The sequence below is a fragment of the Myotis daubentonii genome, chromosome X (assembly GCF_963259705.1).
Source record: "Myotis daubentonii chromosome X, mMyoDau2.1, whole genome shotgun sequence".
NCBI classification, from domain to species: Eukaryota; Metazoa; Chordata; class Mammalia; order Chiroptera; family Vespertilionidae; genus Myotis; species Myotis daubentonii.
This window is the reverse complement of record NC_081861.1, coordinates 76201298-76345476: the sequence shown is the minus strand read 5'-3', so window position 1 is coordinate 76345476 and position 144179 is coordinate 76201298.

Sequence of the window (144179 nt, the reverse complement as noted above, 5' to 3'; positions counted from 1 at the left end):
CTGAAATCCTAATGTTTGAAAGCCAATTCAAGTGAAAACTCTCCCTAAACTAGCCGGAGTTTTAAATATTATCAGTTTTCTGGCTATGTCCCACCTTTCCACTGGTAACCTCCGTGATTGAAAACGGCTGGAAATGTAGTAAGAATCTATTTGCTTTTATTTCAAGTGTTTCTTACGAGTTATTTATCATTTCTGGAAACTATAATTGCGTAATTGAAGAGTTTTACCACAATTAGAGAGTGTTCCTACAACTACATACTGGAATCGTCTGCATTTTAACTGATTCACACAGGAAACACCAGAGAAATTCGGCCTCCAATTGTAAACATAAACAGTATAGTCTTCACGTACAGTCTTTCTACACAAATTTTGAGCTGAATAAACCTGAATTCCTACTATTTGAAAGCGAACTCAAGTGAAAACTCACCCTAAACTAGACGGATTTGTAAGTATTATCAGTTTTCTGGTCATGACCCAGCTTTCCACTGGTAAACTCCGTGATTGAAAACAGCTGGAAATGTATTAAGAATAAATTTCCTTTCATTTCAAGTGTTTCTTACAAGTTTTTTATCATTTCTGGAAACTATAATTGCATATTTGAAGAGTTTTACCACAATTAGGGAGTGTTCCTACAACTATATACTGGAATCGTCAGCATTTTAACTGATTCACACAGAAAACGCCAGAGAAATTCGGCCTCAATTTTAAACATAAACAGTATATTGCACACTTACAGTCTTTCTATACAAATTTTGAGCTGTATAAACCTGAAATCCTAATATTTGAAAGCCAATTCAAGTGAAAACTCTCCCTAAACTAGCCGGAGTTGTAAATATTATCAGTTTTCTGGCTATGTCCCACCTTTCCACTGGTAACCTTCCGTGATTGAAAACGGCAGGAAATGTAGTAAGAATCTATTTGCTTTTATTTCAAGTGTTTCTTACAAGTTTTTTATCATTTCTGGAAGCTATAATTGCGTATTTGAAGAGTTTTACCACAATTAGAGAGTGTTCCTACAACTATATACTGGAATCGGCAGCATTTTAACTGATTTACACAGAAAACACAAGAGAAATTCGGCTTCTAATTTTAAACATAAACTGGATAGTCTTCACTTAGAATCTTTCTACACAAATTTTGAGCTGTATAAACCGGAATTCCTAAAATTTGAAAGCGAACTCAAGTGAAAACTCACCCTAAAATAGACTGAGTTTTAAGTATTATCAGTTTTGTGGTCATGACCCAGCTTTCCACTGGTAAACTCCGTGATTGAAAACGGCTGGAAATGTAGTAAGAATAAATTTCCGTTCATTTCAAGTGTTTCTTACAAGTTTTTTATCATTTCTGGAAGCTATAATTGCGTATTTGAAGTGTTTTACCACAATTAGAGAGTGTTCCTACAACTATATACTGGAATCGGCAGCATTTTAACTGATTCACACAGAAAACACCAGAGAAATTCGGCTTCCAATTGTAAACATAAACTGTATAGTCTTCACTTAGAATCTTTCTACACAAATTTTGAGCTGTATAAACCTGAATTCCTAAAATTTGAAAGCGAACTCAAGTGAAAACTCACCCTAAAATAGACTGAGTTTTAACTATTATCAGTTTTCTGGTCATGACCAGCTTTCCACTGGTAACCTCCGTGATTGAAAATGCCCAGAAATGTAGTAAGAATAAATTTCCTTTCATTTCAAGTGTTTCTTACAAGTTTTTTTTTATCATTTCTGGAAACTATAATTGCGTAATTGAAGAGTTTCACCACAATGAGAGAGTGTTCCTACAACTACATACTGGAATCGTCTGCATTTTAACTGATTCACACAGGAAACACCAGAGAAATTCGGCCTCCAATTGTAAACATAAACAGTATAGTCCTCACTTACAGTCTTTCTACACAAATTTTGAGCTGTATAAACCTGAATTCCTAATATTTGAAAGCGAACTCAAGTGAAAACTCACTCTAAACTAGTTGGAGTTGTAAGTATTATCAGGTTTCTGGTCATTACCCAGATTTCCTGTGGTAACCTCCGTGATTGAAGACGGCTGTAAATGTAGTAAGAATCAAGTTCCTTTTATTTCAAGTGTTTCTTACAAGTTTTTTATCATTTCTGGAAGCTATAATTGCGTATTTGAAGAGTTTTACCACAATTAGAGAGTGTTCCTACAACTATATACTGGAATCGTCAGCATTTTAACTGATTCACACAGGAAACACCAGAGAAATTCGGCCTCCAATTGTAAACATAAACAGTATAGTCTTCACGTACAGTCTTTCTACACAACTTTTGAGCTGAAGAAACCTGAATTCCTAATATTTGAAAGCGAACTCAAGAGAAAACTCACCCTAAACTAGATGGAGTTGTAAGTATTATCAGTTTTCTGGTCATGACCCAGCTTTTCACTGGTAAACTCCGTGATTGAAAACGGCTGGAAATGTAGTAAGAGTAAATTTCCTTTCATTTCAAGTGTTTCTTACAAGTTTTTTATCATTTCTGGAAGCTATAATTGCGTATTTGAAGAGTTTTACCACAATTAGAGAGTGTTCCTACAACTATATACTGGAATCGTCAGCATTTTAACTGATTCACACAGAAAACACCAGAGAAATTCGGCTTCCAATTGTAAACATAAACTGTATAGTCTTCACTTAGAATCTTTCTACACAAATTTTGAGCTGTATAAACCTGAATTCCTAAAATTTGAAAGCGACCTCAAGTGAAAACTCACCCTAAAATAGACTGAGTTTTAAGTATTATTAGTTTTCTGGTCATGACCCAGCTTTCCACTGGTAACCTCCGTGATTGAAAACGCCCAGAAATGTAGTAAGAATAAATTTCCTTTCATTTCAAGTGTTTCTTACAAGTTTTTTTATCATTTCTGGAAACTATAATTGCGTAATTGAAGAGTTTTACCACAATTAGAGATTGTTCCTACAACTATATACTGGAATCGTCAGCATTTTAACTGATTCACACAGAAAACGCCAGAGAAATTCGGCCTCAATTTTAAACATAAACAATATATTGCACACTTACAGTCTTTCTATACAAATTTTGAGCTGTACAAACCTGAAATCCTAATGTTTGAAAGCCAATTCAAGTGAAAACTCTCCCTAAACTAGCCGGAGTTTTAAATATTATCAGTTTTCTGGCTATGTCCCACCTTTCCACTGGTAACCTCCGTGATTGAAAACGGCTGGAAATATAGTAAGAATCTATTTGCTTTTATTTCAAGTGTTTCTTACAAGTTTTTTTCATCATTTCTGGAAACTATAATTGCGTATTTGAAGAGTTTTACCACAATTAGAGAGTGTTCCTACAACTACATACTGGAATCGTCAGCATTTTAACTGATTCACACAGGAAACACCAGAGAAATTCGGCCTCCAATTGTAAACATAAACAGTATAGTCTTCACGTACAGTCTTTCTACACAACTTTTGAGCTGAATAAACCTGAATTCCTAATATTTGAAAGCGAACTCAAGTGAAAACTCACCCTAAACTAGATGGAGTTGTAAGTATTATCAGTTTTCTGGTCATGACCCAGCTTTCCACTGGTAAACTCCGTGATTGAAAACGGCTGGAAATGTAGTAAGAATAAATTTCCGTTCATTTCAAGTGTTTCTTACAAGTTTTTTATCATTTCTGGAAGCTATAATTGCGTATTTGAAGAGTTTTACCACAATTAGAGAGTGTTCCTACAACTATATACTGGAATCGGCAGCATTTTAACTGATTCACACAGAAAACACCAGAGAAATTCAGCTTCTAATTGTAAACATAAACTGTATAGTCTTCACTTAGAATCTTTCTACACAAATTTTGAGCTGTATAAACCTGAATTCCTAAAATTTGAAAGCGAACTCAAGTGAAAACTCACACTAAAATAGACTGAGTTTTAAGTATTATCAGTTTTCTGGTCATGACCAGCTTTCCACTGGTAACCTCCGTGATTGAAAACGCCCAGAAATGTAGTAAGAATAAATTTCCTTTCATTTCAAGTGTTTCTTACAAGTTTTTTTTATCATTTCTGGAAACTATAATTGGGTAATTCAAGAGTTTTACCACAATTAGAGAGTGTTCCTACAACTATATACTGGAATCGTCAGCATTTTAACTGATTCACACAGAAAACGCCAGAAAAATTAGGCCTCAATTTTAAACATAAACAGTATATTATACACTTACAGTCTTTCTATACAAATTTTGAGCTGTATAAACCTGAAATCCTAATGTTTGAAAGCCAATTCAAGTGAAAACTCTCCCTAAACTAGCCGGAGTTTTAAATATTATCAGTTTTCTGGCTATGTCCCACCTTTCCACTGGTAACCTCCGTGATTGAAAACGGCTGGAAATGTAGTAAGAATCTATTTGCTTTTATTTCAAGTGTTTCTTACGAGTTATTTATCATTTCTGGAAACTATAATTGCGTAATTGAAGAGTTTTACCACAATTAGAGAGTGTTCCTACAACTACATACTGGAATCGTCAGCATTTTAACTGATTCACACAGGAAACACCAGAGAAATTCGGCCTCCAATTGTAAACATAAACAGTATAGTCTTCACGTACAGTCTTTCTACACAAATTTTGAGCTGAATAAACCTGAATTCCTACTATTTGAAAGCGAACTCAAGTGAAAACTCACCCTAAACTAGACGGATTTGTAAGTATTATCAGTTTTCTGGTCATGACCCAGCTTTCCACTGGTAAACTCCGTGATTGAAAACAGCTGGAAATGTATTAAGAATAAATTTCCTTTCATTTCAAGTGTTTCTTACAAGTTTTTTATCATTTCTGGAAACTATAATTGCATATTTGAAGAGTTTTACCACAATTAGGGAGTGTTCCTACAACTATATACTGGAATCGTCAGCATTTTAACTGATTCACACAGAAAACGCCAGAGAAATTCGGCCTCAATTTTAAACATAAACAGTATATTGCACACTTACAGTCTTTCTATACAAATTTTGAGCTGTATAAACCTGAAATCCTAATATTTGAAAGCCAATTCAAGTGAAAACTCTCCCTAAACTAGCCGGAGTTGTAAATATTATCAGTTTTCTGGCTATGTCCCACCTTTCCACTGGTAACCTTCCGTGATTGAAAACGGCAGGAAATGTAGTAAGAATCTATTTGCTTTTATTTCAAGTGTTTCTTACAAGTTTTTTATCATTTCTGGAAGCTATAATTGCGTATTTGAAGAGTTTTACCACAATTAGAGAGTGTTCCTACAACTATATACTGGAATCGGCAGCATTTTAACTGATTTACACAGAAAACACAAGAGAAATTCGGCTTCTAATTTTAAACATAAACTGGATAGTCTTCACTTAGAATCTTTCTACACAAATTTTGAGCTGTATAAACCGGAATTCCTAAAATTTGAAAGCGAACTCAAGTGAAAACTCACCCTAAAATAGACTGAGTTTTAAGTATTATCAGTTTTGTGGTCATGACCCAGCTTTCCACTGGTAAACTCCGTGATTGAAAACGGCTGGAAATGTAGTAAGAATAAATTTCCGTTCATTTCAAGTGTTTCTTACAAGTTTTTTATCATTTCTGGAAGCTATAATTGCGTATTTGAAGTGTTTTACCACAATTAGAGAGTGTTCCTACAACTATATACTGGAATCGGCAGCATTTTAACTGATTCACACAGAAAACACCAGAGAAATTCGGCTTCCAATTGTAAACATAAACTGTATAGTCTTCACTTAGAATCTTTCTACACAAATTTTGAGCTGTATAAACCTGAATTCCTAAAATTTGAAAGCGAACTCAAGTGAAAACTCACCCTAAAATAGACTGAGTTTTAACTATTATCAGTTTTCTGGTCATGACCAGCTTTCCACTGGTAACCTCCGTGATTGAAAATGCCCAGAAATGTAGTAAGAATAAATTTCCTTTCATTTCAAGTGTTTCTTACAAGTTTTTTTTTATCATTTCTGGAAACTATAATTGCGTAATTGAAGAGTTTCACCACAATGAGAGAGTGTTCCTACAACTACATACTGGAATCGTCTGCATTTTAACTGATTCACACAGGAAACACCAGAGAAATTCGGCCTCCAATTGTAAACATAAACAGTATAGTCCTCACTTACAGTCTTTCTACACAAATTTTGAGCTGTATAAACCTGAATTCCTAATATTTGAAAGCGAACTCAAGTGAAAACTCACTCTAAACTAGTTGGAGTTGTAAGTATTATCAGGTTTCTGGTCATTACCCAGATTTCCTGTGGTAACCTCCGTGATTGAAGACGGCTGTAAATGTAGTAAGAATCAAGTTCCTTTTATTTCAAGTGTTTCTTACAAGTTTTTTATCATTTCTGGAAGCTATAATTGCGTATTTGAAGAGTTTTACCACAATTAGAGAGTGTTCCTACAACTATATACTGGAATCGTCAGCATTTTAACTGATTCACACAGGAAACACCAGAGAAATTCGGCCTCCAATTGTAAACATAAACAGTATAGTCTTCACGTACAGTCTTTCTACACAACTTTTGAGCTGAAGAAACCTGAATTCCTAATATTTGAAAGCGAACTCAAGAGAAAACTCACCCTAAACTAGATGGAGTTGTAAGTATTATCAGTTTTCTGGTCATGACCCAGCTTTTCACTGGTAAACTCCGTGATTGAAAACGGCTGGAAATGTAGTAAGAGTAAATTTCCTTTCATTTCAAGTGTTTCTTACAAGTTTTTTATCATTTCTGGAAGCTATAATTGCGTATTTGAAGAGTTTTACCACAATTAGAGAGTGTTCCTACAACTATATACTGGAATCGTCAGCATTTTAACTGATTCACACAGAAAACACCAGAGAAATTCGGCTTCCAATTGTAAACATAAACTGTATAGTCTTCACTTAGAATCTTTCTACACAAATTTTGAGCTGTATAAACCTGAATTCCTAAAATTTGAAAGCGACCTCAAGTGAAAACTCACCCTAAAATAGACTGAGTTTTAAGTATTATTAGTTTTCTGGTCATGACCCAGCTTTCCACTGGTAACCTCCGTGATTGAAAACGCCCAGAAATGTAGTAAGAATAAATTTCCTTTCATTTCAAGTGTTTCTTACAAGTTTTTTTATCATTTCTGGAAACTATAATTGCGTAATTGAAGAGTTTTACCACAATTAGAGATTGTTCCTACAACTATATACTGGAATCGTCAGCATTTTAACTGATTCACACAGAAAACGCCAGAGAAATTCGGCCTCAATTTTAAACATAAACAATATATTGCACACTTACAGTCTTTCTATACAAATTTTGAGCTGTACAAACCTGAAATCCTAATGTTTGAAAGCCAATTCAAGTGAAAACTCTCCCTAAACTAGCCGGAGTTTTAAATATTATCAGTTTTCTGGCTATGTCCCACCTTTCCACTGGTAACCTCCGTGATTGAAAACGGCTGGAAATATAGTAAGAATCTATTTGCTTTTATTTCAAGTGTTTCTTACAAGTTTTTTTCATCATTTCTGGAAACTATAATTGCGTATTTGAAGAGTTTTACCACAATTAGAGAGTGTTCCTACAACTACATACTGGAATCGTCAGCATTTTAACTGATTCACACAGGAAACACCAGAGAAATTCGGCCTCCAATTGTAAACATAAACAGTATAGTCTTCACGTACAGTCTTTCTACACAACTTTTGAGCTGAATAAACCTGAATTCCTAATATTTGAAAGCGAACTCAAGTGAAAACTCACCCTAAACTAGATGGAGTTGTAAGTATTATCAGTTTTCTGGTCATGACCCAGCTTTCCACTGGTAAACTCCGTGATTGAAAACGGCTGGAAATGTAGTAAGAATAAATTTCCGTTCATTTCAAGTGTTTCTTACAAGTTTTTTATCATTTCTGGAAGCTATAATTGCGTATTTGAAGAGTTTTACCACAATTAGAGAGTGTTCCTACAACTATATACTGGAATCGGCAGCATTTTAACTGATTCACACAGAAAACACCAGAGAAATTCAGCTTCTAATTGTAAACATAAACTGTATAGTCTTCACTTAGAATCTTTCTACACAAATTTTGAGCTGTATAAACCTGAATTCCTAAAATTTGAAAGCGAACTCAAGTGAAAACTCACACTAAAATAGACTGAGTTTTAAGTATTATCAGTTTTCTGGTCATGACCAGCTTTCCACTGGTAACCTCCGTGATTGAAAACGCCCAGAAATGTAGTAAGAATAAATTTCCTTTCATTTCAAGTGTTTCTTACAAGTTTTTTTTATCATTTCTGGAAACTATAATTGGGTAATTCAAGAGTTTTACCACAATTAGAGAGTGTTCCTACAACTATATACTGGAATCGTCAGCATTTTAACTGATTCACACAGAAAACGCCAGAAAAATTAGGCCTCAATTTTAAACATAAACAGTATATTATACACTTACAGTCTTTCTATACAAATTTTGAGCTGTATAAACCTGAAATCCTAATGTTTGAAAGCCAATTCAAGTGAAAACTCTCCCTAAACTAGCCGGAGTTTTAAATATTATCAGTTTTCTGGCTATGTCCCACCTTTCCACTGGTAACCTCCGTGATTGAAAACGGCTGGAAATGTAGTAAGAATCTATTTGCTTTTATTTCAAGTGTTTCTTACGAGTTATTTATCATTTCTGGAAACTATAATTGCGTAATTGAAGAGTTTTACCACAATTAGAGAGTGTTCCTACAACTACATACTGGAATCGTCAGCATTTTAACTGATTCACACAGGAAACACCAGAGAAATTCGGCCTCCAATTGTAAACATAAACAGTATAGTCTTCACGTACAGTCTTTCTACACAAATTTTGAGCTGAATAAACCTGAATTCCTACTATTTGAAAGCGAACTCAAGTGAAAACTCACCCTAAACTAGACGTAGTTGTAAGTATTATCAGTTTTCTGGTCATGACCCAGCTTTCCACTGGTAAACTCCGTGATTGAAAACAGCTGGAAATGTATTAAGAATAAATTTCCTTTCATTTCAAGTGTTTCTTACAAGTTTTTTATCATTTCTGGAAACTATAATTGCATATTTGAAGAGTTTTACCACAATTAGGGAGTGTTCCTACAACTATATACTGGAATCGTCAGCATTTTAACTGATTCACACAATAAACGCCAGAGAAATTCGGCCTCAATTTTAAACATAAACAGTATATTGCACACTTACAGTCTTTCTATACAAATTTTGAGCTGTATAAACCTGAAATCCTAATATTTGAAAGCCAATTCAAGTGAAAACTCTCCCTAAACTAGCCGGAGTTGTAAATATTATCAGTTTTCTGGCTATGTCCCACCTTTCCACTGGTAACCTTCAGTGATTGAAAACGGCAGGAAATGTAGTAAGAATCTATTTGCTTTTATTTCAAGTGTTTCTTACAAGTTTTTTATCATTTCTGGAAGCTATAATTGCGTATTTGAAGAGTTTTACCACAATTAGAGAGTGTTCCTACAACTATATACTGGAATCGGCAGCATTTTAACTGATTTACACAGAAAACACAAGAGAAATTCGGCTTCCAATTGTAAACATAAACTGTATAGTCTTCACTTAGAATCTTTCTACACAAATTTTGAGCTGTATAAACCGGAATTCCTAAAATTTGAAAGCGAACTCAAGTGAAAACTCAGCCTAAAATAGACTGAGTTTTAAGTATTATCAGTTTTGTGGTCATGACCCAGCTTTCCACTGGTAAACTCCGTGATTGAAAACGGCTGGAAATGTAGTAAGAATAAATTTCCGTTCATTTCAAGTGTTTCTTACAAGTTTTTTATCATTTCTGGAAGCTATAATTGCGTATTTGAAGTGTTTTACCACAATTAGAGAGTGTTCCTACAACTATATACTGGAATCGGCAGCATTTTAACTGATTCACATAGAAAACACCAGAGAAATTCGGCTTCCAATTGTAAACATAAACTGTATAGTCTTCACTTAGAATCTTTCTACACAAATTTTGAGCTGAATAAACCTGAATTCCTAAAATTTGAAAGCGAACTCAAGTGAAAACTCACCCTAAAATAGACTGAGTTTTAACTATTATCAGTTTTCTGGTCATGACCAGCTTTCCACTGGTAACCTCCGTGATTGAAAATGCCCAGAAATGTAGTAAGAATAAATTTCCTTTCATTTCAAGTGTTTCTTACAAGTTTTTTTTTATCATTTCGGGAAACTATAATTGCGTAATTGAAGAGTTTCACCACAATGAGAGAGTGTTCCTACAACTACATACTGGAATCGTCTGCATTTTAACTGATTCACACAGGAAACACCAGAGAAATTCGGCCTCCAATTGTAAACATAAACAGTATAGTCTTCACTTAGAATCTTTCTACACAAATTTTGAGCTGTATAAACCTGAATTCCTAAAATTTGAAAGCGAACTCAAGTGAAAACTCACACTAAAATAGACTGAGTTTTAAGTATTATCAGTTTTCTGGTCATGACCAGCTTTCCACTGGTAACCTCCGTGATTGAAAACGCCCAGAAATGTAGTAAGAATAAATTTCCTTTCATTTCAAGTGTTTCTTACAAGTTTTTTTTATCATTTCTGGAAACTATAATTGCGTAATTGAAAAGTTTTACCACAATTAGAGAGTGTTCCTACAACTATATACTGGAATCGTCAGCATTTTAACTGATTCACACAGAAAACGCCAGAAAAATTAGGCCTCAATTTTAAACATAAACAGTATATTATACACTTACAGTCTTTCTATACAAATTTTGAGCTGTATAAACCTGAAATCCTAATGTTTGAAAGCCAATTCAAGTGAAAACTCTCCCTAAACTAGCCGGAGTTTTAAATATTATCAGTTTTCTGGCTATGTCCCACCTTTCCACTGGTAACCTCCGTGATTGAAAACGGCTGGAAATGTAGTAAGAATCTATTTGCTTTTATTTCAAGTGTTTCTTACGAGTTATTTATCATTTCTGGAAACTATAATTGCGTAATTGAAGAGTTTTACCACAATTAGAGAGTGTTCCTACAACTACATACTGGAATCGTCAGCATTTTAACTGATTCACACAGGAAACACCAGAGAAATTCGGCCTCCAATTGTAAACATAAACAGTATAGTCTTCACGTACAGTCTTCTACACAAATTTTGAGCTGAATAAACCTGAATTCCTACTATTTGAAAGCGAACTCAAGTGAAAACTCACCCTAAACTAGACGGAGTTGTAAGTATTATCAGTTTTCTGGTCATGACCCAGCTTTCCACTGGTAAACTCCGTGATTGAAAACAGCTGGAAATGTATTAAGAATAAATTTCCTTTCATTTCAAGTGTTTCTTACAAGTTTTTTATCATTTCTGGAAACTATAATTGCATATTTGAAGAGTTTTACCACAATTAGGGAGTGTTCCTACAACTATATACTGGAATCGTCAGCATTTTAACTGATTCACACAGAAAACGCCAGAGAAATTCGGCCTCAATTTTAAACATAAACAGTATATTGCACACTTACAGTCTTTCTATACAAATTTTGAGCTGTATAAACCTGAAATCCTAATATTTGAAAGCCAATTCAAGTGAAAACTCTCCCTAAACTAGCCGGAGTTGTAAATATTATCAGTTTTCTGGCTATGTCCCACCTTTCCACTGGTAACCTTCCGTGATTGAAAACGGCAGGAAATGTAGTAAGAATCTATTTGCTTTTATTTCAAGTGTTTCTTACAAGTTTTTTATCATTTCTGGAAGCTATAATTGCGTATTTGAAGAGTTTTACCACAATTAGAGAGTGTTCCTACAACTATATACTGGAATCGGCAGCATTTTAACTGATTTACACAGAAAACACAAGAGAAATTCGGCTTCCAATTGTAAACATAAACTGTATAGTCTTCACTTAGAATCTTTCTACACAAATTTTGAGCTGTATAAACCGGAATTCCTAAAATTTGAAAGCGAACTCAAGTGAAAACTCAGCCTAAAATAGACTGAGTTTTAAGTATTATCAGTTTTGTGGTCATGACCCAGCTTTCCACTGGTAAACTCCGTGATTGAAAACGGCTGGAAATGTAGTAAGAATAAATTTCCGTTCATTTCAAGTGTTTCTTACAAGTTTTTTATCATTTCTGGAAGCTATAATTGCGTATTTGAAGTGTTTTACCACAATTAGAGAGTGTTCCTACAACTATATACTGGAATCGGCAGCATTTTAACTGATTCACACAGAAAACACCAGAGAAATTCGGCTTCCAATTGTAAACATAAACTGTATAGTCTTCACTTAGAATCTTTCTACACAAATTTTGAGCTGTATAAACCTGAATTCCTAAAATTTGAAAGCGAACTCAAGTGAAAACTCACCCTAAAATAGACTGAGTTTTAACTATTATCAGTTTTCTGGTCATGACCAGCTTTCCACTGGTAACCTCCGTGATTGAAAATGCCCAGAAATGTAGTAAGAATAAATTTCCTTTCATTTCAAGTGTTTCTTACAAGTTTTTTTTTATCATTTCTGGAAACTATAATTGCGTAATTGAAGAGTTTCACCACAATGAGAGAGTGTTCCTACAACTACATACTGGAATCGTCTGCATTTTAACTGATTCACACAGGAAACACCAGAGAAATTCGGCCTCCAATTGTAAACATAAACAGTATAGTCCTCACTTACAGTCTTTCTACACAAATTTTGAGCTGTATAAACCTGAATTCCTAATATTTGAAAGCGAACTCAAGTGAAAACTCACTCTAAACTAGTTGGAGTTGTAAGTATTATCAGGTTTCTGGTCATTACCCAGATTTCCTGTGGTAACCTCCGTGATTGAAGACGGCTGTAAATGTAGTAAGAATCAAGTTCCTTTTATTTCAAGTGTTTCTTACAAGTTTTTTATCATTTCTGGAAGCTATAATTGCGTATTTGAAGAGTTTTACCACAATTAGAGAGTGTTCCTACAACTATATACTGGAATCGTCAGCATTTTAACTGATTCACACAGGAAACACCAGAGAAATTCGGCCTCCAATTGTAAACATAAACAGTATAGTCTTCACGTACAGTCTTTCTACACAACTTTTGAGCTGAAGAAACCTGAATTCCTAATATTTGAAAGCGAACTCAAGTGAAAACTCACCCTAAACTAGATGGAGTTGTAAGTATTATCAGTTTTCTGGTCATGACCCAGCTTTTCACTGGTAAACTCCGTGATTGAAAACGGCTGGAAATGTAGTAAGAGTAAATTTCCTTTCATTTCAAGTGTTTCTTACAAGTTTTTTATCATTTCTGGAAGCTATAATTGCGTATTTGAAGAGTTTTACCACAATTAGAGAGTGTTCCTACAACTATATACTGGAATCGTCAGCATTTTAACTGATTCACACAGAAAACACCAGAGAAATTCGGCTTCCAATTGTAAACATAAACTGTATAGTCTTCACTTAGAATCTTTCTACACAAATTTTGAGCTGTATAAACCTGAATTCCTAAAATTTGAAAGCGACCTCAAGTGAAAACTCACCCTAAAATAGACTGAGTTTTAAGTATTATTAGTTTTCTGGTCATGACCCAGCTTTCCACTGGTAACCTCCGTGATTGAAAACGCCCAGAAATGTAGTAGGAATAAATTTCCTTTCATTTCAAGTGTTTCTTACAAGTTTTTTTATCATTTCTGGAAACTATAATTGCGTAATTGAAGAGTTTTACCACAATTAGAGATTGTTCCTACAACTATATACTGGAATCGTCAGCATTTTAACTGATTCACACAGAAAACGCCAGAGAAATTCGGCCTCAATTTTAAACATAAACAATATATTGCACACTTACAGTCTTTCTATACAAATTTTGAGCTGTACAAACCTGAAATCCTAATGTTTGAAAGCCAATTCAAGTGAAAACTCTCCCTAAACTAGCCGGAGTTTTAAATATTATCAGTTTTCTGGCTATGTCCCACCTTTCCACTGGTAACCTCCGTGATTGAAAACGGCTGGAAATATAGTAAGAATCTATTTGCTTTTATTTCAAGTGTTTCTTACAAGTTTTTTTTCATCATTTCTGGAAACTATAATTGCGTATTTGAAGAGTTTTACCACAATTAGAGAGTGTTCCTACAACTACATACTGGAATCGTCAGCATTTTAACTGATTCACACAGGAAACACCAGAGAAATTCGGCCTCCAATTGTAAACATAAACAGTATAGTCTTCACGTACAGTCTTTCTACACAAATTTTGAGCTGAATAAACCTGAATTCCTACTATTTGAAAGCGAACTCAAGTGAAAACTCACCCTAAACTAGACGGAGTTGTAAGTATTATCAGTTTTCTGGTCATGACCCAGCTTTCCACTGGTAAACTCCGTGATTGAAAACAGCTGGAAATGTATTAAGAATAAATTTCCTTTCATTTCAAGTGTTTCTTACAAGTTTTTTATCATTTCTGGAAACTATAATTGCATATTTGAAGAGTTTTACCACAATTAGGGAGTGTTCCTACAACTATATACTGGAATCGTCAGCATTTTAACTGATTCACACAGAAAACGCCAGAGAAATTCGGCCTCAATTTTAAACATAAACAGTATATTGCACACTTACAGTCTTTCTATACAAATTTTGAGCTGTATAAACCTGAAATCCTAATATTTGAAAGCCAATTCAAGTGAAAACTCTCCCTAAACTAGCCGGAGTTGTAAATATTATCAGTTTTCTGGCTATGTCCCACCTTTCCACTGGTAACCTTCCGTGATTGAAAACGGCAGGAAATGTAGTAAGAATCTATTTGCTTTTATTTCAAGTGTTTCTTACAAGTTTTTTATCATTTCTGGAAGCTATAATTGCGTATTTGAAGAGTTTTACCACAATTAGAGAGTGTTCCTACAACTATATACTGGAATCGGCAGCATTTTAACTGATTTACACAGAAAACACAAGAGAAATTCGGCTTCCAATTGTAAACATAAACTGTATAGTCTTCACTTAGAATCTTTCTACACAAATTTTGAGCTGTATAAACCGGAATTCCTAAAATTTGAAAGCGAACTCAAGTGAAAACTCAGCCTAAAATAGACTGAGTTTTAAGTATTATCAGTTTTGTGGTCATGACCCAGCTTTCCACTGGTAAACTCCGTGATTGAAAACGGCTGGAAATGTAGTAAGAATAAATTTCCGTTCATTTCAAGTGTTTCTTACAAGTTTTTTATCATTTCTGGAAGCTATAATTGCGTATTTGAAGTGTTTTACCACAAATAGAGAGTGTTCCTACAACTATATACTGGAATCGGCAGCATTTTAACTGATTCACATAGAAAACACCAGAGAAATTCGGCTTCCAATTGTAAACATAAACTGTATAGTCTTCACTTAGAATCTTTCTACACAAATTTTGAGCTGAATAAACCTGAATTCCTAAAATTTGAAAGCGAACTCAAGTGAAAACTCACCCTAAAATAGACTGAGTTTTAACTATTATCAGTTTTCTGGTCATGACCAGCTTTCCACTGGTAACCTCCGTGATTGAAAATGCCCAGAAATGTAGTAAGAATAAATTTCCTTTCATTTCAAGTGTTTCTTACAAGTTTTTTTTTATCATTTCGGGAAACTATTATTGCGTAATTGAAGAGTTTCACCACAATGAGAGAGTGTTCCTACAACTACATACTGGAATCGTCTGCATTTTAACTGATTCACACAGGAAACACCAGAGAAATTCGGCCTCCAATTGTAAACATAAACAGTATAGTCCTCACTTACAGTCTTTCTACACAAATTTTGAGCTGTATAAACCTGAATTCCTAATATTTGAAAGCGAACTCAAGTGAAAACTCACTCTAAACTAGTTGGAGTTGTAAGTATTATCAGGTTTCTGGTCATTACCCAGATTTCCTGTGGTAACCTCCGTGATTGAAGACGGCTGTAAATGTAGTAAGAATCAAGTTCCTTTTATTTCAAGTGTTTCTTACAAGTTTTTTATCATTTCTGGAAGCTATAATTGCGTGTTTGAAGAGTTTTACCACAATTAGAGAGTGTTCCTACAACTATATACTGGAATCGTCAGCATTTTAACTGATTCACACAGAAAACACCAGAGAAATTCGGCTTCCAATTGTAAACATAAACAGTATAGTCTTCACGTACAGTCTTTCTACACAACTTTTGAGCTGAAGAAACCTGAATTCCTAATATTTGAAAGCGAACTCAAGTGAAAACTCACTCTAAACTAGTTGGAGTTGTAAGTATTATCAGTTTTCTGGTCATGACCCAGCTTTTCACTGGTAAACTCCGTGATTGAAAACGGCTGGAAATGTAGTAAGAGTAAATTTCCTTTCATTTCAAGTGTTTCTTACAAGTTTTTTATCATTTCTGGAAAGTATAATTGCGTATTTGAAGAGTTTTACCACAATTAGAGAGTGTTCCTACAACTACATACTGGAATCGTCAGCATTTTAACTGATTCACACAGGAAACACCAGAGAAATTCGGCCTCCAATTGTAAACATAAACTGTATAGTCTTCACTTAGAACCTTTCTACACAAATTTTGAGCTGTATAAACCTGAAATCCTAATGTTTGAAAGCCAATTCAAGTGAAAACTCTCCCTAAACTCGCCGGAGTTTTAAATATTATCAGTTTTCTGGCTATGTCCCACCTTTCCACTGGTAACCTCCGTGATTGAAAACGGCTGGAAATGTAGTAAGAATCTATTTGCTTTTATTTCAAGTGTTTCTTATAAGTTTTTTATCATTACTGGAAACAGTAATTGAGTATTTGAAGAGTTTTACCACAATTAGAGAGTGTTCCTACAACTACATACTGGAATCGTCAGCATTTTAACTGATTCACACAGGAAACACCAGAGAAATTCGGCCTCCAATTGTAAACATAAACAGTATAGTCCTCACAAACAGTCTTTCTACACAAATTTTGAGCTCTATAAACCTGAATTCCTAATATTTGAAAGCGAACTCAAGTGAAAACCCACCCTAAACTAGATGGAGTTGTAAGTATTATCAGTTTTCTGGTCATGACCCAGCTTTCCACTGGTAAACTCTGTGATTGAAAACGGCTGGAAATGTAGTAAGAATCAAGTTCCTTTTCTTTCAAGTGTTTCTTACGAGTTATTTATCATTACTGGAAACAATAATTGCGTATTTGAAGAGTTTTACCACAATAAGAGAGTGTTCCTACAACTACATACTGGAATCGTCAGCATTTTAACTGATTCACACAGGAAACACCAGAGAAATTCGGCCTCCAATTGTAAACATAAACAGTATAGTCCTCACTTACAGTCTTTCTACACAAATTTTGAGCTGAATAAACCTGAATTCCTACTATTTGAAAGCGAACTCAAGTGAAAACTCACCCTAAACTAGACGGAGTTGTAAGTATTATCAGTTTTCTGGTCATGACCCAGCTTTCCACTGGTAAACTCCGTGATTGAAAACAGCTGGAAATGTAGTAAGAATAAATTTCCTTTCATTTCAAGTGTTTCTTACAAGTTTTTTTTATCATTTCTGGAAACTATAATTGCGTAATTGAAGAGTTTTACCACAATTAGAGAGTGTTCCTACAACTATATACTGGAATCGTCAGCATTTTAACTGATTCACACAGAAAACGCCAGAAAAATTAGGCCTCAATTTTAAACATAAACTGTATATTGCACACTTACAGTCTTTCTATACAAATTTTCAGCTGTATAAACCTGAAATCCTAATGTTTGAAAGCCAATTCAAGTGAAAACTCTCCCTAAACTAGCCGGAGTTTTAAATATTATCAGTTTTCTGGCTATGTCCCACCTTTCCACTGGTAACCTCCGTGATTGAAAACGGCTGGAAATGTAGTAAGAATCTATTTGCTTTTATTTCAAGTGTTTCTTACGAGTTATTTATCATTTCTGGAAACTATAATTGCGTAATTGAAGAGTTTTACCACAATTAGAGAGTGTTCCTACAACTACATACTGGAATCGTCTGCATTTTAACTGATTCACACAGGAAACACCAGAGAAATTCGGCCTCCAATTGTAAACATAAACAGTATAGTCCTCACTTACAGTCTTTCTACACAAATTTTGAGCTGTATAAACCTGAATTCCTAATATTTGAAAGCGAACTCAAGTGAAAACTCACTCTAAACTAGATGGAGTTGTAAGTATTATCAGTTTTCTGGTCATTACCCAGATTTCCTGTGGTAACCTCCTTGATTGAAAACGGCTGGAAATGTAGTAAGAATCAAGTTCCTTTTATTTCAAGTGTTTCTTACGAGTTATTTATCATTTCTGGAAATTATAATTGTGTATTTGAAGAGTTTTACCACAATTACAGAGTGTTCCTACAACTATATACTGGAATCGTCAGCATTTTAACTGATTCACACAGAAAACGCCAGAAAAATTAGGCCTCAATTTGAAACATAAACAGTATATTGCACACTTACAGTCTTTCTATACAAATTTTGAGCTGTATAAACCTGAAATCCTAATGTTTGAAAGCCAATTCAAGTGAAAACTCTCCCTAAACTAGCCGGAGTTGTAAATATTATCAGTTTTCTGGCTATGTCCCACCTTTCCACTGGTAACCTCCGTGATTGAAAACGGCTGGAAATGTAGTAAGAATCTATTTGCTTTTATTTCAAGTGTTTCTTACAAGTTTTTTTTATCATTTCTGGAAACTATAATTGCGTATTTGAAGAGTTTCACCACAATTAGAGAGTGTTCCTACAACTACATACTGGAATCGTCTGCATTTTAACTGATTCACACAGGAAACACCAGAGAAATTCGGCCTCCAATTGTAAACATAAACAGTATAGTCCTCACTTACAGTCTTTCTACACAAATTTTGAGCTGTATAAACCTGAATTCCTAATATTTGAAAGCGAACTCAAGTGAAAACTCACTCTAAACTAGATGGAGTTGTAAGTATTATCAGTTTTCTGGTCATTACCCAGATTTCCTGTGGTAACCTCCGTGATTGAAAACGGCTGGAAATGTAGTAAGAATCAAGTTCCTTTTATTTCAAGTGTTTCTTACGAGTTATTTATCATTTCTGGAAACTATAATTGCGTATTTGAAGAGTTTTACCACAATTACAGAGTGTTCCTACAACTACATACTGGAATCGTCAGCATTTTAACTGATTCACACAGGAAACACCAGAGAAATTCGGCCTCCAATTGTAAACATAAACAGTATAGTCCTCACTTACAGTCTTTCTACACAAATTTTGAGCTGAATAAACCTGAATTCCTACTATTTGAAAGCGAACTCAAGTGAAAACTCACCCTAAACTAGACGGAGTTGTAAGTATTATCAGTTTTCTGGTCATGACCCAGCTTTCCACTGGTAAACTCCGTGATTGAAAACAGCTGGAAATGTAGTAAGAATAAATTTCCTTTCATTTCAAGTGTTTCTTACAAGTTTTTTTTATCATTTCTGGAAACTATAATTGCGTAATTGAAGAGTTTTACCACAATTAGAGAGTGTTCCTACAACTATATACTGGAATCGTCAGCATTTTAACTGATTCACACAGAAAACGCCAGAAAAATTAGGCCTCAATTTTAAACATAAACAGTATATTGCACACTTACAGTCTTTCTATACAAATTTTCAGCTGTATAAACCTGAAATCCTAATGTTTGAAAGCCAATTCAAGTGAAAACTCTCCCTAAACTAGCCGGAGTTTTAAATATTATCAGTTTTCTGGCTATGTCCCACCTTTCCACTGGTAACCTCCGTGATTGAAAACGGCTGGAAATGTAGTAAGAATCTATTTGCTTTTATTTCAAGTGTTTCTTACGAGTTATTTATCATTTCTGGAAACTATAATTGCGTAATTGAAGAGTTTTACCACAATTAGAGAGTGTTCCTACAACTACATACTGGAATCGTCTGCATTTTAACTGATTCACACAGGAAACACCAGAGAAATTCGGCCTCCAATTGTAAACATAAACAGTATAGTCCTCACTTACAGTCTTTCTACACAAATTTTGAGCTGTATAAACCTGAATTCCTAATATTTGAAAGCGAACTCAAGTGAAAACTCACTCTAAACTAGATGGAGTTGTAAGTATTATCAGTTTTCTGGTCATTACCCAGATTTCCTGTGGTAACCTCCTTGATTGAAAACGGCTGGAAATATAGTAAGAATCAAGTTCCTTTTATTTCAAGTGTTTCTTACGAGTTATTTATCATTTCTGGAAATTATAATTGTGTATTTGAAGAGTTTTACCACAATTACAGAGTGTTCCTACAACTATATACTGGAATCGTCAGCATTTTAACTGATTCACACAGAAAACGCCAGAAAAATTAGGCCTCAATTTGAAACATAAACAGTATATTGCACACTTACAGTCTTTCTATACAAATTTTGAGCTGTATAAACCTGAAATCCTAATGTTTGAAAGCCAATTCAAGTGAAAACTCTCCCTAAACTAGCCGGAGTTGTAAATATTATCAGTTTTCTGGCTATGTCCCACCTTTCCACTGGTAACCTCCGTGATTGAAAACGGCTGGAAATGTAGTAAGAATCTATTTGCTTTTATTTCAAGTGTTTCTTACAAGTTTTTTTTATCATTTCTGGAAACTATAATTGCGTATTTGAAGAGTTTCACCACAATTAGAGAGTGTTCCTACAACTACATACTGGAATCGTCTGCATTTTAACTGATTCACACAGGAAACACCAGAGAAATCCGGCCTCCAATTGTAAACATAAACAGTATAGTCCTCACTTACAGTCTTTCTACACAAATTTTGAGCTGTATAAACCTGAATTCCTAATATTTGAAAGCGAACTCAAGTGAAAACTCACTCTAAACTAGATGGAGTTGTAAGTATTATCAGTTTTCTGGTCATTACCCAGATTTCCTGTGGTAACCTCCGTGATTGAAAACGGCTGGAAATGTAGTAAGAATCAAGTTCCTTTTATTTCAAGTGTTTCTTACGAGTTATTTATCATTTCTGGAAACTATAATTGCGTATTTGAAGAGTTTTACCACAATTACAGAGTGTTCCTACAACTACATACTGGAATCGTCAGCATTTTAACTGATTCACACAGGAAACACCAGAGAAATTCGGCCTCCAATTGTAAACATAAACAGTATAGTCTTCACGTACAGTCTTTCTACACAACTTTTGAGCTGAATAAACCTGAATTCCTAATATTTGAAAGCGAACTCAAGTGAAAACTCACCCTAAACTAGATGGAGTTGTAAGTATTATCAGTTTTGTGGTCATGACCCAGCTTTCCACTGGTAAACTCCGTGATTGAAAACGGCTGGAAATGTAGTAAGAATAAATTTCCGTTCATTTCAAGTGTTTCTTACAAGTTTTTTATCATTTCTGGAAGCTATAATTGCGTATTTGAAGAGTTTTACCACAATTAGAGAGTGTTCCTACAACTATATACTGGAATCGGCAGCATTTTAACTGATTCACACAGAAAACACCAGAGAAATTCGGCTTCTAATTGTAAACATAAACTGTATAGTCTTCACTTAGAATCTTTCTACACAAATTTTGAGCTGTATAAACCTGAATTCCTAAAATTTGAAAGCGAACTCAAGTGAAAACTCACCCTAAAATAGACTGAGTTTTAACTATTATCAGTTTTCTGGTCATGACCAGCTTTCCACTGGTAACCTCCGTGATTGAAAATGCCCAGAAATGTAGTAAGAATAAATTTCCTTTCATTTCAAGTGTTTCTTACAAGTTTTTTTTTATCATTTCTGGAAACTATAATTGCGTAATTGAAGAGTTTCACCACAATGAGAGAGTGTTCCTACAACTACATACTGGAATCGTCTGCATTTTAACTGATTCACACAGGAAATACCAGAGAAATTCGGCCTCCAATTGTAAACATAAACAGTATAGTCCTCACTTACAGTCTTTCTACACAAATTTTGAGCTGTATAAACCTGAATTCCTAATATTTGAAAGCGAACTCAAGTGAAAACTCACTCTAAACTAGTTGGAGTTGTAAGTATTATCAGGTTTCTGGTCATTACCCAGATTTCCTGTGGTAACCTCCGTGATTGAAGACGGCTGTAAATGTAGTAAGAATCAAGTTCCTTTTATTTCAAGTGTTTCTTACAAGTTTTTTATCATTTCTGGAAGCTATAATTGCGTATTTGAAGAGTTTTACCACAATTAGAGAGTGTTCCTACAACTACATACTGAAATCGTCAGCATTTTAACTGATTCACACAGGAAACACCAGAGAAATTCGGCCTCCAATTGTAAACATAAACAGTATAGTCTTCACGTACAGTCTTTCTACACAACTTTTGAGCTGAATAAACCTGAATTCCTAATATTTGAAAGCGAACTCAAGTGAAAACTCACCCTAAACTAGATGGAGTTGTAAGTATTATCAGTTTTCTGGTCATGACCCAGCTTTCCACTGGTAAACTCTGTGATTGAAAACAGCTGGAAATGTAGTAAGAATAAATTTCCTTTCATTTCAAGTGTTTCTTACAAGTTTTTTATCATTTCTGGAAGCTATATTTGCGTATTTGAAGAGTTTTACCACAATTAGAGAGTGTTCCTACAACTGTATACTGGAATCGTCAGCATTTTAACTGATTCACACAGAAAACACCAGAGAAATTCGGCTTCCAATTGTAAACATAAACTGTATAGTCTTCACTTAGAACCTTTCTACACAAATTTTGAGCTGTATAAACCTGAAATCCTAATGTTTGAAAGCCAATTCAAGTGAAAACTCTCCCTAAACTAGCCGGAGTTTTAAATATTATCAGTTTTCTGGCTATGTCCCACCTTTCCACTGGTAACCTCCGTGATTGAAAACGGCTGGAAATGTAGTAAGAATCTATTTGCTTTTATTTCAAGTGTTTCTTATAAGTTTTTTATCATTACTGGAAACAGTAATTGAGTATTTGAAGAGTTTTATCACAATTAGAGAGTGTTCCTACAACTACATACTGGAATCGTCAGCATTTTAACTGATTCACACAGGAAACACCAGAGAAATTCGGCCTCCAATTGTAAACATAAACAGTATAGTCCTCACTTACAGTCTTTCTACACAAATTTTGAGCTGAATAAACCTGAATTCCTACTATTTGAAAGCGAACTCAAGTGAAAACTCACCCTAAACTAGACGGAGTTGTAAGTATTATCAGTTTTCTGGTCATGACCCAGCTTTCCACTGGTAAACTCCGTGATTGAAAACAGCTGGAAATGTAGTAAGAATAAATTTCCTTTCATTTCAAGTGTTTCTTACAAGTTTTTTTTATCATTTCTGGAAACTATAATTGCGTAATTGAAGAGTTTTACCACAATTAGAGAGTGTTCCTACAACTATATACTGGAATCGTCAGCATTTTAACTGATTCACACAGAAAACGCCAGAAAAATTAGGCCTCAATTTTAAACATAAACAGTATATTGCACACTTACAGTCTTTCTATACAAATTTTGAGCTGTATAAACCTGAAATCCTAATGTTTGAAAGCCAATTCAAGTGAAAACTCTCCCTAAACTAGCCGGAGTTTTAAATATTATCAGTTTTCTGGCTATGTCCCACCTTTCCACTGGTAACCTCCGTGATTGAAAACGGCTGGAAATGTAGTAAGAATCTATTTGCTTTTATTTCAAGTGTTTCTTACAAGTTTTTTTCATCATTTCTGGAAACTATAATTGCGTATTTGAAGAGTTTTACCACAATAAGAGAGTGTTCCTACAACTACATACTGGAATCGTCAGCATTTTAACTGATTCACACAGGAAACACCAGAGAAATTCGGCCTCCAATTGTAAACATAAACAGTATAGTCCTCACTTACAGTCTTTCTACACAAATTTTGAGCTGTATAAACCTGAATTCCTAATATTTGAAAGCGAACTCAAGTGAAAACTCATTCTAAACTAGATGGAGTTGTAAGTATTATCAGTTTTCTGGTCATTACCCAGATTTCGTGTGGTAACCTCCGTGATTGAAAACGGCTGGAAATGTAGTAAGAATCAAGTTACTTTTATTTCAAGTGTTTCTTACGAGTTATTTATCATTTCTGGAAACTATAATTGCGTATTTGAAGAGTTGTACCACAATTAGAGAGTGTTCCTACAACTACATACTGGAATCGTCAGCATTTTAACTGATTCACACAGGAAACACCAGAGAAATTCGGCCTCCAATTGTAAACATAAACAGTATATTCTTCACGTACAGTCTTTCTACACAAATTTTGAGCTGAATAAACCTGAATTCCTACTATTTGAAAGCGAACTCAAATGAAAACTCACCCTAAACTAGACGGAGTTGTAAGTATTATCAGTTTTCTGGTCATGACCCAGCTTTCCACTGGTAAACTCCGTGATTGAAAACAGCTGGAAATGTAGTAAGAATAAATTTCCTTTCATTTCAAGTGTTTCTTACAAGTTTTTTATCATTTCTGGAAACTATAATTGCGTATTTGAAGAGTTTTACCACAATTAGGGAGTGTTCCTACAACTATATACTGGAATCGTCAGCATTTTCCCTGATTCACACAGAAAACGCCAGAGAAATTCGGCCTCCATTTTAAACATAAACAGTATATTGCACACTTACAGTCTTTCTATACAATTTTTGAGCTGTATAAACCTGAAATCCTAATATTTGAAAGCCAATTCAAGTGAAAACTCTCCCTAAACTAGCCGGAGTTGTAAATATTATCAGTTTTCTGGCTATGTCCCACCTTTCCACTGGTAACCTCCGTGATTGAAAACGGCTGGAAATGTAGTAAGAATCTATTTGCTTTTATTTCAAGTGTTTCTTACAAGTTTTTTTCATCATTTCTGGAAACTATAATTGGGTATTTGAAGAGTTTTACCACAATTAGAGAGTGTTCCTACAACTATATACTGGAATCGGCAGCATTTTAACTGATTCACACAGAAAACACCAGAGAAATTCGGCTTCCAATTGTAAACATAAACTGTATAGTCTTCACTTAGAATCTTTCTACACAAATTTTGAGCTGTATAAACCTGAATTCCTAAAATTTGAAAGCGAGCTCAAGTGAAAACTCACCCTAAAATAGGCTGAGTTTTAAGTATTATCAGTTTTCTGGTCATGACCAGCTTTCCACTGGTAATCTCCGTGATTGAAAACGCCCAGAAATGTAGTAAGAATCTATTTGCTTTTATTTCAAGTGTTTCTTACAAGTTTTTTTCATCATTTCTGGAAACTATAATTGCGTATTTGAAGAGTTTTACCACAATTAGAGAGTGTTCCTACAACTACATACTGGAATCGTCTGCATTTTAACTGATTCACACAGGAAACACCAGAGAAATTCGGCCTCCAATTGTAAACATAAACAGTATAGTCCTCACTTACAGTCTTTCTACACAAATTTTGAGCTGTATAAACCTGAATTCCTAATATTTGAAAGCGAACTCAAGTGAAAACTCACTCTAAACTAGATGGAGTTGTAAGTATTATCAGTTTTCTGGTCATTACCCAGATTTCCTTTTGTAACCTCCGTGATTGAAAACGGCTGGAAATGTAGTAAGAATCAAGTTCCTTTTATTTCAAGTGTTTCTTACGAGTTATTTATCATTTCTGGAAACTATAATTGTGTATTTGAAGAGTTTTACCACAATTACAGAGTGTTCCTACAACTACATACTGGAATCGTCAGCATTTTAACTGATTCACACAGGAAACACCAGAGAAATTCGGCCTCCAATTGTAAACGTAAACAGTATAGTCTTCACGTACAGTCTTTCTACACAACTTTTGTGCTGAATAAACCTGAATTCCTAATATTTGAAAGCGTACTCAAGTGAAAACTCACCCTAAACTAGATGGAGTTGTAAGTATTATCAGTTTTGTGGTCATGACCCAGCTTTCCACTGGTAAACTCCGTGATTGAAAACGGCTGGAAATGTAGTAAGAATAAATTTCCGTTCATTTCAAGTGTTTCTTACAAGTTTTTTATCATTTCTGGAAGCTATAATTGCGTATTTGAAAAGTTTTACCACAATTAGAGAGTATTCCTACAACTATATACTGGAATCGGCAGCATTTTAACTGATTCACACAGAAAACACCAGAGAAATTCGGCTTCTAATTGTAAACATAAACTGTATAGTCTTCACTTAGAATCTTTCTACACAAATTTTGAGCTGTATAAACCTGAATTCCTAAAATTTGAAAGCGAGCTCAAGTGAAAACTCACCCTAAAATAGACTGAGTTTTAAGTATTATCAGTTTTCTGGTCATGACCCAGCTTTCCTGTGGTAACCTCCGTGATTGAAAACGGCTGGAAATGTAGTAAGAATCTATTTGCTTTTATTTCAAGTGTTTCTTATAAGTTTTTTATCATTACTGGAAACAATAATTGAGTATTTGAAGAGTTTTACCACAATTAGAGAGTGTTCCTACAACTACATACTGGAATCGTCAGCATTTTAACTGATTCACACAGGAAACACCAGAGAAATTCGGCCTCCAATTGTAAACATAAACAGTATAGTCCTCACTAACAGTCTTTCTACACAAATTTTGAGCTCTATAAACCTGAATTCCTAATATTTGAAAGCGAACTCAAGTGAAAACTCACTCTAAACTAGATGGAGTTGTAAGTATTATCAGTTTTCTGGTCATGACCCAGCTTTCCTGTGGTAACCTCCGTGATTGAAAACGGCTGGAAATGTAGTAAGAATCAAGTTCCTTTTCTTTCAAGTGTTTCTTACGAGTTATTTATCATTACTGGAAACAATAATTGCGTATTTGAAGAGTTTTACCACAATAAGAGAGTGTTCCTACAACTACATACTGGAATCGTCAGCATTTTAACTGATTCGCACAGCAAACACCAGAGAAATTCGGCCTCCAATTGTAAACATAAACAGTATAGTCCTCACTTACAGTCTTTCTACACAAATTTTGAGCTGAATGAACCTGAATTCCTAATATTTGAAAGCGAACTCAAGTGAAAACTCACCCTAAACTAGATGGAGTTGTAAGTATTATCAGTTTTGTGGTCATGACCCAGCTTTCCACTGGTAAACTCCGTGATTGAAAACGGCTGGAAATGTAGTGAGAATAAATTTCCGTTCATTTCAAGTGTTTCTTACAAGTTTTTTATCATTTCTGGAAGCTATAATTGCGTATTTGAAGAGTTTTACCACAATTAGAGAGTGTTCCTACAAATATATACTGGAATCGGCAGCATTTTAACTGATTCACACAGAAAACACCAGAGAAATTCGCCTTCCAATTGTAAACATAAACTGTATAGTCTTCACTTAGAATCTTTCTACACAAATTTTGAGCTGTATAAACCTGAATTCCTACAATTTGAAAGCGAACTCAAGTGAAAACTCACCCTAAAATAGACTGAGTTTTAAGTATTATCAGTTTTCTGGTCATGACCAGCTTTCCACTGGTAACCTCCGTGATTGACAACGCCCAGAAATGTAGTAAGAATAAATTTCCTTTCATTTCAAGTGTTTCTTACAAGTTTTTTATCATTTCTGGAAACTATAATTGCGTAATTGAAGAGTTTTACCACAATTAGAGAGTGTTCCTACAACTATATACTGGAATCGTCAGCATTTTAACTGATTCACACAGAAAACGCCAGAAAAATTAGGCCTCAATTTTAAACATAAACAGTATATTGCACACTTACAGTCTTTCTATACAAATTTTGAGCTGTATAAACCTGAATTCCTAATGTTTGAAAGCCAATTCAAGTGCAAACTCTCCCTAAACTAGCCGGAGTTTTAAATACTATCAGTTTTCTGGCTATGTCCCACCTTTCCACTGGTAACCTCCGTGATTGAAAACGGCTGGAAATGTAGTAAGAATCTATTTGCTTTTATTTCAAGTGTTTCTTACAAGTTTTTTTTATCATTTCTGGAAACTATAATTGCGTATTTGAAGAGTTTCACCACAATTAGAGAGTGTTCCTACAACTACATACTGGAATCGTCTGCATTTTAACTGATTCACACAGGAAACACCAGAGAAATTCGGCCTCCAATTGTAAACATAAACAGTATAGTCCTCACTTACAATCTTTCTACACAAATTTTGAGCTGTATAAACCTGAATTCCTAATATTTGAAAGCGAACTCAAGTGAAAACTCACTCTAAATTAGATGGAGTTGTAAGTATTATCAGTTTTCTGGTCATTACCCAGATTTCGTGTGGTAACCTCCGTGATTGAAAACGGCTGGAAATGTAGTAAGAATCAAGTTACTTTTATTTCAAGTGTTTCTTACGAGTTATTTATCATTTCTGGAAACTATAATTGCGTATTTGAAGAGTTTTACCACAATTAGAGAGTGTTCCTACAACTACATACTGGAATCGTCAGCATTTTAATTGATTCACACAGGAAACACCAGAGAAATTCGGCCTCCAATTGTAAACATAAACAGTATAGTCTTCACGTACAGTCTTTCTACACAAATTTTGAGCTGAATAAACCTGAATTCCTACTATTTGAAAGCGAACTCAAGTGAAAACTCACCCTAAACTAGACGGAGTTGTAAGTATTATTAGTTTTCTGGTCATGACCCAGCTTTCCACTGGTAAACTCCGTGATTGAAAACAGCTGGAAATGTAGTAAGAATAAATTTCCTTTCATTTCAAGTGTTTCTTACAAGTTTTTTATCATTTCTGGAAACTATAATTGCATATTTGAAGAGTTTTACCACAATTAGGGAGTGTTCCTACAACTATATACTGGAATCGTCAGCATTTTCCCTGATTCACACAGAAAACGCCAGAGAAATTCGGCCTCAATTTTAAACATAAACAGTATATTGCACACTTACAGTCTTTCTATACAAATTTTGAGCTGTATAAACCTGAAATCCTAATATTTGAAAGCCAATTCAAGTGAAAACTCTCCCTAAACTAGCCGGAGTTGTAAATATTATCAGTTTTCTGGCTATGTCCCACCTTTCCACTGGTAACCTCCGTGATTGAAAACGGCTGGAAATGTAGTAAGAATAAATTTCCGTTCATTTCAAGTGTTTCTTACAAGTTTTTTATCATTTCTGGAAGCTATAATTGAGTATTTGAAGAGTTTTACCACAATTAGAGAGTGTTCCTACAACTATATACTGGAATCGGCAGCATTTTAACTGATTCACACAGAAAACACCAGAGAAATTCGGCTTCTAATTGTAAACATAAACTGTATAGTCTTCACTTAGAATCTTTCTACACAAATTTTGAGCTGTATAAACCTGAATTCCTAAAATTTGAAAGCGAACTCAAGTGAAAACTCACCCTAAAATAGACTGAGTTTTAACTATTATCAGTTTTCTGGTCATGACCAGCTTTCCACTGGTAACCTCCGTGATTGAAAATGCCCAGAAATGTAGTAAGAATAAATTTCCTTTCATTTCAAGTGTTTCTTACAAGTTTTTTTTTATCATTTCTGGAAACTATAATTGCGTAATTGAAGAGTTTCACCACAATGAGAGAGTGTTCCTACAACTACATACTGGAATCGTCTGCATTTTAACTGATTCACACAGGAAATACCAGAGAAATTCGGCCTCCAATTGTAAACATAAACAGTATAGTCCTCACTTACAGTCTTTCTACACAAATTTTGAGCTGTATAAACCTGAATTCCTAATATTTGAAAGCGAACTCAAGTGAAAACTCACTCTAAACTAGTTGGAGTTGTAAGTATTATCAGGTTTCTGGTCATTACCCAGATTTCCTGTGGTAACCTCCGTGATTGAAGACGGCTGTAAATGTAGTAAGAATCAAGTTCCTTTTATTTCAAGTGTTTCTTACAAGTTTTTTATCATTTCTGGAAGCTATAATTGCGTATTTGAAGAGTTTTACCACAATTAGAGAGTGTTCCTACAACTACATACTGAAATCGTCAGCATTTTAACTGATTCACACAGGAAACACCAGAGAAATTCGGCCTCCAATTGTAAACATAAACAGTATAGTCTTCACGTACAGTCTTTCTACACAACTTTTGAGCTGAATAAACCTGAATTCCTAATATTTGAAAGCGAACTCAAGTGAAAACTCACCCTAAACTAGATGGAGTTGTAAGTATTATCAGTTTTCTGGTCATGACCCAGCTTTCCACTGGTAAACTCTGTGATTGAAAACAGCTGGAAATGTAGTAAGAATAAATTTCCTTTCATTTCAAGTGTTTCTTACAAGTTTTTTATCATTTCTGGAAGCTATATTTGCGTATTTGAAGAGTTTTACCACAATTAGAGAGTGTTCCTACAACTATATACTGGAATCGTCAGCATTTTAACTGATTCACACAGAAAACACCAGAGAAATTCGGCTTCCAATTGTAAACATAAACTGTATAGTCTTCACTTAGAACCTTTCTACACAAATTTTGAGCTGTATAAACCTGAAATCCTAATGTTTGAAAGCCAATTCAAGTGAAAACTCTCCCTAAACTAGCCGGAGTTTTAAATATTATCAGTTTTCTGGCTATGTCCCACCTTTCCACTGGTAACCTCCGTGATTGAAAACGGCTGGAAATGTAGTAAGAATCTATTTGCTTTTATTTCAAGTGTTTCTTATAAGTTTTTTATCATTACTGGAAACAGTAATTGAGTATTTGAAGAGTTTTATCACAATTAGAGAGTGTTCCTACAACTACATACTGGAATCGTCAGCATTTTAACTGATTCACACAGGAAACACCAGAGAAATTCGGCCTCCAATTGTAAACATAAACAGTATAGTCCTCACTTACAGTCTTTCTACACAAATTTTGAGCTGAATAAACCTGAATTCCTACTATTTGAAAGCGAACTCAAGTGAAAACTCACCCTAAACTAGACGGAGTTGTAAGTATTATCAGTTTTCTGGTCATGACCCAGCTTTCCACTGGTAAACTCCGTGATTGAAAACAGCTGGAAATGTAGTAAGAATAAATTTCCTTTCATTTCAAGTGTTTCTTACAAGTTTTTTTTATCATTTCTGGAAACTATAATTGCGTAATTGAAGAGTTTTACCACAATTAGAGAGTGTTCCTACAACTATATACTGGAATCGTCAGCATTTTAACTGATTCACACAGAAAACGCCAGAAAAATTAGGCCTCAATTTTAAACATAAACAGTATATTGCACACTTACAGTCTTTCTATACAAATTTTGAGCTGTATAAACCTGAAATCCTAATGTTTGAAAGCCAATTCAAGTGAAAACTCTCCCTAAACTAGCCGGAGTTTTAAATATTATCAGTTTTCTGGCTATGTCCCACCTTTCCACTGGTAACCTCCGTGATTGAAAACGGCTGGAAATATAGTAAGAATCTATTTGCTTTTATTTCAAGTGTTTCTTACAAGTTTTTTTCATCATTTCTGGAAACTATAATTGCGTATTTGAAGAGTTTTACCACAATTAGAGAGTGTTCCTACAACTACATACTGGAATCGTCAGCATTTTAACTGATTCACACAGGAAACACCAGAGAAATTCGGCCTCCAATTGTAAACATAAACAGTATAGTCCTCACTTACAGTCTTTCTACACAAATTTTGAGCTGTATAAACCTGAATTCCTAATATTTGAAAGCGAACTCAAGTGAAAACTCACTCTAAACTAGTTGCAGTTGTAAGTATTATCAGGTTTCTGGTCATTACCCAGATTTCCTGTGGTAACCTCCGTGATTGAAAACGGCTGGAAATGTGGTAAGAATCAAGTTCCTTTTATTTCAAGTGTTTCTTACAAGTTTTTTATCATTTCTGGAAACTATAATTGCGTATTTGAAGAGTTTTACCACAATTAGAGAGTGTTCCTACAACTACATACTGAAATCGTCAGCATTTTAACTGATTCACACAGGAAACACCAGAGAAATTCGGCCTCCAATTGTAAACATAAACAGTATAGTCTTCACGTACAGTCTTTCTACACAACTTTTGAGCTGAATAAACCTGAATTCCTAATATTTGAAAGCGAACTCAAGTGAAAACTCACCCTAAACTAGATGGAGTTGTAAGTATTATCAGTTTTCTGGTCATGACCCAGCTTTCCACTGGTAAACTCTGTGATTGAAAACAGCTGGATATGTAGTAAGAATAAATTTCCTTTCATTTCAAGTGTTTCTTACAAGTTTTTTATCATTTCTGGAAACTATAATTGCGTATTTGAAGAGTTTTACCACAATTACAGAGTGTTCCTACAACTACATACTGGAATCATCAGCATTTTAACTGATTCACAAAGGAAACACCAGAGAAATTCGGCCTCCAATTGTAAACATAAACAGTATAGTCTTCACGTACAGTCTTTCTACACAAATTTTGAGCTGTATAAACCTGAATTCCTAATATTTGAAAGCGAACTCAAGTGAAAACCCACCCTAAACTAGACGGAGTTGTAAGTATTATCAGTTTTCTGGTCATGACCCAGCTTTCCACTGGTAAACTCCGTGATTGAAAACGGCTGGAAATGTAGTAAGAATCAAGTTCCTTTTCTTTCAAGTGTTTCTTATGAGTTATTTATCATTACTGGAAACAATAATTGCGTATTTGAAGAGTTTTACCACAATAAGAGAGTGTTCCTACAACTACATACTGGAATCGTCAGCATTTTAACTGATTCACACAGGAAACACCAGAGAAATTCGGCCTCCAATTGTAAACATAAACAGTATAGTCCTCACTTACAGTCTTTCTACACAAATTTTGAGCTGAATAAACCTGAATTCCTACTATTTGAAAGCGAACTCAAGTGAAAACTCACCCTAAACTAGACGGAGTTGTAAGTATTATCAGTTTTCTGGTCATGACCCAGCTTTCCACTGGTAAACTCCGTGATTGAAAACAGCTGGAAATGTAGTAAGAATAAATTTCCTTTCATTTCAAGTGTTTCTTACAAGTTTTTTTTATCATTTCTGGAAACTATAATTGCGTAATTGAAGAGTTTTACCACAATTAGAGAGTGTTCCTACAACTATATACTGGAATCGTCAGCATTTTAACTGATTCACACAGAAAACGCCAGAAAAATTAGGCCTCAATTTTAAACATAAACAGTATATTGCACACTTACAGTCTTTCTATACAAATTTTGAGCTGTATAAACCTGAAATCCTAATGTTTGAAAGCCAATTCAAGTGAAAACTCTCCCTAAATTAGCCGGAGTTTTAAATATTATCAGTTTTCTGGCTATGTCCCACCTTTCCACTGGTAACCTCCGTGATTGAAAACGGCTGGAAATGTAGTAAGAATCTATTTGCTTTTATTTCAAGTGTTTCTTACAAGTTTTTTTCATCATTTCTGGAAACTATAATTGCGTATTTGAAGAGTTTTACCACAATAAGAGAGTGTTCCTACAACTACATACTGGAATCGTCAGCATTTTAACTGATTCACACAGGAAACACCAGAGAAATTCGGCCTCCAATTGTAAACATAAACAGTATAGTCCTCACTTACAGTCTTTCTACACAAATTTTGAGCTGTATAAACCTGAATTCCTAATATTTGAAAGCGAACTCAAGTGAAAACTCATTCTAAACTAGATGGAGTTGTAAGTATTATCAGTTTTCTGGTCATTACCCAGATTTCGTGTGGTAACCTCCGTGATTGAAAACGGCTGGAAATGTAGTAAGAATCAAGTTATTTTATTTCAAGTGTTTCTTACGAGTTATTTATCATTTCTGGAAACTATAATTGCGTATTTGAAGAGTTTTACCACAATTAGAGAGTGTTCCTACAACTACATACTGGAATCGTCAGCATTTTAACTGATTCACACAGGAAACACCAGAGAAATTCGGCCTCCAATTGTAAACATAAACAGTATATTCTTCACGTACAGTCTTTCTACACAAATTTTGAGCTGAATAAACCTGAATTCCTACTATTTGAAAGCGAACTCAAGTGAAAACTCACCCTAAACTAGACGGAGTTGTAAGTATTATCAGTTTTCTGGTCATGACCCAGCTTTCCACTGGTAAACTCCGTGATTGAAAACAGCTGGAAATGTAGTAAGAATAAATTTCCTTTCATTTCAAGTGTTTCTTACAAGTTTTTTATCATTTCTGGAAACTATAATTGCGTATTTGAAGAGTTTTACCACAATTAGGGAGTGTTCCTACAACTATATACTGGAATCGTCAGCATTTTCCCTGATTCACACAGAAAACGCCAGAGAAATTCGGCCTCCATTTTAAACATAAACAGTATATTGCACACTTACAGTCTTTCTATACAATTTTTGAGCTGTATAAACCTGAAATCCTAATATTTGAAAGCCAATTCAAGTGAAAACTCTCCCTAAACTAGCCGGAGTTGTAAATATTATCAGTTTTCTGGCTATGTCCCACCTTTCCACTGGTAACCTCCGTGATTGAAAACGGCTGGAAATGTAGTAAGAATCTATTTGCTTTTATTTCAAGTGTTTCTTACAAGTTTTTTTCATCATTTCTGGAAACTATAATTGGGTATTTGAAGAGTTTTACCACAATTAGAGAGTGTTCCTACAACTATATACTGGAATCGGCAGCATTTTAACTGATTCACACAGAAAACACCAGAGAAATTCGGCTTCCAATTGTAAACATAAACTGTATAGTCGTCACTTAGAATCTTTCTACACAAATTTTGAGCTGTATAAACCTGAATTCCTAAAATTTGAAAGCGAGCTCAAGTGAAAACTCACCCTAAAATAGACTGAGTTTTAAGTATTATCAGTTTTCTGGTCATGACCAGCTTTCCACTGGTAATCTCCGTGATTGAAAACGCCCAGAAATGTAGTAAGAATCTATTTGCTTTTATTTCAAGTGTTTCTTACAAGTTTTTTTCATCATTTCTGGAAACTATAATTGCGTATTTGAAGAGTTTTACCACAATTAGAGAGTGTTCCTACAACTACATACTGGAATCGTCTGCATTTTAACTGATTCACACAGGAAACACCAGAGAAATTCGGCCTCCAATTGTAAACATAAACAGTATAGTCCTCACTTACAGTCTTTCTACACAAATTTTGAGCTGTATAAACCTGAATTCCTAATATTTGAAAGCGAACTCAAGTGAAAACTCACTCTAAACTAGATGGAGTTGTAAGTATTATCAGTTTTCTGGTCATTACCCAGATTTCCTTTTGTAACCTCCGTGATTGAAAACGGCTGGAAATGTAGTAAGAATCAAGTTCCTTTTATTTCAAGTGTTTCTTACGAGTTATTTATCATTTCTGGAAACTATAATTGTGTATTTGAAGAGTTTTACCACAATTACAGAGTGTTCCTACAACTACATACTGGAATCGTCAGCATTTTAACTGATTCACACAGGAAACACCAGAGAAATTCGGCCTCCAATTGTAAACGTAAACAGTATAGTCTTCACGTACAGTCTTTCTACACAACTTTTGTGCTGAATAAACCTGAATTCCTAATATTTGAAAGCGTACTCAAGTGAAAACTCACCCTAAACTAGATGGAGTTGTAAGTATTATCAGTTTTGTGGTCATGACCCAGCTTTCCACTGGTAAACTCCGTGATTGAAAACGGCTGGAAATGTAGTAAGAATAAATTTCCGTTCATTTCAAGTGTTTCTTACAAGTTTTTTATCATTTCTGGAAGCTATAATTGCGTATTTGAAAAGTTTTACCACAATTAGAGAGTATTCCTACAACTATATACTGGAATCGGCAGCATTTTAACTGATTCACACAGAAAACACCAGAGAAATTCGGCTTCTAATTGTAAACATAAACTGTATAGTCTTCACTTAGAATCTTTCTACACAAATTTTGAGCTGTATAAACCTGAATTCCTAAAATTTGAAAGCGAGCTCAAGTGAAAACTCACCCTAAAATAGACTGAGTTTTAAGTATTATCAGTTTTCTGGTCATGACCCAGCTTTCCTGTGGTAACCTCCGTGATTGAAAACGGCTGGAAATGTAGTAAGAATCTATTTGCTTTTATTTCAAGTGTTTCTTATAAGTTTTTTATCATTACTGGAAACAATAATTGAGTATTTGAAGAGTTTTACCACAATTAGAGAGTGTTCCTACAACTACATACTGGAATCGTCAGCATTTTAACTGATTCACACAGGAAACACCAGAGAAATTCGGCCTCCAATTGTAAACATAAACAGTATAGTCCTCACTAACAGTCTTTCTACACAAATTTTGAGCTCTATAAACCTGAATTCCTAATATTTGAAAGCGAACTCAAGTGAAAACTCACTCTAAACTAGATGGAGTTGTAAGTATTATCAGTTTTCTGGTCATGACCCAGCTTTCCTGTGGTAACCTCCGTGATTGAAAACGGCTGGAAATGTAGTAAGAATCAAGTTCCTTTTCTTTCAAGTGTTTCTTACGAGTTATTTATCATTACTGGAAACAATAATTGCGTATTTGAAGAGTTTTACCACAATAAGAGAGTGTTCCTACAACTACATACTGGAATCGTCAGCATTTTAACTGATTCGCACAGGAAACACCAGAGAAATTCGGCCTCCAATTGTAAACATAAACAGTATAGTCCTCACTTACAGTCTTTCTACACAAATTTTGAGCTGAATGAACCTGAATTCCTAATATTTGAAAGCGAACTCAAGTGAAAACTCACCCTAAACTAGATGGAGTTGTAAGTATTATCAGTTTTGTGGTCATGACCCAGCTTTCCACTGGTAAACTCCGTGATTGAAAACGGCTGGAAATGTAGTGAGAATAAATTTCCGTTCATTTCAAGTGTTTCTTACAAGTTTTTTATCATTTCTGGAAGCTATAATTGCGTATTTGAAGAGTTTTACCACAATTAGAGAGTGTTCCTACAAATATATACTGGAATCGGCAGCATTTTAACTGATTCACACAGAAAACACCAGAGAAATTCGCCTTCCAATTGTAAACATAAACTGTATAGTCTTCACTTAGAATCTTTCTACACAAATTTTGAGCTGTATAAACCTGAATTCCTACAATTTGAAAGCGAACTCAAGTGAAAACTCACCCTAAAATAGACTGAGTTTTAAGTATTATCAGTTTTCTGGTCATGACCAGCTTTCCACTGGTAACCTCCGTGATTGACAACGCCCAGAAATGTAGTAAGAATAAATTTCCTTTCATTTCAAGTGTTTCTTACAAGTTTTTTATCATTTCTGGAAACTATAATTGCGTAATTGAAGAGTTTTACCACAATTAGAGAGTGTTCCTACAACTATATACTGGAATCGTCAGCATTTTAACTGATTCACACAGAAAACGCCAGAAAAATTAGGCCTCAATTTTAAACATAAACAGTATATTGCACACTTACAGTCTTTCTATACAAATTTTGAGCTGTATAAACCTGAATTCCTAATGTTTGAAAGCCAATTCAAGTGCAAACTCTCCCTAAACTAGCCGGAGTTTTAAATACTATCAGTTTTCTGGCTATGTCCCACCTTTCCACTGGTAACCTCCGTGATTGAAAACGGCTGGAAATGTAGTAAGAATCTATTTGCTTTTATTTCAAGTGTTTCTTACAAGTTTTTTTTATCATTTCTGGAAACTATAATTGCGTATTTGAAGAGTTTCACCACAATTAGAGAGTGTTCCTACAACTACATACTGGAATCGTCTGCATTTTAACTGATTCACACAGGAAACACCAGAGAAATTCGGCCTCCAATTGTAAACATAAACAGTATAGTCCTCACTTACAATCTTTCTACACAAATTTTGAGCTGTATAAACCTGAATTCCTAATATTTGAAAGCGAACTCAAGTGAAAACTCACTCTAAATTAGATGGAGTTGTAAGTATTATCAGTTTTCTGGTCATTACCCAGATTTCGTGTGGTAACCTCCGTGATTGAAAACGGCTGGAAATGTAGTAAGAATCAAGTTACTTTTATTTCAAGTGTTTCTTACGAGTTATTTATCATTTCTGGAAACTATAATTGCGTATTTGAAGAGTTTTACCACAATTAGAGAGTGTTCCTACAACTACATACTGGAATCGTCAGCATTTTAACTGATTCACACAGGAAACACCAGAGAAATTCGGCCTCCAATTGTAAACATAAACAGTATAGTCTTCACGTACAGTCTTTCTACACAAATTTTGAGCTGAATAAACCTGAATTCCTACTATTTGAAAGCGAACTCAAGTGAAAACTCACCCTAAACTAGACGGAGTTGTAAGTATTATTAGTTTTCTGGTCATGACCCAGCTTTCCACTGGTAAACTCCGTGATTGAAAACAGCTGGAAATGTAGTAAGAATAAATTTCCTTTCATTTCAAGTGTTTCTTACAAGTTTTTTATCATTTCTGGAAACTATAATTGCATATTTGAAGAGTTTTACCACAATTAGGGAGTGTTCCTACAACTATATACTGGAATCGTCAGCATTTTCCCTGATTCACACAGAAAACGCCAGAGAAATTCGGCCTCAATTTTAAACATAAACAGTATATTGCACACTTACAGTCTTTCTATACAAATTTTGAGCTGTATAAACCTGAAATCCTAATATTTGAAAGCCAATTCAAGTGAAAACTCTCCCTAAACTAGCCGGAGTTGTAAATATTATCAGTTTTCTGGCTATGTCCCACCTTTCCACTGGTAACCTCCGTGATTGAAAACGGCTGGAAATGTAGTAAGAATCTATTTGCTTTTATTTCAAGTGTTTCTTACAAGTTTTTTTCATCATTTCTGGAAACTATAATTGCGTATTTGAAGAGTTTTACCACAATTAGAGAGTGTTCCTACAACTACATACTGGAATCGTCTGCATTTTAACTGATTCACACAGGAAACACCAGAGAAATTCGGCCTCCAATTGTAAACATAAACAGTATAGTCCTCACTTACAGTCTTTCTACACAAATTTTGAGCTGTATAAACCTGAATTCCTAATATTTGAAAGCGAACTCAAGTGAAAACTCACTCTAAACTAGATGGAGTTGTAAGTATTATCAGTTTTCTGGTCATTACCCAGATTTCCTGTGGTAACCTCCGTGATTGAAAACGGCTGGAAATGTAGTAAGAATCAAGTTCCTTTTCTTTCAAGTGTTTCTTACGAGTTATTTATCATTACTGGAAACAATAATAGCGTATTTGAAGAGTTTTACCACAATAAGAGAGTGTTCCTACAACTACATACTGGAATCGTCAGCATTTTAACTGATTCACACAGGAAACACCAGAGAAATTCGGCGTCCAATTGTAAACATAAACAGTATAGTCCTCACTTACAGTCTTTCTACACAAATTTTGAGCTGAATAAACCTGAATTCCTACTATTTGAAAGCGAACTCAAGTGAAAACTCACCCTAAACTAGACGGAGTTGTAAGTATTATCAGTTTTCTGGTCATGACCCAGCTTTCCACTGGTAAACTCCGTGGTTGAAAACAGCTGGAAATGTAGTAAGAATAAATTTCCTTTCATTTCAAGTGTTTCTTACAAGTTTTTTTTATCATTTCTGGAAACTATAATTGCGTAATTGAAGAGTTTTACCACAATTAGAGAGTGTTCCTACAACTATATACTGGAATCGTCAGCATTTTAACTGATTCACACAGAAAACGCCAGAAAAATTAGGCCTCAATTTTAAACATAAACAGTATATTGCACACTTACAGTCTTTCTATACAAATTTTGAGCTGTATAAACCTGAAATCCTAATATTTGAAAGCCAATTCAAGTGAAAACTCTCCCTAAACTAGCCGGAGTTGTAAATATTATCAGTTTTCTGGCTATGTCCCACCTTTCCACTGGTAACCTCCGTGATTGAAAACGGCTGGAAATGTAGTAAGAATCTATTTGCTTTTATTTCAAGTGTTTCTTACAAGTTTTTTTTATCATTTCTGGAAACTATAATTGCGTATTTGAAGAGTTTTACCACAATTAGAGAGTGTTCCTACAACTACATACTGGAATCGTCTGCATTTTAACTGATTCACACAGGAAACACCAGAGAAATTCGGCCTCCAATTGTAAACATGAACAGTATAGTCCTCACTTACAGTCTTTCTACACAAATTTTGAGCTGTATAAACCTGAATTCCTAATATTTGAAAGCGAACTCAAGTGAAAACTCACTCTAAACTAGATGGAATTGTAAGTATTATCAGTTTTCTGGTCATTACCCAGATTTCCTGTGGTAACCTCCGTGATTGAAAACGGCTGGAAATGTAGTAAGAATCAAGTTCCTTTTCTTTCAAGTGTTTCTTACGAGTTATTTATCATTTCTGGAAACTATAATTGCGTATTTGAAGAGTTTTACCACAATTAGAGAGTGTTCCTACAACTACATACTGGAATCGTCAGCATTTTAACTGATTCACACAGGAAACACCAGAGAAATTCGGCCTCCAATTGTAAACATAAACAGTATAGTCTTCACGTACAGTCTTTCTACACAAATTTTGAGCTGAATAAACCTGAATTCCTACTATTTGAAAGCGAACTCAAGTGAAAACTCACCCTAAACTAGACGGAGTTGTAAGTATTATCAGTTTTCTGGTCATGACCCAGCTTTCCACTGGTAAACTCCGTGATTGAAAACAGCTGGAAATGTAGTAAGAATAAATTTCCTTTCATTTCAAGTGTTTCTTACAAGTTTTTTATCATTACTGGAAACAATAATTGCGTATTTGAAGAGTTTTACCACAATTAGAGAGTGTTCCTACAACTACATACTGGAATCGTCAGCATTTTAACTGATTCACACAGAAAACGCCAGAGAAATTCGGCCTCAATTTTAAACATAAACAGTATATTGCACACTTACAGTCTTTCTATACAAATTTTGAGCTGTATAAACCTGAAATCCTAATATTTGAAAGCCAATTCAAGTGAAAACTCTCCCTAAACTAGCCGGAGTTGTAAATATTATCAGTTTTCTGGCTATGTCCCACCTTTCCACTGGTAACCTCCGTGATTGAAAACGGCTGGAAATGTAGTAAGAATCTATTTGCTTTTATTTCAAGTGTTTCTTACAAGTTTTTTTCATCATTTCTGGAAACTATAATTGCGTATTTGAAGAGTTTTACCACAATTAGAGAGTGTTCCTACAACTATATACTGGAATCGGCAGCATTTTAACTGATTCACACAGAAAACACCAGAGAAATTCGGCTTCCAATTGTAAACATAAACTGTATAGTCTTCACTTAGAATCTTTCTACACAAATTTTGAGCTGTATAAACCTGAATTCCTAAAATTTGAAAGCGAGCTCAAGTGAAAACTCACCCTAAAATAGACTGAGTTTTAAGTATTATCAGTTTTCTGGTCATGACCAGCTTTCCACTGGTAATCTCCGTGATTGAAAACACCCAGAAATGTAGTAAGAATAAATTTCCTTTCATTTCAAGTGTTTCTTACAAGTTTTTTTTATCATTTCTGGAAACTATAATTGCGTAATTGAAGAGTTTTACCACAATTAGAGAGTGTTCCTACAACTATATACTGGAATCGTCAGCATTTTAACTGATTCACACAGAAAACGCCAGAAAAATTAGGCCTCAATTTAAAAAAAAACAGTATATTGCACACTTACAGTCTTTCTATACAAATTTTGAGCTATATAAACCTGAAATCCTAATGTTTGAAAGCCAATTCAAGTGAAAACTCTCCCTAAACTAGCCGGAGTTTTAAATATTATCAGTTTTCTGGCTATGTCCCACCTTTCCACTGGTAACCTCCGTGATTGAAAACGACTGGAAATGTAGTAAGAATCTATTTGCTTTTATTTCAAGTGTTTCTTACAAGTTTTTTTCATCATTTCTGGAAACTATAATTGCGTATTTGAAGAGTTTTACCACAATTAGAGAGTGTTCCTACAACTACATACTGGAATCGTCTGCATTTTAACTGATTCACACAGGAAACACCAGAGAAATTCGGCCTCCAATTGTAAACATAAACAGTATAGTCCTCACTTACAGTCTTTCTACACAAATTTTGAGCTGAATAAACCTGAATTCCTACTATTTGAAAGCGAACTCAAGTGAAAACTCACCCTAAACTAGACGGAGTTGTAAGTATTATCAGTTTTCTGGTCATTACCCAGATTTCCTGTGGTAACCTCCGTGATTGAAAACGGCTGGAAATGTAGTAAGAATCAAGTTCCTTTTCTTTCAAGTGTTTCTTACGAGTTATTTATCATTACTGGAAACAATAATAGCGTATTTGAAGAGTTTTACCACAATAAGAGAGTGTTCCTACAACTACATACTGGAATCGTCAGCATTTTAACTGATTCACACAGGAAACACCAGAGAAATTCGGCCTCCAATTGTAAACATAAACAGTATAGTCCTCACTTACAGTCTTTCTACACAAATTTTGAGCTGAATAAACCTGAATTCCTACTATTTGAAAGCGAACTCAAGTGAAAACTCACCCTAAACTAGACGGAGTTGTAAGTATTATCAGTTTTCTGGTCATGACCCAGCTTTCCACTGGTAAACTCCGTGATTGAAAACAGCTGGAAATGTAGTAAGAATAAATTTCCTTTCATTTCAAGTGTTTCTTACAAGTTTTTTATCATTTCTGGAAACTATAATTGCATATTTGAAGAGTTTTACCACAATTAGGGAGTGTTCCTACAACTATATACTGGAATCGTCAGCATTTTAACTGATTCACACAGAAAACGCCAGAGAAATTCGGCCTCAATTTTAAACATAAACAGTATATTGCACACTTACAGTCTTTCTATACAAATTTTGAGCTGTATAAACCTGAAATCCTAATATTTGAAAGCCAATTCAAGTGAAAACTCTCCCTAAACTAGCCGGAGTTGTAAATATTATCAGTTTTCTGGCTATGTCCCACCTTTCCACTGGTAACCTCCGTGATTGAAAACGGCTGGAAATGTAGTAAGAATCTATTTGCTTTTATTTCAAGTGTTTCTTACAAGTTTTTTTCATCATTTCTGGAAACTATAATTGCGTATTTGAAGAGTTTTACCACAATTAGAGAGTGTTCCTACAACTATATACTGGAATCGGCAGCATTTTAACTGATTCACACAGAAAACACCAGAGAAATTCGGCTTCCAATTTTAAACATAAACTGTATAGTCTTCACTTAGAATCTTTCTACACAAATTTTGAGCTGTATAAACCTGAATTCCTAAAATTTGAAAGCGAGCTCAAGTGAAAACTCACCCTAAAATAGACTGAGTTTTAAGTATTATCAGTTTTCTGGTCATGACCAGCTATCCACTGGTAATCTCCGTGATTGAAAACACCCAGAAATGTAGTAAGAATAAATTTCCTTTCATTTCAAGTGTTTCTTACAAGTTTTTTTTATCATTTCTGGAAACTATAATTGCGTAATTGAAGAGTTTTACCACAATTAGAGAGTGTTCCTACAACTATATACTGGAATCGTCAGCATTTTAACTGATTCACACAGAAAACGCCAGAAAAATTAGGCCTCAATTTTAAACATAAACAGTATATTGCACACTTACAGTCTTTCTATACAAATTTTGAGCTGTATAAACCTGAAATCCTAATGTTTGAAAGCCAATTCAAGTGAAAACTCTCCCTAAACTAGCCGGAGTTTTAAATATTATCAGTTTTCTGGCTATGTCCCACCTTTCCACTGGTAACCTCCGTGATTGAAAACGGCTGGAAATGTAGTAAGAATCTATTTGCTTTTATTTCAAGTGTTTCTTACAAGTTTTTTTCATCATTTCTGGAAACTATAATTGCGTATTTGAAGAGTTTTACCACAATTAGAGAGTGTTCCTACAACTACATACTGGAATCGTCTGCATTTTAACTGATTCACACAGGAAACACCAGAGAAATTCGGCCTCCAATTGTAAACATAAACAGTATAGTCCTCACTTACAGTCTTTCTACACAAATTTTGAGCTGTATAAACCTGAATTCCTAATATTTGAAAGCGAACTCAAGTGAAAACTCACTCTAAACTAGATGGAGTTGTAAGTATTATCAGTTTTCTGGTCATTACCCAGATTTCCTGTGGTAACCTCCGTGATTGAAAACGGCTGGAAATGTAGTAAGAATCAAGTTCCTTTTCTTTCAAGTGTTTCTTACGAGTTATTTATCATTACTGGAAACAATAATAGCGTATTTGAAGAGTTTTACCACAATAAGAGAGTGTTCCTACAACTACATACTGGAATCGTCAGCATTTTAACTGATTCACACAGGAAACACCAGAGAAATTCGGCCTCCAATTGTAAACATAAACAGTATAGTCCTCACTTACAGTCTTTCTACACAAATTTTGAGCTGAATAAACCTGAATTCCTACTATTTGAAAGCGAACTCAAGTGAAAACTCACCCTAAACTAGACGGAGTTGTAAGTATTATCAGTTTTCTGGTCATGACCCAGCTTTCCCCTGGTAAACTCCGTGATTGAAAACAGCTGGAAATGTAGTAAGAATAAATTTCCTTTCATTTCAAGTGTTTCTTACAAGTTTTTTTTATCATTTCTGGAAACTATAATTGCGTAATTGAAGAGTTTTACCACAATTAGAGAGTGTTCCTACAACTATATACTGGAATCGTCAGCATTTTAACTGATTCACACAGAAAACGCCAGAAAAATTAGGCCTCAATTTTAAACATAAACAGTATATTGCACACTTACAGTCTTTCTATACAAATTTTGAGCTGTATAAACCTGAAATCCTAATGTTTGAAAGCCAATTCAAGTGAAAACTCTCCCTAAACTAGCCGGAGTTTTAAATATTTTCAGTTTTCTGGCTATGTCCCACCTTTCCACTGGTAACCTCCGTGATTGAAAACGGCTGGAAATGTAGTAAGAATCTATTTGCTTTTATTTCAAGTGTTTCTTACAAGTTTTTTTCATCATTTCTGGAAACTATAATTGCGTATTTGAAGAGTTTTACCACAATTAGAGAGTGTTCCTACAACTACATACTGGAATCGTCAGCATTTTAACTGATTCACACAGGAAACACCAGAGAAATTCGGCCTCCAATTGTAAACATAAACAGTATAGTCCTCACTTACAGTCTTTCTACACAAATTTTGAGCTGTATAAACCTGAATTCCTAATATTTGAAGGCGAACTCAAGTGAAAACTCACTCTAAACTAGATGGAGTTGTAAGTATTATCAGTTTTCTGGTCATTACCCAGATTTCGTGTGGTAACCTCCGTGATTGAAAACGGCTGGAAATGTAGTAAGAATCAAGTTACTTTTATTTCAAGTGTTTCTTACGAGTTATTTATCATTTCTGGAAACTATAATTGCGTATTTGAAGAGTTTTACCACAATTAGAGAGTGTTCCTACAACTACATACTGGAATCGTCAGCATTTTAACTGATTCACACAGGAAACACCAGAGAAATTCGGCCTCCAATTGTAAACATAAACAGTATAGTCTTCACGTACAGTCTTTCTACACAAATTTTGAGCTGAATAAACCTGAATTCCTACTATTTGAAAGCGAACTCAAGTGAAAACTCACCCTAAACTAGACGGAGTTGTAAGTATTATCAGTTTTCTGGTCATGACCCAGCTTTCCACTGGTAAACTCCGTGATTGAAAACAGCTGGAAATGTAGTAAGAATAAATTTCCTTTCATTTCAAGTGTTTCTTACAAGTTTTTTATCATTTCTGGAAACTATAATTGCATATTTGAAGAGTTTTACCACAATTAGGGAGTGTTCCTACAACTATATACTGGAATCGTCAGCATTTTACCTGATTCACACAGAAAACGCCAGAGAAATTCGGCCTCAATTTTAAACATAAACAGTATATTGCACACTTACAGTCTTTCTATACAAATTTTGAGCTGTATAAACCTGAAATCCTAATATTTGAAAGCCAATTCAAGTGAAAACTCTCCCTAAACTAGCCAGAGTTGTAAATATTATCAGTTTTCTGGCTATGTCCCACCTTTCCACTGGTAACCTCCGTGATTGAAAACGGCTGGAAATGTAGTAAGAATCTATTTGCTTTTATTTCAAGTGTTTCTTACAAGTTTTTTTCATCATTTCTGGAAACTATAATTGCGTATTTGAAGAGTTTTACCACAATTAGAGAGTGTTCCTACAACTATATACTGGAATCGGCAGCATTTTAACTGATTCACACAGAAAACACCAGAGAAATTCGGCTTCCAATTGTAAACATAAACTGTATAGTCTTCACTTAGAATCTTTCTACACAAATTTTGAGCTGTATAAACCTGAATTCCTAAAATTTGAAAGCGAGCTCAAGTGAAAACTCACCCTAAAATAGACTGAGTTTTAAGTATTATCAGTTTTCTGGTCATGACCAGCTTTCCACTGGTAATCTCCGTGATTGAAAACACCCAGAAATGTAGTAAGAATAAATTTCCTTTCATTTCAAGTGTTTCTTACAAGTTTTTTTTATCATTTCTGGAAACTATAATTGCGTAATTGAAGAGTTTTACCACAATTAGAGAGTGTTCCTACAACTATATACTGGAATCGTCAGCATTTTAACTGATTCACACAGAAAACGCCAGAAAAATCAGGCCTCAATTTTAAACATAAACAGTATATTGCACACTTACAGTCTTTCTATACAAATTTTGAGCTGTATAAACCTGAAATCCTAATGTTTGAAAGCCAATTCAAGTGAAAACTCTCCCTAAACTAGCCGGAGTTTTAAATATTATCAGTTTTCTGGCTATGTCCCACCTTTCCACTGGTAACCTCCGTGATTGAAAACGGCTGGAAATGTAGTAAGAATCTATTTGCTTTTATTTCAAGTGTTTCTTACAAGTTTTTTTCATCATTTCTGGAAACTATAATTGCGTATTTGAAGAGTTTTACCACAATTAGAGAGTGTTCCTACAACTACATACTGGAATCGTCTGCATTTTAACTGATTCACACAGGAAACACCAGAGAAATTCGGCCTCCAATTGTAAACATAAACAGTATAGTCTTCACGTACAGTCTTTCTACACAAATTTTGAGCTGAATAAACCTGAATTCCTACTATTTGAAAGCGAACTCAAGTGAAAACTCACCCTAAACTAGACGGAGTTGTAAGTATTATCAGTTTTCTGGTCATGACCCAGCTTTCCACTGGTAAACTCCGTGATTGAAAACAGCTGGAAATGTAGTAAGAATAAATTTCCTTTCATTTCAAGTGTTTCTTACAAGTTTTTTATCATTTCTGGAAACTATAATTGCATATTTGAAGAGTTTTACCACAATTAGGGAGTGTTCCTACAACTATATACTGGAATCGTCAGCATTTTCCCTGATTCACACAGAAAACGCCAGAGAAATTCGGCCTCAATTTTAAACATAAACAGTATATTGCACACTTACAGTCTTTCTATACAAATTTTGAGCTGTATAAACCTGAAATCCTAATGTTTGAAAGCCAATTCAAGTGAAAACTCTCCCTAAACTAGCCGGAGTTTTAAATATTATCAGTTTTCTGGCTATGTCCCACCTTTCCACTGGTAACCTCCGTGATTGAAAACGGCTGGAAATGTAGTAAGAATCTATTTGCTTTTATTTCAAGTGTTTCTTACAAGTTTTTTTCATCATTTCTGGAAACTATAATTGCGTATTTGAAGAGTTTTACCACAATTAGAGAGTGTTCCTACAACTACATACTGGAATCGTCAGCATTTTAACTGATTCACACAGGAAACACCAGAGAAATTCGGCCTCCAATTGTAAACATAAACAGTATAGTCCTCACTTACAGTCTTTCTACACAAATTTTGAGCTGTATAAACCTGAATTCCTAATATTTGAAAGCGAACTCAAGTGAAAACTCACTCTAAACTAGATGGAGTTGTAAGTATTATCAGTTTTCTGGTCATTACCCAGATTTCCTGTGGTAACCTCCGTGATTGAAAACGGCTGGAAATGTAGTAAGAATCAAGTTACTTTTATTTCAAGTGTTTCTTACGAGTTATTTATCATTTCTGGAAACTATAATTGCGTATTTGAAGAGTTTTACCACAATTAGAGAGTGTTCCTACAACTACATACTGGAATCGTCTGCATTTTAACTGATTCACACAGGAAACACCAGAGAAATTCGGCCTCCAATTGTAAACATAAACAGTATAGTCTTCACGTACAGTCTTTCTACACAAATTTTGAGCTGAATAAACCTGAATTCCTACTATTTGAAAGCGAACTCAAGTGAAAACTCACCCTAAACTAGACGGAGTTGTAAGTATTATCAGTTTTCTGGTCATGACCCAGCTTTCCACTGGTAAACTCCGTGATTGAAAACAGCTGGAAATGTAGTAAGAATAAATTGCCTTTCATTTCAAGTGTTTCTTACAAGTTTTTTATCATTTCTGGAAACTATAATTGCATATTTGAAGAGTTTTACCACAATTAGGGAGTGTTCCTACAACTATATACTGGAATCGTCAGCATTTTCCCTGATTCACACAGAAAACGCCAGAGAAATTCGGCCTCAATTTTAAACATAAACAGTATATTGCACACTTACAGTCTTTCTATACAAATTTTGAGCTGTATAAACCTGAAATCCTAATGTTTGAAAGCCAATTCAAGTGAAAACTCTCCCTAAACTAGCCGGAGTTTTAAATATTATCAGTTTTCTGGCTATGTCCCACCTTTCCACTGGTAACCTCCGTGATTGAAAACGACTGGAAATGTAGTAAGAATCTATTTGCTTTTATTTCAAGTGTTTCTTACAAGTTTTTTTCATCATTTCTGGAAACTATAATTGCGTATTTGAAGAGTTTTACCACAATTAGAGAGTGTTCCTACAACTACATACTGGAATCGTCAGCATTTTAACTGATTCACACAGGAAACACCAGAGAAATTCGGCCTCCAATTGTAAACATAAACAGTATAGTCCTCACTTACAGTCTTTCTACACAAATTTTGAGCTGTATAAACCTGAATTCCTAATATTTGAAGGCGAACTCAAGTGAAAACTCACTCTAAACTAGATGGAGTTGTAAGTATTATCAGTTTTCTGGTCATTACCCAGATTTCGTGTGGTAACCTCCGTGATTGAAAACGGCTGGAAATGTAGTAAGAATCAAGTTACTTTTATTTCAAGTGTTTCTTACGAGTTATTTATCATTTCTGGAAACTATAATTGCGTATTTGAAGAGTTTTACCACAATTAGAGAGTGTTCCTACAACTACATACTGGAATCGTCAGCATTTTAACTGATTCACACAGGAAACACCAGAGAAATTCGGCCTCCAATTGTAAACATAAACAGTATAGTCTTCACGTACAGTCTTTCTACACAAATTTTGAGCTGAATAAACCTGAATTCCTACTATTTGAAAGCGAACTCAAGTGAAAACTCACCCTAAACTAGACGGAGTTGTAAGTATTATCAGTTTTCTGGTCATGACCCAGCTTTCCACTGGTAAACTCCGTGATTGAAAACAGCTGGAAATGTAGTAAGAATAAATTTCCTTTCATTTCAAGTGTTTCTTACAAGTTTTTTATCATTTCTGGAAACTATAATTGCATATTTGAAGAGTTTTACCACAATTAGGGAGTGTTCCTACAACTATATACTGGAATCGTCAGCATTTTACCTGATTCACACAGAAAACGCCAGAGAAATTCGGCCTCAATTTTAAACATAAACAGTATATTGCACACTTACAGTCTTTCTATACAAATTTTGAGCTGTATAAACCTGAAATCCTAATATTTGAAAGCCAATTCAAGTGAAAACTCTCCCTAAACTAGCCGGAGTTGTAAATATTATCAGTTTTCTGGCTATGTCCCACCTTTCCACTGGTAACCTCCGTGATTGAAAACGGCTGGAAATGTAGTAAGAATCTATTTGCTTTTATTTCAAGTGTTTCTTACAAGTTTTTTTCATCATTTCTGGAAACTATAATTGCGTATTTGAAGAGTTTTACCACAATTAGAGAGTGTTCCTACAACTATATACTGGAATCGGCAGCATTTTAACTGATTCACACAGAAAACACCAGAGAAATTCGGCTTCCAATTGTAAACATAAACTGTATAGTCTTCACTTAGAATCTTTCTACACAAATTTTGAGCTGTATAAACCTGAATTCCTAAAATTTGAAAGCGAGCTCAAGTGAAAACTCACCCTAAAATAGACTGAGTTTTAAGTATTATCAGTTTTCTGGTCATGACCAGCTTTCCACTGGTAATCTCCGTGATTGAAAACACCCAGAAATGTAGTAAGAATAAATTTCCTTTCATTTCAAGTGTTTCTTACAAGTTTTTTTTATCATTTCTGGAAACTATAATTGCGTAATTGAAGAGTTTTACCACAATTAGAGAGTGTTCCTACAACTATATACTGGAATCGTCAGCATTTTAACTGATTCACACAGAAAACGCCAGAAAAATTAGGCCTCAATTTTAAACATAAACAGTATATTGCACACTTACAGTCTTTCTATACAAATTTTGAGCTGTATAAACCTGAAATCCTAATGTTTGAAAGCCAATTCAAGTGAAAACTCTCCCTAAACTAGCCGGAGTTTTAAATATTATCAGTTTTCTGGCTATGTCCCACCTTTCCACTGGTAACCTCCGTGATTGAAAACGGCTGGAAATGTAGTAAGAATCTATTTGCTTTTATTTCAAGTGTTTCTTACAAGTTTTTTTCATCATTTCTGGAAACTATAATTGCGTATTTGAAGAGTTTTACCACAATTAGAGAGTGTTCCTACAACTACATACTGGAATCGTCAGCATTTTAACTGATTCACACAGGAAACACCAGAGAAATTCGGCCTCCAATTGTAAACATAAACAGTATAGTCCTCACTTACAGTCTTTCTACACAAATTTTGAGCTGTATAAACCTGAATTCCTAATATTTGAAAGCGAACTCAAGTGAAAACTCACTCTAAACTAGATGGAGTTGTAAGTATTATCAGTTTTCTGGTCATTACCCAGATTTCCTGTGGTAACCTCCGTGATTGAAAACGGCTGGAAATGTAGTAAGAATCAAGTTACTTTTATTTCAAGTGTTTCTTACGAGTTATTTATCATTTCTGGAAACTATAATTGCGTATTTGAAGAGTTTTACCACAATTAGAGAGTGTTCCTACAACTACATACTGGAATCGTCTGCATTTTAACTGATTCACACAGGAAACACCAGAGAAATTCGGCCTCCAATTGTAAACATAAACAGTATAGTCTTCACGTACAGTCTTTCTACACAAATTTTGAGCTGAATAAACCTGAATTCCTACTATTTGAAAGCGAACTCAAGTGAAAACTCACCCTAAACTAGACGGAGTTGTAAGTATTATCAGTTTTCTGGTCATGACCCAGCTTTCCACTGGTAAACTCCGTGATTGAAAACAGCTGGAAATGTAGTAAGAATAAATTGCCTTTCATTTCAAGTGTTTCTTACAAGTTTTTTATCATTTCTGGAAACTATAATTGCATATTTGAAGAGTTTTACCACAATTAGGGAGTGTTCCTACAACTATATACTGGAATCGTCAGCATTTTCCCTGATTCACACAGAAAACGCCAGAGAAATTCGGCCTCAATTTTAAACATAAACAGTATATTGCACACTTACAGTCTTTCTATACAAATTTTGAGCTGTATAAACCTGAAATCCTAATGTTTGAAAGCCAATTCAAGTGAAAACTCTCCCTAAACTAGCCGGAGTTTTAAATATTATCAGTTTTCTGGCTATGTCCCACCTTTCCACTGGTAACCTCCGTGATTGAAAACGACTGGAAATGTAGTAAGAATCTATTTGCTTTTATTTCAAGTGTTTCTTACAAGTTTTTTTCATCATTTCTGGAAACTATAATTGCGTATTTGAAGAGTTTTACCACAATTAGAGAGTGTTCCTACAACTACATACTGGAATCGTCTGCATTTTAACTGATTCACACAGGAAACACCAGAGAAATTCGGCCTCCATTTGTAAACATAAACAGTATAGTCCTCACTTACAGTCTTTCTACACAAATTTTGAGCTGTATAAACCTGAATTTCTAATATTTGAAGGCGAACTCAAGTGAAAACTCACTCTAAACTAGATGGAGTTGTAAGTATTATCAGTTTTCTGGTCATTACCCAGATTTCGTGTGGTAACCTCCGTGATTGAAAACGGCTGGAAATGTAGTAAGAATCAAGTTACTTTTATTTCAAGTGTTTCTTACGAGTTATTTATCATTTCTGGAAACTATAATTGCGTATTTGAAGAGTTTTACCACAATTAGAGAGTGTTCCTACAACTACATACTGGAATCGGCAGCATTTTAACTGATTCACACAGGAAACACCAGAGAAATTCGGCCTCCAATTGTAAACATAAACAGTATAGTCTTCACGTACAGTCTTTCTACACAAATTTTGAGCTGAATAAACCTGAATTCCTACTATTTGAAAGCGAACTCAAGTGAAAACTCACCCTAAACTAGACGGAGTTGTAAGTATTATCAGTTTTCTGGTCATGACCCAGCTTTCCACTGGTAAACTCCGTGATTGAAAACAGCTGGAAATGTAGTAAGAATAAATTTCCTTTCATTTCAAGTGTTTCTTACAAGTTTTTTATCATTTCTGGAAACTATAATTGCATATTTGAAGAGTTTTACCACAATTAGGGAGTGTTCCTACAACTATATACTGGAATCGTCAGCATTTTACCTGATTCACACAGAAAACGCCAGAGAAATTCGGCCTCAATTTTAAACATAAACAGTATATTGCACACTTACAGTCTTTCTATACAAATTTTGAGCTGTATAAACCTGAAATCCTAATATTTGAAAGCCAATTCAAGTGAAAACTCTCCCTAAACTAGCCGGAGTTGTAAATATTATCAGTTTTCTGGCTATGTCCCACCTTTCCACTGGTAACCTCCGTGATTGAAAATGGCTGGAAATGTAGTAAGAATCTATTTGCTTTTATTTCAAGTGTTTCTTACAAGTTTTTTTCATCATTTCTGGAAACTATAATTGCGTATTTGAAGAGTTTTACCACAATTAGAGAGTGTTCCTACAACTATATACTGGAATCGGCAGCATTTTAACTGATTCACACAGAAAACACCAGAGAAATTCGGCTTCCAATTGTAAACATAAACTGTATAGTCTTCACTTAGAATCTTTCTACACAAATTTTGAGCTGTATAAACCTGAATTCCTAAAATTTGAAAGCGAGCTCAAGTCAAAACTCACCCTAAAATAGACTGAGTTTTAAGTATTATCAGTTTTCTGGTCATGACCAGCTTTCCACTGGTAATCTCCGTGATTGAAAACACCCAGAAATGTAGTAAGAATAAATTTCCTTTCATTTCAAGTGTTTCTTACAAGTTTTTTTTATCATTTCTGGAAACTATAATTGCGTAATTGAAGAGTTTTACCACAATTAGAGAGTGTTCCTACAACTATATACTGGAATCGTCAGCATTTTAACTGATTCACACAGAAAACGCCAGAAAAATTAGGCCTCAATTTTAAACATAAACAGTATATTGCACACTTACAGTCTTTCTATACAAATTTTGAGCTGTATAAACCTGAAATCCTAATGTTTGAAAGCCAATTCAAGTGAAAACTCTCCCTAAACTAGCCGGAGTTTTAAATATTATCAGTTTTCTGGCTATGTCCCACCTTTCCACTGGTAACCTCCGTGATTGAAAACGGCTGGAAATGTAGTAAGAATCTATTTGCTTTTATTTCAAGTGTTTCTTACAAGTTTTTTTCATCATTTCTGGAAACTATAATTGCGTATTTGAAGAGTTTTACCACAATTAGAGAGTGTTCCTACAACTACATACTGGAATCGTCAGCATTTTAACTGATTCACACAGGAAACACCAGAGAAATTCGGCCTCCAATTGTAAACATAAACAGTATAGTCCTCACTTACAGTCTTTCTACACAAATTTTGAGCTGTATAAACCTGAATTCCTAATATTTGAAAGCGAACTCAAGTGAAAACTCACTCTAAACTAGATGGAGTTGTAAGTATTATCAGTTTTCTGGTCATTACCCAGATTTCCTGTGGTAACCTCCGTGATTGAAAACGGCTGGAAATGTAGTAAGAATCAAGTTACTTTTATTTCAAGTGTTTCTTACGAGTTATTTATCATTTCTGGAAACTATAATTGCGTATTTGAAGAGTTTTACCACAATTAGAGAGTGTTCCTACAACTACATACTGGAATCGGCAGCATTTTAACTGATTCACACAGGAAACACCAGAGAAATTCGGCCTCCAATTGTAAACATAAACAGTATAGTCTTCACGTACAGTCTTTCTACACAAATTTTGAGCTGAATAAACCTGAATTCCTACTATTTGAAAGCGAACTCAAGTGAAAACTCACCCTAAACTAGACGGAGTTGTAAGTATTATCAGTTTTCTGGTCATGACCCAGCTTTCCACTGGTAAACTCCGTGATTGAAAACAGCTGGAAATGTAGTAAGAATAAATTTCCTTTCATTTCAAGTGTTTCTTACAAGTTTTTTATCATTTCTGGAAACTATAATTGCATATTTGAAGAGTTTTACCACAATTAGGGAGTGTTCCTACAACTATATACTGGAATCGTCAGCATTTTACCTGATTCACACAGAAAACGCCAGAGAAATTCGGCCTCAATTTTAAACATAAACAGTATATTGCACACTTACAGTCTTTCTATACAAATTTTGAGCTGTATAAACCTGAAATCCTAATATTTGAAAGCCAATTCAAGTGAAAACTCTCCCTAAACTAGCCGGAGTTGTAAATATTATCAGTTTTCTGGCTATGTCCCACCTTTCCACTGGTAACCTCCGTGATTGAAAATGGCTGGAAATGTAGTAAGAATCTATTTGCTTTTATTTCAAGTGTTTCTTACAAGTTTTTTTCATCATTTCTGGAAACTATAATTGCGTATTTGAAGAGTTTTACGACAATTAGAGAGTGTTCCTACAACTATATACTGGAATCGGCAGCATTTTAACTGATTCACACAGAAAACACCAGAGAAATTCGGCTTCCAATTGTAAACATAAACTGTATAGTCTTCACTTAGAATCTTTCTACACAAATTTTGAGCTGTATAAACCTGAATTCCTAAAATTTGAAAGCGAGCTCAAGTCAAAACTCACCCTAAAATAGACTGAGTTTTAAGTATTATCAGTTTTCTGGTCATGACCAGCTTTCCACTGGTAATCTCCGTGATTGAAAACACCCAGAAATGTAGTAAGAATAAATTTCCTTTCATTTCAAGTGTTTCTTACAAGTTTTTTTTATCATTTCTGGAAACTATAATTGCGTAATTGAAGAGTTTTACCACAATTAGAGAGTGTTCCTACAACTATATACTGGAATCGTCAGCATTTTAACTGATTCACACAGAAAACGCCAGAAAAATTAGGCCTCAATTTTAAACATAAACAGTATATTGCACACTTACAGTCTTTCTATACAAATTTTGAGCTGTATAAACCTGAAATCCTAATGTTTGAAAGCCAATTCAAGTGAAAACTCTCCCTAAACTAGCCGGAGTTTTAAATATTATCAGTTTTCTGGCTATGTCCCACCTTTCCACTGGTAACCTCCGTGATTGAAAACGGCTGGAAATGTAGTAAGAATCTATTTGCTTTTATTTCAAGTGTTTCTTACAAGTTTTTTTCATCATTTCTGGAAACTATAATTGCGTATTTGAAGAGTTTTACCACAATTAGAGAGTGTTCCTACAACTACATACTGGAATCGTCAGCATTTTAACTGATTCACACAGGAAACACCAGAGAAATTCGGCCTCCAATTGTAAACATAAACAGTATAGTCCTCACTTACAGTCTTTCTACACAAATTTTGAGCTGTATAAACCTGAATTCCTAATATTTGAAAGCGAACTCAAGTGAAAACTCACTCTAAACTAGATGGAGTTGTAAGTATTATCAGTTTTCTGGTCATTACCCAGATTTCCTGTGGTAACCTCCGTGATTGAAAACGGCTGGAAATGTAGTAAGAATCAAGTTACTTTTATTTCAAGTGTTTCTTACGAGTTATTTATCATTTCTGGAAACTATAATTGCGTATTTGAAGAGTTTTACCACAATTAGAGAGTGTTCCTACAACTACATACTGGAATCGTCTGCATTTTAACTGATTCACACAGGAAACACCAGAGAAATTCGGCCTCCAATTGTAAACATAAACAGTATAGTCTTCACGTACAGTCTTTCTACACAAATTTTGAGCTGAATAAACCTGAATTCCTACTATTTGAAAGCGAACTCAAGTGAAAACTCACCCTAAACTAGACGGAGTTGTAAGTATTATCAGTTTTCTGGTCATGACCCAGCTTTCCACTGGTAAACTCCGTGATTGAAAACGGCTGGAAATGTAGTAAGAATAAATTTCCGTTCATTTCAAGTGTTTCTTACAAGTTTTTTATCATTTCTGGAAGCTATAATTGCGTATTTGAAGAGTTTTACCACAATTAGAGAGTGTTCCTACAACTATATACTGGAATCGTCAGCATTTTAACTGATTCACACAGAAAACACCAGAGAAATTCGGCTTCCAATTGTAAACATAAACTGTATAGTCTTCACTTAGAATCTTTCTACACAAATTTTGAGCTGTATAAACCTGAATTCCTAAAATTTGAAAGCGAACTCTCGTGAAAACTCACCCTAAAATAGACTGAGTTTTAAGTATTATCAGTTTTCTGGTCATGACCAGCTTTCCACTGGTAACCTCCGTGATTGAAAACGCCCAGAAATGTAGTAAGAATAAATTTCCTTTCATTTCAAGTGTTTCTTGCAAGTTTTTTTTATCATTTCTGGAAACTATAATTGCGTAATTGAAGAGTTTTACCACAATTAGAGACTGTTCCTACAACTATATACTGGAATCGTCAGCATTTTAACTGATTCACACAGAAAACGCCAGAAAAATTAGGCCTCAATTTTAAACATAAACAGTATATTGCACACTTACAGTCTTTCTATACAAATTTTGAGCTGTATAAACCTGAAATCCTAATGTTTGAAAGCCAATTCAAGTGAAAACTCTCCCTAAACTAGCCGGAGTTGTAAATATTATCAGTTTTCTGGCTATGTCCCACCTTTCCACTGGTAACCTCCGTGATTGAAAACGGCTGGAAATGTAGTAAGAATCTATTTGCTTTTATTTCAAGTGTTTCTTACAAGTTTTTTTTATCATTTCTGGTAACTATAATTGCGTATTTGAAGAGTTTCACCACAATTAGAGAGTGTTCCTACAACTACATACTGGAATCGTCTGCATTTTAACTGATTCACACAGGAAACACCAGAGAAATTCGGCCTCCAATTGTAAACATAAACAGTATAGTCCTCACTTACAGTCTTTCTACACAAATTTTGAGCTGTATAAACCTGAATTCCTAATATTTGAAAGCGAACTCAAGTGAAAACTCACCCTAAACTAGATGGAGTTGTAAGTATTATCAGTTTTGTGGTCATGACCCAGCTTTCCACTGGTAAACTCCGTGATTGAAAACGGCTGGAAATGTAGTAAGAATAAATTTCCGTTCATTTCAAGTGTTTCTTACAAGTTTTTTATCATTTCTGGAAGCTATAATTGCGTATTTGAAGAGTTTTACCACAATTAGAGAGTGTTCCTTCAACTATATACTGGAATCGGCAGCATTTTAACTGATTCACACAGAAAACACCAGAGAAATTCGGCTTCTAATTGTAAACATAAACTGTATAGTCTTCACTTAGAATCTTTCTACACAAATTTTGAGCTGTATAAACCTGAATTCCTAAAATTTGAAAGCGAACTCAAGTGAAAACTCACCCTAAAATAGACTGAGTTTTAAGTATTATCAGTTTTCTGGTCATGACCAGCTTTCCACTGGTAACCTCCGTGATTGAAAACGCCCAGAAATGTAGTAAGAATAAATTTCCTTTCATTTCAAGTGTTTCTTACAAGTTTTTTTTATCATTTCTGGAAACTATAATTGCGTAATTGAAGAGTTTTACCACAATTAGAGAGTGTCCCTACAACTATATACTGGAATCGTCAGCATTTTAACTGATTCACACAGAAAACGCCAGAAAAATTAGGCCTCAATTTTAAACATAAACAGTATATTGCACACTTACAGTCTTTCTATACAAATTTTGAGCTGTATAAAGCTGAAATCCTAATGTTTGAAAGCCAATTCAAGTGAAAATTCTCCCTAAACTAGCCGGAGTTTTAAATATTATCAGTTTTCTGGCTATGTCCCACCTTTCCACTGGTAACCTCCGTGATTGAAAACGGCTGGAAAAGTAGTAAGAATCTATTTGCTTTTATTTCAAGTGTTTCTTACAATTTTTTTTTATCATTTCTGGAAACTATAATTGCGTATTTAAAGAGTTTCACCACAATTAGAGAGTGTTCCTACAACTACATACTGGAATCGTCTGCATTTTAAGTGATTCACACAGGAAACACCAGAGAAATTCGGCCTCCAATTGTAAACATAAACAGTATAGTCCTCACTTACAGTCTTTCTACACAAATTTTGAGCTGTATAAACCTGAATTCCTAATATTTGAAAGCGAACTCAAGTGAAAACTCACTCTAAACTAGATGGAGTTGTAAGTATTATCAGTTTTCTGGTCATTACCCAGATTTCCTGTGGTAACCTCCGTGATTGAAAACGGCTGGAAATGTAGTAAGAATCAAGTTACTTTTATTTCAAGTGTTTCTTACGAGTTATTTATCATTTCTGGAAACTATAATTGCGTATTTGAAGAGTTTTACCACAATTAGAGAGTGTTCCTACAACTACATACTGGAATCGTCAGCATTTTTACTGATTCACACAGGAAACACCAGAGAAATTCGGCCTCCAATTGTAAACATAAACAGTATAGTCTTCACGTACAGTCTTTCTACACAAATTTTGAGCTGAATAAACCTGAATTCCTACTATTTGAAAGCGTACTCAAGTGAAAACTCACCCTAAACTAGACGGAGTTGTAAGTATTATCAGTTTTCTGGTCATGACCCAGCTTTCCACTGGTAAACTCCGAGATTGAAAACAGCTGGAAATGTAGTAAGAATAAATTTCCTTTCATTTCAAGTGTTTCTTACAAGTTTTTTATCATTTCTGGAAACTATAATTGCGTATTTGAAGAGTTTTACCACAATTAGGGAGTGTTCCTACAACTATATACTGGAATCGTCAGCATTTTAACTGATTCACACAGAAAACGCCAGAGAAATTCCGCCTCAATTTTAAACATAAACAGTATATTGCACACTTACAGTCTTTCTATACAAATTTTGAGCTGTATAAACCTGAAATCCTAATATTTGAAAGCCAATTCAAGTGAAAACTCTCCCTAAACTAGCCGGAGTTGTAAATATTATCAGTTTTCTGGCTTTGTCCCACCTTTCCACTGGTAACCTCCGTGATTGAAAACGGCTGGAAATGTAGTAAGAATCTATTTGCTTTTATTTCAAGTGTTTCTTACAAGTTTCTTTATCATTTCTGGAAAGTATAATTGCGTATTTGAAGAGTTTTACCACAATTAGAGAATGTTCCTACAACTACATACTGGAATCGTCAGCATTTTAACTGATTCACACAGGAAACACCAGAGAAATTCGGCCTCCAATTGTAAACATAAACAGTATAGTCCTCACTTACAGTCTTTCTACACAAATTTTGAGCTGTATAAACCTGAATTCCTAATATTTGAAAGCGAACTCAAGTGAAAACTCACTCTAAACTAGTTGGAGTTGTAAGTATTATCAGGTTTCTGGTCATGACCCAGCTTTCCACTGGTAAACTCCGAGATTGAAAACAGCTGGAAATGTAGTAAGAATAAATTTCCTTTCATTTCAAGTGTTTCTTACAAGTTTTTTATCATTTCTGGAAACTATAATTGCGTATTTGAAGAGTTTTACCACAATTAGGGAGTGTTCCTACAACTATATACTGGAATCGTCAGCATTTTAACTGATTCACACAGAAAACGCCAGAGAAATTCGGCCTCAATTTTAAACATAAACAGTATATTGCACACTTACAGTCTTTCTATACAAATTTTGAGCTGTATAAACCTGAAATCCTAATATTTGAAAGCCAATTCAAGTGAAAACTCTCCCTAAACTAGCCGGAGTTGTAAATATTATCAGTTTTCTGCCTTTGTCCCACCTTTCCACTGGTAACCTCCGTGATTGAAAACGGCTGGAAATGTAGTAAGAATCTATTTGCTTTTATTTCAAGTGTTTCTTACAAGTTTCTTTATCATTTCTGGAAAGTATAATTGCGTATTTGAAGAGTTTTACCACAATTAGAGAGTGTTCCTACAACTACATACTGGAATCGTCAGCATTTTAACTGATTCACACAGGAAACACCAGAGAAATTCGGCCTCCAATTGTAAACATAAACAGTATAGTCCTCACTTACAGTCCTTCTACACAAATTTTGAGCTGTATAAACCTGAATTCCTAATATTTGAAAGCGAACTCAAGTGAAAACTCACTCTAAACTAGTTGGAGTTGTAAGTATTATCAGGTTTCTGGTCATTACCCAGATTTCCTGTGGTAACCTCCGTGATTGAAGACGGCTGGAAATGTAGTAAGAATCAAGTTCCTTTTATTTCAAGTGTTTCTTACAAGTTTTTTATCATTTCTGGAAGCTATAATTGCGTATTTGAAGAGTTTTACCACAATTACAGAGTGTTCCTACAACTACATACTGGAATCGTCAGCATTTTAACTGATTCACACAGGAAACACCAGAGAAATTCGGCCTCCAATTGTAAACATAAACAGTATAGTCTTCACGAACAGTCTTTCTACACAACTTTTGAGCTGAATAAACCTGAATTCCTAATATTTGAAAGCGAACTCAAGTGAAAACTCACCCTAAACTAGATGGAGTTGTAAGTATTATCAGTTTTGTGGTCATGACCCAGCTTTCCACTGGTAAACTCCGTGATTGAAAACGGCTGGAAATGTAGTAAGAATAAATTTCCGTTCATTTCAAGTGTTTCTTACAAGTTTTTTATCATTTCTGGAAGCTATAATTGCGTATTTGAAGAGTTTTACCACAATTAGAGAGTGTTCCTACAACTATATACTGGAATCGGCAGCATTTTAACTGATTCACACAGAAAACACCAGAGAAATTCGGCTTCAAATTGTAAACATAAACTGTATAGTCTTCACTTAGAATCTTTCTACACAAATTTTGAGCTGTATAAACCTGAATTCCTAAAATTTGAAAGCGAACTCAAGTCAAAACTCACCCTAAAATAGACTGAGTTTTAAGTATTATCAGTTTTCTGGTCATGACCAGCTTTCCACTGGTAACCTCCGTGATTGACAACGCCCAGAAATGTAGTAAGAATAAATTTCCTTTCATTTCAAGTGTTTCTTACAAGTTTTTTTTATCATTTCTGGAAACTATAATTGCGTAATTGAAGAGTTCTACCACAATTAGAGAGTGTTCCTACAACTATATACTGGAATCGTCAGCATTTTAACTGATTCACACAGAAAACGCCAGAAAAATTAGGCCTCAATTTTAAACATAAACAGTATATTGCACACTTACAGTCTTTCTATACAAATTTTGAGCTGTATAAACCTGAAATCCTAATGTTTGAAAGCCAATTCAAGTGAAAACTCTCCCTAAACTAGCCGGAGTTGTAAATATTATCAGTTTTCTGGCTATGTCCCACCTTTCCACTGGTAACCTCCGTGATTGAAAACGGCTGGAAATGTAGTAAGAATCTATTTGCTTTTATTTCAAGTGTTTCTTACAAGTTTTTTTTATCATTTCTGGTAACTATAATTGCGTATTTGAAGAGTTTCACCACAATTAGAGAGTGTTCCTACAACTACATACTGGAATCGTCTGCATTTTAACTGATTCACACAGGAAACACCAGAGAAATTCGGCCTCCAATTGTAAACATAAACAGTATAGTCCTCACTTACAGTCTTTCTACACAAATTTTGAGCTGTATAAACCTGAATTCCTAATATTTGAAAGCGAACTCAAGTGAAAACTCACCCTAAACTAGATGGAGTTGTAAGTATTATCAGTTTTGTGGTCATGACCCAGCTTTCCACTGGTAAACTCCGTGATTGAAAACGGCTGGAAATGTAGTAAGAATAAATTTCCGTTCATTTCAAGTGTTTCTTACAAGTTTTTTATCATTTCTGGAAGCTATAATTGCGTATTTGAAGAGTTTTACCACAATTAGAGAGTGTTCCTACAACTATATACTGGAATCGGCAGCATTTTAACTGATTCACACAGAAAACACCAGAGAAATTCGGCTTCTAATTGTAAACATAAACTGTATAGTCTTCACTTAGAATCTTTCTACACAAATTTTGAGCTGTATAAACCTGAATTCCTAAAATTTGAAAGCGAACTCAAGTGAAAACTCACCCTAAAATAGACTGAGTTTTAAGTATTATCAGTTTTCTGGTCATGACCAGCTTTCCACTGGTAACCTCCGTGATTGAAAACGCCCAGAAATGTAGTAAGAATAAATTTCCTTTCATTTCAAGTGTTTCTTACAAGTTTTTTTTATCATTTCTGGAAACTATAATTGCGTAATTGAAGAGTTTTACCACAATTAGAGAGTGTTCCTACAACTATATACTGGAATCGTCAGCATTTTAACTGATTCACACAGAAAACGCCAGAAAAATTAGGCCTCAATTTTAAACATAAACAGTATATTGCACACTTACAGTCTTTCTATACAAATTTTGAGCTGTATAAACCTGAAATCCTAATGTTTGAAAGCCAATTCAAGTGAAAATTCTCCCTAAACTAGCCGGAGTTTTAAATATTATCAGTTTTCTGGCTATGTCCCACCTTTCCACTGGTAACCTCCGTGATTGAAAACGGCTGGAAATGTAGTAAGAATCTATTTGCTTTTATTTCAAGTGTTTCTTACAAGTTTTTTTTATCATTTCTGGTAACTATAATTGCGTATTTGAAGAGTTTCACCACAATTAGAGAGTGTTCCTACAACTACATACTGGAATCGTCTGCATTTTAACTGATTCACACAGGAAACACCAGAGAAATTCGGCCTCCAATTGTAAACATAAACAGTATAGTCCTCACTTACAGTCTTTCTACACAAATTTTGAGCTGTATAAACCTGAATTCCTAATATTTGAAAGCGAACTCAAGTGAAAACTCACCCTAAACTAGATGGAGTTGTAAGTATTATCAGTTTTGTGGTCATGACCCAGCTTTCCACTGGTAAACTCCGTGATTGAAAACGGCTGGAAATGTAGTAAGAATAAATTTCCGTTCATTTCAAGTGTTTCTTACAAGTTTTTTATCATTTCTGGAAGCTATAATTGCGTATTTGAAGAGTTTTACCACAATTAGAGAGTGTTCCTTCAACTATATACTGGAATCGGCAGCATTTTAACTGATTCACACAGAAAACACCAGAGAAATTCGGCTTCTAATTGTAAACATAAACTGTATAGTCTTCACTTAGAATCTTTCTACACAAATTTTGAGCTGTATAAACCTGAATTCCTAAAATTTGAAAGCGAACTCAAGTGAAAACTCACCCTAAAATAGACTGAGTTTTAAGTATTATCAGTTTTCTGGTCATGACCAGCTTTCCACTGGTAACCTCCGTGATTGAAAACGCCCAGAAATGTAGTAAGAATAAATTTCCTTTCATTTCAAGTGTTTCTTACAAGTTTTTTTTATCATTTCTGGAAACTATAATTGCGTAATTGAAGAGTTTTACCACAATTAGAGAGTGTCCCTACAACTATATACTGGAATCGTCAGCATTTTAACTGATTCACACAGAAAACGCCAGAAAAATTAGGCCTCAATTTTAAACATAAACAGTATATTGCACACTTACAGTCTTTCTATACAAATTTTGAGCTGTATAAACCTGAAATCCTAATGTTTGAAAGCCAATTCAAGTGAAAATTCTCCCTAAACTAGCCGGAGTTTTAAATATTATCAGTTTTCTGGCTATGTCCCACCTTTCCACTGGTAACCTCCGTGATTGAAAACGGCTGGAAAAGTAGTAAGAATCTATTTGCTTTTATTTCAAGTGTTTCTTACAATTTTTTTTTATCATTTCTGGAAACTATAATTGCGTATTTAAAGAGTTTCACCACAATTAGAGAGTGTTCCTACAACTACATACTGGAATCGTCTGCATTTTAAGTGATTCACAAAGGAAACACCAGAGAAATTCGGCCTCCAATTGTAAACATAAACAGTATAGTCCTCACTTACAGTCTTTCTACACAAATTTTGAGCTGTATAAACCTGAATTCCTAATATTTGAAAGCGAACTCAAGTGAAAACTCACTCTAAACTAGATGGAGTTGTAAGTATTATCAGTTTTCTGGTCATTACCCAGATTTCCTGTGGTAACCTCCGTGATTGAAAACGGCTGGAAATGTAGTAAGAATCAAGTTACTTTTATTTCAAGTGTTTCTTACGAGTTATTTATCATTTCTGGAAACTATAATTGCGTATTTGAAGAGTTTTACCATAATTAGAGAGTGTTCCTACAACTACATACTGGAATCGTCAGCATTTTAACTGATTCACACAGGAAACACCAGAGAAATTCGGCCTCCAATTGTAAACATAAACAGTATAGTCTTCACGTACAGTCTTTCTACACAAATTTTGAGCTGAATAAACCTGAATTCCTACTATTTGAAAGCGTACTCAAGTGAAAACTCACCCTAAACTAGACGGAGTTGTAAGTATTATCAGTTTTCTGGTCATGACCCAGCTTTCCACTGGTAAACTCCGAGATTGAAAACAGCTGGAAATGTAGTAAGAATAAATTTCCTTTCATTTCAAGTGTTTCTTACAAGTTTTTTATCATTTCTGGAAACTATAATTGCGTATTTGAAGAGTTTTACCACAATTAGGGAGTGTTCCTACAACTATATACTGGAATCGTCAGCATTTTAACTGATTCACACAGAAAACGCCAGAGAAATTCCGCCTCAATTTTAAACATAAACAGTATATTGCACACTTACAGTCTTTCTATACAAATTTTGAGCTGTATAAACCTGAAATCCTAATATTTGAAAGCCAATTCAAGTGAAAACTCTCCCTAAACTAGCCGGAGTTGTAAATATTATCAGTTTTCTGGCTTTGTCCCACCTTTCCACTGGTAACCTCCGTGATTGAAAACGGCTGGAAATGTAGTAAGAATCTATTTGCTTTTATTTCAAGTGTTTCTTACAAGTTTCTTTATCATTTCTGGAAAGTATAATTGCGTATTTGAAGAGTTTTACCACAATTAGAGAATGTTCCTACAACTACATACTGGAATCGTCAGCATTTTAACTGATTCACACAGGAAACACCAGAGAAATTCGGCCTCCAATTGTAAACATAAACAGTATAGTCCTCACTTACAGTCTTTCTACACAAATTTTGAGCTGTATAAACCTGAATTCCTAATATTTGAAAGCGAACTCAAGTGAAAACTCACTCTAAACTAGTTGGAGTTGTAAGTATTATCAGGTTTCTGGTCATGACCCAGCTTTCCACTGGTAAACTCCGAGATTGAAAACAGCTGGAAATGTAGTAAGAATAAATTTCCTTTCATTTCAAGTGTTTCTTACAAGTTTTTTATCATTTCTGGAAACTATAATTGCGTATTTGAAGAGTTTTACCACAATTAGGGAGTGTTCCTACAACTATATACTGGAATCGTCAGCATTTTAACTGATTCACACAGAAAACGCCAGAGAAATTCGGCCTCAATTTTAAACATAAACAGTATATTGCACACTTACAGTCATTCTATACAAATTTTGAGCTGTATAAACCTGAAATCCTAATATTTGAAAGCCAATTCAAGTGAAAACTCTCCCTAAACTAGCCGGAGTTGTAAATATTATCAGTTTTCTGCCTTTGTCCCACCTTTCCACTGGTAACCTCCGTGATTGAAAACGGCTGGAAATGTAGTAAGAATCTATTTGCTTTTATTTCAAGTGTTTCTTACAAGTTTCTTTATCATTTCTGGAAAGTATAATTGCGTATTTGAAGAGTTTTACCACAATTAGAGAGTGTTCCTACAACTACATACTGGAATCGTCAGCATTTTAACTGATTCACACAGGAAACACCAGAGAAATTCGGCCTCCAATTGTAAACATAAACAGTATAGTCCTCACTTACAGTCCTTCTACACAAATTTTGAGCTGTATAAACCTGAATTCCTAATATTTGAAAGCGAACTCAAGTGAAAACTCACTCTAAACTAGTTGGAGTTGTAAGTATTATCAGGTTTCTGGTCATTACCCAGATTTCCTGTGGTAACCTCCGTGATTGAAGACGGCTGGAAATGTAGTAAGAATCAAGTTCCTTTTATTTCAAGTGTTTCTTACAAGTTTTTTATCATTTCTGGAAGCTATAATTGCGTATTTGAAGAGTTTTACCACAATTACAGAGTGTTCCTACAACTACATACTGGAATCGTCAGCATTTTAACTGATTCACACAGGAAACACCAGAGAAATTCGGCCTCCAATTGTAAACATAAACAGTATAGTCTTCACGTACAATCTTTCTACACAACTTTTGAGCTGAATAAACCTGAATTCCTAATATTTGAAAGCGAACTCAAGTGAAAACTCACCCTAAACTAGATGGAGTTGTAAGTATTATCAGTTTTGTGGTCATGACCCAGCTTTCCACTGGTAAACTCCGTGATTGAAAATGGCTGGAAATGTAGTAAGAATAAATTTCCGTTCATTTCAAGTGTTTCTTACAAGTTTTTTATCATTTCTGGAAGCTATAATTGCGTATTTGAAGAGTTTTACCACAATTAGAGAGTGTTCCTACAACTATATACTGGAATCGGCAGCATTTTAACTGATTCACACAGAAAACACCAGAGAAATTCGGCTTCAAATTGTAAACATAAACTGTATAGTCTTCACTTAGAATCTTTCTACACAAATTTTGAGCTGTATAAACCTGAATTCCTAAAATTTGAAAGCGAACTCAAGTCAAAACTCACCCTAAAATAGACTGAGTTTTAAGTATTATCAGTTTTCTGGTCATGACCAGCTTTCCACTGGTAACCTCCGTGATTGACAACGCCCAGAAATGTAGTAAGAATAAATTTCCTTTCATTTCAAGTGTTTCTTACAAGTTTTTTTTATCATTTCTGGAAACTATAATTGCGTAATTGAAGAGTTCTACCACAATTAGAGAGTGTTCCTACAACTATATACTGGAATCGTCAGCATTTTAACTGATTCACACAGAAAACGCCAGAAAAATTAGGCCTCAATTTTAAACATAAACAGTATATTGCACACTTACAGTCTTTCTATACAAATTTTGAGCTGTATAAACCTGAAATCCTAATGTTTGAAAGCCAATTCAAGTGAAAACTCTCCCTAAACTAGCCGGAGTTGTAAATATTATCAGTTTTCTGGCTATGTCCCACCTTTCCACTGGTAACCTCCGTGATTGAAAACGGCTGGAAATGTAGTAAGAATCTATTTGCTTTTATTTCAAGTGTTTCTTACAAGTTTCTTTATCATTTCTGGAAAGTATAATTGCGTATTTGAAGAGTTTTACCACAATTAGAGAGTGTTCCTACAACTACATACTGGAATCGTCAGCATTTTAACTGATTCACACAGGAAACACCAGAGAAATTCGGCCTCCAATTGTAAACATAAACAGTATAGTCCTCACTTACAGTCCTTCTACACAAATTTTGAGCTGTATAAACCTGAATTCCTAATATTTGAAAGCGAACTCAAGTGAAAACTCACCCTAAACTAGATGGAGTTGTAAGTATTATCAGTTTTGTGGTCATGACCCAGCTTTCCACTGGTAAACTCCGTGATTGAAAACGGCTGGAAATGTAGTAAGAATAAATTTCCGTTCATTTCAAGTGTTTCTTACAAGTTTTTTATCATTTCTGGAAGCTATAATTGCGTATTTGAAGAGTTTTACCACAATTAGAGAGTGTTCCTACAACTATATACTGGAATCGGCAGCATTTTAACTGATTCACACAGAAAACACCAGAGAAATTCGGCTTCTAATTGTAAACATAAACTGTATAGTCTTCACTTAGAATCTTTCTACACAAATTTTGAGCTGTATAAACCTGAATTCCTAAAATTTGAAAGCGAACTCAAGTGAAAACTCACCCTAAAATAGACTGAGTTTTAAGTATTATCAGTTTTCTGGTCATGACCAGCTTTCCACTGGTAACCTCCGTGATTGAAAACGCCCAGAAATGTAGTAAGAATAAATTTCCTTTCATTTCAAGTGTTTCTTACAAGTTTTTTTTATCATTTCTGGAAACTATAATTGCGTAATTGAAGAGTTTTACCACAATTAGAGAGTGTTCCTACAACTATATACTGGAATCGTCAGCATTTTAACTGATTCACACAGAAAACGCCAGAAAAATTAGGCCTCAATTTTAAACATAAACAGTATATTGCACACTTACAGTCTTTCTATACAAATTTTGAGCTGTATAAACCTGAAATCCTAATGTTTGAAAGCCAATTCAAGTGAAAATTCTCCCTAAACTAGCCGGAGTTTTAAATATTATCAGTTTTCTGGCTATGTCCCACCTTTCCACTGGTAACCTCCGTGATTGAAAACGGCTGCAAATGTAGTAAGAATCTATTTGCTTTTATTTCAAGTGTTTCTTACAAGTTTTTTTTATCATTTCTGGTAACTATAATTGCGTATTTGAAGAGTTTCACCACAATTAGAGAGTGTTCCTACAACTACATACTGGAATCGTCTGCATTTTAACTGATTCACACAGGAAACACCAGAGAAATTCGGCCTCCAATTGTAAACATAAACAGTATAGTCCTCACTTACAGTCTTTCTACACAAATTTTGAGCTGTATAAACCTGAATTCCTAATATTTGAAAGCGAACTCAAGTGAAAACTCACCCTAAACTAGATGGAGTTGTAAGTATTATCAGTTTTGTGGTCATGACCCAGCTTTCCACTGGTAAACTCCGTGATTGAAAACGGCTGGAAATGTAGTAAGAATAAATTTCCGTTCATTTCAAGTGTTTCTTACAAGTTTTTTATCATTTCTGGAAGCTATAATTGCGTATTTGAAGAGTTTTACCACAATTAGAGAGTGTTCCTACAACTATATACTGGAATCGGCAGCATTTTAACTGATTCACACAGAAAACACCAGAGAAATTCGGCTTCAAATTGTAAACATAAACTGTATAGTCTTCACTTAGAATCTTTCTACACAAATTTTGAGCTGTATAAACCTGAATTCCTAAAATTTGAAAGCGAACTCAAGTCAAAACTCACCCTAAAATAGACTGAGTTTTAAGTATTATCAGTTTTCTGGTCATGACCAGCTTTCCACTGGTAACCTCCGTGATTGACAACGCCCAGAAATGTAGTAAGAATAAATTTCCTTTCATTTCAAGTGTTTCTTACAAGTTTTTTTTATCATTTCTGGAAACTATAATTGCGTAATTGAAGAGTTCTACCACAATTAGAGAGTGTTCCTACAACTATATACTGGAATCGTCAGCATTTTAACTGATTCACACAGAAAACGCCAGAAAAATTAGGCCTCAATTTTAAACATAAACAGTATATTGCACACTTACAGTCTTTCTATACAAATTTTGAGCTGTATAAACCTGAAATCCTAATGTTTGAAAGCCAATTCAAGTGAAAACTCTCCCTAAACTAGCCGGAGTTGTAAATATTATCAGTTTTCTGGCTATGTCCCACCTTTCCACTGGTAACCTCCGTGATTGAAAACGGCTGGAAATGTAGTAAGAATCTATTTGCTTTTATTTCAAGTGTTTCTTACAAGTTTCTTTATCATTTCTGGAAAGTATAATTGCGTATTTGAAGAGTTTTACCACAATTAGAGAGTGTTCCTACAACTACATACTGGAATCGTCAGCATTTTAACTGATTCACACAGGAAACACCAGAGAAATTCGGCCTCCAATTGTAAACATAAACAGTATAGTCCTCACTTACAGTCCTTCTACACAAATTTTGAGCTGTATAAACCTGAATTCCTAATATTTGAAAGCGAACTCAAGTGAAAACTCACCCTAAACTAGATGGAGTTGTAAGTATTATCAGTTTTGTGGTCATGACCCAGCTTTCCACTGGTAAACTCCGTGATTGAAAACGGCTGGAAATGTAGTAAGAATAAATTTCCGTTCATTTCAAGTGTTTCTTACAAGTTTTTTATCATTTCTGGAAGCTATAATTGCGTATTTGAAGAGTTTTACCACAATTAGAGAGTGTTCCTACAACTATATACTGGAATCGGCAGCATTTTAACTGATTCACACAGAAAACACCAGAGAAATTCGGCTTCTAATTGTAAACATAAACTGTATAGTCTTCACTTAGAATCTTTCTACACAAATTTTGAGCTGTATAAACCTGAATTCCTAAAATTTGAAAGCGAACTCAAGTGAAAACTCACCCTAAAATAGACTGAGTTTTAAGTATTATCAGTTTTCTGGTCATGACCAGCTTTCCACTGGTAACCTCCGTGATTGAAAACGCCCAGAAATGTAGTAAGAATAAATTTCCTTTCATTTCAAGTGTTTCTTACAAGTTTTTTTTATCATTTCTGGAAACTATAATTGCGTAATTGAAGAGTTTTACCACAATTAGAGAGTGTTCCTACAACTATATACTGGAATCGTCAGCATTTTAACTGATTCACACAGAAAACGCCAGAAAAATTAGGCCTCAATTTTAAACATAAACAGTATATTGCACACTTACAGTCTTTCTATACAAATTTTGAGCTGTATAAACCTGAAATCCTAATGTTTGAAAGCCAATTCAAGTGAAAATTCTCCCTAAACTAGCCGGAGTTTTAAATATTATCAGTTTTCTGGCTATGTCCCACCTTTCCACTGGTAACCTCCGTGATTGAAAACGGCTGCAAATGTAGTAAGAATCTATTTGCTTTTATTTCAAGTGTTTCTTACAAGTTTTTTTTATCATTTCTGGTAACTATAATTGCGTATTTGAAGAGTTTCACCACAATTAGAGAGTGTTCCTACAACTACATACTGGAATCGTATGCATTTTAACTGATTCACACAGGAAACACCAGAGAAATTCGGCCTCTAATTGTAAACATAAACAGTATAGTCCTCACTTACAGTCTTTCTACACAAATTTTGAGCTGTATAAACCTGAATTCCTAATATTTGAAAGCGAACTCAAGTGAAAACTCACCCTAAACTAGATGGAGTTGTAAGTATTATCAGTTTTGTGGTCATGACCCAGCTTTCCACTGGTAAACTCCGTGATTGAAAACGGCTGGAAATGTAGTAAGAATAAATTTCCGTTCATTTCAAGTGTTTCTTACAAGTTTTTTATCATTTCTGGAAGCTATAATTGCGTATTTGAAGAGTTTTACCACAATTAGAGAGTGTTCCTACAACTATATACTGGAATCGGCAGCATTTTAACTGATTCACACAGAAAACACCAGAGAAATTCGGCTTCAAATTGTAAACATAAACTGTATAGTCTTCACTTAGAATCTTTCTACACAAATTTTGAGCTGTATAAACCTGAATTCCTAAAATTTGAAAGCGAACTCAAGTCAAAACTCACCCTAAAATAGACTGAGTTTTAAGTATTATCAGTTTTCTGGTCATGACCAGCTTTCCACTGGTAACCTCCGTGATTGACAACGCCCAGAAATGTAGTAAGAATAAATTTCCTTTCATTTCAAGTGTTTCTTACAAGTTTTTTTTATCATTTCTGGAAACTATAATTGCGTAATTGAAGAGTTCTACCACAATTAGAGAGTGTTCCTACAACTATATACTGGAATCGTCAGCATTTTAACTGATTCACACAGAAAACGCCAGAAAAATTAGGCCTCAATTTTAAACATAAACAGTATATTGCACACTTACAGTCTTTCTATACAAATTTTGAGCTGTATAAACCTGAAATCCTAATGTTTGAAAGCCAATTCAAGTGAAAACTCTCCCTAAACTAGCCGGAGTTGTAAATATTATCAGTTTTCTGGCTATGTCCCACCTTTCCACTGGTAACCTCCGTGATTGAAAACGGCTGGAAATGTAGTAAGAATCTATTTGCTTTTATTTCAAGTGTTTCTTACAAGTTTCTTTATCATTTCTGGAAAGTATAATTGCGTATTTGAAGAGTTTTACCACAATTAGAGAGTGTTCCTACAACTACATACTGGAATCGTCAGCATTTTAACTGATTCACACAGGAAACACCAGAGAAATTCGGCCTCCAATTGTAAACATAAACAGTATAGTCCTCACTTACAGTCCTTCTACACAAATTTTGAGCTGTATAAACCTGAATTCCTAATATTTGAAAGCGAACTCAAGTGAAAACTCACCCTAAACTAGATGGAGTTGTAAGTATTATCAGTTTTGTGGTCATGACCCAGCTTTCCACTGGTAAACTCCGTGATTGAAAACGGCTGGAAATGTAGTAAGAATAAATTTCCGTTCATTTCAAGTGTTTCTTACAAGTTTTTTATCATTTCTGGAAGCTATAATTGCGTATTTGAAGAGTTTTACCACAATTAGAGAGTGTTCCTACAACTATATACTGGAATCGGCAGCATTTTAACTGATTCACACAGAAAACACCAGAGAAATTCGGCTTCTAATTGTAAACATAAACTGTATAGTCTTCACTTAGAATCTTTCTACACAAATTTTGAGCTGTATAAACCTGAATTCCTAAAATTTGAAAGCGAACTCAAGTGAAAACTCACCCTAAAATAGACTGAGTTTTAAGTATTATCAGTTTTCTGGTCATGACCAGCTTTCCACTGGTAACCTCCGTGATTGAAAACGCCCAGAAATGTAGTAAGAATAAATTTCCTTTCATTTCAAGTGTTTCTTACAAGTTTTTTTTATCATTTCTGGAAACTATAATTGCGTAATTGAAGAGTTTTACCACAATTAGAGAGTGTTCCTACAACTATATACTGGAATCGTCAGCATTTTAACTGATTCACACAGAAAACGCCAGAAAAATTAGGCCTCAATTTTAAACATAAACAGTATATTGCACACTTACAGTCTTTCTATACAAATTTTGAGCTGTATAAACCTGAAATCCTAATGTTTGAAAGCCAATTCAAGTGAAAATTCTCCCTAAACTAGCCGGAGTTTTAAATATTATCAGTTTTCTGGCTATGTCCCACCTTTCCACTGGTAACCTCCGTGATTGAAAACGGCTGCAAATGTAGTAAGAATCTATTTGCTTTTATTTCAAGTGTTTCTTACAAGTTTTTTTTTATCATTTCTGGTAACTATAATTGCGTATTTGAAGAGTTTCACCACAATTAGAGAGTGTTCCTACAACTACATACTGGAATCGTCTGCATTTTAACTGATTCACACAGGAAACACCAGAGAAATTCGGCCTCCAATTGTAAACATAAACAGTATAGTCCTCACTTACAGTCTTTCTACACAAATTTTGAGCTGTATAAACCTGAATTCCTAACATTTGAAAGCGAACTCAAGTGAAAACTCACCCTAAACTAGATGGAGTTGTAAGTATTATCAGTTTTGTGGTCATGACCCAGCTTTCCACTGGTAAACTCCGTGATTGAAAACGGCTGGAAATGTAGTAAGAATAAATTTCCGTTCATTTCAAGTGTTTCTTACAAGTTTTTTATCATTTCTGGAAGCTATAATTGCGTATTTGAAGAGTTTTACCACAATTAGAGAGTGTTCCTTCAACTATATACTGGAATCGGCAGCATTTTAACTGATTCACACAGAAAACACCAGAGAAATTCGGCTTCTAATTGTAAACATAAACTGTATAGTCTTCACTTAGAATCTTTCTACACAAATTTTGAGCTGTATAAACCTGAATTCCTAAAATTTGAAAGCGAACTCAAGTGAAAACTCACCCTAAAATAGACTGAGTTTTAAGTATTATCAGTTTTCTGGTCATGACCAGCTTTCCACTGGTAACCTCCGTGATTGAAAACGCCCAGAAATGTAGTAAGAATAAATTTCCTTTCATTTCAAGTGTTTCTTACAAGTTTTTTTTATCATTTCTGGAAACTATAATTGCGTAATTGAAGAGTTTTACCACAATTAGAGAGTGTCCCTACAACTATATACTGGAATCGTCAGCATTTTAACTGATTCACACAGAAAACGCCAGAAAAATTAGGCCTCAATTTTAAACATAAACAGTATATTGCACACTTACAGTCTTTCTATACAAATTTTGAGCTGTATAAACCTGAAATCCTAATGTTTGAAAGCCAATTCAAGTGAAAATTCTCCCTAAACTAGCCGGAGTTTTAAATATTATCAGTTTTCTGGCTATGTCCCACCTTTCCACTGGTAACCTCCGTGATTGAAAACGGCTGGAAAAGTAGTAAGAATCTATTTGCTTTTATTTCAAGTGTTTCTTACAATTTTTTTTTATCATTTCTGGAAACTATAATTGCGTATTTAAAGAGTTTCACCACAATTAGAGAGTGTTCCTACAACTACATACTGGAATCGTCTGCATTTTAAGTGATTCACAAAGGAAACACCAGAGAAATTCGGCCTCCAATTGTAAACATAAACAGTATAGTCCTCACTTACAGTCTTTCTACACAAATTTTGAGCTGTATAAACCTGAATTCCTAATATTTGAAAGCGAACTCAAGTGAAAACTCACTCTAAACTAGATGGAGTTGTAAGTATTATCAGTTTTCTGGTCATTACCCAGATTTCCTGTGGTAACCTCCGTGATTGAAAACGGCTGGAAATGTAGTAAGAATCAAGTTACTTTTATTTCAAGTGTTTCTTACGAGTTATTTATCATTTCTGGAAACTATAATTGCGTATTTGAAGAGTTTTACCACAATTAGAGAGTGTTCCTACAACTACATACTGGAATCGTCAGCATTTTAACTGATTCACACAGGAAACACCAGAGAAATTCGGCCTCCAATTGTAAACATAAACAGTATAGTCTTCACGTACAGTCTTTCTACACAAATTTTGAGCTGAATAAACCTGAATTCCTACTATTTGAAAGCGTACTCAAGTGAAAACTCACCCTAAACTAGACGGAGTTGTAAGTATTATCAGTTTTCTGGTCATGACCCAGCTTTCCACTGGTAAACTCCGAGATTGAAAACAGCTGGAAATGTAGTAAGAATAAATTTCCTTTCATTTCAAGTGTTTCTTACAAGTTTTTTATCATTTCTGGAAACTATAATTGCGTATTTGAAGAGTTTTACCACAATTAGGGAGTGTTCCTACAACTATATACTGGAATCGTCAGCATTTTAACTGATTCACACAGAAAACGCCAGAGAAATTCCGCCTCAATTTTAAACATAAACAGTATATTGCACACTTACAGTCTTTCTATACAAATTTTGAGCTGTATAAACCTGAAATCCTAATATTTGAAAGCCAATTCAAGTGAAAACTCTCCCTAAACTAGCCGGAGTTGTAAATATTATCAGTTTTCTGGCTTTGTCCCACCTTTCCACTGGTAACCTCCGTGATTGAAAACGGCTGGAAATGTAGTAAGAATCTATTTGCTTTTATTTCAAGTGTTTCTTACAAGTTTCTTTATCATTTCTGGAAAGTATAATTGCGTATTTGAAGAGTTTTACCACAATTAGAGAATGTTCCTACAACTACATACTGGAATCGTCAGCATTTTAACTGATTCACACAGGAAACACCAGAGAAATTCGGCCTCCAATTGTAAACATAAACAGTATAGTCCTCACTTACAGTCTTTCTACACAAATTTTGAGCTGTATAAACCTGAATTCCTAATATTTGAAAGCGAACTCAAGTGAAAACTCACTCTAAACTAGTTGGAGTTGTAAGTATTATCAGGTTTCTGGTCATGACCCAGCTTTCCACTGGTAAACTCCGAGATTGAAAACAGCTGGAAATGTAGTAAGAATAAATTTCCTTTCATTTCAAGTGTTTCTTACAAGTTTTTTATCATTTCTGGAAACTATAATTGCGTATTTGAAGAGTTTTACCACAATTAGGGAGTGTTCCTACAACTATATACTGGAATCGTCAGCATTTTAACTGATTCACACAGAAAACGCCAGAGAAATTCGGCCTCAATTTTAAACATAAACAGTATATTGCACACTTACAGTCTTTCTATACAAATTTTGAGCTGTATAAACCTGAAATCCTAATATTTGAAAGCCAATTCAAGTGAAAACTCTCCCTAAACTAGCCGGAGTTGTAAATATTATCAGTTTTCTGCCTTTGTCCCACCTTTCCACTGGTAACCTCCGTGATTGAAAACGGCTGGAAATGTAGTAAGAATCTATTTGCTTTTATTTCAAGTGTTTCTTACAAGTTTCTTTATCATTTCTGGAAAGTATAATTGCGTATTTGAAGAGTTTTACCACAATTAGAGAGTGTTCCTACAACTACATACTGGAATCGTCAGCATTTTAACTGATTCACACAGGAAACACCAGAGAAATTCGGCCTCCAATTGTAAACATAAACAGTATAGTCCTCACTTACAGTCCTTCTACACAAATTTTGAGCTGTATAAACCTGAATTCCTAATATTTGAAAGCGAACTCAAGTGAAAACTCACTCTAAACTAGTTGGAGTTGTAAGTATTATCAGGTTTCTGGTCATTACCCAGATTTCCTGTGGTAACCTCCGTGATTGAAGACGGCTGTAAATGTAGTAAGAATCAAGTTCCTTTTATTTCAAGTGTTTCTTACAAGTTTTTTATCATTTCTGGTAGCTATAATTGCGTATTTGAAGAGTTTTACCACAATTACAGAGTGTTCCTACAACTACATACTGGAATCGTCAGCATTTTAACTGATTCACACAGGAAACACCAGAGAAATTCGGCCTCCAATTGTAAACATAAACAGTATAGTCTTCACGTACAGTCTTTCTACACAACTTTTGAGGTGAATAAACCTGAATTCCTAATATTTGAAAGCGAACTCAAGTGAAAACTCACCCTAAACTAGATGGAGTTGTAAGTATTATCAGTTTTGTGGTCATGACCCAGCTTTCCACTGGTAAACTCCGTGATTGAAAACGGCTGGAAATGTAGTAAGAATAAATTTCCGTTCATTTCAAGTGTTTCTTACAAGTTTTTTATCATTTCTGGAAGCTATAATTGCGTATTTGAAGAGTTTTACCACAATTAGAGAGTGTTCCTACAACTATATACTGGAATCGGCAGCATTTTAACTGATTCACACAGAAAACACCAGAGAAATTCGGCTTCAAATTGTAAACATAAACTGTATAGTCTTCACTTAGAATCTTTCTACACAAATTTTGAGCTGTATAAACCTGAATTCCTAAAATTTGAAAGCGAACTCAAGTCAAAACTCACCCTAAAATAGACTGAGTTTTAAGTATTATCAGTTTTCTGGTCATGACCAGCTTTCCACTGGTAACCTCCGTGATTGACAACGCCCAGAAATGTAGTAAGAATAAATTTCCTTTCATTTCAAGTGTTTCTTACAAGTTTTTTTTATCATTTCTGGAAACTATAATTGCGTAATTGAAGAGTTCTACCACAATTAGAGAGTGTTCCTACAACTATATACTGGAATCGTCAGCATTTTAACTGATTCACACAGAAAACGCCAGAAAAATTAGGCCTCAATTTTAAACATAAACAGTATATTGCACACTTACAGTCTTTCTATACAAATTTTGAGCTGTATAAACCTGAAATCCTAATGTTTGAAAGCCAATTCAAGTGAAAACTCTCCCTAAACTAGCCGGAGTTGTAAATATTATCAGTTTTCTGGCTATGTCCCACCTTTCCACTGGTAACCTCCGTGATTGAAAACGGCTGGAAATGTAGTAAGAATCTATTTGCTTTTATTTCAAGTGTTTCTTACAAGTTTTTTTTATCATTTCTGGTAACTATAATTGCGTATTTGAAGAGTTTCACCACAATTAGAGAGTGTTCCTACAACTACATACTGGAATCGTCTGCATTTTAACTGATTCACACAGGAAACACCAGAGAAATTCGGCCTCCAATTGTAAACATAAACAGTATAGTCCTCACTTACAGTCTTTCTACACAAATTTTGAGCTGTATAAACCTGAATTCCTAATATTTGAAAGCGAACTCAAGTGAAAACTCACCCTAAACTAGATGGAGTTGTAAGTATTATCAGTTTTGTGGTCATGACCCAGCTTTCCACTGGTAAACTCCGTGATTGAAAACGGCTGGAAATGTAGTAAGAATAAATTTCCGTTCATTTCAAGTGTTTCTTACAAGTTTTTTATCATTTCTGGAAGCTATAATTGCGTATTTGAAGAGTTTTACCACAATTAGAGAGTGTTCCTACAACTATATACTGGAATCGGCAGCATTTTAACTGATTCACACAGAAAACACCAGAGAAATTCGGCTTCTAATTGTAAACATAAACTGTATAGTCTTCACTTAGAATCTTTCTACACAAATTTTGAGCTGTATAAACCTGAATTCCTAAAATTTGAAAGCGAACTCAAGTGAAAACTCACCCTAAAATAGACTGAGTTTTAAGTATTATCAGTTTTCTGGTCATGACCAGCTTTCCACTGGTAACCTCCGTGATTGAAAACGCCCAGAAATGTAGTAAGAATAAATTTCCTTTCATTTCAAGTGTTTCTTACAAGTTTTTTTTATCATTTCTGGAAACTATAATTGCGTAATTGAAGAGTTTTACCACAATTAGAGAGTGTTCCTACAACTATATACTGGAATCGTCAGCATTTTAACTGATTCACACAGAAAACGCCAGAAAAATTAGGCCTCAATTTTAAACATAAACAGTATATTGCACACTTACAGTCTTTCTATACAAATTTTGAGCTGTATAAACCTGAAATCCTAATGTTTGAAAGCCAATTCAAGTGAAAATTCTCCCTAAACTAGCCGGAGTTTTAAATATTATCAGTTTTCTGGCTATGTCCCACCTTTCCACTGGTAACCTCCGTGATTGAAAACGGCTGGAAATGTAGTAAGAATCTATTTGCTTTTATTTCAAGTGTTTCTTACAATTTTTTTTTATCATTTCTGGAAACTATAATTGCGTATTTAAAGAGTTTCACCACAATTAGAGAGTGTTCCTACAACTACATACTGGAATCGTCTGCATTTTAACTGATTCACACAGGAAACACCAGAGAAATTCGGCCTCCAATTGTAAACATAAACAGTATAGTCCTCACTTACAGTCTTTCTACACAAATTTTGAGCTGTATAAACCTGAATTCCTAATATTTGAAAGCGAACTCAAGTGAAAACTCACTCTAAACTAGATGGAGTTGTAAGTATTATCAGTTTTCTGGTCATTACCCAGATTTCCTGTGGTAACCTCCGTGATTGAAAACGGCTGGAAATGTAGTAAGAATCAAGTTACTTTTATTTCAAGTGTTTCTTACGAGTTATTTATCATTTCTGGAAACTATAATTGCGTATTTGAAGAGTTTTACCACAATTAGAGAGTGTTCCTACAACTACATACTGGAATCGTCAGCATTTTAACTGATTCACACAGGAAACACCAGAGAAATTCGGCCTCCAATTGTAAACATAAACAGTATAGTCTTCACGTACAGTCTTTCTACACAAATTTTGAGCTGAATAAACCTGAATTCCTACTATTTGAAAGCGTACTCAAGTGAAAACTCACCCTAAACTAGACGGAGTTGTAAGTATTATCAGTTTTCTGGTCATGACCCAGCTTTCCACTGGTAAACTCCGAGATTGAAAACAGCTGGAAATGTAGTAAGAATAAATTTCCTTTCATTTCAAGTGTTTCTTACAAGTTTTTTATCATTTCTGGAAACTATAATTGCGTATTTTAAGAGTTTTACTACAATTAGGGAGTGTTCCTACAACTATATACTGGAATCGTCAGCATTTTAACTGATTCACACAGAAAACGCCAGAGAAATTCCGCCTCAATTTTAAACATAAACAGTATATTGCACACTTACAGTCTTTCTATACAAATTTTGAGCTGTATAAACCTGAAATCCTAATATTTGAAAGCCAATTCAAGTGAAAACTCTCCCTAAACTAGCCGGAGTTGTAAATATTATCAGTTTTCTGGCTTTGTCCCACCTTTCCACTGGTAACCTCCGTGATTGAAAACGGCTGGAAATGTAGTAAGAATCTATTTGCTTTTATTTCAAGTGTTTCTTACAAGTTTCTTTATCATTTCTGGAAAGTATAATTGCGTATTTGAAGAGTTTTACCACAATTAGAGAGTGTTCCTACAACTACATACTGGAATCGTCAGCATTTTAACTGATTCACACAGGAAACACCAGAGAAATTCGGCCTCCAATTGTAAACATAAACAGTATAGTCCTCACTTACAGTCTTTCTACACAAATTTTGAGCTGTATAAACCTGAATTCCTAATATTTGAAAGCGAACTCAAGTGAAAACTCACTCTAAACTAGTTGGAGTTGTAAGTATTATCAGGTTTCTGGTCATTACCCAGATTTCCTGTGGTAACCTCCGTGATTGAAAACGGCTGGAAATGTAGTAAGAATCAAGTTACTTTTATTTCAAGTGTTTCTTACGAGTTATTTATCATTTCTGGAAACTATAATTGCGTATTTGAAGAGTTTTACCACAATTACAGAGTGTTCCTACAACTACATACTGGAATCGTCAGCATTTTAACTGATTCACACAGGAAACACCAGAGAAATTCGGCCTCCAATTGTAAACATAAACAGTATAGTCTTCACGTACAGTCTTTCTACACAAATTTTGAGCTGAATAAACCTGAATTCCTACTATTTGAAAGCGTACTCAAGTGAAAACTCACCCTAAACTAGACGGAGTTGTAAGTATTATCAATTTTCTGGTCATGACCCAGCTTTCCACTGGTAAACTCCGAGATTGAAAACAGCTGGAAATGTAGTAAGAATAAATTTCCTTTCATTTCAAGTGTTTCTTACAAGTTTTTTATCATTTCTGGAAACTATAATTGCGTATTTGAAGAGTTTTACCACAATTAGGGAGTGTTCCTACAACTATATACTGGAATCGTCAGCATTTTAACTGATTCACAAAGAAAACGCCAGAGAAATTCGGCCTCAATTTTAAACATAAACAGTATATTGCACACTTACAGTCTTTCTATACAAATTTGGAGCTGTATAAACCTGAAATCCTAATATTTGAAAGCCAATTCAAGTGAAAACTCTCCTTAAACTAGCCGGAGTTGTAAATATTATCAGTTTTCTGGCTTTGTCCCACCTTTCCACTGGTAACCTCCGTGATTGAAAACGGCTGGAAATGTAGTAAGAATCTATTTGCTTTTATTTCAAGTGTTTCTTACAAGTTTCTTTATCATTTCTGGAAAGTATAATTGCGTATTTGAAGAGTTTTACCACAATTAGAGAGTGTTCCTACAACTACATACTGGAATCGTCAGCATTTTAACTGATTCACACAGGAAACACCAGAGAAATTCGGCCTCCAATTGTAAACATAAACAGTATAGTCCTCACTTACAGTCTTTCTACACAAATTTTGAGCTGTATAAACCTGAATTCCTAATATTTGAAAGCGAACTCAAGTGAAAACTCACTCTAAACTAGTTGGAGTTGTAAGTATTATCAGGTTTCTGGTCATTACCCAGATTTCCTGTGGTAACCTCCGTGATTGAAGACGGCTGGAAATGTAGTAAGAATCAAGTTCCTTTTATTTCAAGTGTTTCTTACGAGTTATTTATCATTTCTGGAAACTATAATTGCGTATTTGAAGAGTTTTACCACAATTACAGAGTGTTCCTACAACTACATACTGGAATCGTCAGCATTTTAACTGATTCACACAGGAAACACCAGAGAAATTCGGCCTCCAATTGTAAACATAAACAGTATAGTCTTCACGTACAGTCTTTCTACACAACTTTTGAGCTGAATAAACCTGAATTCCTAATATTTGAAAGCGAACTCAAGTGAAAACTCACCCTAAACTAGATGGAGTTGTAAGTATTATCAGTTTTGTGGTCATGACCCAGCTTTCCACTGGTAAACTCCGTGATTGAAAACGGCTGGAAATGTAGTAAGAATAAATTTCCGTTCATTTCAAGTGTTTCTTACAAGTTTTTTATCATTTCTGGAAGCTATAATTGCGTATTTGAAGAGTTTTACCACAATTAGAGAGTGTTCCTACAACTATATACTGGAATCGGCAGCATTTTAACTGATTCACACAGAAAACACCAGAGAAATTCGGCTTCAAATTGTAAACATAAACTGTATAGTCTTCACTTAGAATCTTTCTACACAAATTTTGAGCTGTATAAACCTGAATTCCTAAAATTTGAAAGCGAACTCAAGTCAAAACTCACCCTAAAATAGACTGAGTTTTAAGTATTATCAGTTTTCTGGTCATGACCAGCTTTCCACTGGTAACCTCCGTGATTGACAACGCCCAGAAATGTAGTAAGAATAAATTTCCTTTCATTTCAAGTGTTTCTTACAAGTTTTTTTTATCATTTCTGGAAACTATAATTGCGTAATTGAAGAGTTCTACCACAATTAGAGAGTGATCCTACAACTATATACTGGAATCGTCAGCATTTTAACTGATTCACACAAAAAACGCCAGAAAAATTAGGCCTCAATTTTAAACATAAACAGTATATTGCACACTTACAGTCTTTCTATACAAATTTTGAGCTGTATAAACCTGAATTCCTAATGTTTGAAAGCCAATTCAAGTGAAAACTCTCCCTAAACTAGCCGGAGTTTTAAATATTATCAGTTTTCTGGCTATGTCCCACCTTTCCACTGGTAACCTCCGTGATTGAAAACGGCTGGAAATGTAGTAAGAATCTATTTGCTTTTATTTCAAGTGTTTCTTACAAGTTTTTTTTTATCATTTCTGGAAACTATAATTGCGTATTTGAAGAGTTTCACCACAATTAGAGAGTGTTCCTACAACTACATACTGGAATCGTCTGCATTTTAACTGATTCACACAGGAAACACCAGAGAAATTCGGCCTCCAATTGTAAACATAAACAGTATAGTCCTCACTTACAGTCTTTCTACACAAATTTTGAGCTGTATAAACCTGAATTCCTAATATTTGAAAGCGAACTCAAGTGAAAACTCACTCTAAACTAGTTGGAGTTGTAAGTATTATCAGTTTTCTGGTCATTACCCAGATTTCCTGTGGTAAACTCCGTGATTGAAAACGGCTGGAAATGTAGTAAGAATCAAGTTCCTTTTATTTCAAGTGTTTCTTAGGAGTTATTTATCATTTCTGGAAACTATAATTGCGTATTTGAAGAGTTTTACCACAATTACAGAGTGTTCCTACAACTACATACTGGAACCGTCAGCATTTTAACTGATTCACACAGGAAACACCAGAGAAATTCGGCCTCCAATTGTAAACATAAACAGTATAGTCTTCACGTACAGTCTTTCTACACAACTTTTGAGCTGAATAAACCTGAATTCCTAATATTTGAAAGCGAACTCAAGTGAAAACTCACCCTAAACTAGATGGAGTTGTAAGTATTATCAGTTTTGTGGTCATGACCCAGCTTTCCACTGGTAAACTCCGTGATTGAAAACGGCTGGAAATGTAGTAAGAATAAATTTCCGTTCATTTCAAGTGTTTCTTACAAGTTTTTTATCATTTCTGGAAGCTATAATTGCGTATTTGAAGAGTTTTACCACAATTAGAGAGTGTTCCTACAACTATATACTGGAATCGGCAGCATTTTAACTGATTCACACAGAAAACACCAGAGAAATTCGGCTTCTAATTGTAAACATAAACTGTATAGTCTTCACTTAGAATCTTTCTACACAAATTTTGAGCTGTATAAACCTGAATTCCTAAAATTTGAAAGCGAACTCAAGTGAAAACTCACCCTAAAATAGACTGAGTTTTAAGTATTATCAGTTTTCTGGTCATGACCAGCTTTCCACTGGTAACCTCCGTGATTGACAACGCCCAGAAATGTAGTAAGAATAAATTTCCTTTCATTTCAAGTGTTTCTTACAAGTTTTTTTTATCATTTCTGGAAACTATAATTGCGTAATTGAAGAGTTCTACCACAATTAGAGAGTGTTTCTACAACTATATACTGGAATCGTCAGCATTTTAACTGATTCACACAAAAAACGCCAGAAAAATTAGGCCTCAATTTTAAACATAAACAGTATATTGCATACTTACAGTCTTTCTATACAAATTTTGAGCTGTATAAACCTGAATTCCTAATGTTTGAAAGCCAATTCAAGTGAAAACTCTCCCTAAACTAGCCGGAGTTTTAAATATTATCAGTTTTCTGGCTATGTCCCACCTTTCCACTGGTAACCTCCGTGATTGGAAACGGCTGGCAATGTAGTAAGAATCTATTTGCTTTTATTTCAAGTGTTTCTTACAAGTTTTTTTTATCATTTCTGGAAACTATAATTGCGTATTTGAAGAGTTTCACCACAATTAGAGAGTGTTCCTACAACTACATACTGGAATCGTCTGCATTTTAACTGATTCACACAGGAAACACCAGAGAAATTCGGCCTCCAATTGTAAACATAAACAGTATAGTCCTCACTTACAGTCTTTCTACACAAATTTTGAGCTGTATAAACCTGAATTCCTAATATTTGAAAGCGAACTCAAGTGAAAACTCACTCTAAACTAGTTGGAGTTGTAAGTATTATCAGTTTTCTGGTCATTACCCAGATTTCCTGTGGTAACCTCCGTGATTGAAAACGGCTGGAAATGTAGTAAGAATCAAGTTCCTTTTATTTCAAGTGTTTCTTACAAGTTTTTTTCATCATTTCTGGAAACTATAATTGCGTATTTGAAGAGTTTTACCACAATTAGAGAGTGTTCCTACAACTACATACTGGAATCGTCTGCATTTTAACTGATTCACACAGGAAACACCAGAGAAATTCGGCCTCCAATTGTAAACATAAACAGTATAGTCTTCACGTACAGTCTTTCTACACAACTTTTGAGCTGAATAAACCTGAATTCCTAATATTTGAAAGCGAACTCAAGTGAAAACTCACCCTAAACTAGATGGAGTTGTAAGTATTATCAGTTTTGTGGTCAGGACCCAGCTTTCCACTGGTAAACTCCGTGATTGAAAACGGCTGGAAATGTAGTAAGAATAAATTTCCGTTCATTTCAAGTGTTTCTTACGAGTTTTTTATCATTTCTGGAAGCTATAATTGCGTATTTGAAGAGTTTTACCACAATTAGAGAGTGTTCCTACAACTATATACTGGAATCGGCAGCATTTTAACTGATTCACACAGAAAACACCAGAGAAAATCGGCTTCTAATTGTAAACATAAACTGTATAGTCTTCACTTAGAATCTTTCTACACAAATTTTGAGCTGTATAAACCTGAATTCCTAAAATTTGAAAGCGAACTCAAGTGAAAACTCACCCTAAAATAGACTGAGTTTTAAGTATTATCAGTTTTCTGGTCATGACCAGCTTTCCACTGGTAACCTCCGTGATTGACAACGCCCAGAAATGTAGTAAGAATAAATTTCCTTTCATTTCAAGTGTTTCTTACAAGTTTTTTTTATCATTTCTGGAAACTATAATTGCGTAATTGAAGAGTTCTACCACAATTAGAGAGTGTTCCCACAACTATATACTGGAATCGTCAGCATTTTAACTGATTCACACAAAAAACGCCAGAAAAATTAGGCCTCAATTTTAAACATAAACAGTATATTGCACACTTACAGTCTTTCTATACAAATTTTGAGCTGTATAAACCTGAATTCCTAATGTTTGAAAGCCAATTCAAGTGAAAACTCTCCCTAAACTAGCCGGAGTTTTAAATATTATCAGTTTTCTGGCTATGTCCCACCTTTCCACTGGTAACCTCCGTGATTGAAAACGGCTGGAAATGTAGTAAGAATCTATTTGCTTTTATTTCAAGTGTTTCTTACAAGTTTTTTTTATCATTTCTGGAAACTATAATTGCGTATTTGAAGAGTTTCACCACAATTAGAGAGTGTTCCTACAACTACATACTGGAATCGTCTGCATTTTAACTGATTCACACAGGAAACACCAGAGAAATTCGGCCTCCAATTGTAAACATAAACAGTATAGTCCTCACTTACAGTCTTTCTACACAAATTTTGAGCTGTATAAACCTGAATTCCTAATATTTGAAAGCGAACTCAAGTGAAAACTCACTCTAAACTAGTTGGAGTTGTAAGTATTATCAGTTTTCTGGTCATTACCCAGATTTCCTGTGGTAACCTTCGTGATTGAAAACGGCTGGAAATGTAGTAAGAATCAAGTTCCTTTTATTTCAAGTGTTTCTTACAAGTTTTTTATCATTTCTGGAAACTATAATTGCGTATTTGAAGAGTTTTACCACAATTAGAGAGTGTTCCTACAACTACATACTGGAATCGTCAGCATTTTAACTGATTCACACAGGAAACACCAGAGAAATTCGGCCTCCAATTGTAAACATAAACAGTATAGTCTTCACGTACAGTCTTTCTACACAAATTTTGAGCTGAATAAACATGAATTCCTACTATTTGAAAGCGAACTCAAGTGAAAACTCACCCTAAACTAGACGGAGTTGTAAGTATTATCAGTTTTCTGGTCATGACCCAGCTTTCCACTGGTAAACTCCGTGATTGAAAACAGCTGGAAATGTAGTAAGAATAAATTTCCTTTCATTACAAGTGTTTCTTACAAGTTTTTTATCATTTCTGGAAACTATAATTGCGTATTTGAAGAGTTTTACCACAATTAGGGAGTGTTCCTACAACTATATACTGGAATCGTCAGCATTTTAACTGATTCACACAGAAAACGCCAGAGAAATTCGGCCTCAATTTCAAACATAAACAGTATATTGCACACTTACAGTCTTTTTATACAAATTTTGAGCTGTATAAACCTGAAATCCTAATATTTGAAAGCCAATTCATGTGAAAACTCTCCCTAAACTAGCCGGAGTTGTAAATATTATCAGTTTTCTGGCTATGTCCCACCTTTCCACTGGTAACCTCCGTGATTGAAAACAGCTGGAAATGTAGTAAGAATCTATTTGCTTTTATTTCAAGTGTTTCTTACAAGTTTCTTTATCATTTCTGGAAAGTATAATTGCGTATTTGAAGAGTTTTACCACAATTAGAGAGTGTTCCTACAACTACATACTGGAATCGTCAGCATTTTAACTGATTCACACAGGAAACACCAGAGAAATTCGGCCTCCAATTGTAAACATAAACAGTATAGTCCTCACTTACAGTCTTTCTACACAAATTTTGAGCTGTATAAACCTGAATTCCTAATATTTGAAAGCGAACTCAAGTGAAAACTCACTCTAAACTAGTTGGAGTTGTAAGTATTATCAGGTTTCTGGTCATTACCCCGATTTCCTGTGGTAACCTCCGTGATTGAAGACGGCTGGAAATGTAGTAAGAATCAAGTTCCTTTTATTTCAAGTGTTTCTTACAAGTTTTTTTATCATTTCTGGAAACTATAATTGCGTATTTGAAGAGTTTTACCACAATTACAGAGTGTTCCTACAACTACATACTGAAATCGTCAGCATTTTAACTGATTCACACAGGAAACACCAGAGAAATTCGGCCTCCAATTGTAAACATAAACAGTATAGTCTTCACGTACAGTCTTTCTACACAACTTTTGAGCTGAATAAACCTGAATTCCTAATATTTAAAAGCGAACTCAAGTGAAAACTCACCCTAAACTAGATGGAGTTGTAAGTATTATCAGTTTTGTGGTCATGACCCAGCTTTCCACTGGTAAACTCCGTGATTGAAAACGGCTGGAAATGTAGTGAGAATAAATTTCCGTTCATTTCAAGTGTTTCTTACAAGTTTTTTATCATTTCTGGAAGCTATAATTGCGTATTTGAAGAGTTTTACCACAATTAGAGAGTGTTCCTACAACTATATACTGGAATCGGCAGCATTTTAACTGATTCACACAGAAAACACCAGAGAAATTCGGCTTCTAATTGTAAACATAAACTGTATAGTCTTCACTTAGAATCTTTCTACACAAATTTTGAGCTGTATAAACCTGAATTCCTAAAATTTGAAAGCGAACTCAAGTGAAAACTCACCTTAAAATAGACTGAGTTTTAAGTATTATCAGTTTTCTGGTCATGACCAGCTTTCCACTGGTAACCTCCGTGATTGAAAACGCCCAGAAATGTAGTAAGAATAAATTTCCTTTCATTTCAAGTGTTTCTTACAAGTTTTTTTTATCATTTCTGGAAACTATAATTGCGTAATTGAAGAGTTTTACCACAATTAGAGAGTGTTCCTACAACTATATACTGGAATCGTCAGCATTTTAACTGATTCACACAGAAAACGCCAGAAAAATTAGGCCTCAATTTTAAACATAAACAGTATATTGCACACTTACAGTCTTTCTATACCAATTTTGAGCTGTATAAACCTGAATTCCTAATGTTTGAAAGCCAATTCAAGTGAAAACTCTCCCTAAACTAGCCGGAGTTTTAAATATTACCAGTTTTCTGGCTATGTCCCACCTTTCCACTGGTAACCTCCGTGATTGAAAACGGCTGGAAATGTAGTAAGAATCTATTTGCTTTTATTTCAAGTGTTTCTTACAAGTTTTTTTTATCATTTCTGGAAACTATAATTGCGTATTTGAAGAGTTTCATCACAATTAGAGAGTGTTCCTACAACTACATACTGGAATCGTCTGCATTTTAACTGATTCACACAGGAAACACCAGAGAAATTCGGCCTCCAATTGTAAACATAAACAGTATAGTCCTCACTTACAGTCTTTCTACACAAATTTTGAGGTGTATAAACCTGAATTCCTAATATTTGAAAGCGAACTCAAGTGAAAACTCACTCTAAACTAGATGGAGTTGTAAGTATTATCAGTTTTCTGGTCATTACCCAGATTTCCTGTGGTAACCTCCGTGATTGAAAACGGCTGGAAATGTAGTAAGAATCAAGTTACTTTTATTTCAAGTGTTTCGTACGAGTTATTTATCATTTCTGGAAACTATAATTGCGTATTTGAAGAGTTTTACCACAATTACAGAGTGTTCCTACAACTACATACTGGAATCGTCAGCATTTTAACTGATTCACACAGGAAACACCAGAGAAATTCGGCCTCCAATTGTAAACATCAACAGTATAGTCTTCACATACAGTCTTTCTACACAAATTTTGAGCTGAATAAACCTGAATTCCTACTATTTGAAAGCGAACTCAAGTGAAAACTCACCCTAAAATAGACTGAGTTTTAAGTATTATCAGTTTTCTGGTCATGACCAGCTTTCCACTGGTAATCTCCGTGATTGAAAACGCCCAGAAATGTAGTAAGAATACATTTCCTTTCATTTCAAGTGTTTCTTACAAGTTTTTTTTTATCATTTCTGGAAACTATAATTGCGTAATTGAAGAGTTTTACCACAATTAGAGAGTGTTCCTACAACTATACACTGGAATCGTCAGCATTTTAACTGATTCACACAGAAAACGCCAGAAAAATTAGGCCTCAATTTTAAACATAAACAGTATATTGCACACTTACAGTCTTTCGATACAAATTTTGAGCTGTATAAACCTGAAATCCTAATGTTTGAAAGCCAATTCAAGTGAAAACTCTCCCTAAACTAGCCGGAGTTTTAAATATTATCAGTTTTCTGGCTATGTCCCACCTTTCCACTGGTAACCTCCGTGATTGAAAACGGCTGGAAATGAGGTAAGAATCTATTTGCTTTTATTTCAAGTGTTTCTTACAAGTTTTTTTCATCATTTCTGGAAATTATAATTGCGTATTTGAAGAGTTTTACCACAATTAGAGAGTGTTCCTACAACTACATACTGGAATCGTCTGCATTTTAACTGATTCAAACAGGAAACACCAGAGAAATTCGGCCTCCAATTGTAAACATAAACAGTATAGTCTTCACGTACAGTCTTTCTACACAACTTTTGAGCTGAATAAACCTGAATTCCTAATATTTGAAAGCGAACTCAAGTGAAAACTCACCCTAAACTAGATGGAGTTGTAAGTATTATCAGTTTTGTGGTCATGACCCAGCTTTCCACTGGTAAACTCCGTGATTGAAAACGGCTGGAAATGTAGTAAGAATAAATTTCCGTTCATTTCAAGTGTTTCTTACAAGTTTTTTATCATTTCTGGAAACTATAATTGCGTATTTGAAGAGTTTTACCACAATTAGAGAGTGTTCCTACAACTATATACTGGAATCGGCAGCATTTTAACTGATTCACACAGAAAACACCAGAGAAATTCGGCTTCTAATTGTAAACATAAACTGTATAGTATTCACTTAGAATCTTTCTACACAAATTTTGAGCTGTATAAACCTGAATTCCTAAAATTTGAAAGCGAACTCAAGTGAAAACTCACCCTTAAATAGACTGAGTTTTAAGTATTATCAGTTTTCTGGTCATGACCATCTTTCCACTGGTAACCTCCGTGATTGAAAACGCCCAGAAATGTAGTAAGAATAAATTTCCTTTCATTTCAAGTGTTTCTTACAAGTTTTTTTTATCATTTCTGGAAACTATAATTCCGTAATTGAAGAGTTTTACCACAATTAGAGAGTGTTCCTACAACTATATACTGGAATCGTCAGCATTTTAACTGATTCACACAGAAAACGCCAGAAAAATTAGGCCTCAATTTTAAACATAAACAGTATATTGCACACTTACAGTCTTTCGATACAAATTTTGAGCTGTATAAACCTGAAATCCTAATGTTTGAAAGCCAATTCAAGTGAAAACTCTCCCTAAACTAGCCGGAGTTTTAAATATTATCAGTTTTCTGGCTATGTCCCACCTTTCCACTGGTAACCTCCGTGATTGAAAACGGCTGGAAATGTAGTAAGAATCTATTTGCTTTTATTTCAAGTGTTTCTTACAAGTTTTTTTCATCATTTCTGGAAACTATAATTGCGTATTTGAAGAGTTTTACCACAATTAGAGAGTGTTCCTACAACTACATACTGGAATCGTCTGCATTTTAACTGATTCACACAGGAAACACCAGAGAAATTCGGCCTCCAATTGTAAACATAAACAGTATAGTCTTCACGTACAGTCTTTCTACACAACTTTTGAGCTGAATAAACCTGAATTCCTAATATTTGAAAGCGAACTCAAGTGAAAACTCACCCTAAACTAGATGGAGTTGTAAGTATTATCAGTTTTGTGGTCATGACCCAGCTTTCCACTGGTAAACTCCGTGATTGAAAACGGCTGGAAATGTAGTAAGAATAAATTTCCGTTCATTTCAAGTGTTTCTTACAAGTTTTTTATCATTTCTGGAAGCTATAATTGCGTATTTGAAGAGTTTTACCACAATTAGAGAGTGTTCCTACAACTATATACTGGAATCGGCAGCATTTTAACTGATTCACACAGAAAACACCAGAGAAATTCGGCTTCTAATTGTAAACATAAACTGTATAGTATTCACTTAGAATCTTTCTACACAAATTTTGAGCTGTATAAACCTGAATTCCTAAAATTTGAAAGTGAACTCAAGTGAAAACTCACTCTAAACTAGATGGAGTTGTAAGTATTATCAGTTTTCTGGTCATTACCCAGATTTCCTGTGGTAACCTCCGTGATTGAAAACGGCTGGAAATGTAGTAAGAATCAAGTTACTTTTATTTCAAGTGTTTCTTACGAGTTATTTATCATTTCTGGAAACTATAATTGCGTATTTGAAGAGTTTTACCACAATTACAGAGTGTTCCTACAACTACATACTGGAATCGTCAGCATTTTAACTGATTCACACAGGAAACACCAGAGAAATTCGGCCTCCAATTGTAAACATAAACAGTATAGTCTTCACGTACAGTCTTTCTACACAAATTTTGAGCTGAATAAACCTTCATTCCTACTATTTGAAAGCGAACTCAAGTGAAAACTCACCCTAAACTAGACGGAGTTGTAAGTATTATCAGTTTTCTGGTCATGACCCAGCTTTCCACTGGTAAACTCCGTGATTGAAAACAGCTGGAAATGTAGTAAGAATAAATTTCCTTTCATTTCAAGTGTTTCTTACAAGTTTCTTTATCATTTCTGGAAACTATAATTGCGTATTTGAAGAGTTTTACCACAATTAGAGAGTGTTCCTACAACTACATAGTGGAATCGTCAGCATTTTAACTGATTCACACAGGAAACACCAGAGAAATTCGGCCTCCAATTGTAAACATAAACAGTATAGTCCTCACTTACAGTCTTTCTACACAAATTTTGAGCTGTATAAACCTGAATTCCTAATATTTGAAAGCGAACTCAAGAGAAAACTCACTCTAAACTAGTTGGAGTTGTAAGTATTACCAGGTTTCTGGTCATTACCCAGATTTCCTGTGGTAACCTCCGTGATTGAAGACGGCTGGAAATGTAGTAAGAATCAAGTTCCTTTTATTTCAAGTGTTTCTTACAAGTTTTTTTATCATTTCTGGAAACTATAATTGCGTATTTGAAGAGTTTTACCACAATTATAGAGTGTTCCTACAACTACATACTGAAATCGTCAGCATTTTAACTGATTCACACAGGAAACAGCAGAGAAATTCGGCCTCCAATTGTAAACATAAACAGTATAGTCTTCACGTACAGTCTTTCTACACAACTTTTGAGCTGAATAAACCTGAATTCCTAATATTTGAAAGCGAACTCAAGTGAAAACTCACCCTAAACTAGATGGAGTTGTAAGTATTATCAGTTTTGTGGTCATGACCCAGCTTTCCACTGGTAAACTCCGTGATTGAAAACGGCTGGAAATGTAGTGAGAATAAATTTCCGTTCATTTCAAGTGTTTCTTACAAGTTTTTTATCATTTCTGGAAGCTATAATTGCGTATTTGAAGAGTTTTACCACAATTAGAGAGTGTTCCTACAACTATATACTGGAATCGGCAGCATTTTAACTGATTCACACAGAAAACACCAGAGAAATTCGGCTTCTAAGTGTAAACATAAACTGTATAGTCTTCACTTAGAATCTTTCTACACAAATTTTGAGCTGTATAAACCTGAATTCCTAAAATTTGAAAGCGAACTCAAGTGAAAACTCACCCTAAAATAGACTGAGTTTTAAGTATTATCAGTTTTCTGGTCATGACCAGCTTTCCACTGGTAACCTCCATGATTGAAAACGCCCAGAAATGTAGTAAGAATAAATTTCCTTTCATTTCAAGTGTTTCTTACAAGTTTTTTTTTATCATTTCTGGAAACTATAATTGCGTAATTGAAGAGTTTTACCACAATTAGAGAGTGTTCCTACAACTATACACTGGAATCGTCAGCATTTTAACTGATTCACACAGAAAACGCCAGAAAAATTAGGCCTCAATTTTAAACATAAACAGTATATTGCACACTTACAGTCTTTCTATACAAATTTTGAGCTGTATATACCTGAATTCCTAATGTTTGAAAGCCAATTCAAGTGAAAACTCTCCCTAAACTAGCCGGAGTTTTAAATATTATCAGTTTTCTGGCTATGTCCCACCTTTCCACTGGTAACCTCCGTGATTGAAAACGGCTGGAAATGTAGTAAGAATCTATTTGCTTTTATTTCAAGTGTTTCTTACAAGTTTTTTTATCATTTCTGGAAACTATAATTGCGTATTTGAAGAGTTTCACCACAATTAGAGAGTGTTCCTACAACTACATACTGGAATCGTCTGCATTTTAACTGATTCACACAGGAAACACCAGAGAAATTCGGCCTCCAATTGTAAACATAAACAGTATAGTCCTCACTTACAGTCTTTCTACACAAATTTTGAGCTGTATAAACCTGAATTCCTAATATTTGAAAGCGAACTCAAGTGAAAACTCACTCTAAACTAGATGGAGTTGTAAGTATTATCAGTTTTCTGGTCATTACCCAGATTTCCTGTGGTAACCTGCGTGATTGAAAATGGCTGGAAATGTAGTAAGAATCAAGTTACTTTTATTTCAAGTGTTTCTTACGAGTTATTGATCATTTCTGGAAACTATAATTGCGTATTTGAAGGGTTTTACCACAATTAGAGAGTGTTCCTACAACTACATACTGGAATCGTCAGCATTTTAACTGATTCACACAGGAAACACCAGAGAAATTCGGCCTCCAATTGTAAACATAAACAGTATAGTCTTCACGTACAGTCTTTCTACACAAATTTTGAGCTGAATAAACCTGAATTCCTACTATTTGAAAGCGAACTCAAGTGAAAACTCACCCTAAACTAGACGGAGTTGTAAGTATTATCAGTTTTCTGGTCATGACCCAGCTTTCCACTGGTAAACTCCGTGATTGAAAACAGCTGGAAATGTAGTAAGAATAAATTTCCTTTCATTTCAAGTGTTTCTTACAAGTTTCTTTATCATTTCTGGAAACTATAATTGCGTATTTGAAGAGTTTTACCACAATTAGAGAGTGTTCCTACAACTACATACTGGAATCGTCAGCATTTTAACTGATTCACACAGGAAACACCAGAGAAATTCGGCCTCCAATTGTAAACATAAACAGTATAGTCCTCACTTACAGTCTTTCTACACAAATTTTGAGCTGTATAAACCTGAATTCCTAATATTTGAAAGCGAACTCAAGTGAAAACTCACTCTAAACTAGTTGGAGTTGTAAGTATTATCAGGTTTCTGGTCATTACCCAGATTTCCTGTGGTAACCTCCGTGATTGAAGACGGCTGGAAATGTAGTAAGAATCAAGTTCCTTTTATTTCAAGTGTTTCTTACAAGTTTTTTTATCATTTCTGGAAACTATAATTGCGTATTTGAAGAGTTTTACCACAATTACAGAGTGTTCCTACAACTACATACTGAAATCGTCAGCATTTTAACTGATTCACACAGGAAACACCAGAGAAATTCGGCCTCCAATTGTAAACATAAACAGTATAGTCTTCACGTACAGTCTTTCTACACAAATTTTGAGCTGAATAAACCTTCATTCCTACTATTTGAAAGCGAACTCAAGTGAAAACTCACCCTAAACTTGACGGAGTTGTAAGTATTATCAGTTTTCTGGTCATGACCCAGCTTTCCACTGGTAAACTCCGTGATTGAAAACAGCTGGAAATGTAGTAAGAATAAATTTCCTTTCATTTCAAGTGTTTCTTACAAGTTTCTATATCATTTCTGGAAAATATAATTGCGTATTTGAAGAGTTTTACCACAATTAGAGAGTGTTCCTACAACTACATACTGGAATCGTCAGCATTTTAACTGATTCACACAGGAAACACCAGAGAAATTCGGCCTCCAATTGTAAACATAAACAGTATAGTCCTCACTTACAGTCTTTCTACACAAATTTTGAGCTGTATAAACCTGAATTCCTAATATTTGAAAGCGAACTCAAGTGAAAACTCACTCTAAACTAGTTGGAGTTGTAAGTATTATCAGGTTTCTGGTCATTACCCAGATTTCCTGTGGTAACCTCCGTGATTGAAGACGGCTGGAAATGTAGTAAGAATCAAGTTCCTTTTATTTCAAGTGTTTCTTACAAGTTTTTTTATCATTTCTGGAAACTATAATTGCGTATTTGAAGAGTTTTACCACAATTACAGAGTGTTCCTACAACTACATACTGAAATCGTCAGCTTTTTAACTGATTCACACAGGAAACACCAGAGAAATTCGGCCTCCAATTGTAAACATAAACAGTATAGTCTTCACGTACAGTCTTTCTACACAACTTTTGAGCTGAATAAACCTGAATTCCTAATATTTGAAAGCGAACTCAAGTGAAAACTCACCCTAAACTAGATGGAGTTGTAAGTATTATCAGTTTTGTGGTCATGACCCAGCTTTCCACTGGTAAACTCCGTGATTGAAAACGGCTGGAAATGTAGTAAGAATAAATTTCCGTTCATTTCAAGTGTTTCTTACAAGTTTTTTATCATTTCTGGAAGCTATAATTGCGTATTTGAAGAGTTTTACCACAATTAGAGAGTGTTCCTACAACTACATACTGGAATCGTCAGCATTTTAACTGATTCACACAGGAAACACCAGAGAAATTCGGCCTCCAATTGTAAACATAAACAGTATAGTCCTCACTTACAGTCTTTCTACACAAATTTTGAGCTGTATAAACCTGAATTCCTAATATTTGAAAGCGAACTCAAGTGAAAACTCACTCTAAACTAGTTGGAGTTGTAAGTATTATCAGATTTCTGGTCATTACCCAGATTTCCTGTGGTAACCTCCGTGATTGAAAACGGCTGGAAATGTAGTAAGAATCAAGTTCCTTTTATTTCAAGTGTTTCTTACAAGTTTTTTTTATCATTTCTGGAAACTATAATTGCGTATTTGAAGAGTTTTACCACAATTACAGAGTGTTCCTACAACTACATACTGAAATCGTCAGCATTTTAACTGATTCACACAGGAAACACCAGAGAAATTCCGCCTCCAATTGTAAACATAAACAGTATAGTCTTCACGTACAGTCTTTCTACACAACTTTTGAGCTGAATAAACCTGAATTCCTAATATTTGAAAGCGAACTCAAGTGAAAACTCACCCTAAACTAGATGGAGTTGTAAGTATTATCAGTTTTGTGGTCATGACCCAGCTTTCCACTGGTAAACTCCGTGATTGAAAACGGCTGGAAATGTAGTGAGAATAAATTTCCGTTCATTTCAAGTGTTTCTTACAAGTTTTTTATCATTTCTGGAAGCTATAATTGCGTATTTGAAGAGTTTTACCACAATTAGAGAGTGTACCTACAACTATATACTGGAATAGGCAGCATTTTAACTGATTCACACAGAAAACACCAGAGAAATTCGGCTTCTAAGTGTAAACATAAACTGTATAGTCTTCACTTAGAATCTTTCTACACAACTTTTGAGCTGAATAAACCTGAATTCCTAATATTTGAAAGCGAACTCAAGTGAAAACTCACCCTAAACTAGATGGAGTTGTAAGTATTATCAGTTTTGTGGTCATGACCCAGCTTTCCACTGGTAAACTCCGTGATTGAAAACGGCTGGAAATGTAGTAAGAATAAATTTCCGTTCATTTCAAGTGTTTCTTACAAGTTTTTTATCATTTCTGGAAGCTATAATTGCGTATTTGAAGAGTTTTACCACAATTAGAGAGTGTTCCTACAACTATATACTGGAATCGGCAGCATTTTAACTGATTCACACAGAAAACACCAGAGAAATTCGGCTTCTAATTGTAAACATAAACTGTATAGTATTCACTTAGAATCTTTCTACACAAATTTTGAGCTGTATAAACCTGAATTCCTAAAATTTGAAAGTGAACTCAAGTGAAAACTCACTCTAAACTAGATGGAGTTGTAAGTATTATCAGTTTTCTGGTCATTACCCAGATTTCCTGTGGTAACCTCCGTGATTGAAAACGGCTGGAAATGTAGTAAGAATCAAGTTACTTTTATTTCAAGTGTTTCTTACGAGTTATTTATCATTTCTGGAAACTATAATTGCGTATTTGAAGAGTTTTACCACAATTACAGAGTGTTCCTACAACTACATACTGGAATCGTCAGCATTTTAACTGATTCACACAGGAAACACCAGAGAAATTCGGCCTCCAATTGTAAACATAAACAGTATAGTCTTCACGTACAGTCTTTCTACACAAATTTTGAGCTGAATAAACCTTCATTCCTACTATTTGAAAGCGAACTCAAGTGAAAACTCACCCTAAACTAGACGGAGTTGTAAGTATTATCAGTTTTCTGGTCATGACCCAGCTTTCCACTGGTAAACTCCGTGATTGAAAACAGCTGGAAATGTAGTAAGAATAAATTTCCTTTCATTTCAAGTGTTTCTTACAAGTTTCTTTATCATTTCTGGAAACTATAATTGCGTATTTGAAGAGTTTTACCACAATTAGAGAGTGTTCCTACAACTACATAGTGGAATCGTCAGCATTTTAACTGATTCACACAGGAAACACCAGAGAAATTCGGCCTCCAATTGTAAACATAAACAGTATAGTCCTCACTTACAGTCTTTCTACACAAATTTTGAGCTGTATAAACCTGAATTCCTAATATTTGAAAGCGAACTCAAGAGAAAACTCACTCTAAACTAGTTGGAGTTGTAAGTATTACCAGGTTTCTGGTCATTACCCAGATTTCCTGTGGTAACCTCCGTGATTGAAGACGGCTGGAAATGTAGTAAGAATCAAGTTCCTTTTATTTCAAGTGTTTCTTACAAGTTTTTTTATCATTTCTGGAAACTATAATTGCGTATTTGAAGAGTTTTACCACAATTATAGAGTGTTCCTACAACTACATACTGAAATCGTCAGCATTTTAACTGATTCACACAGGAAACAGCAGAGAAATTCGGCCTCCAATTGTAAACATAAACAGTATAGTCTTCACGTACAGTCTTTCTACACAACTTTTGAGCTGAATAAACCTGAATTCCTAATATTTGAAAGCGAACTCAAGTGAAAACTCACCCTAAACTAGATGGAGTTGTAAGTATTATCAGTTTTGTGGTCATGACCCAGCTTTCCACTGGTAAACTCCGTGATTGAAAACGGCTGGAAATGTAGTGAGAATAAATTTCCGTTCATTTCAAGTGTTTCTTACAAGTTTTTTATCATTTCTGGAAGCTATAATTGCGTATTTGAAGAGTTTTACCACAATTAGAGAGTGTTCCTACAACTATATACTGGAATCGGCAGCATTTTAACTGATTCACACAGAAAACACCAGAGAAATTCGGCTTCTAAGTGTAAACATAAACTGTATAGTCTTCACTTAGAATCTTTCTACACAAATTTTGAGCTGTATAAACCTGAATTCCTAAAATTTGAAAGCGAACTCAAGTGAAAACTCACCCTAAAATAGACTGAGTTTTAAGTATTATCAGTTTTCTGGTCATGACCAGCTTTCCACTGGTAACCTCCATGATTGAAAACGCCCAGAAATGTAGTAAGAATAAATTTCCTTTCATTTCAAGTGTTTCTTACAAGTTTTTTTTTATCATTTCTGGAAACTATAATTGCGTAATTGAAGAGTTTTACCACAATTAGAGAGTGTTCCTACAACTATACACTGGAATCGTCAGCATTTTAACTGATTCACACAGAAAACGCCAGAAAAATTAGGCCTCAATTTTAAACATAAACAGTATATTGCACACTTACAGTCTTTCTATACAAATTTTGAGCTGTATATACCTGAATTCCTAATGTTTGAAAGCCAATTCAAGTGAAAACTCTCCCTAAACTAGCCGGAGTTTTAAATATTATCAGTTTTCTGGCTATGTCCCACCTTTCCACTGGTAACCTCCGTGATTGAAAACGGCTGGAAATGTAGTAAGAATCTATTTGCTTTTATTTCAAGTGTTTCTTACAAGTTTTTTTTATCATTTCTGGAAACTATAATTGCGTATTTGAAGAGTTTCACCACAATTAGAGAGTGTTCCTACAACTACATACTGGAATCGTCTGCATTTTAACTGATTCACACAGGAAACACCAGAGAAATTCGGCCTCCAATTGTAAACATAAACAGTATAGTCCTCACTTACAGTCTTTCTACACAAATTTTGAGCTGTATAAACCTGAATTCCTAATATTTGAAAGCGAACTCAAGTGAAAACTCACTCTAAACTAGATGGAGTTGTAAGTATTATCAGTTTTCTGGTCATTACGCAGATTTCCTGTGGTAACCTGCGTGATTGAAAATGGCTGGAAATGTAGTAAGAATCAAGTTACTTTTATTTCAAGTGTTTCTTACGAGTTATTGATCATTTCTGGAAACTATAATTGCGTATTTGAAGGGTTTTACCACAATTAGAGAGTGTTCCTACAACTACATACTGGAATCGTCAGCATTTTAACTGATTCACACAGGAAACACCAGAGAAATTCGGCCTCCAATTGTAAACATAAACAGTATAGTCTTCACGTACAGTCTTTCTACACAAATTTTGAGCTGAATAAACCTGAATTCCTACTATTTGAAAGCGAACTCAAGTGAAAACTCACCCTAAACTAGACGGAGTTGTAAGTATTATCAGTTTTCTGGTCATGACCCAGCTTTCCACTGGTAAACTCCGTGATTGAAAACAGCTGGAAATGTAGTAAGAATAAATTTCCTTTCATTTCAAGTGTTTCTTACAAGTTTCTTTATCATTTCTGGAAACTATAATTGCGTATTTGAAGAGTTTTACCACAATTAGAGAGTGTTCCTACAACTACATACTGGAATCGTCAGCATTTTAACTGATTCACACAGGAAACACCAGAGAAATTCGGCCTCCAATTGTAAACATAAACAGTATAGTCCTCACTTACAGTCTTTCTACACAAATTTTGAGCTGTATAAACCTGAATTCCTAATATTTGAAAGCGAACTCAAGTGAAAACTCACTCTAAACTAGTTGGAGTTGTAAGTATTATCAGGTTTCTGGTCATTACCCAGATTTCCTGTGGTAACCTCCGTGATTGAAGACGGCTGGAAATGTAGTAAGAATCAAGTTCCTTTTATTTCAAGTGTTTCTTACAAGTTTTTTTATCATTTCTGGAAACTATAATTGCGTATTTGAAGAGTTTTACCACAATTACAGAGTGTTCCTACAACTACATACTGAAATCGTCAGCATTTTAACTGATTCACACAGGAAACACCAGAGAAATTCGGCCTCCAATTGTAAACATAAACAGTATAGTCTTCACGTACAGTCTTTCTACACAAATTTTGAGCTGAATAAACCTTCATTCCTACTATTTGAAAGCGAACTCAAGTGAAAACTCACCCTAAACTTGACGGAGTTGTAAGTATTATCAGTTTTCTGGTCATGACCCAGCTTTCCACTGGTAAACTCCGTGATTGAAAACAGCTGGAAATGTAGTAAGAATAAATTTCCTTTCATTTCAAGTGTTTCTTACAAGTTTCTATATCATTTCTGGAAAATATAATTGCGTATTTGAAGAGTTTTACCACAATTAGAGAGTGTTCCTACAACTACATACTGGAATCGTCAGCATTTTAACTGATTCACACAGGAAACACCAGAGAAATTCGGCCTCCAATTGTAAACATAAACAGTATAGTCCTCACTTACAGTCTTTCTACACAAATTTTGAGCTGTATAAACCTGAATTCCTAATATTTGAAAGCGAACTCAAGTGAAAACTCACTCTAAACTAGTTGGAGTTGTAAGTATTATCAGGTTTCTGGTCATTACCCAGATTTCCTGTGGTAACCTCCGTGATTGAAGACGGCTGGAAATGTAGTAAGAATCAAGTTCCTTTTATTTCAAGTGTTTCTTACAAGTTTTTTTATCATTTCTGGAAACTATAATTGCGTATTTGAAGAGTTTTACCACAATTACAGAGTGTTCCTACAACTACATACTGAAATCGTCAGCTTTTTAACTGATTCACACAGGAAACACCAGAGAAATTCGGCCTCCAATTGTAAACATAAACAGTATAGTCTTCACGTACAGTCTTTCTACACAACTTTTGAGCTGAATAAACCTGAATTCCTAATATTTGAAAGCGAACTCAAGTGAAAACTCACCCTAAACTAGATGGAGTTGTAAGTATTATCAGTTTTGTGGTCATGACCCAGCTTTCCACTGGTAAACTCCGTGATTGAAAACGGCTGGAAATGTAGTAAGAATAAATTTCCGTTCATTTCAAGTGTTTCTTACAAGTTTTTTATCATTTCTGGAAGCTATAATTGCGTATTTGAAGAGTTTTACCACAATTAGAGAGTGTTCCTACAACTACATACTGGAATCGTCAGCATTTTAACTGATTCACACAGGAAACACCAGAGAAATTCGGCCTCCAATTGTAAACATAAACAGTATAGTCCTCACTTACAGTCTTTCTACACAAATTTTGAGCTGTATAAACCTGAATTCCTAATATTTGAAAGCGAACTCAAGTGAAAACTCACTCTAAACTAGTTGGAGTTGTAAGTATTATCAGATTTCTGGTCATTACCCAGATTTCCTGTGGTAACCTCCGTGATTGAAAACGGCTGGAAATGTAGTAAGAATCAAGTTCCTTTTATTTCAAGTGTTTCTTACAAGTTTTTTTTATCATTTCTGGAAACTATAATTGCGTATTTGAAGAGTTTTACCACAATTACAGAGTGTTCCTACAACTACATACTGAAATCGTCAGCATTTTAACTGATTCACACAGGAAACACCAGAGAAATTCCGCCTCCAATTGTAAACATAAACAGTATAGTCTTCACGTACAGTCTTTCTACACAACTTTTGAGCTGAATAAACCTGAATTCCTAATATTTGAAAGCGAACTCAAGTGAAAACTCACCCTAAACTAGATGGAGTTGTAAGTATTATCAGTTTTGTGGTCATGACCCAGCTTTCCACTGGTAAACTCCGTGATTGAAAACGGCTGGAAATGTAGTGAGAATAAATTTCCGTTCATTTCAAGTGTTTCTTACAAGTTTTTTATCATTTCTGGAAGCTATAATTGCGTATTTGAAGAGTTTTACCACAATTAGAGAGTGTACCTACAACTATATACTGGAATCGGCAGCATTTTAACTGATTCACACAGAAAACACCAGAGAAATTCGGCTTCTAAGTGTAAACATAAACTGTATAGTCTTCACTTAGAATCTTTCTACACAAATTTTGAGCTGTATAAACCTGAATTCCTAAAATTTGAAAGCGAACTCAAGTGAAAACTCACCCTAAAATAGACTGAGTTTTAAGTATTATCAGTTTTCTGGTCATGACCAGCTTTCCACTGGTAACCTCCATGATTGAAAACGCCCAGAAATGTAGTAAGAATAAATTTCCTTTCATTTCAAGTGTTTCTTACAAGTTTTTTTTTATCATTTCTGGAAACTATAATTGCGTAATTGAAGAGTTTTACCACAATTAGAGAGTGTTCCTACAACTATACACTGGAATCGTCAGCATTTTAACTGATTCACACAGAAAACGCCAGAAAAATTAGGCCTCAATTTTAAACATAAACAGTATATTGCACACTTACAGTCTTTCTATACAAATTTTGAGCTGTATAAACCTGAATTCCTAATGTTTGAAAGCCAATTCAAGTGAAAACTCTCCCTAAACTAGCCGGAGTTTTAAATATTATCAGTTTTCTGGCTATGTCCCACCTTTCCACTGGTAACCTCCGTGATTGAAAACGGCTGGAAATGTAGTAAGAATCTATTTGCTTTTATTTCAAGTGTTTCTTACAAGTTTTTTTTATCATTTCTGGAAACTATAATTGCGTATTTGAAGAGTTTCACCACAATTAGAGAGTGTTCCTACAACTACATACTGGAATCGTCTGCATTTTAACTGATTCACACAGGAAACACCAGAGAAATTCGGCCTCCAATTGTAAACATAAACAGTATAGTCCTCACTTACAGTCTTTCTACACAAATTTTGAGCTGTATAAACCTGAATTCCTAATATTTGAAAGCGAACTCAAGTGAAAACTCACTCTAAACTAGATGGAGTTGTAAGTATTATCAGTTTTCTGGTCATTACCCAGATTTCCTGTGGTAACCTCCGTGATTGAAAACGGCTGGAAATGTAGTAAGAATCAAGTTACTTTTATTTCAAGTGTTTCTTACGAGTTATTGATCATTTCTGGAAACTATAATTGCGTATTTGAAGGGTTTTACCACAATTAGAGAGTGTTCCTACAACTACATACTGGAATCGTCAGCATTTTAACTGATTCACACAGGAAACACCAGAGAAATTCGGCCTCCAATTGTAAACATAAACAGTATAGTCTTCACGTACAGTCTTTCTACACAAATTTTGAGCTGAATAAACCTGAATTCCTACTATTTGAAAGCGAACTCAAGTGAAAACTCACCCTAAACTAGACGGAGTTGTAAGTATTATCAGTTTTCTGGTCATGACCCAGCTTTCCACTGGTAAACTCCGTGATTGAAAACAGCTGGAAATGTAGTAAGAATAAATTTCCTTTCATTTCAAGTGTTTCTTACAAGTTTCTTTATCATTTCTGGAAACTATAATTGCGTATTTGAAGAGTTTTACCACAATTAGAGAGTGTTCCTACAACTACATACTGGAATCGTCAACATTTTAACTGATTCACACAGGAAACACCAGAGAAATTCGGCCTCCAATTGTAAACATAAACAGTATAGTCCTCACTTACAGTCTTTCTACACAAATTTTGAGCTGTATAAACCTGAATTCCTAATATTTGAAAGCGAACTCAAGTGAAAACTCACTCTAAACTAGTTGGAGTTGTAAGTATTATCAGGTTTCTGGTCATTACCCAGATTTCCTGTGGTAACCTCCGTGATTGAAGACGGCTGGAAATGTAGTAAGAATCAAGTTCCTTTTATTTCAAGTGTTTCTTACAAGTTTTTTTATCATTTCTGGAAACTATAATTGCGTATTTGAAGAGTTTTACCACAATTACAGAGTGTTCCTACAACTACATACTGAAATCGTCAGCATTTTAACTGATTCACACAGGAAACACCAGAGAAATTCGGCCTCCAATTGTAAACATAAACAGTATAGTCTTCACGTACAGTCTTTCTACACAAATTTTGAGCTGAATAAACCTTCATTCCTACTATTTGAAAGCGAACTCAAGTGAAAACTCACCCTAAACTTGACGGAGTTGTAAGTATTATCAGTTTTCTGGTCATGACCCAGCTTTCCACTGGTAAACTCCGTGATTGAAAACAGCTGGAAATGTAGTAAGAATAAATTTCCTTTCATTTCAAGTGTTTCTTACAAGTTTCTATATCATTTCTGGAAAATATAATTGCGTATTTGAAGAGTTTTACCACAATTAGAGAGTGTTCCTACAACTACATACTGGAATCGTCAGCATTTTAACTGATTCACACAGAAAACACCAGAGAAATTCGGCTTCTAAGTGTAAACATAAACTGTATAGTCTTCACTTAGAATCTTTCTACACAAATTTTGAGCTGTATAAACCTGAATTCCTAAAATTTGAAAGCGAACTCAAGTGAAAACTCACCCTAAAATAGACTGAGTTTTAAGTATTATCAGTTTTCTGGTCATGACCAGCTTTCCACTGGTAACCTCCATGATTGAAAACGCCCAGAAATGTAGTAAGAATAAATTTCCTTTCATTTCAAGTGTTTCTTACAAGTTTTTTTTTATCATTTCTGGAAACTATAATTGCGTAATTGAAGAGTTTTACCACAATTAGAGAGTGTTCCTACAACTATACACTGGAATCGTCAGCATTTTAACTGATTCACACAGAAAACGCCAGAAAAATTAGGCCTCAATTTTAAACATAAACAGTATATTGCACACTTACAGTCTTTCTATACAAATTTTGAGCTGTATAAACCTGAATTCCTAATGTTTGAAAGCCAATTCAAGTGAAAACTCTCCCTAAACTAGCCGGAGTTTTAAATATTATCAGTTTTCTGGCTATGTCCCACCTTTCCACTGGTAACCTCCGTGATTGAAAACGGCTGGAAATGTAGTAAGAATCTATTTGCTTTTATTTCAAGTGTTTCTTACAAGTTTTTTTTATCATTTCTGGAAACTATAATTGCGTATTTGAAGAGTTTCACCACAATTAGAGAGTGTTCCTACAACTACATACTGGAATCGTCTGCATTTTAACTGATTCACACAGGAAACACCAGAGAAATTCGGCCTCCAATTGTAAACATAAACAGTATAGTCCTCACTTACAGTCTTTCTACACAAATTTTGAGCTGTATAAACCTGAATTCCTAATATTTGAAAGCGAACTCAAGTGAAAACTCACTCTAAACTAGATGGAGTTGTAAGTATTATCAGTTTTCTGGTCATTACCCAGATTTCCTGTGGTAACCTGCGTGATTGAAAACGGCTGGAAATGTAGTAAGAATCAAGTTACTTTTATTTCAAGTGTTTCTTACGAGTTATTGATCATTTCTGGAAACTATAATTGCGTATTTGAAGGGTTTTACCACAATTAGAGAGTGTTCCTACAACTACATACTGGAATCGTCAGCATTTTAACTGATTCACACAGGAAACACCAGAGAAATTCGGCCTCCAATTGTAAACATAAACAGTATAGTCTTCACGTACAGTCTTTCTACACAAATTTTGAGCTGAATAAACCTGAATTCCTACTATTTGAAAGCGAACTCAAGTGAAAACTCACCCTAAACTAGACGGAGTTGTAAGTATTATCAGTTTTCTGGTCATGACCCAGCTTTCCACTGGTAAACTCCGTGATTGAAAACAGCTGGAAATGTAGTAAGAATAAATTTCCTTTCATTTCAAGTGTTTCATTCAAGTTTCTTTATCATTTCTGGAAACTATAATTGCGTATTTGAAGAGTTTTACCACAATTAGAGAGTGTTCCTACAACTACATACTGGAATCGTCAGCATTTTAACTGATTCACACAGGAAACACCAGAGAAATTCGGCCTCCAATTGTAAACATAAACAGTATAGTCTTCACGTACAGTCTTTCTACACAACTTTTGAGCTGAATAAACCTGAATTCCTAATATTTGAAAGCGAACTCAAGTGAAAACTCACCCTAAACTAGATGGAGTTGTAAGTATTATCAGTTTTGTGGTCATGACCCAGCTTTCCACTGGTAAACTCCGTGATTGAAAACGGCTGGAAATGTAGTAAGAATAAATTTCCGTTCATTTCAAGTGTTTCTTACAAGTTTTTTATCATTTCTGGAAGCTATAATTGCGTATTTGAAGAGTTTTACCACAATTAGAGAGTGTTCCTACAACTACATACTGGAATCGTCAGCATTTTAACTGATTCACACAGGAAACACCAGAGAAATTCGGCCTCCAATTGTAAACATAAACAGTATAGTCCTCACTTACAGTCTTTCTACACAAATTTTGAGCTGTATAAACCTGAATTCCTAATATTTGAAAGTGAACTCAAGTGAAAACTCACTCTAAACTAGTTGGAGTTGTAAGTATTATCAGGTTTCTGGTCATTACCCAGATTTCCTGTGGTAACCTCCGTGATTGAAGACGGCTGGAAATGTAGTAAGAATCAAGTTCCTTTTATTTCAAGTGTTTCTTACAAGTTTTTTTTATCATTTCTGGAAAGTATAATTGCGTATTTGAAGAGTTTTACCACAATTACAGAGTGTTCCTACAACTACATACTGAAATCGTCAGCATTTTAACTGATTCACACAGGAAACACCAGAGAAATTCGGCCTCCAATTGTAAACGTAAACAGTATAGTCTTCACGTACAGTCTTTCTACACAACTTTTGAGCTGAATAAACCTGAATTCCTAATATTTGAAAGCGAACTCAAGTGAAAACTCACCCTAAACTAGATGGAGTTGTAAGTATTATCAGTTTTGTGGTCATGACCCAGCTTTCCACTGGTAAACTCCGTGATTGAAAACGGCTGGAAATGTAGTAAGAATCTATTTGCTTTTATTTCAAGTGTTTCTTACAAGTTTTTTTTATCATTTCTGGAAACTATAATTGCGTATTTGAAGAGTTTCACCACAATTAGAGAGTGTTCCTACAACTACATACTGGAATCGTCTGGATTTTAACTGATTCACACAGGAAACACCAGAGAAATTCGGCCTCCAATTGTAAACATAAACAGTATAGTCCTCACTTACAGTCTTTCTACACAAATTTTGAGCTGTATAAACCTGAATTCCTAATATTTGAAAGCGAACTCAAGTGAAAACTCACTCTAAACTAGATGGAGTTGTAAGTATTATCAGTTTTCTGGTCATTACCCAGATTTCCTGTGGTAACCTCCGTGATTGAAAACGGCTGGAAATGTAGTAAGAATCAAGTTACTTTTATTTCAAGTGTTTCTTACGAGTTATTTATCATTTCTGGAAACTATAATTGCGTATTTGAAGAGTTTTACCACAATTAGAGAGTGTTCCTACAACTACATACTGGAATCGTCAGCATTTTAACTGATTCACACAGGAAACACCAGAGAAATTCGGCCTCCAATTGTAAACATAAACAGTATAGTCTTCACGTACAGTCTTTCTACACAAATTTTGAGCTGAATAAACCTTCATTCCTACTATTTGAAAGCGAACTCAAGTGAAAACTCACCCTAAACTAGACGGAGTTGTAAGTATTATCAGTTTTCTGGTCATGACCCAGCTTTCCACTGGTAAACTCCGTGATTGAAAACAGCTGGAAATGTAGTAAGAATAAATTTCCTTTCATTTCAAGTGTTTCTTACAAGTTTCTTTATCATTTCTGGAAACTATAATTGCGTATTTGAAGAGTTTTACCACAATTAGAGAGTGTTCCTACAACTACATACTGGAATCGTCAGCATTTTAACTGATTCAAACAGGAAACACCAGAGAAATTCGGCCTCCAATTGTAAACATAAACAGTATAGTCCTCACTTACAGTCTTTCTACACAAATTTTGAGCTGTATAAACCTGAATTCCTAACATTTGAAAGCGAACTCAAGTGAAAACTCACTCTAAACTAGTTGGAGTTGTAAGTATTATCAGGTTTCTGGTCATTACCCAGATTTCCTGTGGTAACCTCCGTGATTGAAGACGGCTGGAAATGTAGTAAGAATCAAGTTCCATTTATTTCAAGTGTTTCTTACAAGTTTTTTTTATCATTTCTGGAAACTATAATTGCGTATTTGAAGAGTTTTACCGCAATTACAGAGTGTTCCTACAACTACATACTGAAATCGTCAGCATTTTAACTGATTCACACAGGAAACACCAGAGAAATTCGGCCTCCAATTGTAAACATAAACAGTATAGTCTTCACGTACAGTCTTTCTACACAACTTTTGAGCTGAATAAACCTGAATTCCTAATATTTGAAAGCGAACTCAAGTGAAAACTCACCCTAAACTAGATGGAGTTGTAAGTATTATCAGTTTTGTGGTCATGACCCAGCTTTCCACTGGTAAACTCCGTGATTGAAAACGGCTGGAAATGTAGTAAGAATAAATTTCCGTTCATTTCAAGTGTTTCTTACAAGTTTTTTATCATTTCTGGAAGCTATAATTGCGTATTTGAAGAGTTTTACCACAATTAGAGAGTGTTCCTACAACTATATACTGGAATTGGCAGCATTTTAACTGATTCACACAGAAAACACCAGAGAAATTCGGCTTCTAATTGTAAACATAAACTGTATAGTCTTCACTTAGAATCTTTCTACACAAATTTTGAGCTGTATAAAGCTGAATTCCTAAAATTTGAAAGCGAACACAAGTGAAAACTCACCCTAAAATAGACTGAGTTTTAAGTATTATCAGTTTTCTGGTCATGACCAGCTTTCCACTGGTAACCTCCATGATTGAAAACGCCCAGAAATGTAGTAAGAATAAATTTCCTTTCATTTCAAGTGTTTCTTACAACTTTTTTTTATCATTTCTGGAAACTATAATTGCGTAATTGAAGAGTTTTACCACAATTAGAGAGTGTTCCTACAACTATACACTGGAATCGTCAGCATTTTAACTGATTCACACAGAAAACGCCAGAAAAATTAGGCCTCAATTTTAAACATAAACAGTATATTGCACACTTACAGTCTTTCTATACAAATTTTGAGCTGTATAAACCTGAATTCCTAATGTTTGAAAGCCAATTCAAGTGAAAACTCTCCCTAAACTAGCTGGAGTTTTAAATATTATCAGTTTTCTGGCTATGTCCCACCTTTCCACTGGTAACCTCCGTGATTGAAAACGGCTGGAAATGTAGTAAGAATCTATTTGCTTTTATTTCAAGTGTTTCTTACAAGTTTTTTTTATCATTTCTGGAAACTATAATTGCGTATTTGAAGAGTTTCACCACAATTCAGAGTGTTCCTACAACTACATACTGGAATCGTCTGCATTTTAACTGATTCACACAGGAAACACCAGAGAAATTCGGCCTCCAATTGTAAACATAAACAGTATAGTCCTCACTTACAGTCTTTCTACACAAATTTTGAGCTGTATAAACCTGAATTCCTAATATTTGAAAGCGAACTCAAGTGAAAACTCACTCTAAACTAGATGGAGTTGTAAGTATTATCAGTTTTCTGGTCATTACCCAGATTTCCTGTGGTAACCTCCGTGATTGAAAACGGCTGGAAATGTAGTAAGAATCAAGTTACTTTTATTTCAAGTGTTTCTTACGAGTTATTTATCATTTCTGGAAACTATAATTGCGTATTTGAAGGGTTTTACCACAATTAGAGAGTGTTCCTACAACTACATACTGGAATCGTCAGCATTTTAACTGATTCACACAGGAAACACCAGAGAAATTCGGCCTCCAATTGTAAACATAAACAGTATAGTCTTCACGTACAGTCTTTCTACACAAATTTTGAGCTGAATAAACCTGAATTCCTACTATTTGAAAGCGAACTCAAGTGAAAACTCACCCTAAACTAGACGGAGTTGTAAGTATTATCAGTTTTCTGGTCATGACCCAGCTTTCCACTGGTAAACTCCGTGATTGAAAACAGCTGGAAATGTAGTAAGAATAAATTTCCTTTCATTTCAAGTGTTTCTTACAAGTTTCTTTATCATTTCTGGAAACTATAATTGCGTATTTGAAGAGTTTTACCACAATTAGAGAGTGTTCCTACAACTACATACTGGAATCGTCAGCATTTTAACTGATTCACACAGGAAACACCAGAGAAATTCGGCCTCCAATTGTAAACATAAACAGTATAGTCCTCACTTACAGTCTTTCTACACAAATTTTGAGCTGTATAAACCTGAAATCCTAATATTTGAAAGCGAACTCAAGTGAAAACTCACTCTAAACTAGTTGGAGTTGTAAGTATTATCAGGTTTCTGGTCATTACCCAGATTTCCTGTGGTAACCTCCGTGATTGAAGATGGCTGGAAATGTAGTAAGAATCAAGTTCCATTTATTTCAAGTGTTTCTTACAAGTTTTTTTTATCATTTCTGGAAACTATAATTGCGTATTTGAAGAGTTTTACCGCAATTACAGAGTGTTCCTACAACTACATACTGAAATCGTCAGCATTTTAACTGATTCACACAGGAAACACCAGAGAAATTCGGCCTCCAATTGTAAACATAAACAGTATAGTCTTCACGTACAGTCTTTCTACACAACTTTTGAGCTGAATAAACCTGAATTCCTAATATTTGAAAGCGAACTCAAGTGAAAACTCACCCTAAACTAGATGGAGTTGTAAGTATTATCAGTTTTGTGGTCATGACCCAGCTTTCCACTGGTAAACTCCGTGATTGCAAACGGCTGGAAATGTAGTAAGAATAAATTTCCGTTCATTTCAAGTGTTTCTTACAAGTTTTTTATCATTTCTGGAAGCTATAATTGCGTATTTGAAGAGTTTTACCACAATTAGAGAGTGTTCCTACAACTATATACTGGAATCGGCAGCATTTTAACTGATTCACACAGAAAACACCAGAGAAATTCGGCTTCTAAGTGTAAACATAAACTGTATAGTCTTCACTTAGAATCTTTCTACACAAATTTTGAGCTGTATAAACCTGAATTCCTAAAATTTGAAAGCGAACTCAAGTGAAAACTCACCCTAAAATAGACTGAGTTTTAAGTATTATCAGTTTTCTGGTCATGACCAGCTTTCCACTGGTAACCTCCATGATTGAAAACGCCCAGAAATGTAGTAAGAATAAATTTCCTTTCATTTCAAGTGTTTCTTACAAGTTTTTTTTTATCATTTCTGGAAACTATAATTGCGTAATTGAAGAGTTTTACCACAATTAGAGAGTGTTCCTACAACTATACACTGGAATCGTCAGCATTTTAACTGATTCACACAGAAAACGCCAGAAAAATTAGGCCTCAATTTTAAACATAAACAGTATATTGCACACTTACAGTCTTTCTATACAAATTTTGAGCTGTATAAACCTGAATTCCTAATGTTTGAAAGCCAATTCAAGTGAAAACTCTCCCTAAACTAGCCGGAGTTTTAAATATTATCAGTTTTCTGGCTATGTCCCACCTTTCCACTGGTAACCTCCGTGATTGAAAACGGCTGGAAATGTAGTAAGAATCTATTTGCTTTTATTTCAAGTGTTTCTTACAAGTTTTTTTTATCATTTCTGGAAACTATAATTGCGTATTTGAAGAGTTTCACCACAATTAGAGAGTGTTCCTACAACTACATACTGGAATCGTCTGCATTTTAACTGATTCACACAGGAAACACCAGAGAAATTCGGCCTCCAATTGTAAACATAAACAGTATAGTCCTCACTTACAGTCTTTCTACACAAATTTTGAGCTGTATAAACCTGAATTCCTAATATTTGAAAGCGAACTCAAGTGAAAACTCACTCTAAACTAGATGGAGTTGTAAGTATTATCAGTTTTCTGGTCATTACCCAGATTTCCTGTGGTAACCTGCGTGATTGAAAACGGCTGGAAATGTAGTAAGAATCAAGTTACTTTTATTTCAAGTGTTTCTTACGAGTTATTGATCATTTCTGGAAACTATAATTGCGTATTTGAAGGGTTTTACCACAATTAGAGAGTGTTCCTACAACTACATACTGGAATCGTCAGCATTTTAACTGATTCACACAGGAAACACCAGAGAAATTCGGCCTCCAATTGTAAACATAAACAGTATAGTCTTCACGTACAGTCTTTCTACACAAATTTTGAGCTGAATAAACCTGAATTCCTACTATTTGAAAGCGAACTCAAGTGAAAACTCACCCTAAACTAGACGGAGTTGTAAGTATTATCAGTTTTCTGGTCATGACCCAGCTTTCCACTGGTAAACTCCGTGATTGAAAACAGCTGGAAATGTAGTAAGAATAAATTTCCTTTCATTTCAAGTGTTTCTTACAAGTTTCTTTATCATTTCTGGAAACTATAATTGCGTATTTGAAGAGTTTTACCACAATTAGAGAGTGTTCCTACAACTACATACTGGAATCGTCAACATTTTAACTGATTCACACAGGAAACACCAGAGAAATTCGGCCTCCAATTGTAAACATAAACAGTATAGTCCTCACTTACAGTGTTTCTACACAAATTTTGAGCTGTATAAACCTGAATTCCTAATATTTGAAAGCGAACTCAAGTGAAAACTCACTCTAAACTAGTTGGAGTTGTAAGTATTATCAGGTTTCTGGTCATTACCCAGATTTCCTGTGGTAACCTCCGTGATTGAAGACGGCTGGAAATGTAGTAAGAATCAAGTTCCTTTTATTTCAAGTGTTTCTTACAAGTTTTTTTATCATTTCTGGAAACTATAATTGCGTATTTGAAGAGTTTTACCACAATTACAGAGTGTTCCTACAACTACATACTGAAATCGTCAGCATTTTAACTGATTCACACAGGAAACACCAGAGAAATTCGGCCTCCAATTGTAAACATAAACAGTATAGTCTTCACGTACAGTCTTTCTACACAAATTTTGAGCTGAATAAACCTTCATTCCTACTATTTGAAAGCGAACTCAAGTGAAAACTCACCCTAAACTTGACGGAGTTGTAAGTATTATCAGTTTTCTGGTCATGACCCAGCTTTCCACTGGTAAACTCCGTGATTGAAAACAGCTGGAAATGTAGTAAGAATAAATTTCCGTTCATTTCAAGTGTTTCTTACAAGTTTTTTATCATTTCTGGAAGCTATAATTGCGTATTTGAAGAGTTTTACCACAATTAGAGAGTGTTCCTACAACTACATACTGGAATCGTCAGCATTTTAACTGATTCACACAGGAAACACCAGAGAAATTCGGCCTCCAATTGTAAACATAAACAGTATAGTCCTCACTTACAGTCTTTCTACACAAATTTTGAGCTGTATAAACCTGAATTCCTAATATTTGAAAGCGAACTCAAGTGAAAACTCACTCTAAACTAGTTGGAGTTGTAAGTATTATCAGATTTCTGGTCATTACCCAGATTTCCTGTGGTAACCTCCGTGATTGAAAACGGCTGGAAATGTAGTAAGAATCAAGTTCCTTTTATTTCAAGTGTTTCTTACAAGTTTTTTTTATCATTTCTGGAAACTATAATTGCGTATTTGAAGAGTTTTACCACAATTACAGAGTGTTCCTACAACTACATACTGAAATCGTCAGCATTTTAACTGATTCACACAGGAAACACCAGAGAAATTCCGCCTCCAATTGTAAACATAAACAGTATAGTCTTCACGTACAGTCTTTCTACACAACTTTTGAGCTGAATAAACCTGAATTCCTAATATTTGAAAGCGAACTCAAGTGAAAACTCACCCTAAACTAGATGGAGTTGTAAGTATTATCAGTTTTGTGGTCATGACCCAGCTTTCCACTGGTAAACTCCGTGATTGAAAACGGCTGGAAATGTAGTAAGAATAAATTTCCGTTCATTTCAAGTGTTTCTTACAAGTTTTTTATCATTTCTGGAAGCTATAATTGCGTATTTGAAGAGTTTTACCACAATTAGAGAGTGTTCCTACAACTACATACTGGAATCGTCAGCATTTTAACTGATTCACACAGGAAACACCAGAGAAATTCGGCCTCCAATTGTAAACATAAACAGTATAGTCCTCACTTACAGTCTTTCTACACAAATTTTGAGCTGTATAAACCTGAATTCCTAATATTTGAAAGTGAACTCAAGTGAAAACTCACTCTAAACTAGTTGGAGTTGTAAGTATTATCAGGTTTCTGGTCATTACCCAGATTTCCTGTGGTAACCTCCGTGATTGAAGACGGCTGGAAATGTAGTAAGAATCAAGTTCCTTTTATTTCAAGTGTTTCTTACAAGTTTTTTTTATCATTTCTGGAAAGTATAATTGCGTATTTGAAGAGTTTTACCACAATTACAGAGTGTTCCTACAACTACATACTGAAATCGTCAGCATTTTAACTGATTCACACAGGAAACACCAGAGAAATTCGGCCTCCAATTGTAAACGTAAACAGTATAGTCTTCACGTACAGTCTTTCTACACAACTTTTGAGCTGAATAAACCTGAATTCCTAATATTTGAAAGCGAACTCAAGTGAAAACTCACCCTAAACTAGATGGAGTTGTAAGTATTATCAGTTTTGTGGTCATGACCCAGCTTTCCACTGGTAAACTCCGTGATTGAAAACGGCTGGAAATGTAGTAAGAATCTATTTGCTTTTATTTCAAGTGTTTCTTACAAGTTTTTTTTATCATTTCTGGAAACTATAATTGCGTATTTGAAGAGTTTCACCACAATTAGAGAGTGTTCCTACAACTACATACTGGAATCGTCAGCATTTTAACTGATTCACACAGGAAACACCAGAGAAATTCGGCCTCCAATTGTAAACATAAACAGTATAGTCCTCACTTACAGTCTTTCTACACAAATTTTGAGCTGTATAAACCTGAATTCCTAATATTTGAAAGCGAACTCAAGTGAAAACTCACTCTAAACTAGATGGAGTTGTAAGTATTATCAGTTTTCTGGTCATTACCCAGATTTCCTGTGGTAACCTCCGTGATTGAAAACGGCTGGAAATGTAGTAAGAATCAAGTTACTTTTATTTCAAGTGTTTCTTACGAGTTATTTATCATTTCTGGAAACTATAATTGCGTATTTGAAGAGTTTTACCACAATTAGAGAGTGTTCCTACAACTACATACTGGAATCGTCAGCATTTTAACTGATTCACACAGGAAACACCAGAGAAATTCGGCCTCCAATTGTAAACATAAACAGTATAGTCTTCACGTACAGTCTTTCTACACAAATTTTGAGCTGAATAAACCTGAATTCCTACTATTTGAAAGCGAACTCAAGTGAAAACTCACCCTAAACTAGACGGAGTTGTAAGTATTATCAGTTTTCTGGTCATGACCCAGCTTTCCACTGGTAAACTCCGTGATTGAAAACAGCTGGAAATGTAGTAAGAATAAATTTCCTTTCATTTCAAGTGTTTCTTACAAGTTTCTTTATCATTTCTGGAAACTATAATTGCGTATTTGAAGAGTTTTACCACAATTAGAGAGTGTTCCTACAACTACATACTGGAATCGTCAGCATTTTAACTGATTCACACAGGAAACACCAGAGAAATTCGGCCTCCAATTGTAAACATAAACAGTATAGTCCTCACTTACAGTCTTTCTACACAAATTTTGAGCTGTAGAAACCTGAATTCCTAACATTTGAAAGCGAACTCAAGTGAAAACTCACTCAAAACTAGTTGGAGTTGTAAGTATTATCAGGTTTCTGGTCATTACCCAGATTTCCTGTGGTAACCTCCGTGATTGAAGACGGCTGGAAATGTAGTAAGAATCAAGTTCCATTTATTTCAAGTGTTTCTTACAAGTTTTTTTTATCATTTCTGGAAACTATAATTGCGTATTTGAAGAGTTTTACCGCAATTACAGAGTGTTCCTACAACTACATACTGAAATCGTCAGCATTTTAACTGATTCACACAGGAAACACCAGAGAAATTCGGCCTCCAATTGTAAACATAAACAGTATAGTCTTCACGTACAGTCTTTCTACACAACTTTTGAGCTGAATAAACCTGAATTCCTAATATTTGAAAGCGAACTCAAGTGAAAACTCACCCTAAACTAGATGGAGTTGTAAGTATTATCAGTTTTGTGGTCATGACCCAGCTTTCCACTGGTAAACTCCGTGATTGCAAACGGCTGGAAATGTAGTAAGAATAAATTTCCGTTCATTTCAAGTGTTTCTTACAAGTTTTTTATCATTTCTGGAAGCTATAATTGCGTATTTGAAGAGTTTTACCACAATTAGAGAGTGTTCCTACAACTATATACTGGAATCGGCAGCATTTTAACTGATTCACACAGAAAACACCAGAGAAATTCGGCTTCTAATTGTAAACATAAACTGTATAGTCTTCACTTAGAATCTTTCTACACAAATTTTGAGCTGTATAAAGCTGAATTCCTAAAATTTGAAAGCGAACACAAGTGAAAACTCACCCTAAAATAGACTGAGTTTTAAGTATTATCAGTTTTCTGGTCATGACCAGCTTTCCACTGGTAACCTCCATGATTGAAAACGCCCAGAAATGTAGTAAGAATAAATTTCCTTTCATTTCAAGTGTTTCTTACAACTTTTTTTTATCATTTCTGGAAACTATAATTGCGTAATTGAAGAGTTTTACCACAATTAGAGAGTGTTCCTACAACTATACACTGGAATCGTCAGCATTTTAACAGATTCACACAGAAAACGCCAGAAAAATTAGGCCTCAATTTTAAACATAAACAGTATATTGCACACTTACAGTCTTTCTATACAAATTTTGAGCTGTATAAACCTGAATTCCTAATGTTTGAAAGCCAATTCAAGTGAAAACTCTCCCTAAACTAGCTGGAGTTCTAAATATTATCAGTTTTCTGGCTATGTCCCACCTTTCCACTGGTAACCTCCGTGATTGAAAACGGCTGGAAATGTAGTAAGAATCTATTTGCTTTTATTTCAAGTGTTTCTTACAAGTTTTTTTTTATCATTTCTGGAAACTATAATTGCGTATTTGAAGAGTTTCACCACAATTCAAAGTGTTCCTACAACTACATACTGGAATCGTCTGCATTTTAACTGATTCACACAGGAAACACCAGAGAAATTCGGCCTCCAATTGTAAACATAAACAGTATAGTCCTCACTTACAGTCTTTCTACACAAATTTTGAGCTGTATAAACCTGAATTCCTAATATTTGAAAGCGAACTCAAGTGAAAACTCACTCTAAACTAGATGGAGTTGTAAGTATTATCAGTTTTCTGGTCATTACCCAGATTTCCTGTGGTAACCTCCGTGATTGAAAACGGCTGGAAATGTAGTAAGAATCAAGTTACTTTTATTTCAAGTGTTTCTTACGAGTTATTTATCATTTCTGGAAACTATAATTGCGTATTTGAAGGGTTTTACCACAATTAGAGAGTGTTCCTACAACTACATACTGGAATCGTCAGCATTTTAACTGATTCACACAGGAAACACCAGAGAAATTCGGCCTCCAATTGTAAACATAAACAGTATAGTCTTCACGTACAGTCTTTCTACACAAATTTTGAGCTGAATAAACCTGAATTCCTACTATTTGAAAGCGAACTCAAGTGAAAACTCACCCTAAACTAGACGGAGTTGTAAGTATTATCAGTTTTCTGGTCATGACCCAGCTTTCCACTGGTAAACTCCGTGATTGAAAACAGCTGGAAATGTAGTAAGAATAAATTTCCTTTCATTTCAAGTGTTTCTTACAAGTTTCTTTATCATTTCTGGAAACTATAATTGCGTATTTGAAGAGTTTTACCACAATTAGAGAGTGTTCCTACAACTACATACTGGAATCGTCAGCATTTTAACTGATTCACACAGGAAACACCAGAGAAATTCGGCCTCCAATTGTAAACATAAACAGTATAGTCCTCACTTACAGTCTTTCTACACAAATTTTGAGCTGTATAAACCTGAAATCCTAATATTTGAAAGCGAACTCAAGTGAAAACTCACTCTAAACTAGTTGGAGTTGTAAGTATTATCAGGTTTCTGGTCATTACCCAGATTTCCTGTGGTAACCTCCGTGATTGAAGATGGCTGGAAATGTAGTAAGAATCAAGTTCCATTTATTTCAAGTGTTTCTTACAAGTTTTTTTTATCATTTCTGGAAACTATAATTGCGTATTTGAAGAGTTTTACCGCAATTACAGAGTGTTCCTACAACTACATACTGAAATCGTCAGCATTTTAACTGATTCACACAGGAAACACCAGAGAAATTCGGCCTCCAATTGTAAACATAAACAGTATAGTCTTCACGTACAGTCTTTCTACACAACTTTTGAGCTGAATAAACCTGAATTCCTAATATTTGAAAGCGAACTCAAGTGAAAACTCACCCTAAACTAGATGGAGTTGTAAGTATTATCAGTTTTGTGGTCATGACCCAGCTTTCCACTGGTAAACTCCGTGATTGCAAACGGCTGGAAATGTAGTAAGAATAAATTTCCGTTCATTTCAAGTGTTTCTTACAAGTTTTTTATCATTTCTGGAAGCTATAATTGCGTATTTGAAGAGTTTTACCACAATTAGAGAGTGTTCCTACAACTATATACTGGAATCGGCAGCATTTTAACTGATTCACACAGAAAACACCAGAGAAATTCGGCTTCTAATTGTAAACATAAACTGTATAGTCTTCACTTAGAATCTTTCTACACAAATTTTGAGCTGTATAAACCTGAATTCCTAAAATTTGAAAGCGAACTCAAGTGAAAACTCACCCTAAAATAGACTGAGTTTTAAGTATTATCAGTTTTCTGGTCATGACCAGCTTTCCACTGGTAACCTCCGTGATTGAAAACGCCCAGAAATGTAGTAAGAATAAATTTCCTTTCATTTCAAGTGTTTCTTACGAGTTATTTATCATTTCTGGAAACTATAATTGCGTATTTGAAGAGTTTTACCACAATTAGAGAGTGTTCCTACAACTACATTCTGGAATCGTCAGCATTTTAACTGATTCACACAGGAAACACCAGAGAAATTCGGCCTCCAATTGTAAACATAAACAGTATAGTCTTCACGTACAGTCTTTCTACACAAATTTTGAGCTGAATAAACCTGAATTCCTACTATTTGAAAGCGAACTCAAGTGAAAACTCACCCTAAACTAGACGGAGTTGTAAGTATTATCAGTTTTCTGGTCATGACCCAGCTTTCCACTGGTAAACTCCGTGATTGAAAACAGCTGGAAATGTAGTAAGAATAAATTTCCTTTCATTTCAAGTGTTTCTTACAAGTTTCTTTATCATTTCTGGAAACTATAATTGCGTATTTGAAGAGTTTTACCACAATTAGAGAGTGTTCCCACAACTACATACTGGAATCGTCAGCATTTTAACTGATTCACACAGGAAACACCAGAGAAATTCGGCCTCCAATTGTAAACATAAACAGTATATTCCTCACTTACAGTCTTTCTACACAAATTTTGAGCTGTATAAACCTGAATTCCTAACATTTGAAAGCGAACTCAAGTGAAAACTCACTCTAAACTAGTTGGAGTTGTAAGTATTATCAGGTTTCTGGTCATTACCCAGATTTCCTGTGGTAACCTCCGTGATTGAAGACGGCTGGAAATGTAGTAAGAATCAAGTTCCTTTTATTTCAAGTGTTTCTTACAAGTTTTTTTTATCATTTCTGGAAACTATAATTGCGTATTTGAAGAGTTTTACCACAATTACAGAGTGTTCCTACAACTACATACTGAAATCGTCAGCATTTTAACTGATTCACACAGGAAACACCAGAGAAATTCGGCCTCCAATTGTAAACATAAACAGTATAGTCTTCACATACAGTCTTTCTACACAAATTTTGAGCTGAATAAACCTGAATTCCTACTATTTGAAAGCGAACTCAAGTGAAAACTCACCCTAAACTAGACGGAGTTGTAAGTATTATCAGTTTTCTGGTCATGACCCAGCTTTCCACTGGTAAACTCCGTGATTGAAAACAGCTGGAAATGTAGTAAGAATAAATTTCCTTTCATTTCAAGTGTTTCTTACAAGTTTTTTTATCATTTCTGGAAACTATAATTGCGTATTTGAAGAGTTTTACCACAATTAGAGAGTGTTCCTACAACTATATACTGGAATCGTCAGCATTTTAACTGATTCACACAGAAAACGCCAGAGAAATTCGGCCTCAATTTTAAACATAAACAGTATATTGCACACTTACAGTCTTTCTATACAAATTTTGAGCTGTATAAACCTGAAATCCTAATATTTCAAAGCCAATTCAAGTGAAAACTCTCCCTAAACTAGCCGGAGTTGTAAATATTATCAGTTTTCTGGCTATGTCCCACCTTTCCACTGGTAACCTCCGTGATTGAAAACGGCTGGAAATGTAGTAAGAATCTATTTGCTTTTATTTCAAGTGTTTCTTACAAGTTTCTTTATCATTTCTGGAAAGTATAATTGCGTATTTGAAGAGTTTTACCACAATTAGAGAGTGTTCCTACAACTACATACTGGAATCGTCAGCATTTTAACTGATTCACACAGGAAACACCAGAGAAATTCGGCCTCCAATTGTAAACATAAACAATATAGTCCTCACTTACAGTCTTTCTACACAAATTTTGAGCTGTATAAACCTGAATTCCTAATATTTGAAAGCGAACTCCAGTGAAAACTCACCCTAAACTAGATGGAGTTGTAAGTATTATCAGTTTTGTGGTCATGACCCAGCTTTCCACTGGTAAACTCCGTGATTGAAAACGGCTGGAAATGTAGTAAGAATAAATTTCCTTTCATTTCAAGTGTTTCTTACAAGTTTTTTATCATTTCTGGAAGCTATAATTGCGTATTTGAAGAGTTTTACCACAATTAGAGAGTGTTCCTACAACTATATACTGGAATCGGCAGCATTTTAACTGATTCACACAGAAAACACCAGAGAAATTCGGCTTCCAATTGTAAACATAAACTGTATAGTCTTCACTTAAAATCTTTCTACACAAATTTTGAGCTGTATAAACCTGAATTCCTAAAATTTGAAAGCGAACTCAAGTGAAAACTCACCCTAAAATAGACTGAGTTGTAAGTATTATCAGTTTTCTGGTCATTACCCAGATTTCCTGTGGTAACCTCCGTGATTGAAAACGGCTGGAAATGTAGTAAGAATCAAGTTACTTTTATTTCAAGTGTTTCTTACGAGTTATTTATCATTTCTGGAAACTATAATTGCGTATTTGAAGAGTTTTACCACAATTAGAGAGTGTTCCTACAACTACATACTGGAATCGTCAGCATTTTAACTGATTCACACAGGAAACACCAGAGAAATTCGGCCTCCAATTGTAAACATAAACAGTATAGTCTTCACGTACGGTCTTTCTACACAACTTTTGAGCTGAATAAACCTGAATTCCTAATATTTGAAAGCGAACTCAAGTGAAAACTCACCCTAAACTAGATGGAGTTGTAAGTATTATCAGTTTTGTGGTCATGACCCAGCTTTCCACTGGTAAACTCCGTGATTGAAAACGGCTGGAAATGTAGTAAGAATAAATTTCCGTTCATTTCAAGTGTTTCTTACAAGTTTTTTATCATTTCTGGAAGCGATAATTGCGTATTTGAAGAGTTTTACCACAATTAGAGAGTGTTCCTACAACTATATACTGGAATCGGCAGCATTTTAACTGATTCACACAGAAAACACCAGAGAAATTCGGCCTCCAATTGTAAACATAAACAGTATAGTCTTCACGTACGATCTTTCTACACAACTTTTGAGCTGAATAAACCTGAATTCCTAATATTTGAAAGCGAACTCAAGTGAAAACTCACCCTAAACTAGATGGAGTTGTAAGTATTATCAGTTTTGTGGTCATGACCGAGCTTTCCACTGGTAAACTCCGTGATTGAAAACGGCTGGAAATGTAGTAAGAATAAATTTCCGTTCATTTCAAGTGTTTCTTACAAGTTTTTTATCATTTCTGGAAGCGATAATTGCGTATTTGAAGAGTTTTACCACAATTAGAGAGTGTTCCTACAACTATATACTGGAATCGGCAGCATTTTAACTGATTCACACAGAAAACACCAGAGAAATTCGGCTTCCAATTGTAAACATAAACTGTATAGTCTTCACTTAGAATCTTTCTACACAAATTTTGAGCTGAATAAACCTGAATTCCTACTATTTGAAAGCGAACTCAAGTGAAAACTCACCCTAAACTAGACGGAGTTGTAAGTATTATCAGTTTTCTGGTCATGACCCAGCTTTCCACTGGTAAACTCCGTGATTGAAAACAGCTGGAAATGTAGTAAGAATAAATTTCCTTTCATTTCAAGTGTTTCTTACAAGTTTTTTTATCATTTCTGGAAACTATAATTGCGTATTTGAAGAGTTTTACCACAATTAGTGAGTGTTCCAACAACTATATACTGGAATCGTCAGCATTTTAACTGATTCACACAGAAAACGCCAGAGAAATTCGGCCTCAATTTTAAACATAAACAGTATATTGCACACTTACAGTCTTTCTATACAAATTTTGAGCTGTATAAACCTGAAATCCTAATATTTCAAAGCCAATTCAAGTGAAAACTCTCCCTAAACTAGCCGGAGTTGTAAATATTATCAGTTTTCTGGCTATGTCCCACCTTTCCACTGGTAACCTCCGTGATTGAAAACGGCTGGAAATGTAGTAAGATCTATTTGCTTTTATTTCAAGTGTTTCTTACAAGTTTCTTTATCATTTCTGGAAAGTATAATTGCGTATTTGAAGAGTTTTACCACAATTAGAGAGTGTTCTTACAACTACATACTGGAATCGTCAGCATTTTAACTGATTCACACAGGAAACACCAGAGAAATTCGGCCTCCAATTGTAAACATAAACAATATAGTCCTCACTTACAGTCTTTCTACACAAATTTTGAGCTGTATAAACCTGAATTCCTAATATTTGAAAGCGAACTCAAGTGAAAACTCACCCTAAACTAGATGGAGTTGTAAGTATTATCAGTTTTGTGGTCATGACCCAGCTTTCCACCGGTAAACTCAGTGATTGAAAACGGCTGGAAATGTAGTAAGAATAAATTTCCTTTCATTTCAAGTGTTTCTTACAAGTTTTTATCATTTCTGGAAGCTATAATTGCGTATTTGAAGAGTTTTACCACAATTAGAGAGTGTTCCTACAACTATATACTGGAATCGGCAGCATTTTAACTGATTCACACAGAAAACACCAGAGAAATTCGGCTTCTAATTGTATACATAAACTGTATAGTCTTCACTTAGAATCTTTCTACACAAATTTTGAGCTGTATAAACCTGAATTCCTAAAATTTGAAAGCGAACTCAAGTGAAAACTCACCCTAAAATAGACTGAGTTGTAAGTATTATCAGTTTTCTGGTCATTACCCAGATTTCCTGTGGTAACCTCCGTGATTGAAAACGGCTGGAAATGTAGTAAGAATCAAGTTACTTTTATTTCAAGTGTTTCTTACGAGTTATTTATCATTTCTGGAAACTATAATTGCGTATTTGAAGAGTTTTACCACAATTAGAGAGTGTTCCGACAACTACATACTGGAATCGTCAGCATTTTAACTGATTCACACAGGAAACACCAGAGAAATTCGGCCTCCAATTGTAAACATAAACAGTATAGTCTTCACGTATGGTCTTTCTACACAACTTTTGAGCTGAATAAACCTGAATTCCTAATATTTGAAAGCGAACTCATGTGAAAACTCACCCTAAACTAGATGGAGTTGTAAGTATTATCAGTTTTGTGGTCATGACCCAGCTTTCCACTGGTAAACTCCGTGATTGAAAACGGCAGGAAATGTAGTAAGAATAACTTTCCGTTCATTTCAAGTGTTTCTTACAAGTTTTTTATCATTTCTGGAAGCGATAATTGCGTATTTGAAGAGTTTTACCACAATTAGAGAGTGTTCCTACAACTATATACTGGAATCGGCAGCATTTTAACTGATTCACACAGAAAACACCAGAGAAATTCGGCTTCCAATTGTAAACATAAACTGTATAGTCTTCACTTAGAATCTTTCTACACAAATTTTGAGCTGTATAAACCTGAATTCCTAAAATTTGAAAGCGAACTCAAGTGAAAACTCACCCTAAAATAGACTGAGTTGTAAGTATTATCAGTTTTCTGGTCATTACCCAGATTTCCTGTGGTAACCTCCGTGATTGAAAACGGCTGGAAATGTAGTAAGAATCAAGTTACTTTTATTTCAAGTGTTTCTTACGAGTTATTTATCATTTCTGGAAACTATAATTGCGTATTTGAAGAGTTTTACCACAATTAGAGAGTGTTCCTACAACTACATACTGGAATCGTCAGCATTTTAACTGATTCACACAGGAAACACCAGAGAAATTCGGCCTCCAATTGTAAACATAAACAGTATAGTCTTCACGTACGGTCTTTCTACACAACTTTTGAGCTGAATAAACCTGAATTCCTAATATTTGAAAGCGAACTCAAGTGAAAACTCACCCTAAACTAGATGGAGTTGTAAGTATTATCAGTTTTGTGGTCATGACCCAGCTTTCCACTGGTAAACTCCGTGATTGAAAACGGCTGGAAATGTAGTAAGAATAAATTTCCGTTCATTTCAAGTGTTTCTTACAAGTTTTTTATCATTTCTGGAAGCGATAATTGCGTATTTGAAGAGTTTTACCACAATTAGAGAGTGTTCCTACAACTATATACTGGAATCGGCAGCATTTTAACTGATTCACACAGAAAACACCAGAGAAATTCGGCCTCCAATTGTAAACATAAACAGTATAGTCTTCACGTACGATCTTTCTACACAACTTTTGAGCTGAATAAACCTGAATTCCTAATATTTGAAAGCGAACTCAAGTGAAAACTCACCCTAAACTAGATGGAGTTGTAAGTATTATCAGTTTTGTGGTCATGACCGAGCTTTCCAGTGGTAAACTCCGTGATTGAAAACGGCTGGAAATGTAGTAAGAATAAATTTCCGTTCATTTCAAGTGTTTCTTACAAGTTTTTTATCATTTCTGGAAGCGATAATTGCGTATTTGAAGAGTTTTACCACAATTAGAGAGTGTTCCTACAACTATATACTGGAATCGGCAGCATTTTAACTGATTCACACAGAAAACACCAGAGAAATTCGGCTTCCAATTGTAAACATAAACTGTATAGTCTTCACTTAGAATCTTTCTACACAAATTTTGAGCTGTATAAACCTGAATTCCTAAAATTTGAAAGCGAACTCAAATGAAAACTCACCCTAAAATAGACTGAGTTTTAAGTATTATCAGTTTTCTGGTCATGACCAGCTTTCCACTGGTAACCTCCGTGATTCAAAACGCCCAGAAATGTAGTAAGAATAAATTTCCTTTCATTTCAAGTGTTTCTTACAAGTTTTTTTTTTATCATTTCTGGAAACTATAATTGCGTAATTGAAGAGTTTTACCACAATTAGAGAGTGTTCCTACAACTATATACGGGAATCGTCAGCATTTTAACTGATTCACACAGAAAACGCCAGAGAAATTCGGCCTCAATTTTAAACATAAACAGTATATTGCACACTTACAGTCTTTCTATACAAATTTTGAGCTGTATAAACCTGAAATCCTAATATTTCAAAGCCAATTCAAGTGAAAACTCTCCCTAAACTAGCCGGAGTTGTAAATATTATCAGTTTTCTGGCTATGTCCCACCTTTCCACTGGTAACCTCCGTGATTGAAAACGGCTGGAAATGTAGTAAGAATCTATTTGCTTTTATTTCAAGTGTTTCTTACAAGTTTCTTTATCATTTCTGGAAAATATAATTGCGTATTTGAAGAGTTTTACCACAATTAGAGAGTGTTCCTACAACTACATACTGGAATCGTCAGCATTTTAACTGATTCACACAGGAAACACCAGAGAAATTCAGCCTCCAATTGTAAACATAAACAATATAGTCCTCACTTACAGTCTTTCTACACAAATTTTGAGCTGTATAAACCTGAATTCCGAATATTTGAAAGCGAACTCAAGTGAAAACTCACCCTAAACTAGATGGAGTTGTAAGTATTATCAGTTTTGTGGTCATGACCCAGCTTTCCACTGGTAAACTCCGTGATTGAAAACGGCTGGAAATGTAGTAAGAATAAATTTCCTTTCATTTCAAGTGTTTCTTACAAGTTTTTTATCATTTCTGGAAGCTATAATTGCGTATTTGAAGAGTTTTACCACAATTAGAGAGTGTTCCTACAACTATATACTGGAATCGGCAGCATTTTAACTGATTCACACAGAAAACACCAGAGAAATTCGGCTTCAAATTGTATACATAAACTGTATAGTCTTCACTTAGAATCTTTCTACACAAATTTTGAGCTGTATAAACCTGAATTCCTAAAATTTGAAAGCGAACTCAAGTGAAAACTCACCCTAAAATAGACTGAGTTGTAAGTATTATCAGTTTTCTGGTCATTACCCAGATTTCCTGTGGTAACCTCCGTGATTGAAAACGGCTGGAAATGTAGTAAGAATCAAGTTACTTTTATTTCAAGTGTTTCTTACGAGTTATTTATCATTTCTGGAAACTATAATTGCGTATTTGAAGAGTTTTACCACAATTAGAGAGTGTTCCTACAACTACATACTGGAATCGTCAGCATTTTAACTGATTCACACAGGAAACACCAGAGAAATTCGGCCTCCAATTGTAAACATAAACAGTATAGTCTTCACGTACGGTCTTTCTACACAACTTTTGAGCTGAATAAACCTGAATTCCTAATATTTGAAAGCGAACTCAAGTGAAAACTCACCCTAAACTAGATGGAGTTGTAAGTATTATCAGTTTTGTGGTCATGACCCAGCTTTCCACTGGTAAACTCCGTGATTGAAAACGGCTGGAAATGTAGTAAGAATAAATTTCCGTTCATTTCAAGTGTTTCTTACAAGTTTTTTATCATTTCTGGAAGCGATAATTGCGTATTTGAAGAGCTTTACCACAATTAGAGAGTGTTCCTACAACTATATACTGGAATCGGCAGCATTTTAACTGATTCACACAGAAAACACCAGAGAAATTCGGCTTCCAATTGTAAACATAAACTGTATAGTCTTCACTTAGAATCTTTCTACACAAATTTTGAGCTGTATAAACCTGAATTCCTAAAATTTGAAAGCGAACTCAAATGAAAACTCTCCCTAAAATAGACTGAGTTTTAAGTATTATCAGTTTTCTGGTCATGACCAGCTTTCCACTGGTAACCTCCGTGATTGAAAACGCCCAGAAATGTAGTAAGAATAAATTTCCTTTCATTTCAAGTGTTTCTTACAAGTTTCTTTTTTATCATTTCTGGAAACTATAATTGCGTAATTGAAGAGTTTTACCACAATTAGAGAGTGTTCCTACAACTATATACGGGAATCGTCAGCATTTTAACTGATTCACACAGAAAACGCCAGAAAAATTAGGCCTCAATTTTAAACATAAACAGTATATTGCACACTTACAGTCTTTCTATACAAATTTTGAGCTGTATAAACCTGAATTCCTAATATTTGAAAGCGAACTCAAGTGAAAACTCACTCTAAACTAGATGGAGTTGTAAGTATTTTCAGTTTTCTGGTCATTACCCAGATTTCCTGTGGTAACCTCCGTGATTGAAAACGGCTGGAAATGTAGTAAGAATCAAGTTACTTTTATTTCAAGTGTTTCTTACGAGTTATTTATCATTTCTGGAAACTATAATTGCGTATTTGAAGAGTTTTACCACAATTAGAGAGTGTTCCTACAACTATATACTGGAATCGTCAGCATTTTAACTGATTCACACAGAAAACGCCAGAGAAATTCGGCCTCAATTTTAAACATAAACAGTATATTGCACACTTACAGTCTTTCTATACAAATTTTGAGCTGTATAAACCTGAAATCCTAATATTTCAAAGCCAATTCAAGTGAAAACTCTCCCTAAACTAGCCGGAGTTGTAAATATTATCAGTTTTCTGGCTATGTCCCACCTTTCCACTGGTAACCTCCGTGATTGAAAACGGCTGGAAATGTAGTAAGAATCTATTTGCTTTTATTTCAAGTGTTTCTTACAAGTTTCTTTATCATTTCTGGAAAGTATAATTGCGTATTTGAAGAGTTTTACCACAATTAGAGAGTGTTCCTACAACTACATACTGGAATCGTCAGCATTTTAACTGATTCACACAGGAAACACCAGAGAAATTCGGCCTCCAATTGTAAACATAAACAGTATAGTCCTCACTTACAGTCTTTCTACACAAATTTTGAGCTGTATAAACCTGAATTCCTAATATTTGAAAGCGAACTCAAGTGAAAACTCACTCTAAACTAGTTGGAGTTGTAAGTATTATCAGGTTTCTGGTCATTACCCAGATTTCCTGTGGTAACCTCCGTGATTGAAGACGGCTGGAAATGTAGTAAGAATCAAGTTCCTTTTATTTCAAGTGTTTCTTACAAGTTTTTTATCATTTCTGGAAGCTATAATTGCGTATTTGAAGAGTTTTACCAAAATTAGAGAGTGTTCCTACAACTATATACTGGAATCGTCAGCATTTTAACTGATTCACACAGGAAACACCAGAGAAATTCGGCCTCCAATGGTAAACATAAACAGTATAGTCTTCACGTACAGTCTTTCTACACAACTTTTGAGCTGAGTAAACCTGAATTCCTAATATTTGAAAGCGAACTCAAGTGAAAACTCACCCTAAACTAGATGGAGTTGTAAGTATTATCAGTTTTGTGGTCATGACCCAGCTTTCCACTGGTAAACTCCGTGTTTGAAAACGGCTGGAAATGTAGTAAGAATAAATTTCCTTTCATTTCAAGTGTTTCTTACAAGTTGTTTATCATTTCTGGAAGCTATAATTGCGTATTTGAAGAGTTTTACCACAATTAGAGAGTGTTCCTACAACTATATACTGGAATCGGCAGCATTTTAACTGATTCACACAGAAAACACCCGAGAAATTCGGCTTCTATTTGTATACATAAACTGTATAGTCTTCACTTAGAATTTTCTACACAAATTTTGAGCTGTATAAACCTGAATTCCTACTATTTGAAAGCGAACTCAAGTGAAAACTCACCCTAAACTAGACGGAGTTGTAAGTATTATCAGTTTTCTGGTCATTACCCAGATTTCCTGTGGTAACCTCCGTGATTGAAAACGGCTGGAAATGTAGTAAGAATCAAGTTACTTTTATTTCAAGTGTTTCTTACGAGTTATTTATCATTTCTGGAAACTATAATTGCGTATTTGAAGAGTTTTACCACAATTAGAGAGTGTTCCTACAACTACATACTGGAATCGTCAGCATTTTAACTGATTCACACAGGAAACACCAGAGAAATTCGGCCTCCAATTGTAAACATAAACAGTATAGTCTTCACGTACAGTCTTTCTACACAAATTTTGAGCTGTATAAACCTGAATTCCTACTATTTGAAAGCGAACTCAAGTGAAAACTCACCCTAAACTAGACGGAGTTGTAAGTATTATCAGTTTTCTGGTCATGACCCAGCTTTCCACTGGTAAACTCCGTGATTGAAAACAGCTGGAAATGTAGTAAGAATAAATTTCCTTTCATTTAAAGTGTTTTTTACAAGTTTCTTTATCATTTCTGGAAAGTATAATTGCGTATTTGAAGAGTTTTACCACAATTAGAGAGTGTTCCTACAACTACATACTGGAATCGTCAGCATTTTAACTGATTCACACAGGAAACACCAGAGAAATTCGGCCTCCAATTGTAAACATAAACAGTATAGTCCTCACTTACAGTCTTTCTACACAAATTTTGAGCTGTATAAACCTGAATTCCTAATATTTGAAAGCGAACTCAAGTGAAAACTCACTCTAAACTAGATGGAGTTGTAAGTATTATCAGTTTTCTGGTCATTACCCAGATTTCCTGTGGTAACCTCCGTGATTGAAGACGGCTGGAAATGTAGTAAGAATCAAGTTCCTTTTATTTCAAGTGTTTCTTACGAGTTATTTATCATTTGTGGAAACTATAATTGCGTATTTGAAGAGTTTTACCAAAATTACAGAGTGTTCCTACAACTATATACTGGAATCGTCAGCATTTTAACTGATTCACTCAGAAAACGCCAGAAAAATTAGGCCTCAATTTTAAACATAAACAGTATATTGCACACTTACAGTCTTTCTATACAAATTTTGAGCTGTATAAACCTGAATTCCTAATATTTGAAAGCGAACTCAAGTGAAAACTCACTCTAAACTAGATGGAGTTGTAAGTATTATCAGTTTTCTGGTCATTACCCAGATTTCCTGTGGTAACCTCCGTGATTGAAAACGGCTGGAAATGTAGTAAGAGTCAAGTTACTTTTATATCAAGTGTTTCTTACGAGTTATTTATCATTTCTGGAAACTATAATTGCGTATTTGAAGAGTTTTACCACAATAAGAGAGTGTTCCTACAACTACATACTGGAATCGTCAGCATTTTAACTGATTCACACAGGAAACACCAGAGAAATTCGGCCTCCAATTGTAAACATAAACAGTATAGTCTTCACGTACGGTCTTTCTACACAACTTTTGAGCTGAATAAACCTGAATTCCTAATATTTGAAAGCGAACTCAAGTGAAAACTCACCCTAAACTAGATGGAGTTGTAAGTATTATCAGTTTTATGGTCATGACCCAGCTTTCCACTGGTAAACTCCGTGATTGAAAACGGCTGGAAATGTAGTAAGAATAAATTTCCGTTCATTTCAAGTGTTTCTTACAAGTTTTTTATCATTTCTGGAAGCGATAATTGCGTATTTGAAGAGTTTTACCACAATTAGAGAGTGTTCCTACAACTATATACTGGAATCGGCAGCATTTTAACTGATTCACACAGAAAACACCAGAGAAATTCGGCCTCCAATTGTAAACATAAACAGTATAGTCTTCACGTACGATCTTTCTACACAACTTTTGAGCTGAATAAACCTGAATTCCTAATATTTGAAAGCGAACTCAAGTGAAAACTCACCCTAAACTAGATGGAGTTGTAAGTATTATCAGTTTTGTGGTCATGACCGAGCTTTCCACTGGTAAACTCCGTGATTGAAAACGGCTGGAAATGTAGTAAGAATAAATTTCCGTTCATTTCAAGTGTTTCTTACAAGTTTTTTATCATTTCTGGAAGCGATAATTGCGTATTTGAAGAGTTTTACCACAATTAGAGAGTGTTCCTACAACTATATACTGGAATCGGCAGCATTTTAACTGATTCACACAGAAAACACCAGAGAAATTCGGCTTCCAATTGTAAACATAAACTGTATAGTCTTCACTTAGAATCTTTCTACACAAATTTTGAGCTGTATAAACCTGAATTCCTAAAATTTGAAAGCGAACTCAAATGAAAACTCACCCTAAAATAGACTGAGTTTTAAGTATTATCAGTTTTCTGGTCATGACCAGCTTTCCACTGGTAACCTCCGTGATTCAAAACGCCCAGAAATGTAGTAAGAATAAATTTCCTTTCATTTCAAGTGTTTCTTACAAGTTTTTTTTTTATCATTTCTGGAAACTATAATTGCGTAATTGAAGAGTTTTACCACAATTAGAGAGTGTTCCTACAACTATATACGGGAATCGTCAGCATTTTAACTCATTCACACAGAAAACGCCAGAGAAATTCGGCCTCAATTTTAAACATAAACAGTATATTGCACACTTACAGTCTTTCTACACAAATATTGAGCTGTATAAACCTGAATTCCTAATATTTCAAAGCCAATTCAAGTGAAAACTCTCCCTAAACTAGCCGGAGTTGTAAATATTATCAGTTTTCTGGCTATGTCCCACCTTTCCACTGGTAACCTCCGTGATTGAAAACGGCTGGAAATGTAGTAAGAATCTATTTGCTTTTCTTTCAAGTGTTTCTTACAAGTTTTTTATCATTTCTGGAAAGTATAATTGCGTATTTGAAGAGTTTTACCACAATTAGAGAGTGTTCCTACAACTACATACTGGAATCGTCAGCATTTTAACTGATTCACACAGGAAACACCAGAGAAATTCGGCCTCCAATTGTAAACATAAACAATATAGTCCTCACTTACAGTCTTTCTACACAAATTTTGAGCTGTATAAACCTGAATTCCGAATATTTGAAAGCGAACTCAAGTGAAAACTCACCCTAAACTAGATGGAGTTGTAAGTATTATCAGGTTTCTGGTCATTACCCAGATTTCCTGTGGTAACCTCCGTGATTGAAGACGGCTGGAAATGTAGTAAGAATCAAGTTCCTTTTATTTCAAGTGTTTCTTACAAGTTTTTTATCATTTCTGGAAGCTATAATTGCGTATTTGAAGAGTTTTACCAAAATTAGAGAGTGTTCCTACAACTATATACTGGAATCGTCAGCATTTTAACTGATTCACACAGGAAACACCAGAGAAATTCGGCCTCCAATGGTAAACATAAACAGTATAGTCTTCACGTACAGTCTTTCTACACAACTTTTGAGCTGAGTAAACCTGAATTCCTAATATTTGAAAGCGAACTCAAGTGAAAACTCACCCTAAACTAGATGGAGTTGTAAGTATTATCAGTTTTGTGGTCATGACCCAGCTTTCCACTGGTAAACTCCGTGTTTGAAAACGGCTGGAAATGTAGTAAGAATAAATTTCCTTTCATTTCAAGTGTTTCTTACAAGTTGTTTATCATTTCTGGAAGCTATAATTGCGTATTTGAAGAGTTTTACCACAATTAGAGAGTGTTCCTACAACTATATACTGGAATCGGCAGCATTTTAACTGATTCACACAGAAAACACCCGAGAAATTCGGCTTCTATTTGTATACATAAACTGTATAGTCTTCACTTAGAATTTTCTACACAAATTTTGAGCTGTATAAACCTGAATTCCTAAAATTTGAAAGCGAACTCAAGTGAAAACTCACCCTAAAATAGACTGAGTTGTAAGTATTATCAGTTTTCTGGTCATTACCCAGATTTCCTGTGGTAACCTCCGTGATTGAAAACGGCTGGAAATGTAGTAAGAATCAAGTTACTTTTATTTCAAGTGTTTCTTACGAGTTATTTATCATTTCTGGAAACTATAATTGCGTATTTGAAGAGTTTTACCACAATTAGAGAGTGTTCCTACAACTACATACTGGAATCGTCAGCATTTTAACTGATTCACACAGGAAACACCAGAGAAATTCGGCCTCCAATTGTAAACATAAACAGTATAGTCTTCACGTACAGTCTTTCTACACAAATTTTGAGCTGTATAAACCTGAATTCCTACTATTTGAAAGCGAACTCAAGTGAAAACTCACCCTAAACTAGACGGAGTTGTAAGTATTATCAGTTTTCTGGTCATGACCCAGCTTTCCACTGGTAAACTCCGTGATTGAAAACAGCTGGAAATGTAGTAAGAATAAATTTCCTTTCATTTAAAGTGTTTCTTACAAGTTTCTTTATCATTTCTGGAAAGTATAATTGCGTATTTGAAGAGTTTTACCACAATTAGAGAGTGTTCCTACAACTACATACTGGAATCGTCAGCATTTTAACTGATTCACACAGGAAACACCAGAGAAATTCGGCCTCCAATTGTAAACATAAACAGTATAGTCCTCACTTACAGTCTTTCTACACAAATTTTGAGCTGTATAAACCTGAATTCCTAATATTTGAAAGCGAACTCAAGTGAAAACTCACTCTAAACTAGATGGAGTTGTAAGTATTATCAGTTTTCTGGTCATTACCCAGATTTCCTGTGGTAACCTCCGTGATTGAAGACGGCTGGAAATGTAGTAAGAATCAAGTTCCTTTTATTTCAAGTGTTTCTTACGAGTTATTTATCATTTGTGGAAACTATAATTGCGTATTTGAAGAGTTTTACCAAAATTACAGAGTGTTCCTACAACTATATACTGGAATCGTCAGCATTTTAACTGATTCACTCAGAAAACGCCAGAAAAATTAGGCCTCAATTTTAAACATAAACAGTATATTGCACACTTACAGTCTTTCTATACAAATTTTGAGCTGTATAAACCTGAATTCCTAATATTTGAAAGCGAACTCAAGTGAAAACTCACTCTAAACTAGATGGAGTTGTAAGTATTATCAGTTTTCTGGTCATTACCCAGATTTCCTGTGGTAACCTCCGTGATTGAAAACGGCTGGAAATGTAGTAAGAGTCAAGTTACTTTTATATCAAGTGTTTCTTACGAGTTATTTATCATTTCTGGAAACTATAATTGCGTATTTGAAGAGTTTTACCACAATAAGAGAGTGTTCCTACAACTACATACTGGAATCGTCAGCATTTTAACTGATTCACACAGGAAACACCAGAGAAATTCGGCCTCCAATTGTAAACATAAACAGTATAGTCTTCACGTACGGTCTTTCTACACAACTTTTGAGCTGAATAAACCTGAATTCCTAATATTTGAAAGCGAACTCAAGTGAAAACTCACCCTAAACTAGATGGAGTTGTAAGTATTATCAGTTTTATGGTCATGACCCAGCTTTCCACTGGTAAACTCCGTGATTGAAAACGGCTGGAAATGTAGTAAGAATAAATTTCCGTTCATTTCAAGTGTTTCTTACAAGTTTTTTATCATTTCTGGAAGCGATAATTGCGTATTTGAAGAGTTTTACCACAATTAGAGAGTGTTCCTACAACTATATACTGGAATCGGCAGCATTTTAACTGATTCACACAGAAAACACCAGAGAAATTCGGCCTCCAATTGTAAACATAAACAGTATAGTCTTCACGTACGATCTTTCTACACAACTTTTGAGCTGAATAAACCTGAATTCCTAATATTTGAAAGCGAACTCAAGTGAAAACTCACCCTAAACTAGATGGAGTTGTAAGTATTATCAGTTTTGTGGTCATGACCGAGCTTTCCACTGGTAAACTCCGTGATTGAAAACGGCTGGAAATGTAGTAAGAATAAATTTCCGTTCATTTCAAGTGTTTCTTACAAGTTTTTTATCATTTCTGGAAGCGATAATTGCGTATTTGAAGAGTTTTACCACAATTAGAGAGTGTTCCTACAACTATATACTGGAATCGGCAGCATTTTAACTGATTCACACAGAAAACACCAGAGAAATTCGGCTTCCAATTGTAAACATAAACTGTATAGTCTTCACTTAGAATCTTTCTACACAAATTTTGAGCTGTATAAACCTGAATTCCTAAAATTTGAAAGCGAACTCAAATGAAAACTCACCCTAAAATAGACTGAGTTTTAAGTATTATCAGTTTTCTGGTCATGACCAGCTTTCCACTGGTAACCTCCGTGATTCAAAACGCCCAGAAATGTAGTAAGAATAAATTTCCTTTCATTTCAAGTGTTTCTTACAAGTTTTTTTTTTATCATTTCTGGAAACTATAATTGCGTAATTGAAGAGTTTTACCACAATTAGAGAGTGTTCCTACAACTATATACGGGAATCGTCAGCATTTTAACTCATTCACACAGAAAACGCCAGAGAAATTCGGCCTCAATTTTAAACATAAACAGTATATTGCACACTTACAGTCTTTCTACACAAATATTGAGCTGTATAAACCTGAATTCCTAATATTTCAAAGCCAATTCAAGTGAAAACTCTCCCTAAACTAGCCGGAGTTGTAAATATTATCAGTTTTCTGGCTATGTCCCACCTTTCCACTGGTAACCTCCGTGATTGAAAACGGCTGGAAATGTAGTAAGAATCTATTTGCTTTTCTTTCAAGTGTTTCTTACAAGTTTTTTATCATTTCTGGAAAGTATAATTGCGTATTTGAAGAGTTTTACCACAATTAGAGAGTGTTCCTACAACTACATACTGGAATCGTCAGCATTTTAACTGATTCACACAGGAAACACCAGAGAAATTCGGCCTCCAATTGTAAACATAAACAATATAGTCCTCACTTACAGTCTTTCTACACAAATTTTGAGCTGTATAAACCTGAATTCCGAATATTTGAAAGCGAACTCAAGTGAAAACTCACCCTAAACTAGATGGAGTTGTAAGTATTATCAGTTTTGTGGTCATGACCCAGCTTTCCACTGGTAAACTCCGTGATTGAAAACGGCTGGAAATGTAGTAAGAATAAATTTCCTTTCATTTCAAGTGTTTCTTACAAGTTTTTTATCATTTCTGGAAGCTATAATTGCGTATTTGAAGAGTTTTACCACAATTAGAGAGTGTTCCTACAACTATATACTGGAATCGGCAGCATTTTAACTGATTCACACAGAAAACACCAGAGAAATTCGGCTTCAAATTGTATACATAAACTGTATAGTCTTCACTTAGAATCTTTCTACACAAATTTTGAGCTGTATAAACCTGAATTCCTAAAATTTGAAAGCGAACTCAAGTGAAAACTCACCCTAAAATAGACTGAGTTGTAAGTATTATCAGTTTTCTGGTCATTACCCAGATTTCCTGTGGTAACCTCCGTGATTGAAAACGGCTGGAAATGTAGTAAGAATCAAGTTACTTTTATTTCAAGTGTTTCTTACGAGTTATTTATCATTTCTGGAAACTATAATTGCGTATTTGAAGAGTTTTACCACAATTAGAGAGTGTTCCTACAACTACATACTGGAATCGTCAGCATTTTAACTGATTCACACAGGAAACACCAGAGAAATTCGGCCTCCAATTGTAAACATAAACAGTATAGTCCTCACTTACAGTCTTTCTACACAAATTTTGAGCTGTATAAACCTGAATTCCTAATATTTGAAAGCGAACTCAAGTGAAAACTCACTCTAAACTAGTTGGAGTTGTAAGTATTATCAGGTTTCTGGTCATGACCCAGCTTTCCACTGGTAAACTCCGTGATTGAAAACGGCTGGAAATGTAGTAAGAATAAATTTCCGTTCATTTCAAGTGTTTCTTACAAGTTTTTTATCATTTCTGGAAGCGATAATTGCGTATTTGAAGAGTTTTACCACAATTAGAGAGTGTTCCTACAACTATATACTGGAATCGGCAGCATTTTAACTGATTCACACAGAAAACACCAGAGAAATTCGGCTTCCAATTGTAAACATAAACTGTATAGTCTTCACTTAGAATCTTTCTACACAAATTTTGAGCTGTATAAACCTGAATTCCTAAAATTTGAAAGCGAACTCAAATGAAAACTCACCCTAAAATAGACTGAGTTTTAAGTATTATCAGTTTTCTGGTCATGACCAGCTTTCCACTGGTAACCTCCGTGATTGAAAACGCCCAGAAATGTAGTAAGAATAAATTTCCTTTCATTTCAAGTGTTTCTTACAAGTTTTTTTTTTATCATTTCTGGAAACTATAATTGCGTAATTGAAGAGTTTTACCACAATTAGAGAGTGTTCCTACAACTATATACGGGAATCGTCAGCATTTTAACTGATTCACACAGAAAACGCCAGAAAAATTAGGCCTCAATTTTAAACATAAACAGTATATTGCACACTTACAGTCTTTCTATACAAATTTTGAGCTGTATAAACCTGAATTCCTAATATATGAAAGCGAACTCAAGTGAAAACTCACTCTAAACTAGATGGAGTTGTAAGTATTATCAGTTTTCTGGTCATTACCCAGATTTCCTGTGGTAACCTCCGTGATTGAAAACGGCTGGAAATGTAGTAAGAATCAAGTTACTTTTATTTCAAGTGTTTCTTACGAGTTATTTATCATTTCTGGAAACTATAATTGCGTATTTGAAGAGTTTTACCACAATTAGAGAGTGTTCCTACAACTATATACTGGAATCGTCAACATTTTAACTGATTCACACTGAAAACGCCAGAGAAATTCGGCCTCAATTTTAAACATAAACAGTATATTGCACACTTACAGTCTTTCTATACAAATTTTGAGCTGTATAAACCTGAAATCCTAATATTTCAAAGCCAATTCAAGTGAAAACTCTCCCTAAACTAGCCGGAGTTGTAAATATTATCAGTTTTCTGGCTATGTCCCACCTTTCCACTGGTAACCTCCGTGATTGAAAACGGCTGGAAATGTAGTAAGAATCTATTTGCTTTTATTTCAAGTGTTTCTTACAAGTTTCTTTATCATTTCTGGAAAGTATAATTGCGTATTTGAAGAGTTTTACCACAATTAGAGAGTGTTAGTACAACTACATACTGGAATCGTCAGCATTTTAACTGATTCACACAGGAAACACCAGAGAAATTCGGCCTCCAATTGTAAACATAAACAGTATAGTCCTCACTTACAGTCTTTCTACACAAATTTTGAGCTGTATAAACCTGAATTCCTAATATTTGAAAGCGAACTCAAGTAAAAACTCACTCTAAACTAGTTGGAGTTGTAAGTATTATCAGGTTTCTGGTCATTACCCAGATTTCCTGTGGTAACCTCCGTGATTGAAGACGGCTGGAAATGTAGTAAGAATCAAGTTCCTTTTATTTCAAGTGTTTCTTACAAGTTTTTTATCATTTCTGGAAGCTATAATTGCGTATTTGAAGAGTTTTACCAAAATTAGAGAGTGTTCCTAAAACTATATACTGGAATCGTCAGCATTTTAACTGATTCACACAGGAAACACCAGAGAAATTCGGCCTCCAATGGTAAACATAAACAGTATAGTCTTCACGTACAGTCTTTCTACACAACTTTTGAGCTGAGTAAACCTGAATTCCTAATATTTGAAAGCGAACTCAAGTGAAAACTCACCCTAAACTAGATGGAGTTGTAAGTATTATCAGTTTTGTGGTCATGACCCAGCTTTCCACTGGTAAACTCCGTGTTTGAAAACGGCTGGAAATGTAGTAAGAATAAATTTCCTTTCATTTCAAGTGTTTCTTACAAGTTGTTTATCATTTCTGGAAGCTATAATTGCGTATTTGAAGAGTTTTACCACAATTAGAGAGTGTTCCTACAACTATATACTGGAATCGGCAGCATTTTAACTGATTCACACAGAAAACACCCGAGAAATTCGGCTTCTATTTGTATACATAAACTGTATAGTCTTCACTTAGAATTTTCTACACAAATTTTGAGCTGTATAAACCTGAATTCCTAAAATTTGAAAGCGAACTCAAGTGAAAACTCACCCTAAAATAGACTGAGTTGTAAGTATTATCAGTTTTCTGGTCATTACCCAGATTTCCTGTGGTAACCTCCGTGATTGAAAACGGCTGGAAATGTAGTAAGAATCAAGTTACTTTTATTTCAAGTGTTTCTTACGAGTTATTTATCATTTCTGGAAACTATAATTGCGTATTTGAAGAGTTTTACCACAATTAGAGAGTGTTCCTACAACTACATACTGGAATCGTCAGCATTTTAACTGATTCACACAGGAAACACCAGAGAAATTCGGCCTCCAATTGTAAACATAAACAGTATAGTCTTCACGTACAGTCTTTCTACACAAATTTTGAGCTGTATAAACCTGAATTCCTACTATTTGAAAGCGAACTCAAGTGAAAACTCACCCTAAACTAGACGGAGTTGTAAGTATTATCAGTTTTCTGGTCATGACCCAGCTTTCCACTGGTAAACTCCGTGATTGAAAACAGCTGGAAATGTAGTAAGAATAAATTTCCTTTCATTTAAAGTGTTTCTTACAAGTTTCTTTATCATTTCTGGAAAGTATAATTGCGTATTTGAAGAGTTTTACCACAATTAGAGAGTGTTCCTACAACTACATACTGGAATCGTCAGCATTTTAACTGATTCACACAGGAAACACCAGAGAAATTCGGCCTCCAATTGTAAACATAAACAGTATAGTCCTCACTTACAGTCTTTCTACACAAATTTTGAGCTGTATAAACCTGAATTCCTAATATTTGAAAGCGAACTCAAGTGAAAACTCACTCTAAACTAGATGGAGTTGTAAGTATTATCAGTTTTCTGGTCATTACCCAGATTTCCTGTGGTAACCTCCGTGATTGAAGACGGCTGGAAATGTAGTAAGAATCAAGTTCCTTTTATTTCAAGTGTTTCTTACGAGTTATTTATCATTTGTGGAAACTATAATTGCGTATTTGAAGAGTTTTACCACAATTACAGAGTGTTCCTACAACTATATACTGGAATCGTCAGCATTTTAACTGATTCACTCAGAAAACGCCAGAAAAATTAGGCCTCAATTTTAAACATAAACAGTATATTGCACACTTACAGTCTTTCTATACAAATTTTGAGCTGTATAAACCTGAATTCCTAATATTTGAAAGCGAACTCAAGTGAAAACTCACTCTAAACTAGATGGAGTTGTAAGTATTATCAGTTTTCTGGTCATTACCCAGATTTCCTGTGGTAACCTCTGTGATTGAAAACGGCTGGAAATGTAGTAAGAGTCAAGTTACTTTTATATCAAGTGTTTCTTACGAGTTATTTATCATTTCTGGAAACTATAATTGCGTATTTGAAGAGTTTTACCACAATTAGAGAGTGTACCTACAACTACATAATGGAATCGTCAGCATTTTAACTGATTCACACAGGAAACACCAGAGAAATTCGGCCTCCAATGGTAAACATAAACAGTATAGTCTTCACATACAGTCTTTCTACACAAATTTTGAGCTGAATAAACCTGAATTCCTACTATTTGAAAGCGAACTTAAGTGAAAACTCACCCTAAACTAGACGGAGTTGTAATTATTATCAGTTTTCTGGTCATGACCCAGCTTTCCACTGGTAAACTCCGTGATTGAAAACAGCTGGAAATGTAGTAAGAATAAATTTCCTTTCATTTCAAGTGTTTCTTACAAGTTTTTTTATCATTTCTGGAAACTATAATTGCGTATTTGAAGAGTTTTACCACAATTAGTGAGTGTTCCTACAACTATATACTGGAATCGTCAGCATTTTAACTGATTCACACAGAAAACGCCAGAGAAATTCGGCCTCAATTTTAAACATAAACAGTATGTTGCACATTACAGTCTTCTATACAAATTTTGAGCTGTATAAACCTGAAATCCTAATATTTCAAAGCCAATTCAAGTGAAAACTCTCCCTAAACTAGCCGGAGTTGTAAATATTATCAGTTTTCTGGCTATGTCCCACCTTTCCACTGGTAACCTCCGTGATTGAAAACGGCTGGAAATTTAGTAAGAATCTATTTGCTTTTATTTCATGTGTTTCTTACAAGTTTCTTTATCATTTCTGGAAAGTATAATTGCGTATTTGAAGAGTTTTACCACAATTAGAGAGTGTTCCTACAACTACATACTGGAATCGTCAGCATTTTAACTGATTCACACAGGAAACACCAGAGAAATTCGGCCTCCAATTGTAAACATAAACAGTATAGTCCTCACTTACAGTCTTTCTACACAAATTTTGAGCTGTATAAACCTGAATTCCTAATATTTGAAAGCGAACTCAAGTGAAAACTCACACTAAACTAGTTGGAGTTGTAAGTATTATCAGGTTTCTGGTCATTACCCAGATTTCCTGTGGTAACCTCCGTGATTGAAGACGGCTGGAAATGTAGTAAGAATCAAGTTCCTTTTATTTCAAGTGTTTCTTACAAGTTTTTTATCATTTCTGGAAGCTATAATTGCGTATTTGAAAAGTTTTACCAAAATTAGAGAGTGTTCCTACAACTATATACTGGAATCATCAGCATTTTAACTGATTCACACAGGAAACACCAGAGAAATTCGGCCTCCAATGGTAAACATAAACAGTATAGTCTTCACGTACAGTCTTTCTACACAACTTTTGAGCTGAGTAAACCTGAATTCCTAATATTTGAAAGCGAACTCAAGTGAAAACTCACCCTAAACTAGATGGAGTTGTAAGTATTATCAGTTTTGTGGTCATGACCCAGCTTTCCACTGGTAAACTCCGTGATTGAAAACGGCTGGAAATGTAGTAAGAATAAATTTCCTTTCATTTCAAGTGTTTCTTACAAGTTTTTTATCATTTCTGGAAGCTATAATTGCGTATTTGAAGAGTTTTACCACAATTAGAGAGTGTTCCTACAACTATATACTGGAATCGGCAGCATTTTAACTGATTCACACAGAAAACACCAGACAAATTCGGCTTCTAATTGTATACATAAACTGTATAGTCTTCACTTAGAATCTTTCTACACAAATTTTGAGCTGTATAAACCTGAAATCCTAATATTTGAAAGCCAATTCAAGTGAAAACTCTCCCTAAACTAGCCGGAGTTGTAAATATTATCAGTTTTCTGGCTATGTCCCACCTTTCCACTGGTAACCTCCGTGATTGAAAACGGCTGGAAATGTAGTAAGAATCTATTTGCTTTTATTTCAAGTGTTTCTTACAAGTTTCTTTATCATTTCTGGAAAGTATAATTGCGTATTTGAAGAGTTTCACCACAATTAGAGAGTGTTCCTACAACTACATACTGGAATCGTCTGCATTTTAACTGATTCACACAGGAAACACCAGAGAAATTCGGCCTCCAATTGTAAACATAAACAGTATAGTCCTCACTTACAGTCTTTCTACACAAATTTTGAGCTGTATAAACCTGAATTCCTAATATTTGAAAGCGAACTCAAGTGAAAACTCACTCTAAACTAGATGGAGTTGTAAGTATTATCAGTTTTCTGGTCATTACCCAGATTTCCTGTGGTAACCTCCGTGATTGAAAACGGCTGGAAATGTAGTAAGAATCAAGTTACTTTTATTTCAAGTGTTTCTTACGAGTTATTTATCATTTCTGGAAACTATAATTGCGTATTTGAAGAGTTTTACCACAATTAGAGAGTGTTCCTACAACTACATACTGGAATCGTCAGCATTTTAACTGATTCACACAGGAAACACCAGAGAAATTCGGCCTCCAATTGTAAACATAAACAGTATAGTCTTCACGTACAGTCTTTCTACACAAATTTTGAGGTGAATAAACCTGAATTCCTACTATTTGAAAGCGAACTCAAGTGAAAACTCACCCTAAACTAGACGGAGTTGTAAGTATTATCAGTTTTCTGGTCATGACCCAGCTTTCCACTGGTAAACTCCGTGATTGAAAACAGCTGGAAATGTAGTAAGAATAAATTTCCTTTCATTTCAAGTGTTTCTTACAAGTTTTTTATCATTTCTGGAAACTATAATTGCGTATTTGAAGAGTTTTACCACAATTAGGGAGTGTTCCTACAACTATATACTGGAATCGTCAGCATTTTAACTGATTCACACAGAAAACGCCAGAGAAATTCGGCCTCAATTTTAAACATAAACAGTATATTGCACACTTACAGTCTTTCTATACAAATTTTGAGCTGTATAAACCTGAAATCCTAATATTTGAAAGCCAATTCAAGTGAAAACTCTCCCTAAACTAGCCGGAGTTGTAAATATTTTCAGTTTTCTGGCTATGTCCCACCTTTCCACTGGTAACCTCCGTGATTGAAAACGGCTGGAAATGTAGTAAGAATCTATTTGCTTTTATTTCAAGTGTTTCTTACAAGTTTCTTTATCATTTCTGGAAACTATAATTGCGTATTTGAAGAGTTTCACCACAATTAGAGAGTGTTCCTACAACTACATACTGGAATCGTCTGCATTTTAACTGATTCACACAGGAAACACCAGAGAAATTCGGCCTCCAATTGTAAACATAAACAGTATAGTCCTCACTTACAGTCTTTCTACACAAATTTTGAGCTGTATAAACCTG